Raw genomic sequence first — 114834 nt, forward strand, 5'->3', positions numbered from 1 at the left:
TGGCATTTAAATTGTTCATATATATTTATCACTTGTACGTATAGTCAGCAGTGCCTCCAGAAACACCTACAGTGCCTAACGCCACTGTAGGCATGGCTAATGCTGTAAGTGGCATTGGGCACCTCTGGAAATGTGATTCACATCAAAGATAGGTGCCAGAGTTTTCAAGGCCTACATTTCCTGCACCTATCTTAGCTGGAGAAGTGATTCTCCAAATGGTGTAGTCATGTGATTGACAAGCAATTAACAGCCGCCAACAATGGCACCATTTAGAGAATCTGGCAGTTAGCGACCACACCTAAATATAAAAGTGCTTTTGAAATTTGACTCTGTACTTTTTAAGGCAGGACTGGAACATGACATAGTGCATCAAAGTGGAAAACACAAAGTTGGAAGCTTAAAATGAAAGCAGCATGTCTAAGGTGACCATACATCCCGTTTTGAACGGGACTGACCCCTTTTTAGATCCCCTATCCCATTGTCCCTATGCACAGCTTCGGGACTCTGAAATGTCCCGTTTTCAAGGATAACGTCCTGAAGCTGTCCGTGGGGACAACAGGACAGGCGATCGCTTCCCCTCCCTCTAGCACCGAAGCCGAAGTCTGTCTCCTCCAGACCGGCCCCTGCTGCTGCCTACTGCCGCTTCAATGCCCCCACCTCGTTGTAAAGGCGATGTTGGACCGGCACGTTTAAGTGCCCTGTTCTCACTCCCTCTAATGTCGGCCCTGCAGCTCCGGACTTCCCCCTCCCCCCAGGATCGCTATTATTTAAAATGTTATGGCAGCCGCAGCACTGTATCCATCAGAGAAGACTTCTGCCGTCAGCCTGCCCCAGAACTCTTCTTGCAGCAGCAGCCTGCCTAGGAGGGAACAGGAAGTCGCTGTTGCAGGAAGAGTTTTCCAAGTTTCCAAGTTTATTGGTTTTTAATATCCCGACCATCAAACAATTGTCTGGCCGGTTTACAATAAAATTATAAAAAAAGCGTTAAATGTAGCAGTATGTGCAAAAAGATGTCTTAAGTTAAACATAAATGACAAAGACTTGACGAACTGGAGTGTGAGGGCAGTAAATGTGGAAGGGGAAAAAGTTACATTGTATAGATGAAAAGGAGAGAGTGGGGGGGAGGATTGAACAAAAGGGAGGGGAACATTAAGATAATGGAAGTTTGCTGGCCGAAGGAAGAGAGAGAAGATGCTTTTAGGTTTGATTAAAAGCATCTCGAAATAAGAAAGTCTTTAGATTGATCTTGAATTTGACTAGTTGTTGTTCGTCGCGGAGGTGTTGTGGAAGTGAGTTCCATAAGGTAGGGGCTGTTATGGCGAAGTTTGTTTTGCGAGTATAATAAAAATCTTTAAGAGATGGAATATAGAGAAGTTTTTGGTCAGATGATCTTAATGTACGAGTGGAACTTTGAGGAATAAGAAGTTTATCGAGGAATGTAGGTTGATGTAAGAGTTTGATTTTGAAAGTGAGTTTTGGGGCAGGCTGACGGCAGAAGTCTCCTCTAATGGATATAGCGCCACGTCTGCCAAAACATTTAAAATAAAAGCGATCCGGGAGAGGGGGGAGCAGGTGAGGAGAAGTCCGGAGCTGCAGGGCCAATGTTAGAGGGAGTGAGAGCTGATGGTGCCGCAGGGTCCCACTGGGGGAGTGAGGAAGGAAGAAGAGAAACCGAAGCATCGGCAATTTGGGGGGAGCAGGTGTGGGGAAGTCGGAGCTGCAGGGGAGAGTGTTGTTGTACCCAACTGGAGGGAGAAGGAAGATGAAGGAGGGAATGAAAGGAGATGCCAGGGCTTGGAGGGAAGAAGAGATGCCAGGGCATGGAGGGAAGGAGGAAAGTATGCCAGACCAAGGGAAAAGGAAGGAGGAGATGTCAGAGCATGGAGGGGGAGGGAAAGATGGAAGAAAAGGAAAGGAGAGAGATGCCAGGGAAACAGGGAAGGGATGATGCCAGACTGTGGGGTGGGAAGGAAAGAAAGGAGAAGAGAGAGATGCCAGAGCATAGGGGACGGAGTGGTGACAGAGAGAGAAAAATGGAGAGGTGGCAGAGCTGAAATCAATCATGTACAAAGGAGAGAAGGGGCACAGGATAGATAGTTTATAGAAGGAGCATAGAAAGATGGAAGATGCCATATGGAAGAGAGAGAGAGAGGGCGGACACTGGATGGAAAGGGCAGAGAGGACAGTGAATGGAAGGGGCGAGACAGAGGGTGAACAGTAGATGGAAGGGGTAGAGAGAGGGAGACAGACACTGAATGGAAGTGTGGGGGAGAGGAGGGACAGCTGCTGAATGGAAGTGTGAGGGAGAGGGGGAACAGACACTGGAAGGAAGTGGGGAGGAGAAAGAAAAAAGGGCACATGCTGGATTGAGAGAAGAGGATAGAGTTAGATACTGGAAGGGGTGAGGGAAAGAGGTGGCAAGCTATAGGTAGACACAGTGAAAGAGGTAAATTGAGGACTGAATAGTAAAAAAATAATTTAGACAGAGGCAGAAAATAAATTGAGAAGGAAGACCAGGGAAGAATAGGAGGAAGGGAGCGGAGAGAGAGATGCCAGAGCAGGGGGGAAGGGGAGGAGTCAGATATTAGATCTGAGGGGAAAAAAGGAGGATAGAGATATGCTAAAATCTGCTGGAAGGGAGGAAGGAAAGAAGGAGAGAAAGAGGCAGAGAAAGGGGGGGGTGTTATAAGCAGATTAGAAAGACTACAGAGAGAAAGGCCTGGACGAAAGGTGAAAGACAGGAGGCAGATGCAGGACTATGGGAGGTTCAGACAGAAAGGGAGACCTGGAACAAAGGTACAAAGGAGAACTGACACTGGATCTGGGGAGGGTAATAGAGGGAAAAGAGAGAGAGACCTGGACCCAAAGGAGATGTGGCTGGATTGTGAAAGAAATGTTGGATGCAAAAGAAAGAAAGATTGGATGCACAGTCAGAAGGAAGTGCAACCAAGAGACTCATGAAATCACCAGACAACAAAGGTAGGAAAAATTTTATTTTCAATTTAGTGATCAAAATGTGTCTGTTTTGAAAATTTATATCTGCTGTCTATATTTTGCACTATATTTGTCTATTTTTCTATAGTTACTGAGGTGACATTGCATATTTTAAAGTAATCTGCCTTGACATCTTTGAAAAAACCACGAAACTCGTAAATGATAATTAACATTTTCTCTGTGTATAGTGTGCTTTGTGTTTTTTAATATATTTTATGTTTACCATTATGAATTAATAAGATATTGTGTGTACATGAAAATGAATGGAAGAAATTGGGGGCGGGGCTGGGGGTGTGGCTAAGGCTAGGGCGGGATTGGGGGTAGGACTGAATATTAATAGATGTCCCATTCTGATTAAAAAAATAAATGGTCACATTAAGCATGTTAAAACCAGAAAAACCAAGTACAAAAGAGGTGTACTAGAATATGCTGTTCATTAGTTTATGCACTATCATTGAATGTGGGATTTTTCTGATTGATAGACACATTTAAAATCTATTTAAAAACATATTTATAAAATATTTAAAATATTTAAGGCTATAGTACCTATATTTCTTTGTTACAAGCCAGTGATTGAGATTCTGACCTCATAAACGTACTCAGCAGCACACTGCTTGAATGTAAGCTCTCTGAGGCTTGTCACGAATTAGCTTTGTACTATACTAGTTGGCTTAGTCACATTAAGCATGTCTAATGAATGGATGTTACAGGAGAGATCTATGTATAAAATATGCTTAGGGTTGAGACTTTGATGGTCCCAAATGCTGGCGAGCAAAGTAAGCACTTTTGTTTCCTCCACTGGCTTGTGTGGCTCAAACGAAGGGTACAGCTTCTGACCTGCATGGCTTATTCTGCTGCTCTAGCATGCTGCTGCCTGACCCAAGCAACAAGGCAACTGAAGCCCAGCACTAGGGAGCGTGACGGAAACTTGTTTTTTCTGTTTCAGATGGAACTAAATCTGCAGCCAAAATTAGCCACTTGGTTTTTACCAAAAGCAGAACTATTGGGCACTCCTCCATGACAGAAAGCAAACCCCCTAACCAAAAGTGCTATCCTCCCATCAGTAAAAAGCCCTCTTCAGTATTTCAGAGGTGACATGTTAGAAATAATAGAATTGTATTTAGTGTTTGGTGTAGTTACTGTTTAGGTGATATATCTGTCGAATAAGCCAGTTTTTATTACTTTTCTAAAAACGTCGTAGGTCAGTCTAGCTCCATTGATGTAGTTGTCTAGCCAGTGTTGTTGTTTGTTTGCTTGGAACATAAAAGTTCTATCCAGGAAGGTTTTGTATTAAATGCCGGTAATTGTTGGATATGCAAATAGATTGCAGTTTCTGGTTTGTCTTATGGGACTGTATAATATGAAGTGAGATAGCAAATATGTAGGAGTTAGTCCCCAAACCAGCTTGAAACATATGCAAGAGAACTTGAATATTATTCGTGCCTCGACTGGCAGCCAGTGCAGCAGTCTGTAGTGGGGGCTAACATGGTCGCTTTTTTTCAATCCAAATATCAAGCAGACTGCCGTGTTCTGAACAATTCTAAGTTTCCTCACTGTTTTTTTGGGTATACCCATATAAACGATATTGCAATAGTCCAGAGTAGAAAGCACTAGTGATTGCACTAGTAATCTAAATGATAATGGGTCAAAGTATTTTTTGATGTTCTTTAATTTCCATAATGCCAGGAAGCATTTTTTTGCCACTGCATTTGTATGTTCAACCATTGTCAAATGTGTGTCTAATGTGATTCCCAATATTTTTATTGTTTTAGTAATTGGGTAGTCGTGATCTTTTATATGTAGCATTGTTTTGGTAATTTTGTCTGTTGGGCTTGCAAGGAAGATTTTTGTTTTTTCTGTGTTTAGTTTCAGTTTGAAGTTGATTGCCCAATGTTCAATTTCGGTCATAATATGAGAAATATATTCTGAGGTTTCGTTTGTAATGCTGTTTAATGGGATTAAAATTGAAATATCATCTGCATATATGTACTGTAGTAGTTTAAGTTTAGCTTTTGCAGTAAGTGTTTTAGGGATGATATGTAAATGTTGAATAGTGTGGGAGATAGTGGTGAACCCTGTGGTACTCCCGAGGGGTTTTTCCAGGAGTTTGAGTATGTCCCACCACTAACCACATGGTAAGATCTCTTTGTTCCTTACTCTTCCCATAAGTCCTGTTGCATCTAGGCAGTGTAGCATTATTTCGTGATCAACAAGATCAAAAGCACTGCTGAAGTCTAGTTGTAAAATCAGAGCACTTGTTCCTTTGCTAAATAAGCCGTATAGGTGATTAAGGATAGAAGCTAGGACTGTCTCAGTGCTAAAATGATAAGCAGCATAGAATCTGTTTTGCTGGAATCTAGCTAGGTACTTAGGACCTGGGTTGGCCACTGTTAGAAACAGGATAGTGGGCTTGATGCACCTTCGGTCTGTCCAGTGGCATAGTAAGGGTAGGAGGCACGCTCCTCTCTGTGTTCCCCCTGCCCCTCCTCCTCCACACTTGTGCACTCCCCCCCCTCCATCCCCACCTCTTAATCTTCACCAACGGAAGTGGCTTCTGCAAGCCTGCTCCTCACGCCAGCGGTAGATTTCCCTTTGATATCACTTCCTGGCCCCAGTAACCTAGAAGTGATTCAGAGGGGAACCAGGCTGGCACGAGCAACAGGTAGAAATTGCTCATGCTAATAAAGATATGGATATGGGGTGGGGGAGGGTGTCGCGGTGTGGTAGGGCGGGGCAGAGAGATGCCAGCGCGCCACTGGGTCTGATCCAGTATGGCAATTCTTATGTTCTTAAATGTGGTAGTAGCACATACAAAAGGTGTTGTCACTTATGACAGATATCATGCACTTTTTAAAAATATGTTCACAGAAACAGCTTTGAGGGAGAGGAGAAAGAGCAAGGTATAAAAGGCTGATTTTCCTAGGAGTCCCAGCAACTTTGTACCGGCTGTTTTTATTAAATATTTTAGTTGGGAAAATAAAGATGTGCTTATATAATATGTTCTTCCCAAGATAGCATATGTTCTACTACCTTGATATGCCCTCATGCATAAATATTTGAATTGCTATTCTTAAGGATCCTCAGCGGCACCACTTGGGGCTCAATACCATCTCATTGCCCCAAGCTTTACGTGTCAAATCTTCATCGGGTCCTATCTTAACTTAATTCAATCACTTTTTTGCCTTTTTATACTTTTGTTTAAGTTTTTTTATATATTTATGTAAATATTTAAAAAGCTATACTTAGCTTTTGTCATGTGGTCTCTGGCCCAGGGATTGTCATATCGACATGTTTCGCTATGAACTAACTTTATCAAGGATAATCCCCTAGGGAAACAACAAAAGTTCATATTAAAAAATATAAGTTATTGTAGCTCTCTAAGTGCCCCATATTCATATAAATAAGTCACAAAAACAGCCTTCCATTTCTTACCATACATTCAATCGCCAGCAGCACGACCACTCTACTTATAGAGATGGCGGCGGCGTTCTTTACAGCAGTTAAATAGAGCCGAACCCGAGTACACTGTACACCCGCGATTACGTGGCAACAGCGTCACGGGCCGGCATGCCGGTTTTAAAGAGATAACAACACTTTTTACTGGAACTGTGTATTCTACATTTTAAGAAGAGCCCGCCGCCCAGTTAAGCTAGATCAGGGAACCCCACTCTAATTCAGCATTTAGACCAAAAGGCATCACAGTATTTAGGGAGTATATCCACCTCTGTTCCTTATAGTTTAGCGATTCATCATAGTTACCCACCTCCCTCCCCACCTCCACACTATCAATGACTCGCCAACGGACCTGATCTATAGAATGTTGAATATTTAAAAAGTGTTCCACCAAAGGAGCCTGCATAATTTTATTTTTAAGCCGTGACTTGTGCTCGTTCAATCTTATGTGTATGGGCCGTGAAGTCCGGCCCACATACACAAGATTGCAAGGGCACACAATTATATACACCACCCCAGCGGACTGACAATTAGTGTTCGAAAAAGATTTTATCATTTTTCCAGTTTGGGGATCCGTCCAAGATGATCCCGTAATGGTAGTGGCACACCATTGACAGTGTCCACACTCCTTGTGGTTACCCACTGTATGCTCCTTATAATTGCCTAGTTTTTGTTGAATTAATATCTGTCCTATGGTTTTACTTCTTTTAAAGGCAAACATGGGGGGTTCACTGAATACATGATGAATTTGAAGAATATGCCAAAATTTTTTTATTTGAAATATCAGCTCTTTGGCCGCCATAGAAAATGGGAGAACACATTAATTTATTTGGATCCTCCTTATGTCGTTTTTCAAGGAGGAGAAGGTCCCTATTAGCATATTTAGCCCTGGGTAAGCCTGCTTAATAGCTCTAGAGGGATAACCTCTCTCTCTAAAACGTTCCTCCAACTCTCCTGCTGCAATTCTAAAATCCTGATCTTCCGAAGAAATCCTACGGGCTCTTAAAAATTGGCTGATAGGAAGATTAAATTTGAGATGGTAGGGGTGGTAGCTATTAAAATGTAAGAGGGTATTGCGTGCAACCGGTTTTCTAAATAACTGAGTTTTCAACTGAAAGTCTTCCTTTATTATTAATATATCCAGGAATTCGATCTTTTCCAAACTGAATGAGGGAGTAAACTGAAGGTTAGGATCCCTCGTGTTGATCCATTGAAAAAACTGAAGTAGTTCACTTTCAGAGCCTTCCCATAAGAAAAATACATCATCTAAGAACCTCTTCCATAAGATGATCTTATGGAAATAAGGTGAAGGATAGATTACTGTACTCTCAAAACGTCCCATATAAAGCGTGGCTACAGAGGGAGCCAAAGTGGCGCCCATTGCCACCCCCTGGATCTGCTGGTAATAATTATTACCAGCAGATCCAGGGTTTCTGATTCTGCCAACGGTTATTACCAACGGTTATTGATTTGAGTCCCTTGTGGAGTGTGTTAGTTGTGTTATTGCATAGCTTATATAATATAATATGTGGCAACATAGGCATAGACACAATTCCATTATGAAAACTTAGGAATTTAGTTAGTTGATAACCGGAAAAGAAATCAAATATGTTAGTTAGCCTATCACATATTTAAACGCTAAAGACGACTTGATCAGAATATTACTACAGTAATAAGCTATGGTGTACGCTAGAAAGTCTGCCCAGATAAACACTAGATTTGTCGGGTCTGGCACGCGCGCTTTGTGCCTGGTGACGTCAGACGCTGCGACTAGCGTGTTTAGAGGAGCGAAGCATCAAGCGTGTACTGGTCTGACAGGCGGAACTGGATGGTTGGAGAAAATGAATAGACACTAGATTGGTCGGGTCTGGCACGCGCACAGTTTGTGTTTGGTGATGTCAGACGCTGCGACTAATGTGTTTAGAAGAGCGAGGCATCAAGCGCGTGTACTGGTCTGAGAGCTGGAACAGGGTATTTGGGGAAAATGAGTAAAGCACATCCACCTGAGCTAAAAAAGTAAGGTTCAGGGAACTGGAAAGGAGAGGGAGTTGCTAAAGGTTTGGGGGTTTTTTTCTAATCGCCCTTGATGCCTAGGTTTCCGGGGTAGGAGAGGCTGCGGCCTACAGGTTATCGCCGGGCGCTGGGTGAATAATATTTTCCTTGTCTCTTATCTATCTAATGGTTTTTTTCTTCTTCTCTTTTACAGATTCATGGACAAGAAATTATCCTGTAAGTATATGGAGAAGGGAGCACTAGGAATTGCAAAATTAATGTCCTTTAACTACTTTAGCGCTTTAACACACAATTAGCGCTTTCCAAAACTCCCTCGGTCCATTTTGTTTGTCGGTTTTGAGCTATGCGATTTAATTCATCAAGGCAAAATTAAAACAGACCGAAGAAAATATTTCTTCATCCAACATGACATTAAACTCTGGAATTAATTGATGGAGAATGTGGTGAAATTGGTTAATTTAGCAGGGTTTAAAAAGGTTTGGATAATTTTCTGAAACAAAAATCCATAAGCCATTATTTTTCTGTGAATGATACACCATTTTATAGTAGAGGGAGGGTATTGGAGAGTTGTATGGAAAATTAATATCAGGGTGGGAGGGAAGGGGGGTGGAGGGATTATTATTTTATTTTATGTAAAGACATTGCTGATAAGATTTTCAAGTGATTTGTTAATTGTTGCTATGATTATTGTACACTTGTTGAAAGATGAATAAAGAATTTTTTTTAAAAAAAAGGACTCTGGGAAATCCACTACTTATTCCTAGGATAAGCAGCATAAAATCTGTTTTACTATTTGGGAGATTACTAGGTATTTGGAAACAGGATACTGGGCTTGATGGACATTTGGTCTATTCCAGTATGGCAAGTCTTGTATTCTTATGTACTGAATCGTATTATTGTGCCCAAACTTATGGACTGAGTGTTGGCAAAGGAGTAAACTCCAATAAACAAAATTTGCCTTGATGAACAAAATTAAACGCATAGCTCAAAACTGATAACAAATGGGCTGAGGCCCTGTGCAAGTAAGACTAGTTGTAGCCAGTGTTACTTGTAAGGTAACTCAGCCTACAGTGCTCAAAATGCCAATCATGGTAGCAACCACCAAAAACTCTAAGCAAATGCATTACAAGGAGCTTATTAGTGTTTAAATGAGTATTCCTTGTAATACACAAAAGGGAACATCCATCCACCTTTTTACCTGGAAAAAAATTTACTAACAGGTCTGGAGGTGCTGGTAGCTGTTTGTGCATGTGTTATGTGAGTGTATGTCCTGTGCTTATGTGCAGGACACACACTCGCACAACGCTTCATCCATGCCCTTTATTAAACCAAAAAGAAAAACAAGCCTGTAATCAGCTGAGCCAGCAGGGGAAGACCGGAACCATCCTTTGTCTGAAGTTTGTGCTCTCTCCCTTCCTTCTGTGTCCCAGTGTGCCCTCTTCCTTCCTGTCCCAATGCGACCCTCATCATCCTTCCCTCCCTCTATTCTGTGTGCCAGATTCGTGCCTCTCTCCTAGCCGCACTTCTCTTCACAAAGCTGTGAAGTGTGTTGTGTTATGTTTTTTGGTGAGTTGGTGTTTTTTGATTGTTCAGTGTCGCATCAGGTTGTGGTAAATTTTTGGTAGAGAAGGAAGAACTATATTCAGTTTAATTTTTGAACTTGTTTAAAGATCGACTTTTTAAAAATTTAACTATAGGAAAATCAGATTCATATTTTGTTACTCTTGTGAATTTTTTTCAGTGAAGGTAAATGGTGGCAGACATGTCCAAGGAATCCTGCGGGGATTTGATCCTTTCATGAATCTTGTAATAGATGAATGTATAGAAATGGCACCAGGTGGACAGCAGCACAGCATTGGCATGGTGGTAAGTATGCAGTGTATAGTCAAGAGATTATCCAATTAAAAAATGCAGAGAAGGCATATATTGAGAAGAGAATTAGTCATGCCAAGAGCATAGAATGTGACCCATTTACTTCAGTGTAAGGAGGTTTTGTTCTGCTGTATATAAATTTAGGGTTCATTGATCATTAGTCCCTATTTACTGACTTAAAAAGCATTCAGTTCCAGATCGTCATTGGGAAAATTATTTTGCTGAAAAATTGCACTTAAAATCCTTAATTGATTGGTAGTACTGATCATAGTTAGAACTCAAGATGGAGGCAGAGCTCTACAGTCTCAATGCACAAATGAGACAAAGGTGCAGGAGAAAAGAACTCAAGTTTGTTAGTAACTGGGCAACATTTCGGGGGGTAAGGGTTATTAAGAAAAGATGGGTTCCACATTAACCAGAATGGAAGCAGGCTGATGCCATTTTAAAAGGCCATGAGGCACCAGTGCTGTCAGGAAAACTTGGAGATGCTCTATGAAGACCAAGTGAATTTTTTAAATTGTTTGGTGACTAGAAATGAGACTTATCTTTATCACAGAGATTCTGAGTCCAAAATGGAATCAATGCAGTGCAAGCACAAGTTATCCCCCATCCCAAAAAAGTTAGACAGAAAAATCTGCCTGCAAAGTTATGGCAACTGTCTTCTGGGATATTGAAGGTCTTTTGCTTCGAGTTCATGCCACACAAAACAACTATAACCGAGGAGAGTTGCACCAAAATAATGATTGCTTTACCGGAGTCAATCAAGGAGGAAAACTCGTAGCAGGAGTGCTGCTTCCTTGACAATGTGCCTTGCAATTGTCACGACAATCACAGGCTGCCATCTGAGAATGTGAGTTTCAGCAGCTAAACCATCCCACCCTGCAGTCCTGACCTGGCTTCCTCAGATTATTTCCTGTTCTGTGATTTGAAGAAATCTCTCTGTGGAGAGTGGTTTTCAAGTGATAAAACATCAATGAAGCTGTGATGTCCTGGTATGAAGGTCAGACAGAAGAATTATTTTCAAAGGGGTTAGTCTTGCAGGATGAAGTGTATGGAGCTATCAGGGGACTATATTGAAAAATAAAACAAAATGAAGTGTATGGAGCTATCAGGGGACTATATTGAAAAATAAAACAAAAACTTTTTGAAAACCCTTTCTCTGGAGACAAGCTGCTGTGGTATGTAGTTTGTTGCGAGATGTCAGTCACCAAGGTCACCATTGCCAGACTTCATGACTGCTGAGACAATGAGAGCGCATGCTCTCAACTATTTTTTTTTTTTTTTTGCAAGCCCTTTGTGCTTGGCAGAGTGTTTTTTGTTGTTTTTTTTGTACTTTTTTACTGTTTTTTTTTCTGCGTGAGCCTGTGGTTTTATCCTGCTTTAAAACCACAGGCTCGCACTGCGGGAAAGGGCAGGTGAGTCGGGAGCTGAACAGGGAAGGAGATCAGCTGGAAAGTCGGAGGCTGAGTAGGACAGGAGTATGGGAGCTGAGCAGAGCAGGAGATCAGCTGGAAAGTCGGGGGCTAAGAGCAGGTCATGGTAGAGAGCAGGAGAGCCGAGGGAGGCAGAAAGAGAGAGTTGGGGAGGCAGATAGAGCAGGTCATGGCGGAGGCAGAGAGCGGTTTTATTTCAGGGCTGCAGGGCTGGCAGGACAGTCGGAAAGGAGGTGAGCAACTGGTCCCCAGCAGTTGCTTCTTGTTGATCAGCCAGCCTAGTCAGTGTTCAAGATTTTTGTTTTTGTGAATCGCGTCCCTGCTTACTTTGCATGCTGTTTCCCTCATTTGCATGCACAGATCGGATCGGATGGAAATCGGGTCGCAAAGGGCTCGCAAATCAAGTGGTACACGATCAGTTTGCTTAGTGAATCTAACCCTTAGTTCTATGAATTTGTTTGATTTTTTGTAACAGCAATTTTCACACGTCTGTCAGCTTTACTTCTATTACACGTTTAATCTACATCCATAGCATAATGATAGCATTATCACCTGTTTAGTGCAAAATTAGCAGTTGATTTTAAGGACAAAAACTAGATTTTGGTGGTGCTTATATTCATTAGCTTTGAGTGACCCTAGGAAGGGCCTAAAAATTGTACAAAAATATTTTGTAATCAAGCATATACACATTCATGGGAAAAACTTCAATTAGTAAAGCTTCTTCAACTTTAGTTTTTTTCTGGAGAACCCTACCTTACTAGTCTTTCTCAGTATAGTCTCTTTTTATGTCTTCAGTTTGCATACCTGAAGTTGATTCATCCGAGCATATCAGTAAGCACTGTCCTGTGTAAGATAAACTTTATGGGAATGTTGCAATCAGTGTCCACAGTTGCAAAGGGGAGGGAGGGGAGAGAAAAATACACTCTCCTTTTGGCTATTAAAAAGCTCTTTTTTATATAGAAGGGCATATTAACTTCTCTCTTACTCTGGATTTTTAGGTAATACGAGGAAATAGCATCATCATGTTAGAAGCCTTGGAACGAGTATAGTGTCAACACTGACGTATCAACAAACTTGCAGCTTGAGCAGAAGTATGACCAACACTGTCAAAGAAACCATTGCTGTACATACCCAAGCATCTGTCTCTCTTTTTTCTTTTTATTAAAGCTTTTGATTAATAAATTAATCTTCATTTATAAATGACTTTTCCAGTATGCTAAAGCAGTGGTTCCCAACCCTGTCCTGGAGGACCACCAGCCAGTTTTTCAGGATAGCCCTAATGAAGATGCATGTAGCAGATTTGCATTCCTGTCACCTCCATTGTATTCCAATCTCTCTCATGCATCTTCATTAGGGCTATCCCAAAACCCCAACTGGCTAGTGGTCCTCCAGGACAGGGTTGGGAACCAATGTGCTAAAGGTTACTATGGGAGGAAGAGGAGGTTGTGAGTTATTCAAGTCACAACAGCTTTTCTCAGGGTTTCCAGATATGGCAAACATCTTGAATAGCTAGGTTATTGTTCACTAGTCTCATTTTCAGCTGATCATTGTATGATCTATATCTGTGCCCTTCCTTTACCATCAGCACTGGTATGTCTGAATGTTTGATACCAGTAGAAAATGTCTAGCAGTCTCTTACCTAATCACATATCAATCCAGTTTAAAGCCATTCAAATTCTTCACTAAACTTCAATTCATATAAGCAAGAACATGAATGTCAGAAGAGGGGCTGTTGTGTGGGGCTCACCACTGTATCCTACTTAACTCTGGCATGTAAATTTTAAATATTTTAAGAACAGATATCTGGCAATAGGGTGCCAAACTGCAGATTACCTCCCTTTTTTCCCTTCAAGATACTCAATTCTCATAAAAATACTTGTTTTTTAAAGTCTTGGATGGGGGGGAGTGTCTGAATTTCAAGACAGTTAATGGTATTGGTACCCCTAAGATGCAGAATGTTAATAAGTGGCATAAAGCCAATATTTACCTGTCTCTACTAACCAATGATGTGCAGCTCCAACCCTCAACCCTCCCAAACACTAAAAAACAACAACTTATCTTGCCATGGAAGCTCTCATGCATGCACTCCAGAGATTCTAGAAATGTCTAAAATGGCAGTATTCATAAATAGCAATCTGAGGAACAGTTTCAGGAGCCCATTGCTAGCTTACTGATCAGAACTGGAGACCAAGAATTGCACTAGGAAACTTGTTTAATACCCCCTAGTGCAAAGATTTTTCATTTTATCACCATATCTGGTTCTGTGAAAGTTTCTAAAATAAAATTCTAATTATATTTTTTTGTTCATAGAGAAATAAAGTAGGGGCTGTCTGTGAGGGAAAAGTGCACAAACCAGTACTGTGTTGTGTAGGGCCAACTCTAGGTACCAGCACTTGGATGACAAACTTCCAAGCATGGCATTTTTACTGTGGTGTTGACAAGTGCATATTCAATCAATTTAACTTGTTAGCCTACAAATTAATGTATGTTTAATCAATTTGCCTGATTCAGGTGTATGTTAAAGAAATGGATGCACTAGAAATCATAGAACCAGCCCTTGTTTTATTGGCTGTTAACGTTAGTGGATGTTCCCATTTCCCTCTGGAGAAAGAGTTATTGTTAATTTGTATTCTTTATTTTTCTTGTGGACTGGAATTCAGGGTGTTGCTGTCCATCCCATACAGATATAGCTGAAGCCATCTGCTGCTGCTTCATCTTCAGCTTCTCATAGCTCCGACTTAAGTTTTTCATTTAAATCCTCTTGGTCAATCCTGTCCAATTTGTCATACCAATGATGGTGAAAAAGTAGTGCCACAGACGCAGATCTGAGATTGGGGACTTCCAAAATTTGGATACATTGCTGGGTTTTGGAAATCCATCTAGACACCCAGACCCTCCTCTAAAAAGAGGACATGTCTGTTTTTTCCCAGATGTCTGATAACCCTAAGGAAGTTTTTTGTCAGCTCTCCATCATCCCTTTTGGATCCAAAATGTCCCTCGCTTAACCCTTTCAGGACCAAGGGACATATTTGTCCCATAACTTTAAAATCCTATAAATTTTGATTGGGATAGTCTACAGTTCTAAATTTGATATGTACGGATTCCATATGATACTGCCTTTATGTAAACAAACTGGTTCCGACATTCATTCATTAGCGTCGTTGCCAGATTGACGAGAAGATTCACTTGCCACACTGTCCATAAGCCAGAAGTGTGATTTTTTTTAAAAAAAAATAATGATATTTCACACAAAAACTCAATTTTTTGGCATCTGCAAGCCCTTTTTACCATAAAAATGTCGTCAAAACCACAAAAATTGGCCTACGATCCTTATGGTCCTGAAAGGGTTAAAAATGAGTGAAAACCGCTGCTCTAGGGTCTACTTTGTAGTTATTAGAGACAGCTGTTTAGCTGGTTTCTATAAACATTTTGGACAATTATCTTCTGGCAAATCTTGGTTTTGTGGCATAAGGGGTGAGGCCCCAAGGAAATAGGGTTACCAGATGTCTGAGAAAACCCAGACATGTCCTCTTTTTAGAGGACTGTCTGAGTGTCGAGGGATTTCCAAACCTGGCAGTTTGGGTTTTGGAAGTCCCCAAGCTTGGGACCGCGTGTGGAGGGCCCCTGTGCACGTGCAGATGTTGACGTGATGATGTAAGTGCATGCGCTTAAGTCCTCCAGAAGTGACTCCGAGCTTGAGGAAGGAGATTTGAGGTTCATGTGAGGGCAGGGGGCGGGGTCAGATGTCCTCTTTTTTAAAGAGGAAATCTGGTAACCCTAGGCAAATGTGAAAAATAACTGTTCCCAATAAGAGCATGTTTCACCTAAGGCTTCTGGGGAATTCATTGCCTGCACATAAACACATAACAATTCAGCCTACTCATCTGCTTGATTTGCACAACAATCAGAGCAAGGAAAATGGATAAGCTGAATTGTTATGTAAGGAGGACAGACTGAAACACACTCAGATGTTTCAATCTGCCCTCCTTTTTCTGGAGCCATATGATCACCCTAACTCATTTAAGACATTTTTCAGTCCAAAATCTAATCTAATCTATTTATTAACGACTTGGAGACAGGGACGAACTGTGAGGTTATTAAATTTGCGGACGACACCAAACTACGGCAGGGTTAGAACCAAGGAAGACTGTGAAGACCTGCAAAGGGACTTAACGAGATTGGAAGACTGGGCAAGAAAATGGCAAATGAGTTTTAACACTGAGAAATGCAAAGTCATGCATGTAGGGAAAAAGAACCCGATGTTCAACTATAAAATGGGGGGGATCATTGCTGGGGGTGAGCAACCTTGAAAGAGACCTGGGGTGAACATTGAAAGCATCAGCACAGTGTGCGACAGCCTCAAAGAAAGCGAACAGAATGTTGGGCATCATCAAAAAGGGTATCACGACCAGGACGAAGGAAATCATTTTGCCGCTGTATCAGGCAATGGTGCGCCCACATCTGGAGTACTGTGTCCAGTACTGGTCGACGTACCTCAAAAAGGACATGGCGGTACTTGAGGGAGTCCAGAGAAGAGCGACAAAACTGATAAAAGGTATGGAAAACTCATACGCTGACAGATTGGAGATGCTGGGGCTATTCTCCCTGGAAAAGCAGAGACTTAGAGGAGACATGATAGAAACCTTCAAAATCATGAAGGGCATAGAGAAGGTAGACGGGGACAAATTCTTCAGGCTGTGGGGAGCCACAAGGGGGCACTCGGAGAAATTGAAAAAGGACAGGTTTAGAACAAATGCTAGGAAGTTCTTTTTCACTCAGAGGGTGGTGGACACATGGAACGCGCTCCCAGAGGCTGTGATAGGCCAGAGCACGCTACAGGGGCTCAAGGAGGGTCTAGATAGGTTCCTAAAAGATAAGGGGATTGAGGGGTACAGATAGAAGTAGAGGTAGGATATAGGAATAGTCAGTGACCACTTCATAGGTCATGGACCTGATGGGCCGCCGTGGGAGCGGACCACTGGGCATGATGGACCTCTGGTCAGACCCAGTGGAGGCAACTTCTTATGTTCTTTAATTTTATAGACCATATCTTCCCATTTACATTACAGGGCTTGAGGTGGTTCACAGTAAGGCCTGAAGAATTACAATAATACTAATAAAATATACTAGAAAAAAGGGGCAATTCTTAGTTATCATTCAAGGTCATGTCAACTCTTTCTTTTCCAGTTCCACACTAGGATCCCCCATGCTCCACCAGCTGACCAGCCACTTGAGCCTGCCTGTGCTGTGGCTCCCCACTAGGCAAAAATAAACAGTTGGAGCGCAAGCTTGAATTTTCTCCTTGTCCAGATGGGACATAGCCACAAAATTGGTCAAATGTTGAGGCTCAAAGAATACATATTTAGTTCCCGATCTATAGGAATAGCATTACTTCTTAATATTGGTTGTTTTTTCTTGTTTTTCTCGCTACTAAAACTCTTGGATCCATAGAGGACTTGAGTCAATTTCACCATAATAATTTTTCTTGTAAATTGCTTAACATCTGTTAAGTATGGGTTTATATGAATGTAATATGCTTTGGTTAAATTTGCTTTCTGTACAAGTTATACTTGATATATTGAAATCATTAAAAAATACTTAAATATAAAAACTAAGCAGTTGGCTAGAAAGCCATTACGTCCTGAAGGCTACCTAAACTCAGAATAATCAGCACATGCCTTTATGTGCAAAACTATTTAATATTGAAGTGTGATGTTCAGTTATGCATTTTAAAGATGTTCATGATAGAGTTTAATTAACAGAATCTGGGAAGAAGCAGCCAATAGATACTTTTCTAAAAGTAAACTAAACTAAACCTTAGGTTTGTATACCACATCATCTCCACATTTGTAGAGCTCGGCATGGTTTACAGGAGATGGGATAGAAAGGAACTACAATGAAAGGTAGAGGTTTACAGGAGATGGGAAAGAAAGGAGCTACAATGAAGGGTTAGAGGACCAAGTATGAAGAGTTTTTTGAGGGCTTAGGATGTCATACATGGAAAAAGTGAAGTCAATAGGCCATTATTGAGATGGGTTAGGGAAATCCACCGCGTATTCCTAGGATAAGCAGTGTAGAATCTGGTTTTCTACTTGGAATCTAGCTAGGTACTTAGGACCTGGGTTGGCCACTGTTAGAGGATAGTGGGCTTGATGCACCTTTGGTCTGTCTAGTGGCATAATAAGGGTAAGAGGCGCCCCCCCCCCCCTTCCTTTTGCGCTCCCCTGCCCCACCTTCCACACTTGTGCACTCCTCCACCTCTTAATCTTCACCACGCAAGTGGCTTCTGCAAGCTTGCTCCTCGAGCCAGTGTTAGATTTCCCTTTGACATCACTTCCTTGCTGCATGACCCGGAAGTGATTCAGAGAGGAACTAGGCTGGCACAAGCAACAGCTAAAAGTTGCTTGCGCTAAGATAAGGTTATGGGGTAGGGGGAGATGGTAGGGCGGGGCGGAGAGACACCAGCGCGCCACTGGGTCTGTCTCTGTATGACAATTATGGTGTTAAATGTGGTACTAGCACATACAAAAGGTGTCCTCACTTTTGACAGATATGTAATGTAATGTAATTTATTTCTTATATACCGCTACATCCGTTAGGTTCTAAGCGGTTTACAGAAAATATACATTAAGATTAGAAATAAGAAAGGTACTTGAAAAATTCTCTTACTGTCCTGAAGGCTCACAATCTTGCACTTTTTAAAAATGTTCATAGAAACCAGCTTTGAGGGAGAGGAGGAAGAGCAAGGCTGATTTCTTAGGAGTCCCAGCAGCTTTATACCGGCTATTTTTATTAAATATTTTAGTTGGGAAAATAAAGATGTGCTTATATAATATGATTTTTTTGATATATAATATGTGGCATATACTGAAAAAAGTAATGGAAAAATTCAAGTGACCAAATAACAAAGTGTAAACTAACAGAAAATAGGAACACTTGTAATATATAATGTATGTGTTTATAAACAAGGGAAAAAAGACCTCAAAATACCCCTAGAATGTGATCAATGAGTCACAACTTTTTCAGGGTTGTTGAGATAAGTGCTTTTTTCAGTGTCTCACATTTAAAATATGATAAATATCATGTGAATACTTGATATATAAGATGCTAGTTTTATATATGCTCATTCATAAGAAGAAAGAAATTTTTTTTATATTGTCATATTTTGACTCACAAAAGCATACACAAAAAATTGTATTTAAAATATTTAAAATAATAAAATAAAATAAAAAAAATCAAGAGTTTTTGATCAGTGATGATACCCATCCCGAAAAAGTTGTGACTCATTGATCACATTCTAGGGGTATTTTGAGGTCTTTTTTCCCTTGTTTATAAACACATACACTATATATTACAAGTGTTCCTATTTTCTGTTAGTTTATATAATATGTGGCAACATAGGCACAATTCCATTATGAAAACTTAGGTGTTTAGTTAGTTGATAACCGGAAAAGAAATCGAAATATGTTAGTTAGCCTATCACATATTTAAACGCTAAAGACGACTTGGTCAGAATATTACTACAGTAATAAGCTATGGTGTACGCTAGAAAGTCTGGCCAGATAAACACTAGATTTGTCGGGTCTGGCACGCACGCTTTATGCCTGGTGACGTCAGACGCTGCGACTAGCGTGTTTAGAGTTAGCAAGGCATCAAGCGTGTACTGGTCTGACAGGCGGAACTGGCTGGTTGGAGAAAATGAGTAGACACTAGATTGGTCGGGTCTGGCACGCGCACAGTTTGTGTTTGGTGACGTCAGACGCTGCGACTAATGTGTTTAGAAGAGCGAGGCATCAAGCGCGTGTACTGGTCTGAGAGCTGGAACAGGGTATTTGGGGAAAATGAGTAAAGCACATCCACCTGAGCTGAAAAAGTAAGGTTCAGGGAACTGGAAAGGAGAGGGAGTTGCTAAAGGTTTGGAGTTTTTTTTTTCCGAATCGCCCTTGATGCCTAGGTTTCCGGGGGTAAGAGAGGCAGCGGCCTACATGTTGGTGCTGGGTGAATAATATTTTCCTTGTCTTTTATCTATCTAATGGTTTTTTTGCTTTTTCTCTTTTACAGATTTATGGACAAGAAATTATCCTGTAAGTATATCAACTGTGCCTGGGGAAGGGAGCACTAGGAATTGCAAAATTAATGTCCTTTAACTACTTCAAACAGCGCTTTTCAAAACTCCCTCGGTCCATTTTTTTGACAGTTTTGAGCTATGCGATTTAATTCATCAAGGCAAAATTTAAACAGACCGAACCCAACGTGACATTAAACTCTGGAATTAATGTGGTGAAATTGGTTAACTTAGCAGGGTTTAAAAAGGTTTGGATAATTTTCTAAAACAAAAGTCCATAAGCTATTATGTTGAATCAATCTTTATTTTCAAGAAGAAATCCAACCAACATATTACCGCCCCTAGCCCCCCAGATCCAGAAACAAAAGATGAACCAAAATGCAGTAGGCTTGGACTCTGATAGCCCACTGCTGATGAGTGAAACCCTATCCCCAGGGCCTTCCCACCCCCCCACCCCAAGAAGACAGATCAATAAAGAAAGACAAACCAACAGAGGTACAAAAAAGAGAAAAAAGGAAGAAAAAAAGGGGGGGGGGAATTTGTGTCCTCTCACACACTACGGATGCCCCCGTGCTGACACTACTCAGAACTCCTTGAGAGGTTTACAAGAAATTCAAAATGTCACTCCAAGCCCTCGGTGAGAAGGATTGGAGATAGGGGTCCCAAACCTGAAGAAACTGCTGTTTTTGGTGAAGGCTGTGACATACATCTCTCTGTTCCAGAAGCAGCAGAGCAAGTAAACGATTTCTCCATGTCCAAAAGGAGGACAAATTGTCACTAATCCAAATGGAAAGAATCACTTTTTTCTCCAGGATCCCACCCTCCACATAAATTGACGCTGACCACTGTGAGCCAAACGAAGGACCTCGTATTTATCCAGTAAAAGACCAGCTGCGGAGAGAGGAAGAGTACAGCCCAAAACACCCTCCACGTAAGACAAAACCTGCTTCCAAAAACGTTTAATTTACACACAGGACTAAAAGGCGTGGATGAGCGAGAGATTGAAGGAGGCATTTAGGACACAGAGGTGAAAGATGTAACTGGCTCCTCGTAAAATAGCTATTAGCTACGATGAAGCGCCCAAAATTTACATTTGTGTAAGTCCGCTTTAACGGAGACTCCAGGGATCCTTTTAATCAAAGAGAAGAGATCCAAAGCATCGCACGCTATCCCAAGGTCTTGACACCAAGGCTCGTGTAACGCATCGTGATCTGTCTGCCCAGTAAGATTGTGAAAGTATTTATAGAGGCCAGAAACCATAAACCCATCCTCCAAATAGGGGGTAAGAAGCTCCGCAAACGTGTCTTCAATAGGAAAAGCTAAAGCTTCCAGTGGGAGGGACCGAATATAATGATGAAGTTGCCGAAAAGCAAGGAAGTCCCCTACTGAGAAAACACTGGACAAACCGAGGTCATGCCAGGATAGTATAGAACCATCAGCACATAAAACATGGGTGAGCAAGGTGAGGTCCCGCGATGCCAATTTAAGAATGCTAACATTCCCGGGCAGAACTGTAAACAGTGGAACCTCGCTTTGTGAGTAACGCAGTTTGTGAGTGTTTTGCAAGACGAGCAAAACACTTGGCAAACTTTTGTCTCGCAAACCGAGCACCGTCCCGATAAACAAGCATTTACAGCTGTAGGCGGCGCCGCTTCAAGGGGGTACCTCTTCCGTCCGCCGGCCAGCCTTCTATGCTGGGTGCCTTCTGCATGTTGGAGAGCCCTGAGCCCATGCAGCCGAGTGCCATCCCACCTGCACGTTGCGTATGATCATGCACGTCAGTCATCGACATGCATGATGATACGCAACGTGCAGGTGGGATGGCACTCGGCTGCGTGGAAGGTTGGCCGGCAGATGGAAGAGGTATCCCCCTGAAGTGGCACTGTGTGGGCTCAAGGGTTCTCCAGAAGCTGGCGGACAGAAGAGGCATCCCCCTGAAGCTGCGCTGTGTGGGCTCGGGTTCTCCAGCGGCTGCTGGACGGAGGAGGCGTTTCCTTGAGATGGCGCTGCAGCACCTGACAGGTACACACCTCTGGGCCACCCCTCGCCACTTCCTCGGCACCTTTTGGTTTGTGGAACGAATGTCAGTGAATGGCCTATGGGGAAAGTTGCTTTGATATACAAGTACTTTGGATTACAAGCATACTTCTGGAACAAATTATGCTCGTAAACCAAGGTATCACTGTATTACCTTGAATAGGTAAGTATCTAGTAACTGATGGAGTACCATTCCAGAATTTCAGTACATAGGACCAAATTATTTGTAATGAGTTCAACATCAGGCTATCCTTAAGTTGAGCAGGCAAGTCAGGGGGAGACTTGAGCCATCCTTTGTTCAAAGTTTGTGCTCCCTCCCTTCCACCTTTGTCCCAATGTGCCCCTCTTCCTTTCCGTCCCAATGCGACCCCTCATGCTCGCGGCTTTGAGAAGAGAAGTACATCTGGGAGGAGGGAGCCAGTCAGAGGAGGTAAATGCCCACGGGAGAGAGGGAGGGAGGCATGAATTTGGTGCACAGAACAGAGGGAGGGAAGGACAATAAGTGGGTGCATTGGCACAGGAAGGGAGAGTCAGGACCCTGGTTCATAAGTACGAGTCCAACGTAAGTCAGACCTTCTAAATCCGGGGACTGACTATATATGCAATTATGTATGGTTTTTTTTCTATGTATAACTAGTTTTTTGTCACTGCTGAACAATTTATCCTAAAAAAGTATGCCTTAGGCTGTGTTATGTTTTTTTCATTTTTGGTGTTCATTGTTACAGATCCACTTTTTAAAAAATGTATCTACGGGAAAATCAGATTCATATTTTGTTACCCTTTTGAATCTTTTTCAGTGAAGTTAAATGGTGGCAGACATGTCCAAGGAATCCTGCGGGGGTTTGATCCTTTCATGAATCTAGTAATAGATGAATGTGTAGAAATGGCATCAGGTGGACAGCAACACAGCATTGGAATGGTGGTAAGTATTCAGTGTATAGTCAAGAGATTATCCAGCTAAATAATGCAGAGGAGGAATATTTTGGGAAGAGAATTAGTCATGCCAAGAGCATAGAATGTTACCCATTTACTTCAGTGTAAGGAGGTTCTGTTCTGCTGTATATAAATTTAGGGTTCTAAGATCATTAGTCCCTAATTACTGACTTAAAAAGCAAGCAGTTCCAGATCGTCATTGGGAAAATTATTTTGCTGATTAATTACTTTTTTATAAAGAAAAATTGCACTTAAAAATCCTTAATTGATTGACAGTACTGATCATAGTTATAACACAAGAGGCAGGCAGAGCTCTAGAGTCTCAATGCAGAAATGAGACGAAGGTGCAGGAAAAAGAACTTAGGTTTGTTAGGAACTGGGCAACATTGGGGGGGGGGAGAGGGCTATTAAGAAAAGATGGGTTCCACATTAACCAGAGAGGAACCAGGCTGCTGACACTAATTTTTAAAAAGGAATAGAACAGCTTTTAAACTAGAACCTGAAAGCTGATGGTTTGCACAGGAGTTCAAAGTGAGGCACCTTTGAAGGATATTGTAAAAACAGGGAAATTAGGGAATCTCAATAGAGAGGTTGCAATAAAGGCAAAATAAACCCCTGTTGAAAGGTTGCCCACTTGTACACAGATGCTAGAAGCCTAAAAAAGAAGATGTTAAAATGTATACCACAGTGAAGAACTTATGTTATTGTCCAAGGTGGTGGTATGATTCAGAGGTTTCAGTGTGGCCAGGAGCAAAAATCAAAGCAGATACTAGCAGCTATGGCCTGGAATGTAGGTTAACAGTGAAGCTGCCGTACATCACCTCTGAAAAAATCCAGATCTCGGTGAATACACCAATGTTAGCATCATTCTGTGAGTAGGGAGCAAGACAAAATGGTGGCAAAAGCTTCTGAAAAGCAGCAAGACAACAGATATTCCTCCCCATGAGTCAATGAGGAAGATCCAATCTGAGAAAAAAAATGTGAGCTTGGTTTAAGCCAGGGGTGGAGAATGAGGGCTGCAATCCAGTTGAATTTTCGGGATTTCCCCAATGAATATGCATGATATCTATTTGATGCTACAAACAAAGGCAGAATAGTCAAGGATCACAAGGAGAACTTGAAGGAGATCACTATAGACAATGCCACTACAAAATGACAAAATATTTAGTGAAACGGGGCATTCTCAGTGTGGGGAGTCCGGGACAGGAGGAACAAACCTCCACCACAGAAGCCAACTGAGCAGGAGCGGAAAGCCCCTACCCACACACCATCATTGAAAGCCTCATGTGTGCATAACAAATAATAAAGTGCCAAGTGAACAGTGAACAATGGCACTTCACTTGGCACTTTATTATTTGTTATGCACACGTGAGGCTTTCAATGATGGTGTGCGGGTAGGGGCTTTCCGCTCCTGCTCGGTTGGCTTCTGTGGTGGAGGTTTGTTCCTCCTGTCCCGGTCTCCCCACACTGAGAATGCCCTGTTTCACTAAATATTTTGTAGTGGCATTGTCTATAGTGATCTCCTTCGAGTTCTCCTTGTGATCCTTGACTATTCTGCCTTTGTTTGTAGCATCTTTTAAGTTTCGTTTGGCAGTCTCTTTTGGAGTTCTTTTTTTGTATATTTTGATATCTATTTGAAACAATGGAGGCAGTGCATGCAAATCTTATGCATATCTATTGGGGAAATCCTGAAACATGACTGGGTTGCGGCCCTCATTCCCCACCCCTGATTTAAGGAGTTGACAGAACTTAATGAGAGCCTGATTTTGCTGACCTGTTAATGATATAGACTGAAGGGGTGAGGAGGCAGAAGGGTGACTAGATGATCAGGCAAAGTCAGGAGAGCTGTGAAAGTGGGTTTATTGGTTTGGACAGGGAAAATGGAAAGGTCTGAGATACAAGGGACATTCAATAATTTATCTACTTGACTATGAAAAAAAATAGCAAGCATGTCGCCTTTCCTCCTTGCAATCTGTGCAAAACTGTGCTGCATGACTCAACTTTTATCAACCTCATTAGGCTCATGTCGCCTCTCTCCTTAAATCACTTCACTGGCTCCATATCCGCCATCACATACAGTTCAAGCTCCTATTGCTGACCTACAAGTGTGTTCATCCTGCTGCCCCTCAATATCTCTCCTCTCTCCTTATACACCTCCCAGAGAACGCCATTCCTCAGATAAGCCATTCTTAGCTCTACCCTTCTCTTACACTGCCAATTCCAGACTTGGTTCCTTTCATCTAGCTGTCCCCTATGCCTGGAATAAATTACGCGAGTTTCTTCCCTTGTTTAAAAGCAGACTGAAAACCTACCTTTTTGATATAGCCTTCAATCCTTAACCCTACTCCTCTGCTGTCCACCCAGCCAGCTGATTAACCATTCCTCTTAACTGTATCCATGACATCCTGTTTGTCTTGGCTGTTTAGATTGTAAGCTCTTTCAAGCCGGGACTGTTTTCTTCTTCTTTGTGGCTCTGTAAAATGCTGTGTACATCTGGTAGCACTAGTAGTAGTAGTATGTTGAATCAAGTCTATATATGTTGTGACATTGTCTCAAGGTTACTCAGGCACAGTTGTGGCTCAGTGTGAGTCTTAAGATTCCAAGAGACAGGATGTCAGGAGAGTGCAAATCAAGTAAGAAATTGCTAGATTTGGAGCACCTTTGAGTGATAAAATTTCTCACAAAAAAGGAAAAAAGCCAATGGAGATCCATCAACGCATGACTGCAGTTTTTGTTGAGTCTGCCCCATCATCCTACAAAGTAAAATTGTGGAGCAAGCAGTTTAAGTGGGATAGAGAGTCCATTGAAGATGACTCTCACGCTAGATGGCCTGTGGAAGCAACTTCCACAGAAATATGCAAGAAAGTTGAGGATTTAATTTTGTGAGAAAGACAAATTAAGGTTTCCCAAATAGCTGAAGAAATGGGCATCTTGGCAGGAACAGTTTGAAAAATAATTCATGAAAAGTTGGGTATTTCTAAGTTAGTGCAAGATGGATTCCAAGAATGCTGATGCCATATTAGAAGGCCACGAGGCACCAGTGCTGTCAGGAAAACTTGGAGATGCTCTATGAAGACCAAGTGAATTTTTTAAATTGTTTGGTGACTGGAAATGAGACTTATCTTTATCACAGAGATTCTGAGTCCAAAATGGAATCAATGCAGTGCAAGCACAAGTTATCCCCCAACCCAAAAAAGTTAGACAGAAAAATCTGCCTGCAAAGTTATGGCAACTGTCTTCTGGGATATTGAAGGACTTTTGCTTCGGAGTTCATGCCACACAAAACAACTATAACCGAGGAGAGTTGCACCAAAACAATGATTGCTTTGCAGGAGTCAATCAAGGAGGAAAACTCACAGCAGGAGTGCTGCTTCTTTGACAGTGTGTCATGCACATGTCACGACAATCACAAGCTGCCATCTGACAATGTGGGTTTCAACAGCTAAACCATCCCACCCTGCAATCCTGACCTGGCTCCCTCAGATTATTTCCTGTTCTGAGATTTGAAGACATCTCTCTGTGGATAGCGGTTTTCAAGTGGTAATGACATCATGGAAGCTGTGACATCCTGGTTTGAAGGTCAAACAGAAGAATTATTTTCAAAGGGGTTAGTCATTGCAGGAAAAGTGGATGAAGTGTATGGAGCTATCAGGGGACTACCGTATTTTCACGTAGATAACGCGCACCCGTGTAAAATGCGCACACGGGTATAGCGCGCGAAAAACACAAATCTATGTACAGAAATTTTTGTATACCGCGCATGCTGCCCGACTCTCCTTTCGCCCGCCCCGACTCTCCTCTGGCCACCCCGACTCTCCTTTCTCCCGCCTCGACTCTCCTCTCCCCCTTGAAGTCCTGCCCCACCCTGAAAGCCTGATGCCCCCCCCCCGACGTCCAATTCACCCCCCCCCCGCAGGACCGCTCGCACCCCCACCGCGAAGGACCGCTCGCATGCACCCGCACCCCGAAGGACCGCTCGCACGCACTCCCACCCGCACCCCCACCCTGAAGGACTGCTCGCACCCCCACAAGCTCACGACCCCCCCCCCATCATGTAGAAGCTCCTACCGGTGTCCTGCTGCTTCCTCTTGGCGGTCCCGACTCCCCGACACGATCGGGGCAAGAGGGAGCTCAAGCCCTCTTGCCCCAGCCAACCGCGGCACCCCCGACATGATCGGGGCAAGAGGGAGCTCAAGCCCTCTTGCCCCCCGACTCCCCGACACGATCGGGGCAAGAGGGAGCTCAAGCCCTCTTGACTCCCCGACACGATCGGGGCAAAAGGGAGCCCAAGCCCTCTTGCCCCGCCGACTCCCCAACTCCCCGACAATATCGGGCCAGGAGGGAGCCCAAGTCCTCCTGGCCCTGGCAACCCCCCCGCTAGTTGTTCGGGCCAAGAGGGAGCCCAAACCCTCCTGACAACGCGACCCCCTACCCCCACCCCGCACTACATTACTGGCAGGAGGGATCCCAGGCCCTCCTACCCTCGACGCAAAACCCTCCTCCCAACGACCGCCCCCCCAAGAACCTCCGACCGCCCCCCCAGCCGACCCACGACCCCCCTGGCCAACCCCCACGACACCCCCACCCCCCTTCCCCGTACCTTTGTGTAGTTGGCCGGACAGACGTGAGCCAAACCCGCCTGTCCGGCAGGCAGCCAACGACGGAATGAGACCGGATTGGCCCATCAGTCCCAAGGCTCCGCCTACTGGTGGGGCCTAAGGCGCCTGGGCCAATCAGAATAGGCCCGGGAGCCTTAGGTCCCTCCTGGGGGCGGGGCCTTGGACACATGGTCGGGTTGGGCCCATGTGCCTCAGGCCCCGCCCCCAGGTGGGACCTAAGGCTCCCGGGCCTATTCTGATTGGCCCAGGCACCTTAGGCCCCACCAGTAGGCGGAGCTTTGGGACGGATGGGCCAATCCGGCCTCATTCCGTCGTTGGCTGCCTGCCGGACAAGCGAGTTTGACTCCCGTCTGTCCGACCAACTACACAAAGGTACGGGGAAGGGGGGTGGGGGTGTCGTGGGGGTCGGCCAGGGGGGTCGCGGGTCAGCTGGGGGGGGTGGTCGGAGGTTCTTGGGGGGGCGGTCGTTGGGGGGAGGGGGGTTTGCGTCGAGGGCAGGAGGGCCTGGGATCCCTCCTGCCCGTAATGTAGTGCGGGGTGGGGGTAGGGGGTCGCCGTGGCCAGGAGGGTTTGGGCTCCCTCCTGGCCCGAACAACTAGCGGGGGGGGGGGGGTCGCCAGGGCCATGAGGACTTGGGCTCCCTCCTGGCCCGATATTGTCGGTGAGTTGGGGAGTCGGCGGGGCAAGAGGGCTTGGGCTCCCTTTTGCCCCGATCGTGTCGGGGAGTCGGGGGGGCAAGAGGGCTTGAGCTCCCTCTTGCCCCGATCGTGTCGGGGGTGCCGCGGTTGGCTGGGGCAAGAGGGCTTGAGCTCCCTCTTGCCCCGATCGTGTCAGGTGTCGGGACCGCCAAGAGGAAGCAGCAGGACACCGGTAGGAGCTTCTACATGATGGGGGGGGGGTCGGGAGGCTGTGGGGGTGCGGGTGGGAGTGCGTGCGAGCGGTCCTTCGGGGTGGGGGTGCGTGCGAGCGGTCCTTCGGGGTGTGGGTGCGAGCGGTCCTGCGGGGGGTGAATCGGACGTCGGGGGGGGGGAACTATGTAAAAAAAATTTTGTACAACGCGCTTACGCGTATAACGTGCGAGGGTATGCGCGGTACGTAAAAACCACGTATAACGCGCGCGTTATATGTGAGAAAATACGGTATATTGAAAAATAAAACAAAAACTTTTTGAAAACCCTTTTCTCTGGAGACAAGCAGGGGAAATGCAGATACACTTGCTGGTGAAGTCCCTCGACTGAGCCTGTGTTCTGGTGCTCTCCCCTAGATACAGTAGTTTTTTTTTGTTTGGGTTTGTTCTATTACTACTGGGCATGTGCAGACATCTTTCCTCCCAAGCTCCACCCATGCCAGTCAGTTTTTTCTTAGACCGGGGTCCTAGCAGGTCACAGCTCTCCCCTTCTCCTCTCCTTGCCTCTCACAAAAATAAATGAATGAATGAATAAATTAAACGCAGAAGAACTTTTTCTTTTTTTTTAGTAACTTTTTTTTCTTTAAAAAAAAACCAAAAAACCCAACTCTCTTCACAAAAAGCCAAGATGAGCACCAACTCAGTTTGTCAGTCAGCAATTTCTTTTGCTTTAAACCAGCAGTCTTTAGGACTGCAAAGACACTACTATTTCTCCTCTGTTCCAGCAACGCTTTGCACCAACGGTGCTGCAAGCTTGCCGAGGCTGCTTTCGTCCTTGATTACTCCTCCCCATAAGGGCCCAGGAAAGGTTCCACTGGGGGCAAGAAATTCTTCTTTGCTGCAGCTACCAGGAAAGCACAAAACGGCTCAGGCGGTGAGTACTAAAAAAATGCAGCCAGTGAGGGACGTGTCCAGCATGCCTCCTCTACCGGCTCCAGCAAAAGCAGTTTGCGGCTCTCAGAAACAGCCCACTTCACTACAGAAGGAAGAATTTGCGAGGCCTCCTGCGGGCACAATTTCTGCCTCACAGTCCTCCCATGACAAGACATTGGATTCTCCAGGTACTTTTTTGCCTAGACCTAAAACTTTTTCTGCCACAAAGAGATCTCTAACCCCTTCTGATATTCCTCAGGACTCATGACCCTCTAAACAGCCTGTTTTGCCTCAACTAATACCAGTAGCAATTCCACAACCTCCTATCAATACTATTTTGGATTTTTTTCTCTTTTACAAAACTTTGAGGAACAGTTCTGCACTTGCAGCAACCTTCTCCTTCCCTTTCTTTTTCAGCGCCAGTTCACCAATGTCCTCCTCATGTTGAACAGTGTGCTTCCTCTGATTTGCTTTGTCTGGACTCACTCTCAGACACATCAAATATTGTCTGCTCCCCTCGTACATCACTCTGCCCTTCTCTTCAGCAGCAGACATCTCCTACACATGGATTGGTGTGCTTCTCCTGATACTTCCCTTTTAAACACAGATCTTCTCAAGCACAGCTTTTCACTGCAGACAGAGGAATATTCTTATCTTAAGTTTCTCCAAAAGATTTCTAACCTCCTATGCCTTTTTCAGGCTGTCATGCCAGCAAATAGAAAGGATTTTCAGGCAATCCTCAAATCTTGCCAAGCTCCTTCAAAAGGACTTATTGCATTTCCAGTGCATCAAATCCTTCAAGCCCTGCAGTTGGCTAATTGGCAAAAACCCCAATCATTGTCTACTTCTCCCAGGCTTCTTGAACTGAAATACAGAGTGGAAAAGGCACCTGGACATGATCTACAACAGCTGCCGTATCATTCCATGGTCTCTGAGTTGACCATTCATAAGTCCAAATCCTCAAGATCCAATTGAATTCACCTCCAGGGAAGGATTACCATTTCCTAGATTCAATTGGATATAAAGTTTATCAAGGATCCATGCTCACATCAAAAATCTTAGCCCACAATTACAGATTTTACATTTTCAACACTCCATTTTACAGCTATTGGACACTGCTTCGCCTGCAAAAATTCCAAATCTCTACATGGCATTACAAAAGTCCACTTATCTAATAAAAACTAACTATGATGCCTGCAACAGTTGCCATTGCGGCTTGCTATTCAGCATGGCTCAAAGCTTCAGACTTTAGAATAGATCTTCATGACAGATTAGCAGATGCTCCATGTTTAGGAGAGAGTCTCTTTGGTGAAAAGGTAAAAGCTCAAAGGTTTAGCAGCTCAAATTGTATTCTACAGCCATGCGAGAGCTTTCAGCACATCCTCAAGATCAGGTTCAACCCTTTCGTAGATCTTCTACTAGTTTGACATATCGCAGCAGTATTCACTCCAAGAACATAAGAACTGCCATCTCTGGATCAGACTCTCGGTCCATCAAGTCCGGCGAGCCACACATGCGGAGGCCCAGTCAGGTGTACACCTGGCGTAATTCTAGTCAAAACTTTTTACAAAAAAAGAATTAATATTTTTCAAACAATGCTTTAATTTAAATATTGATTAAAAACATTACAGTCAGTATACCATAAACATAGGATGCCTAGAATTCTCCAGCAATACTACTAAGTTGAAATAAGCAACCATGTAAGAGTTCTAACAGTCCATCACAATGAAAGAGTACTTATCTCTTAAAAGTTCTTATCCGGAATTCTTATTTTCTGGAGTCATCAGATCATCCTGGGCTCAGCTGCATCTTCCAAAGTGCTCAGTGCTCTCTTACAAAATCGTGAATGAAAAAAACCACAAGTGAAAAAAGTTCATTCAAAAAAGCTGAATTTTAAAACAGTCATAATCCAAAATCATCAATCCAACGCATCTTATTCATACATCCAGGAAGTCAATATAATTCAAAAAACCTCGAAACTTCCTCAACACAGTATGCAGTCTCCGGTAGTTCTTTGACATCATATGTGTTTCCCTTCCAGCTTTCTCAAGAGGAAGATATATATAACACTCTGAAAAAACAGCCATATATCAATATACATTCAAAGTTCAAACAGCAATAACAAATATTATAACAAGTTGTTCTTGAAAGAATTAAATATTATGAAGTAATACTCCCGTTATAGTGTGTGTTTATACAGTAATTCTAGTCACCCATATCCCTCTATGCCTCTCGTAAGGAGATGTGCATCTAGTTTGCTTTTGAATCCTAGAACGGTAGATTCCGCAACAACTTCCTCCGGGAGAGCATTCCAGGAGTCCACCACCCGCTGCGTGAAGCAGAACTTCCTGATATTTGTCCTGGACTTGTCCCCTCTCAGCTTCAGTCCATGTCCTCTTGTCCGTGTCACATTGGACATTGAATCATTGCAAAGTAGAAAATTGAATCATTGCAGACTCCCTCAGCTGAAAGCTCGATCCTCATGAGTGGACCTTAAATCCAGAAGTACTACAATGCATTTTTCAACAATGGGGCACTCCCATGATGGATCTATTTGCTTCCGCAAACAATGCTCAGTGTGCCCATTATTGCTCCCTACGAATGGCTTCTCATGTAGTAGCCAGAGATGTTTGTTTTATTAATATTTGATATACCGCTTAAGCATGTTATAGATCTAAGTGGTTACAATAAAACACAGGTACTTAAGACTCCCCTATCTGTCCCGAAGGCTCACAATCTAGCTAAAATACCTAAGTAATGAGTATTAAATAGTAAAGATATAACAAAATTCAATAAAAATATATATATATTGTCACATGGCTGCCCCTGTTCCTAGGGAGGAAGCCTTGCCAGAAAAGGGAATGGGGTTAAAACCCTTGAAAGTATTCTTAAATCTGCTAAGGAGAGACCCAAAGCAGCTCCTAGGAATACTTACAAGCCAAGTCTTCCAGCAATGAAACCTCCTAAAGCCCTGTCTAAAGCAGACAGATTTGGTTTAGCTTTACCTAAGCCAGTTATAGGAAAACAAGTGGAAAGATTGCATCTCCCAGCAGTCATAGAGCCAGGGAAAGGAAAGAGCAAGGCTGGAATACAAGCCACTCCCAATCAGGCTCAAATTGGTTTAGGCCAGGTGAGAAGGGCTCTGAGAGCAGGTTACCCTAACACATCTGCAGAGAGGACTAATCAACTTCCTGCAGTGAAAGAAAAAGGAGTAGTTTTCTCAAAGCAGGAGAGCCAGCTCCAGAATCAGTTTGAGGGCCAGCTTCAAAGTACATACCTGCTCCAGACCCAGCAAGCCAGAGCCAGCCACAGATTGCAAGCCCAGACAATCAGGAAGCCACAGTCTACCTCCAGGCTACCAGCCCATGCAGAGGTTGGTGAGATAGAAGCCACAGAGAACGGTGAGTCTGTGTTTGGGCAAGACACTGAGATGGCTGATGAGGACCTTGCTTATAATATGGAGATAGAAGAAACAGAGTTGGCCATTATAGAAGGAATGGAAATAAGCTAATCTTTTCCTGTTAAAGAGAGCTGGGTTAAGATTTGGACTGTGTGTACTAGATTGAGAAGGCTGAATTTTTGTTGGGACAAGTTTTTTTTTTTTCCTCTTATGAGTTAGTGGGCTTGGAACTGACAATTGTTTTGTGTTTTGAATGCTACAATGATATACCAGGTGATACAAACCTGAAGAAGCCTGTTTGAAAGTTTGTTTTGATTTTTGATCAATAAAGTATACCAGGAAATTGCACCTCTGTCATTGGACCTGTTCTTTTTCATTATTCCAATACCAAGCTACCAATAGAACCTCACGTAACCGCTCAGCTGAGGTTTTGCGTGCACTGGGTAAGGCTACTTGCTGAGCCCAGCTTGGCCACACCCGGTCACATACAACTTAATTGGTGTCAGAGGTGGGATGTGGTGCCCCACACAGGTAGTCTCTGGTATTGCAATTCAAAAAAAAAAATTTTGCGTGGTGCATTTTGGCAGTGATTTTCCATTTTGAATGGGAAAAGTTCTGGACTATATTTGTGCTTGATTGGACTTCTGCAGGATACTTACCTCACTGTGGATTACAAATGTTTTTTGTGGTTGGCTTTTTTTTTTTTTAAATATTATTTGAGTGACACTGCTTGTGGATTATAAAGCTGAATTTTAAAACGCTGTGTTTGGAGTAGAGAATGACACGGTGACAAAATTCATCACCGTTCCCGTCCCTGCGGATAACCGCGGGAAATAATCCCATTTCATTTTTTAGTGTCTATTTCAGCCTCAGTCCTTCTACACCAGCATTCTTCAAAGCAAAGCTTGAGGGTCAGTGGTTGTGGCCATTCATACTCTGATTCTTCCCTCTCTCCTTAAAGGATGACATGAAGATTGTTTACCGCAGTTATCCGCGGGGACGGGAACGGTGATGAATTTTGTCACTGTGTCATTCTCTAGTTTGGAGTTTGTGGAAACCAGAGCCAGTAACCAGAGCTTGGAGGCATGTCTGGGACAGGTGTGCAATAGATCCGGAAGGAGAAGGTGCCACAGCGCAGCACAGGTGCGGGGAAAGAGTTCAGAAGCAGTAGTGGAGTTCCAGATCAGTTGGTGACAGCCACAGAGGGATACAGTTAGTTCCAGTGCAGTGGAGGAGCCCAGCAGAGAATCCAGTGACCGAGTCTAGTGCAAAGTGGTCCAACACTAAAACCCTAACGCTCAGACTCATCAGTGGATCAGGTAAAATGTACCTGGAGCTAACTGGTGAAGGATACAAGAAGGGTTTTAGTTTAGCTGATTAGGTCAGCGGGGCCAAATTTGGTGAATTGAGGAGCCGCACTTTGGGGTGTTTTTTTTTTTTTGTTTTTCTTTCTATTTCAGATGGATCCTGCCCAGCTGAGTGCGTGGAGGGACACATAGAAATGCAGAGCAGCAGATGTTACTCATGAGATGGTGAACGTCCAGTTGGAGCTATGGCAGGCCCAGCAGAAAGTACAGCAAGAACGGTACCAAGAACTTATGCAAACACTGACAGACCAAGTGAGAGCAGTGTCTCAATTGGTGCAGCGATCATGGACTACCGCTAGCCCGGAGGCCAGCAGTTCCAGTGCGGTAGGCACTCCTATTAAGGAGCCAATTAAATTATGCAAGTTGGCACCAGAGGACAATGTAGACTTTTTATTTGCCTTTGAGAGAGTTGCAGTCGCCTCTGGTTGGCCCATTGAACTATGGCCTCTCAAACTGATACCCTGTTTATCAGGTAAGGCATTAGAGGCCTATAGAACATTGAATCCTGAACAAGCTGCTAAGTACAGTGTTATAAAGGACACACTTCTGGACAATTTGGGGTATACCTCAGAATATTATAGGCAGGAGTTTAGGGGAGCAAAAATGAGCAGTAATGAAAGACCTAAAGCCTTAGCTCACGGTCTAAGAAGGCTATGAAAGGTGGCTCACCCCTCATTCACAAAGTGTACAAGCAGTCATAGGAGAGCTTGTAAGAGAGTAATTTGTGGATGCCCTGCCCCGAGAGGTAAGGGAATAGATTAGAAAACAAGGGATTCAAACCCTGGATCAGGCTATTACTTTGGCAGAGGCCTTCTTAGAAGCCCAAGGGGGAGGAATCACTCAGTCCCATCCTCATAAGCAGGGGCTAGAGGAAGCCCGGGGTAATAAGACTTCGGGTAAGATTGTCCGCTGGTTTTCTTGTGGCAAAGTGGGGCGTAAAAGTAGTGCTTTCCAGAAGAAATTAGTCCTTGTGGCAAAAGGTGACCCAGAAACCTTTTCTATTAGACGAGTATACTACTCAGGTTCTACTGGAAGGCATCCCTATAATGGCCCTCTTAGATTCAGGGGCCAATCAGTCAATCATGTCCAAGAAGTTGTGGTCCTATTTATTGTCTAAAAAGGGGGCAGAGATCAATCGCTCCACAGGGGACACGCATACAATGCCTTCGTGGTACTACAGTTTCTTGTAGTGTGAAAAAGATTCTGGTAGGTTATCAAGAGAAGCAGGAAAGGGTTAAAATTGCTATTACGTCTGATCCTCCCTATAATCTCATTTTAGGCTGGGAATGGACCCCCTTTCAGCAATGCTTTGAGCAAATAGTGGGTGCACAGAGCCTGGAGATGGGTGAACCCAAGCAAGGTGAGATTAAAATATCCTCAGAGCCCGAGACCATAGGAGCCTTGTTCCCTTTAGGAGAGGAGGTGGTTGAAGCCCCGTCCACCAAAAAACAGAAGAGGCGGGTGGAGAAAAGGGAGGCTAAAAGGGCATATACATAGGATTTGAGAGAGGGTTTGCCAAACTCTTGGAGGCCCTGGGTGCCTGAGAAGAAGCAAAGGTTTTCGGAGTGGGCACAGGAACAAAGCAAAGATCCCACTCTCAAAGGGGTATGACATTATTGGGAGAAAGGGAAAGGTAGAAACCCACTATTTCAGTTTTGGGGAGGTCTATTATATAAGATTAGCTGATCCCCATGAGGCAGAGAGGGTTTTGTCTATTAGTTGTCCCTAGCAGCTTAAGAAAAGTGTTCCTGGAACGAGTGCATATTAATCCTTTACAAGGGCACCATTCCATAAGGCAAACTATACAAAGGGCCTTGAGGTGGGCATATTGGCCCACCATGGCAAAAGAAATTCAGCAATGACTTAGGGAGTGTGAGCCCTGCCAGACAGCCAGGAGAAAAGGGGGGAAATTATCTTCCCAGAAGGAGGGTTACCTCGAGAGGGACTTTTCCACTATAATGGTTAACACAGTGAGAGTCCAGCAGGTCCGGGTGAGAAAAGGAAAAGAGCCCGTCCTAAGATGCTGGCGCCTTACCCCGAGAGCCAAGCTGCCCTATGGAGCTACAAGGTTGGCTGCGGGGTGTGATTTATGTAGTGCAGAGGAGGTCACTATTCCTGCAGGGGAGCGATGTATTATTCCCACGGACCTTCAGGTGGTTATCCCTGAGGGCTATTATGGCCGTGTTGCCCCTAGCTCAAGGCTGGCAATTAGAAATGGATTGCATATAGGAGTAACTGATTGATTCTGACTATCAGGGGGCCGTACAATACTAGTATTTAATCTAGGTCAAGAAGACTATAAAGTCAGAGAAGGAGATAGAATAGCTCAACTCTTGTGTGAGAAGATATGTGTGCCCATAATAGAGGAGGAAGAGGTGGTAGAACCCACAGAGAGGGGAATTCATGGACTGGGTTCTACGGGCATTGGCAGTGACAAGGAAGGGTGGTCCCAGGATGACCCAGGGGATCCTAAGTTGGGCAGGACAGATAGACCGGTACCCCTACCAAGGAAAAATCTAAACCAGGTTTTAATGGGGGGAGGTATGTCACAGGGCTGCCCAGTTCCTAGGGAGGAAGCCTTGCCAGAAAAGGGAAATGAGGTTAAAACCCTTGAAAGTATTCTAAATCTGCTAAGGAGAGTCCCAATGCAGCTCCTAAGAATACTTACAAGCCAAGCCTTCCAGCAATGAAACTCAAAGCCCTGCCTAAAGCAGGCAAATCTGGTTTAGCTTTACCTAAGCCAGTTATAGGAAAACAAGTGGAAAGCCTACATCTCCCAGCAGGCATAGAGCCAGAGAAAGGAAAGAGCAGGGCTGGAATACAAGCCACTCCCAATCAGGCTCAAATTGGTTTAGGCCAGGTGAGAAGGGCTCTGAGAGCAGGTTACCCTAACACATCTGCAGAGAGGACTAATCAACTTCCTGCAGTGAAAGAAAAAGGAGTAGTTTTCTCAAAGCAGGAGAGCCAGTTCCAGAATCAGTTTGAGGGCCAGCTTCAAAGTACATACCTGCTCCAGACCCAGCAAGCCAGAGCCAGCCACAGATTGCAAGCCCAGACAATCAGGAAGCCACAGTCTACCTCCAGGCTACCAGCCCATGCAGAGGTTGGTGAGATAGAAGCCACAGAGAATGGTGAGTCTGTGTTTGGGCAAGACACTGAGATGGCTGATGAGGACCTTGCTTATAATATGGAGATAGAAGAAACAGAGTTAGCCATTATAGAAGGAATGGAAATAAGCTAATCTTTTCCTGTTAAAGAGAGCTGGGTTAAGATTTGGACTGTGTGTACTAGATTGAGAAGGCTGAATTTTTGTTGGGACAAGTTTTTTTTTTTTTCCTCTTATGAGTTAGTGGGCTTGGAACTGACAATTGTTTTGTGTTTTGAATGCTACAATGATATACCAGGTGATACAAACCTGAAGAAGCCTGTTTGAAAGTTTGTTTTGATTTTTGATCAATAAAGTATACCAGGAAATTGCACCTCTGTCATTGGACCTGTTCTTTTTTATTATTCCAATACCAAGCTACCAATAGAACCTCACGTAACCACTCAGCTGAGGTTTTGTGTGCACTGGGTAAGGCCACTTGCTGAGCCCAGCTTGGCCGCGCCCGGTCACATACATATAAATTATAAATAATGAAAAAATTATAAGAAAAATAAAAAAATTGAAATAATAAAATTAAAATAAAACAAAAATCCAAAAACAGATGCTTTCTCAATCTCATGGACTTCCAATCTGTTGTACGCATTCCCACCGATTTTGGATGGGAAACCAAAAAACCCTCTAGTTTCTCGATTTCTGTGAGTTCTCAACAATCTCTGACCTCTGCTTCACACTCCACCTTTAGCCTGGGACCTCAACATTGTTTTGGATCAGTTGATGAAAGATCCCTTTGAACCCTTAGGATCTGCTTCACTACAATTCTTAACATGGAAAACAGCTTTTTTTAGTGGCCCTTGCTTTGGCCAGGAGAGTTAGTGTATTGCAAGCACTAGTCATCTATGCCCCATATCTTCAATTTTTTCTCAATAAAGTACTTCTTTGTACTCATCCAAAGTTTCTTCCAAAAGTTGTGACTGATTTTCACATTAATCAGTCTATCACATTACCATCCTTTTTTTCTTCTTCCACATGATTCTTCAGCAGAGCAGAGTCTATACCCTTTAGACTGTAGGAGGGCATTACTCTTCTACCTGGACAGTACGGCGGCTCTCCAAACCACTAATCAACTTTTTGATTCCTTCAATTCAGCTACTAAAGGTACTACAGTATCTAAATGGATTATATCCTCGTGGATTGCTCATAGCATCTTTTGCTATCTTAAGGCTCGCTTATTTCCTCCAGGGCAAATTGGAGCACACCAAGTACGAGCTACTGCTTCCTCAATTGCAAGCTTAAGATCAGTCCCAATTCCGGATATCTGCAAAACAGCGACTTGGTCCTCGGTTCATACTTTTGCAAAGCACTATTGTTTGGACTACAGTTCAGCGTAGGGTATGCAGTTTGGATAGTCGGTCCTGTGAAATTTATTTGCTTTTAAGTTTTTATCCCAGGACAAGCAGGCAGCATATTCTTGACTGATGGGTGACGGCACCGACGGAGCCCCAGTACGGACAATTTTAGAGTGATTGCACTCTAAGAACTTGGAAAGTTCTAGCAGGCCCCACCGCGCACGCGCGAGTGCCTTCCCGCCCGACGGAGGTGCGTGGTCCCCAGTTTCTTAGTTTCCGCGGAGCTAAGAAGACGCGTTCTTTTCAACGGCTGTTGAAAAGCTCTTTTTTCGCCTTCCCGCTCGCGTAATTTCGGTATCGGAAGAGTATCTTCCTTCTTTTCTTTTTGTTTTATTTATTAGTAAAAAAAAAAAGTCTTCTTTTTTTCGTTCGGGTTCGCCCCGGCGGGGCCTGTTGCCACCATCGAAGCCTCGGTTTTCGATTTGGCAGAGGCCGTTTTTACGTTCATGCCCCCTCAGCCAGGGTTCAAAAAGTGCCAACGGTGTGCACGGCCCATTTCTTTGACCGACCCACACAACTGGTGTTTACAGTGCTTGGATCCGGATCATAGGGCTTCCACCTGCACCCGTTGTGCCACATTGAAAGAACGTTGAAAAACCGTCAAATTCAACAGAAATTACTTTTCGGTGCCGAGATGGCTGATTCTGCTGCATCGACACCGGCATCAGCTCCTTCGCAATCGGCACCCACTTCTTCGACGCCGCGCAACACCGCGCTGGCGTCACAACAGTCAGGTAAGCCGGCTAAGAAGCCTTCCCCGCTCGAGCGCCCTCCGGTCGCTGTGGCAGCGAGTCCAGTCCTGCTGACCACGAGGTGCCCGCGCAAACGCTCCGCCCCATAGAGGTGAGTGCATCGTCATCGGTCTCCTCATCCTCTGAGCGTCGAGCGGCACCACAGGTACCGCAGAAAAAGAAAGCGGTACCGGTGCCTTCACTAGACGAGCGAATTGCAGCCGTCCTCCAGGTGCAGCTTAAGGAGCAGTTGCAGCAGCTACTCCCTGCTCTCTTGGCACCGAACCTTCCAGTCCCGGTCTGGTCTGAGCCACCGGTACCGACAGTGGAGCAACCCCTATTGTCCGCCTCCACTTTATCGGTACCGGTCCATTCGGCTTCCTCGACTTCCATGCCGGTACTGGCACCGGAACCGAGAGCTCTTCATCAGGCTGTCCAAACTTCGGCACCGTTGCAGCCTCTCACCTCTCCCGGTACCACTTCTTTGAGGTCAGGTAAGTCGGTACGTAAATCCCGACACCTTGAACCTTCGACGCCGGATTCCTGGGATTGAAGTTTTCAAATCAGGGACCTTGATCTGTGGGTTGACTCCGAAGAGCCACTTCTCTCTGAGGGTGAATGTTCATCTGGTAAGGAGGATCCTTCTGTTCAAGATCCATCCTCTAAACCTGACAATGCATCCTTCACGACCTTTCTGAAGGAGATGTGTGAGTCTCTTTCCATTCCCTTGGAGGCTGAGTCCAAAAAATCCAAGGCGTTCCTTGATGCATTGGACTTCGACCAGCCTCCAAGGGAATTTCTGAAGTTGCCTCTCCATGATATTTTAAGGGAGACTTTCTATAAAAATCTAGAAACTCCCTTGACTATTCCAGGGGCTCCTCGCAAATTGGACTCCTTATACAAAGTCATCCCCATACCTGGATTTGATAAACCCCAGCTCCCGCATGAGTCTTTATTAGTAGAATCTACTCTCAAAAAGTCTGCGGGAGCTAGTGTGTATGCCTCAGTCCCTCCTGGCAGAGAAGGGAAGGCCATGGACAAATTTGGTAAGAGATTATACCAAAATGCTATGTTGGCTAACCGATCTGGTAATTATGCCTTTCATTTCTCTTTTTATTTGAAGCACCTCATACAAAATCTGGCTTCTTTTGAGAAATACTTACCTGACCGCAAGAGATCTGCTTTTCGTCATTGTTCTTCCTCCCTTCTCCAGCTTCGGAAGTTCATGGTACGTTCTATATATGACACATTTGAACTTACCTCCAGAGCCACGGCCATGTCTGTGGCCATGCGTCGTCTGGCTTGGCTGAGAGTATCAGAGCTTGATGTCAACCATCAAGATCGCTTGGCTAATGCCCCGTGTCTCGGGGATGAGCTTTTGGTGACTCTATGGACTCCACCACACAAAAGTTATCCGCACATGAGACTCGCTGGGACACTCTTCTCAAAACTAAGAAGAAAACTCCACCTGTCCGGCCCTTTCGGCAGCAATCAGCATATCAATGCCGTTATGTGGCTAGACCCTTACCACAGGTTCCTCAGCAGCCTAGACGTCAGCAACAACGGCAACCTCCTCGGACGCAACAACAGCAACAGGTGAAACCTCCTCCACAGCAGAAGTCCACGCAACCCTTTTGACTTCATTCTCCAGGGCATAGCCAGTGTTCTACCATCCGCCCATCTGCCTCAACCCATAGGAGGACGTCTTACTCTGTACATCAGCCGTTGGGAGATGATCATCACCTCGGACCAGTGGGTCCTCAACATCATCCGCCACGGCTATTCTCTCAACTTTCAGACTCTTCCTGCCCAAAGTCTGCCAAGAGAGTCTGCTTTGAACACTCCTCAGTCCTCCCTTCTTATTCAAGAAGTTCAATCCCTTCTTCTTCTGAACGCCATAGAGGAAGTTCCTCTAGATCAAAAGGGGCAGGGATTCTACTCCCGTTACTTTCTGGTCCCCAAAAAAACAGGAGATCTCAGACCCATTTTAGATCTTCGCGATCTCAACAAATGTTTGGTCAAAGAAAAATTCAGAATGCTTTCTCTGGCCACTTTTTACCCTCTTCTCAATCAAGGCGACTGGCTATGCTCCCTCAATCTCAAAGAGGCATACACTCACATACCGGTCAATCTGGCCTCCAGACAGTACCTCCGCTTCATGATCAATCACTGTCATTACCAGTACAAGGTGTTACCCTTCGGTCTTGCCTCCTCTCCCAGAGTGTTCACCAAATGTCTAATTGTGGTGGCTGCTTTTCTACGCTCTCATCATCTTCAGGTCTTCCCTTACCTGGACGACTGGTTAATCAAAGCCACTTCCTCTCAGGCAGTGCTCCTTGCCACCAACCAGACCATCCTTTTTCTACAACTTCTGGGGTTCGAGATCAATCTACCCAAATCACATCTCATCCCTACTCAGAGACTTCAATTCATAGGAGCGGTCCTGGACACAGTCCTCATGAGAGCGTTCCTGCTGGCCAACCGTCTTCAGACTCTTCAATCTCTATGTCAGCAGGTGCTTCCACAACACTCCTTCTCTGCCAAGCAAATGATGATACTCTTGGGTCACATGGCCTCGACAGTTCATGTCACCCCCTTCACACGTCTTCACCTGGGCACTCTTCAATGGACCCTAGCTACCCAGTGGTCCCAAGCGATGGATCCTTGCTCACGACACATATTTGTGACATCATCTCTTCGTCAATCTCTACAATGGTGGTTGATATCTTCCAATCTCTCCAGAGGTCTTCTGTTCCATCTACCTCCTCATCAACTAGTCATCACCACAGATGCCTCCCCTTATGCCTGGGGGGCTCACTTGAACGAGTTTCAAACTCAGGGCCTTTGGACGGCTCAGGAAAAGAAACATCACATCAATTTCCTGGAACTCCGGACGATGTTTTATGCTCTCAAGGCTTTCCAACATCTTCTCTTTCCTCAAGTTCTACTACTTTGCACAGACAATCAAGTTGCAATGTACTACATCAACAAACAGGGTGGGACAGGCTCTCGCCTCTTGTGTCAGGAAGCCCAAAAGATTTGGTCTTGGGTGATAGATCACCAATTATTCCTGAAAGCTGTCTACATTCAGGGAGAGCAAAATTCCTTAGCAGACAATCTCAGCAGAATTCTCCAACCCCACGAATGGACTCTCGATCCTTTGACTCTCCAGTCTATTTTCGCTCAGTGAGGCACTCCTCAGATAGACCTCTTTGCAGCTACTCACAATCATCAGCTGCCCCACTTCTGCTCCAGACTCTACTCTCCTCACCGTCTGGCAGCGGATGCATTTCTCCTGGATTGGTCCTATCTGTTCCTGTATGCTTTCCCTCCTCTGCCTCTCATGTTACGAACCTTGTTCAAGCTCAAGAGGGAACAAGTCACCATGATTCTCATCGCTCCACGGTGGCCCAGGCAACATTGGTTCTCCCTTCTACTTCAACTCAGTTCCAAGGAGCCCATTCTTCTTCCGCTGTTTCCTTCTCTGCTTACTCAGCTTCAGCAGACCCTTCTGCATCCCAACCTCCAGTCTCTGCACCTGACAGCTTGGTATCTCTCGGGCTGACCTCAGCTTATTCTCTTCTGTCTCAGCCCGTTCGTTCTATTCTAGATGCTTCCAGGAAACCGGCCACTCTTCAATGCTACCAACAGAAGTGGACCCGGTTCTCTTCCTGGTGTTTTCTTCATCATCATGATCCCACTTCGCTTGCAGTGGAGACCTTGTTAGATTATCTTCTTTCTTTGTCTGACTCTGGTCTCAAGTCTACTTCCATCAGAGTCCACCTCAGTGCTATTTCTGCCTTTCATGAGCCAGTTCATGGGAAACTTCTCTCAGCTCATCCTTTAGTTTCCAGATTCATGCGGGGTCTTTTCAATGTGAAACCACCTCTTAAGCCCCCTCCTGTAGTCTGGGATCTCAATGTGGTTCTTTCCGCCTTAATGAAGCCTCCGTTTGAACCTTTGGCTACAGCTCCTTTCAAGTTTCTCACGTGGAAAGTGGTCTTCCTTATTGCTCTTACCTCTGCCAGGAGGGTCAGTGAGTTGTATGCACTAGTTGCTGATCCACCTTTTACAGTCTTTCATCATGACAAGGTGGTTCTGCGTACACATCCAAAGTTTCTCCCTAAGGTTGTTTCTGAATTTCATCTCAACCAATCGATTGTCCTGCCTGTATTCTTTCCGAAACCTCATTCTCTTCCTGGAGAACAGGCTTTACATACTTTGGACTGTAAACGGGCTTTAGCTTACTATTTAGAGCGTACTAAGCCCCACAGATCAACTCCCCAACTCTTTCTGTCCTTTGATCCGAATAAATTGGGACATCCCGTTTCTAAACGTACGTTGTCAAATTGGCTTGCAGCGTGCATTTCATTCTGATATGCTCAGTCCGGACTGACACTGGAAGGTTCTGTCATGGCCCATAGGGTTCGAGCTATGGCAGCATCTGTAGCTTTCCTCCGTTCCACTCCTATTGAGGAAATCTGCAAGGCTGCTACTTGGTCCTCAGTTCATACTTTTACATCTCATTATTGTCTGGATGCTTTCTCTAGGCGGGATGGACACTTCGGCCAGTCTGTTTTGCAACATTTATTTTCCTAATGGCCAACCTTCCCTCCATCCCTCTTTTGGTTAGCTTGGAGGTCACCCATCAGTCAAGAATATGCTGCCTGCTTGTCCTGGGATAAAGCACAGTTACTTACCGTAACAGGTGTTATCCAGGGACAGCAGGCAGATATTCTTGCGTCCCACCCACCTCCCCCGGTTGGCTTCTTAGCTGGCTTATCCTAACTGGGGACCGTGCGCCTCCGTCGGGCGGGAAGGCACTCGCGCGTGCCCGATGCGGCCTGCTAGAACTTTCCAAGTTCTTGGAGTGCAATCACTCTAAAATTGTCCATACCGGGGCTCCGTCGGTGCCGTCACCCATCAGTCAAGAATATCTGCCTGCTGTCCCTGGATAACACCTGTTACGGTAAGTAACTGTGCTTTCCTCCACCATCTCACTTTTAAGCTAGGGATTCGCTAGCAAGTGTGCCTGTATTTCCCCTGCATGTCTCCAGAGAAAACAAAGTTGCTTACCTGTAACAGGAATTCTCCGTAGACAACAGGGGAATGTAGCCATACTTGCCCCGCCTTCCATCCCCTAAGCTAGTGACATAACTGATTAGCTAGGGGTGGAGCTCAGGAGGCAAGGTATCCGCACATGCCCAGTAGTAAAAAAATACCCCATAAACCCCCACTACTGTTTTTAGGGGAGAGCACCGGCATGCAGGCTCAGTCGAGGGACTTCACCAGCAAATGTGGCTGCATTCCCCTGCTGTCTAAGGAGAACCCCTGTTACAGGTAAGCAACTTTGCTTTCTTTACTACTGAGGTAGCTAAATTATTGAATGACCCTCGTATTGAGAATCATTTTAGACATCAAAATCTATCTTTCAGAGGCTTTAGAATTTCAGATTGTAAGGAGGTGGTGACCAGAATTTCACAGTTTGTATTGGGGAAGTAAGAAAATAAGAGCAATTTCTTTAACATCAAGACTGAGTTGATATGAGCTAAATTTTTAATTGTGAGCAAAGGACTAAGTTATTAGCAACATTTCTAGTATGACAATCCATTCCTGAACCATTGGGTAGTCAATCCCTTCTTGCGAGCTCCCTTCTAGGGAGCATCATTTGCATACATTTTTGCTCCTCTTACCTCTGGGCTGTTTAACTCATCAGTTGTCTTCCTATAAGCAAGACATTAGGAGCTTGTCTTTTTCTGCAGTCTGGTTTATTTTCTTTAAATTTCGAGTATCTCTTTTTTTTTCTTTTTTGCTCAGTTCTTTTGTGAGTCTTTCATTTCTGCAGAGGATCCCCTTAGTGGGACAGCTCTGGCTGAAGGAGAGTGTAGAAGACTCTGAGGGCTAGAATCTACTTCCAAGGGGCAGGCCGATCTGCAGTGCACCTACTTGGACAGCTTCACTAAAAGTTTGAGGGCTCAGGGACCGTTCCCTTGGGAGCACTACTCGCCCCAGGTTCGTCGGCAGTGGGCTTGAGCACAGGCTGCATTGTTCCATGGTGGTTTTTCAGGATTGGGGGATGACTGATTTCTCCCCCTATTTGACATGCCCGAGGTCTGTGGTAGAGGTGAGCTCTCTGGCTTGTGGGTCGGGCCTAAGAGGCAGTCAGAAGACATAAGTAGTTTGTATTCCAGGCTTGTTAAGGTAGAGAGTCTCACTGTAAGCTGTTTGTAGCTTCTACACTTGCAGATCCCAGCACACAGCATGGCACAGTAACAGGCTAACAGCCTGGTAAACTAAATCGGGGTGGAGGGGTCTTTAAGAACATAAGAAGTGCCTCTGCTGGGTCAGACCAGAGGTCCATCATGCCCAGCAGTCCGCTCATGCGGGGGCTCACCAGGTCCAGGACCTGTATATTAACCCTCTATCTATACTCTTCTAACCCCTTTTCTTTCAGAAATTTGTCCAAACCCTTTTTGAACTCCACTACCGTACCTTGTCCTATCACGCCCTCAGGAAGCGCATTCCAGGTATCTACCACCTGTTGGGTGAAGAAGAACTTCCTAGCATTGGTTCTCAATCTGTCCCCTCTTAATTTTTCCGAATGGCCTCTCGTTCTTGTAGTTTTTGAAAGTTTGAAGAATCTGTCCCTCTCCACTTTCTCTATGCCCTTCAGGATCTTGTAAGTCTCTATCATGTCTCCTCTAAGTCTCTGCTTCTCCAGGGAAAAGAGCCCCAGTTTCTTCAATCTTTTGGCGTATGAAAGGTTTTCCAAACTTTTTATCAAACGTGTTGCTCTCTTATGAACCCTCTCGAGTATCACCATATCCTTCTTCAGGTACGGCGACCAATATTGGACACAGTACTCCAGATGTGGGCGCATCATCGCCCGATACAACGGCAGGATAACTTTTCGTTCTGGTTGTAATACCCTTCTTGATTATACCTAGCATTCTATTCGCTTTCTTAGCGGCCGCTGCGCACTGTGCCAACGGTTTCATTGTCTTGTCTACCAGTACCCCCAAGTCCCTTTCTTGGGTACTCTCACTCAATAACAGCCCTTCCATTGTGTAGCTGTATCTCAGGTTTCTGTTTCCTACATGCAAGACTTTACATTTCTCTACATTGAACTTCATCTGCCATCTCACAGCCCACTCTCCTAGTTTGTTCAGGTCCCTTTGTAAACCTTCGCAGTCCTCTATAGTCCTAGCCCCACTAAATAGTTTGATGTCGTCTGCAAATTTTATTACTTCGCACTTCGTCCCTGTTTCTAGATCATTTATGAATACATTGAATAGCAGCGGTCCAAGCACCGACCCCTGCGGAACACCCCTTTGGGGTTAATAAGGTTCCACATACTCACTAAAGAAAAGGACACACAAACTCACTCCTACTAACAACTATGTCCCAAATGGAAACACAGGGGACCTTAAAGATACTGCAAGGCCACACACATGGGGCTCACACATACACAACCCGAGGACTCAAAGTCTGAAAAAATAAAGAAAAGTGGAGAAAAAGCCTCAGTTCAACTTCATTTGGCAAAAAACTCCACTTTCTAGAAAATACTCAAAGGTTGAAGATACTTGCACACATGTGGTGGTAATTATAGGTAGAAAAGCCAGCACTGTAGCAGCCCTCAGAGGAACCACCTGTCAGCATAGCTATCGCTAGCAATCAGCATTTTCAGTTGGCATAACTTATGTCAGCAAAGGCCTATGGGATGTCAGCATAGCTATTGCTAGCAATCAGCATTTTCAGTTGGCATAACTTATGTCAGCAAAGGCCTATGGGAAATTATATCAATCTGACTTTGGCATGTGAATGCAGATGGACCCTGAGTGTAGGTAGACTGTTTCATATAACCCAAAAAGACGGTTTTAAGTAGCCCTGATTGAATCATGATTAGCTAAAAGGTGTTAATGTGTTAATGTCTGATTAAGAGGGTGCTTAGGACAATGGGTCCAGGTGCACAGATAACTAAAGTTAATCAGAAACTATTGTCAGAGGCATACTGGAAATTACATTTGACCATAGCCTATTCTTCGGCTGTCTAGCACAAGTTTACTAAGGAGGGGGAGATTTAACTTCTATTGAAGCTCAATAGTTTTCTATATACAGAATAGGATTCCAAGCTATAAAAGCCTCCTCTCTGCAACACACAAAAATCTATCTCTTGGCTCTTGGCACTCTGGTCCTCTCTTCTATCTCTTGAGCTCTCTCTTTCTCTGTCTATCCTTCTCTTTATCTATGGAACACGAAGCTTAGACCATCACCCCATCCCCCTTTTCTCTCTCTCTGCCTTTCCCTGGAACTTCAGGCTTCTATGTTTCTCTTTTCCTCTGAACTCTGTAAGGCAGGGAAACTGCATTGCTCTCATTAATTGTAATGCTTATAAATATTGCTTTTCTGTAAGCCTATTTCTATAATATATTCTTTATGCAATCACCTCTGGCTGTGCCTTTTTGATTCTACTTCCTGGTGAACCTTCAGTGAGGGGACTGAACCTGGGACTTGGCGTTTGTAAGGGCGCCTCTCAAGTGACCCCACCAACCATATATTGTGGGGGCCACTAACAAACCTTACATCACCCTCATACAAAGGCACGCCAAAATAAAAACAAATTGTGTGACCAAGATCTTTACAATAACATAAAGTCACCAACAACTTCAAAAAAATCCAAAAGCAGAAAAAGACAGAAAAACTTAGCTGCCAAAACGGTTTGAGTAGTTCACAGAGCATTTCACTCGGTACTCCACCCTCCAAATACCGCAGCCAGTAAATCCGACAGAGAAATCTCCGGTTCACACTGCTGCTTCTGCCATCCAGATGAGAAGTCGGGACCGTCTGTTCAGACCACACACCAAACACTAATTTCATTTTTTTTGTATAGCTCTTTTGGGCTGTTTTTGGCACTAAAATCGCTGCCTTGGTGGCCTTCTTGAATTTCCCAATTTGAATTTTAAATGCCTCCATCTGGTTCAAAACATCTGATTTTCACTTTAAAACAGGTAAAATGAACTCCTCAGGTCAGGATAGTTCAGATTCATGTTCTATTTGTGGTAAAAGGCAGTCTGAGGAGCATCCGTGTTCACATACTGTGTGGCATATGAGGAGGGGATGTGAGTCACAGGCTAGCCCCCTCTGGTCCATCGGGGTATTTAGTGCCTAGTTGGTCCGAGAAACAGGGAAAAAGTCCAAATTTGAGCCAGGGAACAGCGCAGCCCCATCTGGGTGAGAAAAGCCCAAAGAAAGTACTAAGCAGCCTCTGCAGGGATCACCTGGACATGAGGGGCAGGGATTTCCCCCTGAATTCATTAACATGACATTTGAGGCCTATATGATTAAAAAGGGCATCATGGATCCCTCTAGATTTGCACCTCTTGCTTGTGGCAGGGGAGCTTCCCTATAACAGTGCCATGTGCAGGTCGGGGATGCTGAGTCAGTTGACGAATCGGACGATAATGGCTCCATTTTAATGCCTTTACTCTCCCAGTCAGGGTCCTGCTCTTCTGTAGCAGGAGATACCCCTGCATCCCTGGAAGCTCAAGGCCCAGATTTGAGGGAGGCTCTGGATCTTGGCAAGGACCCAATGGCAGGCCGACTGTTTAAACCTTCCGTGCTTATGAGGATGATCGCAGAATCCCTCAAAGAATTGAAGCTAGAGGCTTCTCAGTTCTCTGCCACACAGTGCTTGCTTATGAGCAGCACCAAGGCACAGACCTCTTGCTGTCCCTCACATCAAGACTTTACAAAAATTCTTATGGATCATTGGGAGGTTCCAGAAGTGCCCCTTCGGGTGTCCAAAGTCATATCTATATGGGATGGGTTGTTGACCATAAAGATGTCGAAGTCAACCCGTCTGCTGCTCAAGGCGCAGTATCTCCTGGTCACGAGCCTTATATTGATGACGCACGTAAGACATTATCTCCCCCCTTAGCAGTGCTTTGGCTGTTTTCCCAGTATAGTATAGGATTTGCTTGATATTCTAGGTCAGGGGTGCCCACACTTTTTGGGCTTGCGAGCTACTTTTAAAATGACCAAGTCAAAATGATCTACCAACAATAACATTTTTTTAAAAACACAAAGCACACTGAAAGGCAGAGAAAATGTTAATTATCATTCATATTCTGGGTTTTTTTCAAAGAGGTCAAGGCAGATGACTGTATGCAATGTCACTTCAGTAACAACCATACAAAAATAAACAAATATACCCCCTCCCTTTTTACTAAACCATGATAGCAGGTTTTAGCGCAGGGAGCTGCGCTGAATGCCCCCGCTGCTCTTGACGCTCATAGGCTCCCTGCGCTAAAAGCCGCTATTGCGGTTTAGTAAAAGGAAATCATAGTGCAAAATATAGACAGCAGATATAAATTCTCAAAATGGTCACATTTTGATCACTAAATTGAAAATAAAATCATTTTTCCTACCTTTGTTGCCTGGTGATTTCATGAGTCTCTGGTTGCACTTTCTTCTTCTGACTTTTTCTCACTTCACTCTGGCTGCACTTCTTCTGACTTCACCCCACTCCTGCATCCAATATTTCTTCCCTTCTTTCAGCCTCCTGTATGCTTTCTCTCTTCCAGACCTCATTCTCTCCCCCAACTTTTTCTTTCTTTCTCCCTGCCTCCCTTTCTTTCTCTCTCTCTTCATGCCCACTTTCTTTCTGTCTCCCTGTTCCTTCTTTCTTTGTCTCCTTGCCCCTCTTCTTTCTGTCTCCCTGTCTGCCCCTTTTGTTTCTTTCTCCCTGCCCTCCCCCAAGCCACTAGGTTTGCCCCCGCCATCGGGGAACAGGCCTCCAAGCCACCGCCGCCCCAAGCTCTCCCTGCAGAAGCCTTGTGCTGACCAGCGTTCCGCTCCCCGTCAATTCTGATGTCGGAGAGGAAGTTCCGGGCCACCCATGCAGCAATTGGCTGGCCCAGAAATTCCTCTCTGATGTCGGGGAGAGGAATGCTGGTCAGCATAAGGCTTCTGCAGGCCCAAATCTCTGGACGCCCAGGGCCGAGGAAGAGAAAAAGCCTGGGCACGAGAGAAATCCAGTATATAAAGCCTTCCATGAGAGCCGTTCCAGTCTCCTTTCAACATGGCACTTACAAGAATGCGTAGGCCCCCCCACCCTCCCCTGGAACCACCTCAACTTCCCATTTTCAGGCTCAAGATATCAGAGCAGCAGCAGCTCCGGCATTTTTGGGCAGAGCACCTCCCGCTCCTGACCGCCTTTCTCCAGTCTGGTGGCTCTGTCGATTCCGCCAGGGGCAGCTAGCGCTCAGTTCTCCAGGGTCATGACTTCCCTAGACCCCCCTCCCGCCTTCTCCCGAAGGAAGTGACATCATCCCCCAGTCTATCAAAGAGTATTTACGGGAGAAAGCGAGAGAGGGAAGACGGGTTCTGGCAGTCGGGCAAGGAAGGGCACAGTGAGAAGGGTGTGCGTGAAGTGATGACCGGTGGGGGACCTCGGGGAGAGGAAAGCTGATCGGCAGGTCGATCGGGACGGCAACACGAGTTTATCATGGAGCCCGGGATGGGCTCCGTGATTGACTCGCGTTGCCTGACCGGTCGATCGCAATCGACATATTGGGCATCCCTGCTCTAGGTTATACCGCTGAATCAGAAATTCTTGGAATTTTGTGACATGGTAGAAATGGAGAGAGAATTTCCATTGAAAAAATCCTGGGGAGACATCACCCAATCTGAAGCAAACCAAAATCATGGCATGATCTGACACATCAAAGGAGCCAATTTCTACTGATTCTATCTGAAGGAAAAGTTAACGTGAAACCAACCAATAATCTATTCTGGATGAGCAGACATGTTCACAGGAAAGATGGGTAAAATCTCTATCAACTGGATGTAGGGTCCTCCAAATGTTGAAGACCTCCAAAGCGGAGCATAGTATTGGGATGCCTCTATTAGGCTGAACCCTATCATTGGGCTGTAGCTGAGATTTATCTATAGAGGGATCATGCACATAATTAAAGTCACCTCCTATGATGAGAGGAACATCAAGGTGTTGACTCAGTTTGGAAATTAGAGAGGTGTAAAATTTATTTTTATAGGTGTTGGGCGAATATACATTACACAGAACCAGCTCCTGACGGTTCAGAACCATCCATGCTATAATATAGTGGCCTCCCAGGTCTACCCATTGTCATTGCACTAGAAAAGAAATCCCCTTTCAGGTCAAAATCAGTACTTCCAACTGATGCCTCACCTACCACCTCTGGAATTTGGCATGCTTCGAAGCCGACAGCTGGTTCTCTTGTAAAAAGACGTTAGCTCTCTGATGATTCAGGGCATGCAGTAATTTTTGTCATTTAACTGGCAAGGTCACTCCATTAACATTCCAGGAGATATACTGAAAGAGCATTAAGTGAGGGGCAGCCCGTAACCATGAGAAATACAATCAAATTCACATAGTTGTGAGAGTCAAGATGCGCTGATTGAGAAAAGGGGAATGGGGCCCTCCCAATCAGAAACCCCTCCCCTCCCAGAGCACGGAAGCCCTGGCTCACTCCAAATAGTCCTCATGAGGGCAGGCGAGCAATATGTGTGTGTGAGAAAAAAGAAACTAAAGCCCAAAAAAGACAATTGACGGCAGCCAATCGCAGAGCAGGACCAGGCAGGAAGCACAAAGGTCGCGTTCCTGCCTTATGCGCCACTCTACAGGGAGAAAATCAGCCATCCAGCAGGAGACCACACTGGACCACCGCCAGTTAAAAAGAGGTACAGGGGGGCTTTGGGCTTCTCAGCACCAGACCACAAGACACACCTACATTGTGACAGGGAGAGTCCTGTCATGCTGGAAGAAACCCTGCAGTGCTCTAAACCTACCCCTAAAAGCAGGCAGGTTAGGGAAACAGCCGTGCAGAATTTATCCCCAGTTAAAGGAAACCCAAAAGTGACCTGATTATACTTGCCTAGTTCTAGTGCAGGGAATACTAAAAGCAAAGAACTACATGGACCAGCATGCACCAGGCAGGTGATAGCAAAACCCACAAAGGGATTAGCTCCTGCAATCAGCTGTGCTGGGGGCAGGGTTAATGAGCAGGGAAGTTATTGAGGCTCATTAGCAAAGCACCAGATAACCACAGGTGTTTTGAGAGACAATCAGCCCCATGCTAGAGAAAAGGGTGAGGTCTCTAGGCCAAGGAGGCAGCCACAGACTTAAAGCATTTCTGAATCCTTGGATAGAGGCAGACCTATGCAAGACCAGATTCAGAAGGCAGAGACCAGCACTTCCCAAAGCAAGCAGGTAGAATACCTTAAAACTAAAGCCTCTAATCATGCTTCTGAAGGTACTAAATATGATGAGGAAATGTTGATGGAAGGATATTGAAATGGGACCTGAGGAATTAGGCATGCTTGAAGGCATGATCACAGAGTAACGTTTGTGGGAAATAGAAAGCTGTTTCTGATAATGTGGTGTTGCTTCATAAAACAAAGTAACGGAGAAATTAAGGATTACTGCGTCTGATTAACTAAGGGTAACCAAACAGTTAAGAAGCTTATGCTTAGGGTGAGAGGGCTAATTACAACCTGAGAACTGCTCCAGAGGCAAGCTGTTTAAACTCATATTTTCTTTTCTTGAACTGTAAAGTGAATAAGCATGATGTGCTAATAAGCTGTTAGCCACCAATGAGAGTTTTTTGTTTGGATGTTTTGGAATTGCACTACAATATAAAACCAGAAAATAAAGTCATCTTAAAATTCATACTAAACACCTGTATTGGACCTCCTATTTTGATGCAGACACCCCTCTACCCTCCATGCCTCAACCAACCGTTCGGCTGAGGCTTGGGTGACCCAGGTCAGGGCTTGGGCTACTCCAGTCCAGGTCTTATCCGGTCACACCATGTAGATAAGAAAAACCAAGGAAAAATTCTGAACCAAAACCTAAAAGTACTAATATATATTTTTTTTAAACCATAAGATTCTGCATGCACTACAACCCCCAGAGAAAAACAAATGTATTTCTTCCTGAGCAGTGCAAAAGATAGCAGATTAAAATGCTCAAAATTGACACAATTCAATAAAATCATTCCCCCTACCTTTGTTGTCTCCCTCCATGCTGTGCCTCCCTCAGGCATGGAGCCGCGTGCAGCAGCTCCTCGGGCGTCCTGCACCGGAAGCCTTCTCTCTGACGTCGCAACTACAGAGGGAATGCTTCTGGACGAGGCATGGGACGTGCGAGGAGCTGCTGCAAGTAGCTCCGTGCACACTACAGCTGTGAGGAGGAATGAGCCAGCCACAAGATAACACTGGGGGTATCGGACTGCAGGCCGCATAAAACGACCAGGCAGGCCGGATTTGGCCCACAGGTCTTTTGAGTTTGACACCTATGATCTAGAGTATTTCTTCATTCTGCATGGATCGCGATCAGGTTTTAGACAATTTATATAGTACAGAGACAGTTTTGGCATCACTGATGGATAATTTATGCAATCTTTTTTCAGTAAGGGTATTAGTGCCCTAATTTTACAATTAGATTTGAGTAGTGCTTTTGATCTTGTTGACCATGGCAAATTACAAAAATGTTAGGATGCTATAGGTATGTATGGCTGGGTTTTTGAAGGTTTCCTAAAGTCTCAAATGTATCAAGTAAGGTTCAAGAATGAGCTCTCTAACAGTTGGAGCAACTCTTGTGGAGTACCTCGAGGATCTCCACTTTCCCCTTTTCTTTTCAATATCTATTTAGCTTCCTTGGGAAACAGACTATCCAACTTTAAGATCAAACTCTTTAGCTATGCAGATGACATAACTGTATTAATCCTAATATCTACGTTCTCTCAAATCAATCAAACTGTTGTTGAGATTCTGTTGGCAATTGAATCTTGGATGGCAGAATTTAAATTGAAACATAGAAACATGATGGCAAATAAAGGCCAAATGACCCCATCTAGTCTGCCCATCTGCAGTAACCATTATCTCTTTCTGAGAGATCCCATGTGCCAATCCCAGGCCCTCTTGAATTCAGACAGTCTCTGTTTCCACCACTTTTTCCAGGAGACTATTCCACACATCTGCCACCCTTTCTGTAACAAAGTATTTCCTCAGATTACTCCGGAGCCTATCACCTCTTAACTTCATCCTATGCCCTCTCATTGCAGAGTTTCCTTTCAAATGAAAGAGACTCGACTCGTGCACATTTATATTATGTAGGTTTTTAAATGTCTCTATATCTCCCCTCTCCCGCCTTTCCTCCGAATTTGAAGGAAGATGCTACATCCTTTGTTTTAAATGCTAAAACGTACATTGTTCAACCAACTTGGAGTAATCCTTGATCGAAATCTTACTATGAAAAATCAGGTAGACTCAATAGTGTTGTGGAAACTAAGAATCATCAGAGCATACTTTAATATAAAATCATTTTGATTGTTAGTACAATCATTGGTTATTGATTACTGCGATATTGTTCACTTTGCTGGAGTCCAAAAAAATCTCCAAAGACTACGTATAATACAGAATGCAGTGGTTAGATTGATTTATGATTTAAAGAAGTACAGTCATCTTACCTTTTGCTATCATCAATTGCATTGGCTGCCGGTTGAGGCGTAGATTAAGTTTAAGTTTGGATGTATTTGCTTCAAAGCATTAACAGGTCTCATCCCAGAATATATTATGGAATCTTTTATCATCACTAATGCCAAACATTCTAGGAAATCTCATGCGCTATTCTCTTTTCCATTTGCAAAGGGTTATAAATTTTAAAAAAATTCCAGGCGCGTCTGTTGTCTTTTCAAGCAGCTTGATGGGCTAAGGACCTGAATCATGTATTTACATCTTCCAACTCCTAACAGTTTCGACATGCTTTAAAAACACATCTTTTTATAGAATCTTTTGGAAGCTAGATCTATGTTGCTGTATTCTTTATCTTTTGTGAATCGCATAGAATTTAGCGGTATAGAAGTGAGTTTTGTGTTTATGTCTAACAGATTAACAGTAATCTAGGAAACCACATGCCAAAGTTCCTGACTCATACTTGGAACTTAACAATGCTTTCTATCTTATCCTGACCATAGGAAAAATAATAGTCCTTACTCATTGGGTGTACTTTGAATAAATCTGTTCTGTATTGCTTGGTAGACTGGTATAGTTCTTACGAATGGGTAATATGCCTTACTGCTACCAGCAGGTGGAGACTGAGATCAAACTTGTATATCAATATAGGATTCCCTCTTGCTACTCCAGTTTTCTTCAGTCTCAGGCTTTTCAGCTCCCCTCTTAGCACTGTTGGAACTTTGTTTGTGGACTCCTGGTTCCCCTTTTTGTGCTGGATAGAGCTTGGGCGGGTTCTGTTGGGGATCGACGACCTCGGGGGTGTTAAACCTGGCGGGTCTCTTGCTGGGCCCCTCCCCCACCTTCCTCCACCTCCCCATATTTTTTTAGAGGGCCTCAGCAGGCGGCCTGGCCCCCTAGTTGGTCAGCCTTCCAGCTTTGAGAGCCATGGAGTCTGTTCTAAGTAAAAGAAATAACAAAAAAAATCCTGAGGTGTGCTGGTCTAAAGGGCTCATGGTGGCAGGTCTCTCTCTAACCTTTCTTGGGCTCCAAACAGATGTTTCATAGCTGCTTTACAGATAAGGTCATGTAGATAAATTGCCTCTTCTCTATTGTGTTTTTGCATTCATAGTTAAAGGCTGTCTAACAATGAAGCTGGAATGCACACAGCCCTCCTCAAACTAGTCTTAGCTGAAACTGAGATACCACCCTGTATTGGTTCTTAGTACAGCACATAGTTGTAGTCCAGGGTCATGTATGAGCACTGAGTGTAAGCAGCAGTACCCGAGGAGCTACCATATTTTTCACTCCATAAGATGCACTTTTTTCCCACCCAAAAGTGGGTGGAAATTTCAGTGCGTCTTATGTAGCGAAGGTACAAAGAATTTACCTCCCCCCGTACAGTTTAAAAACACCCCTCCTGCCACCACATCTTTTTAAAACACCCTGCCCGCTGCACCTTTGTAAAACACCCCACCCGCCGTGGTACCTTGTTACAAATAACCTGGTAGTCCAGCGTGATCCCTCCCTCGCTAGCTGTCTCCTCTTATTTCCCAGCCAGTGGCGCGGAGGTCAGAAGAGTGCGGAGGATTGCGATCAGGATTGCAGCCATTCAGAAAGCAGCGCGGACCGAAGCAGGAGCAGAGAAAGCTTTGCTCCTTACCTCCGCACTCTTCTGACCTCCGCGCCACTGGCTGGGAAATAAGAGGAGACAGCTAGTGAGAGAGGAAGGGATTTAAAAAGGTACCAGGGGTGGGGGGATGTTTAAAATTCCAAAACAGCTGTCTAGGGAGGGATTTTAAAAGGTACCGGGGTGAAGTTTAAAATACTGAGATAGCCGCCTAAGGAGGGAGAGATTTTAATAGATACCGGGGGGGGGGGGGGAGAGAGGGATGTTTAAAATTCCAAGACAGCCATCGAGGAAGGGATTTTTAAAGGTATGGGGGGGTATGATAAAAAAAAGTGCTGGGGGGTACATAGGGGGATGATTTAAGGTACTGGGGGTGTTGGGGATGATTTAGGGTATGTGGGAGTTATGGGGCCTGCCACTAGGCCTGCCCGCCCTGTGCTGGCCTACCACTAGACCACCAGAGGGGGGCAGGGTGCAGAGCCTGACAAGGAGTATGGGGTTGGGTACAGAGCCTGGCAGGGAGAATTTGGTTCAGAATGGTTTTTTTTTCTTTTTTTCCTCTAAATCTAGGGTGAGTCTTATGGTCAGGTGCATCTTATGAAGCAAAAAATATGGTACACGTTGGTAAAATAACACCCATTAGAGAAAGGTGTCTCATAACTGCTCTCTGTCTTTCCTGAGAGAGGGTCTGCCTGCCAGTCTAGCTAGAGTCCCTGATATAGAGGACATATCACACACACCAGTTTTCTGATTGGATGAGGTGGGTACATAGACAGTAGATGAGGTAAGGTCTTATCCAATAAGAACCCAGAGCTGGCTGGATGGTGATTATCAGCCTGGTCCACCAGGAACAGTTTAAATCTAATAAAACCTGTCTGTGCAGAGTTGGAATAGTGCTTGTTTCTGTAGTAGCAATAAAAATTGGATTACCCTGATAGTAGGGTTGTACAGAAAAAACTAAAGTTGGAACAACTGTGGGAATTGAAGATTTTTCCCATGAATTTGATTGTGCTTAATCAGAAAATAATAAAAACATTTAAACCCATCCTAGGGTCCCTCAAAGTCACTGATTACATAAAGCTCCGTTTTTCTTAAAATATGCTATTTATTTTTGCTTAATGGAGCAAAAATGTCTTGGTATTATAGCTATAACTTTTATGTTTTCACACTCAGCAATGATACATTAATAAAAAGACATTTTATGCCAAAAATCTTCAATATCTACACTTTATTGGGGAAAATAACAGAAATTTAACATACTTCACTAATATCTACACATGTACACTTTGGTGTAGTCATCTAGCAATGGTGTTCCAAACACTCAAGCATTCAATGTTTTCTTGAGATAGGATAAAACCTGCAATACTGTTCTTGTATAATCCCTTTGGAGGCTGAACTCGTGGGATCTTGCGTCCTCTTTAGCCTCGGCTGCAGGACTAATAAAATTTGTTCCCTCCCCTCTAGGCTATCTGCCTGGTAGCTTCCTGTCATGCTCAGTTTGTTCCTGCAGCCTCGCTGCATGGGTGAAATCAGTTTCTTCTGTTCGTGATTTGTTTTTAATTCCTAGTCTTTATTTGATTTGTTTTGCTGGTTTGCCCAAGTGCTGCGGATCCACTCTGTGGAAGTAATCCTTTGGGAGATCACAGACATTTTAAATTTTGTCTGCTTCTGTAAGCTTAAACTGCAGTAAGCCCTCTAGACAGCCTGTAGATTGGATCGGGAGCCATCTCTCCCCTGGTTCGTCTGCAAAGGGGTAGAGCGCAGGCTGCTGCAGTTCTGTGGTGGTACGCTGGGATCAGAACCGGACTGCATGTCTTCCCTAATTTCCCTGAGGGATCCTGGTGGTCATGATCTGTGATGACAGAAAAGGTGAGGTGGTCAGAAGACCTGAAAAATCCAGTTTAATCAGATCCTGTGGAAAAATGCAAAGTAATGCATTTGGGCATAAAGAACAAGGAGCACGAGTATAGAATGTCAGGTGTAACATTGGGTAAGAGCGAACAAGAAAAGGACCTGGGTGTACTGATTGTTAGGACCCTGAAACCATCAGCATAATGTGCAGCGGCGGCAAAGAAAGCAAACAAGATATTGGGCATGATAAAGAGTAGATCAGAGGAGGTTATAATGCCGCTCTATAAAGCAGTGGTCAGACCACACTTTGAATATTGTGTCCAACACTGGTCTCCCTACCTAAAGAAGGATATAAAACTGCTGGAGAGGGTGCAGAGGCAAGCAACAAACCTAGTAAAAGGTATGGAGAACTTGAGCTACAAAGAACGACTTAGAAAACTGGGACTGTTCTCCCTTGAAAAGAGGAGACTGTGAAGGGATCTGATTGAGACTTTCAAAATACTAAAAGGAATCTACAAAATAGAGCAGGAAAAAAGTTATTTACGATGTCAAATGTGACTAGGACAAGAGGTCATGGACGGAAGCTGAGGGGGGACAAGCCCAGGACAAATGCCAGGAAGTTCTGCTTCACACAGCAAGTGGTGGACACCTGGAACACTCTCCCGGTGGAGGTTGCTGCGGATCCCACCGTTCTAGAATTTAAGGGCAAGTTAGATGCACATCTCCTCGCAAGATGCATAGAAGGATACGGGTGACTAAGGATTCGCCAGGTAACACCTGGCTGGGCCTCCGCGTGGGCGGATCCCTGGACTTGATGGACCTATGGTCTGATCCAGAGATGGCAGTTCTTATGATCTCCTTGCTTGTACTGTGTATTGCAGGCTGCCATAGACTTTCATTGCAGCACAGGTCTCTGTGAGTCGCAGAGTTTGCCGATTTTGGTGGATGCTGAAATTGGGATTTTAGATAATTTCCTTGCATGCCCTGGTCCCCCACCTGTAAAATCTGTTTTTTGCATTTCCCTGCGTTTTTCCTGGATGTTTTAATGCAGCCATCTTGGATTTTCTTCAAAGTTTTTAAAAATATATTTTTTGAACTTAGAAGCTTCATTTTTGCTCCAAACTTCACAGATGGTCACCTCAGGACAGGATGGCATGGATTCATGCCGTAAATGCGGCAGATGGCTGATGGATTTGCAGCTACTTATTGCGTGCGATGCAGCCCGCAAGGGGCATAAACTGTGCATGGGTCCCATACTATCTTCTTCTATCCCTGTTCTTCCCTGTAGAGTCCCACTCTGGATTAAGTACCAGATTGAAGTCCCCTCCAACTACCCTGTGCCCAACCTTTACTGATAGAATTTTGGATAGCCAAGTGTCAAAAAATTTACCCTATTTAGAATTGGGCGCATATAAATTAACCAGCATCACCTGAGCCCCATTGATTACCCCCATCCAAATTATCCACCTCCCCCACCTCATCCCTCCATTCCCATTCAGTCACCACCTCTTAGAAAACAGAATTCCCACCCCCGCTTTTTTCTTCTCCAACCTATTAGAAGCCCAAGTCCTTAAGGGATAGTCCCGGAACTGTATAAGGTTTTCCCTTGCTTTCACAAAATGAGTTTCTTGAACAAAACAGATATCAAAACATAAGCCCTTTACTTCCTTCAATAACAGGCATATTGAGCCCCTTAACATTCAGGCTCCCACTTTTAATTTACTATCCCCCCATCCTTAACAAGAGAAGACATACCCAACATCAGCATCCCTCCCCCTCTCAGCCAGCTCTCCACCCCACTGCCCCCCTCCCCACCAACCCCTCAAGCCCTCACACCCAACTCCCACCATGGCTTCATGTGACTCAACCTCCATTCAATGACACCTACTATATGCCCCCCTCCCCCCACAACCATGCCACCAACACTCATAAGCCCCCCACATTCCACACCCGAAACTCACAGCTATCCAGCCCCATTCACACTCCCAATGTCATCAAGGGATCCAAACAAAGGTCCAGAGTCCCACTAAAAAGCTAACAAGTACAGTTCTCAGCAGTCTACTCAGGTGCCATGCGGAGCTACTGCGATCATCTCAGGCTCTGCACCCTCCAGTCGTTCACTGTTCTGCCCTCTGTGCCTCTGTGGTGCCTCCTTCCAATACCGCTCCAACTTCTGAGCCGACAGTCTGCCCAGTGTGAGATCTCCCTGCATCACCAGGCCTTCCTTCTGAAACAATGCCCGCAGCTCCGCCACCTTCGTCATTCTCTTGTGCGCCCTGTTAATGGTGACAAGCAGGCCAAAGGGGAATAGCCAGCGGTAGTGCATATTTTTTTCTTTTTCAGCACATCCAAGAGCAGACGAAACTTACTCCGCTTCTGCAAGGTGATAGCTGAGTGATTTTGGAATATCTCTACTTTATGATTTTTGCCAGGTGATAACACCCAGGTCTCTCGTTTTCTTCACCAGGCGATCTTTATCATGAAAATTATGAATGCAGGCTATAATGTCTCTGGGGAAATCCCCCTTCTTTGGGCCCAATGTATGGTGAGCCCTATCCACTTTCAGGATGCCTGGATCAGCTACAGAGTCCCCCACCTCAGCAAAGATAAACTTGCACCACGACCGTGGCATCTCTATACTCCTCTGTATCCAGTATACCCCGGATACGCACGTTGTTCTGCTTGGACCTGTTCTCTAAGTCCTCCAGTCTCACACAACAGTCCAGGAGATCTTTTTGTACATCACCCATATTGGTAGTGAGCACTGCTTCCTCTTGCTCCCCAATCCGCCATTCTGTGTCTTCCACCCTACCCAGCAGGTCCGCAAAATCTTTCCGGAACTCTTTGACTGCATCTCTGATTTTGCCCTTCACTGCCGCCACTTCGTTTTTTATTTCAGAGGCCCACTGTTGCGAATTGGCTTTGGTAACGGCCGACGCCAAGTCTGTGCGCCGCAACCTCAGGGAAGCTTCCGTTCAGACTCGTCCTTGGAAGTGCTGTCTCCCGACTTGTGCGCAGACACGCTGGAGGTCCCGTGTACATCACGGAGGCCTCCTTTCCACCATGCTCTAGCTTTCTCCCCTCATCCGTCTTTCAGAAGGCATTTTTTAATCATGGTCGTCGTCGCACACTCCCGGCTCTCAAACATGCTTGGTACAGAGGCTGAAATCAGTGGGAGAAGAGAGGCAATACGCTGCTGAGAGTCAGAGCTAGTTCCCTAACCCTCCATCTTAGTCGGTGACATCACTGGAGGCCTTCGCATAGTTTTTCATTGACGAGTGGAGATCGCCATCTTCCCCACAATCAAAAAAATTTCAACGAGCCCAATCAAAAGTCAAACAAATGATGATTTTTGCTTTTGATCATGAAGGCATCATCATCACAAAGTTTCATGCGGAAGAAATGTCACAGCAGTGTATTATCATGATTTTTTTTGCAAAAAATGTGCAGAAAAATGCACAAAACCTGAACTCAGTTGCTCTTGCCTGGGCCACTCATTCTTCACAACAATGCTCGCCCGTACATAGGGAATGTCATTGAAAAACTACATGAAAACGGCTGGGAGGTGTTATTTCATGCTCCCTACAGACCAGACATGTGACCACCAGATTTTTACCTTTTTCCACGATATTGAATGAGGGGAATCTGAGGGATCCCTGTAAACATGGATTCACTAGGGGCAGGTCATGCCAATCCAATCTTATCAGCTTCTTTGACTGGGTGACAGGAATGCTAGACTCGGGAGAGTCTCTGGACATAGTGTACTTGGATTTCAGTAAAGCTTTTGACAGTGTCCCACACCGTAGACTATTAACAAGATGAAATCGATGGGGTTAGGTGAGAAACTAACGGCATGGCTGAGTGGAAGACTTCAGAGGGTGGTGGTCAATGGCACCCTCTCTAAAACATCGGAGGTGACTAGCGGAGTGCCGCAGGGCTCAGTCCTGGGACTATCCCTTTTTAACATATTCATAAGGGACTTGACCCGAGGGCTTCAGGGAAAAGTAGCGCTGTTTGCCGACAATGCCAAACTGTGTAATATAGTAGGTAAAAGCGATCTCACGGATGGTATGGCGCAGGATCTGATCAAGTTGGAAAACTGGTCCTCAACATGGCAGCTGGGCTTCAACGCAAAGAAGTGTAAGGTGATGCATCTCGGCAGCAGAAATCCATGCAGAACATACACCTTGAATGGAGAAACACTAGCTACGACCTCAGAAGAACGGGACTTGGGAGTAATCATCAGTGCGGACATGAAGGCTGCCAAACAAGTAGAGAAGGCCTCATCCAAGGCAAGGAGGATGATGGGATGTATCAATAGAAGTTTCGTCAGCCGTAAACCTGAAGTCATAAAGCCACTGTACAGAACTGTGTGCAATTCTGGAGGCCACATTACCGTAAAGATGTACTTCGAGCTGAGTCAGTCCAGCGAATGGCCACTAGGATGGTCTCCGGACTCAAGGGTCTCTCATACGAGGAAAGACTGGGCAAGTTGCAGCTCTACTCTCTAGAGGAGCGCAGGGAGAGGGGTGACATGATTGAGACATTTAAGTACGTCACAGGTCACGTCGAGGTGGAAAACGACATATTCTTTCCTAAGGGACCTTCAGTCACAAGGGGGCACCCGCTCAAGCTCAGAGGAGGGAGATTTGGTGGTGACACCAGGAAGTATTTCTTTACAGAAAGGGTGGTGAATCACTGGAACAAACTACCGGTGCAGGTGATCAAGGCCACTAGCGTGCTCGACTTTAAGAATAAATGGGACAGCCATGTGGGATCTCTTCGTGGGTCGAGCAGCACTCTGACTTAATGGGGTGGGACAGTAGAGTGGGCATACTTGATGGGCTGTAGCCCTTTTCTGCCGTCATCTTTCTATGTTTCTATGTTTCTAACCTATGCGTGGACATCGTTTTCATCTCTGGAAGAGCTTTCTTCCGCCAGTACCCGAGCCATTCGGCAACTGAATTAAAACGGTGTCTTGGATAGAATAATGAAGCTTCCCAGATGTTGGGACTCGGTCATTGCAAAGCAGGGAGACTAAATTGAAGGATTGTAAAGAAATATTTGAAAAAAAATAAAACATGTAAATTTTTTTTAAAAAAATAGTGTGCATTATTTATGAAATGATCTTCGTATATCACAGGTAGCAGATCAGCTGCTGATGTCATACTTGCACAGACAAGCCCAATCAGCCATGTGACAGTCAAACATTTAGTTCTATGAATTTGTTTGATTTCTGTATGACATTGTAACCCAGCAATTTTCACCCATGTCTGTCACCTTTACTTCTATTACATGTTTAATCTATGTCCATAGCATAAAGATAGCATTATTACCTGTTTAGTGCAAAATTAGCAACTGATTTTAAGGACAAAAATCAGATTTTGGTGGTGCTTATATTCATTAGCTTTGAGCGAACCCAGGTTGGGCCTACAAATTGTACAAAAATATTTTGTGATCAAGCACACACACATTCATGGGAAAAATTTAAATCAGTAAAGCTTCTCCAACTTTAGTTTTTTTCTGGAGAACCCTACCTTGCTAGTCTTTCTCAGTATAGTCTGTCTTTTTATGTCATCAGTTTGCATACCTGAAGTTGATTCATCCAAGCATATCAGTAAGCACTGTCCTGTGTAAGATCAACTTTATGGGAATGTTGCAATCAGTTGCAAAGGAGAGAAAAATACACTTTCCTTTTGGCTATTAAAAAGTACTTTTTATATAGAGGGGCATACTAACTTTTCTCCTACTCTGGCTTTTTAGGTAATACGAGGAAATAGCATCATCATACTAGAAGCCTTGGAACGAGTATAGTTGACACATCAACAAACTTGCAGATTGAGCAGAAGGATCAAGGTTCAAGTTTTATTTAAAATTTGATTAATTGCTTAATCATACTTCAAAGTTAAAAGCTGTACATATCCAAGGTTTTTTTTCTTTTTATTAAAGCTTTTGATTAATAAAGTTATGTTTTTTATAAATTAGTTTTCCAGTATGCTAAAGGATACTATGGGAGGAAGAGGAGGTTGTGAGTTATTCAAGCCAAATAGCAGTATTTATAGTAGCAATCTGAGGAACAGTTTGCAGGAGCCCACTGCTAGCTTACTGATCAGAACTGGAGCCCAAGAATTGCACTATGAAACTTGCTTAATGTGTTCAGATGCAGCTCTTTACACAAACTGGATGCACCTGGCCTACAACTGGGTTGAGGATGAGGATTAGTACAATTTGTTTAAAAACCCTAGTACAAAGATTTTTCAGTTTATCACCATATCTGAATCTGCTAAAGTTTCTAAAATAAAAAACTAATTATATTTTTTTGTTCACATTTTCTCTTCATAGAGAAATAAAGTAGGGGCTGTCTGTGAGGGAAAAGTGCAAAAACCAGTACTGTGTTGTGCAGGGCCAACTCTAGCTACGAGCACTTGGATGACAAACTTCCAAGCATGGCATTTTTTTACTGTTGTGTTGACAAGTGCATATTCAATCAATTTAACTTGTTAGTCTACAAATTAATGCACCATTAAGCAATTTGCCTGATTTAGGTGTATGTTAAAGAAATGGATGGATGCACTAGAAATCATAGATCCAGCCCTTGTTTTATTGGCTGTTAACGTTAGTGGATGTTCCCATTTCCCTCTGGAGAAAGAGTTAATGTTAATTTGTATTCTTTATTTTTCTTGTGGACTGGAATTCAGGCTGCTGCTGTCCATCCCATCCAGATATAGCTGAAAATGTCCGCTGCTTCTCCATCTTCAGCTTTCTCATAGCTCTGACTTGAGTTTTTCATTTAAATCCTCTTGGTCAATTCTGTCCAATTTGTCATACCAATGATGATGAGAAAGGAGTGCCACATTCTTGGCTGCAATGGCACTCATTTCCATGGCACTGGCTGCCCTTTCTATGGCATTAATGTAATATATCCGGTCATGGAGTATTATAGGTGGGCACTTCTCAGGGGGATTGTACTGAGGGTAGGCCAGCCATTTCCTTTCTATCACAGCATGATACGAAGTAAATAGCATTTCTAACTGCTCCTCTGTTAATGATTCAGGCGAGAACACTTTCCAGATACAGGCAGTGGATGCTGGTTTCAAAGTGTGATCATTTATGCTCTTCACTGGAGACACTGCACCAATGCTATTCAGGAACAGTTTAGAGTTTCCTGTTGTCAGAATCTCTGATAAGCTAAAATCAGAATGTTCCTGACAGCCAAAGAAAGATGCATTTATATGACCATAGATGAAAGTGGCCACAGTCTGCTGAAAATGCTTTTGGAATGCCACAATTGGAGGATTGAAACCAAGGAAACTGATGTTGGACATACCATGATCCAAGGGGGTAGCAATAATGATAATGTCATATAGGTTTGAAAGGGTGCCTGCTGCAGTCTGGTAGCTCACTTCATATAGTTTGAGTATACCTCCTACAAGAACACAAAGAGGGAGAGAAAATTTCATCAAAGTATGCAGTCTGATCCATTTTAACAAGCTTAGCATTCAGTGGCCCTTAGCTGAGGATGGTCAATGATAGCCTAAGCAGGCTACTGAAAGGAAAGAGAGTTTAAAATACAGGAAATAACATACAGTTGTGAATGAAGACTCAGCTATGGCCCAGACAAAAATTTGCTAGGCCCCAAAATAGTCTACACCTGAAGCAGAACAGGCATCAGCTTAGTGCTTGAAATTTCATAGCTTATAAGCCTTTGACTATTCCTAAGAGCCATACAGTAAGCTCTAACTCACTGTATCGCAAACTGTGCTGCATCACACTAGTGTGTCGCCCGAGATTCCAGATGTGCCATGAGATGCCAGGGAGGAGAGGCACTGGTGCCGGTTGACTGCCTACAAGATGTGCCTCTCACGGCGACTGTAGGCAATCAAGCCAGCACCTCTCTATGCATCTCCCAGCACCCTCCAATGGCGGTTCAGGGCCCTGTCTGGAGGGCCTTTGCACATGAATGCACGTGACCTCATTGCATTGATGTCCATGCACTTCCGGATGCCCTTGAGTTGTGGCCACCACGTTTAGTGTGCCACAGTTTTGCAAAGTTTGCGAGACACTTCTCTAACTGATAAAGGTAGCATTATGCTTTTGAAGGGCCCTGGGTGCCTCTGATGTAGCCTGTCATTCATATCATCCTACCTACTCCCTGCATAATCATCTTCATCTCTTCCTCTTCTACCCAATCCTCAAATCAGCAGGCATATGTGAGCAGCAACTTTTACCTGTTGCTGCTTCCTGCCAGTTCTGCAGTCAGAACTGTACAGGACAGGAGGATCTCAAAGATTATGGGGCCTCTCACAGTTTTGACTACACAGGAAAACAAGCAAAAGATGTGGGCACAAGTGAGTACTGCTCCCCAAATCCTACTGACCGAAGGACAGAGTAGGAAAAGCTTCCACAGGCAATGGCAGCTCTGGCCAGCCCTCATTCTATCTGCTGATGCTTCTATTTGCCAGCAGCTTGGCACACCTAAAAATTTGCTATAGCAAGCCAGTTAGGAACTACATAATTGGCATATCTGACAAGGCCCCTCCCCTTGAGATGTTTGCAACCTAAGATGATGATTGATTTGCCTCTGCTTTAATACAGCCATGAACTGACCTGTCCGCTGGGGCCTTGACTTCTCCTTTATAGATGTAACTGTACCCAATATCAGTTGGGCTTTGGAAGAGTAAAGAAGTCCAAAACAGACAAGCTTGTTGCCACCTTCCACTGCCCAGAGACCGGGGTCAGTACCAGCCAGAGATACAGCACCTACCAAGGAAAGAAAAGCCATGGGAAGCTGTTAAACTCTATACTGGGAAGCACAAGCTAAATATAAAAAAACCAGAGCCCCAGTCTGGTTCCTGAACCTACCACTTCTCAACTATATAAACAAGTCTTTTAACCTTTCGGTAAGCAAACTGCAAAATGTTTTAGAGCAGACTATTGTAAATTATCTTGTATAGTGCACTAAATAAGAAGAGAAGCAACTGGAACCCATGACTTAACACTTGTTAGTTGCCTGATTCATTTGCTTAATTCTACATAAAGCCCAAACAGATCTATAAATAAAAGTTAAATCATAAAATCAGTGGTAGCCATTCCCAGTACTCAAGAATGAGTTGGGTTGTTAGGCTATCTCAATGACTATGCATTGGGTTGTTAGGCTATCTCAATGACTATGCAATAAGATTCTAGAATTAGAGACCAAAATAATGAATGCCGACCTTGACATGGTGGCAATATCCGAAACTTGGTTCACAGACTCTCATGGGTGGGATATGGCTATACCAGGATACAACTTATTTCATCAGGACAGAGAGGGAAAGTCAGGGGGAGGGGTGGCACTATACATTAAAGAAGACATCAAAACTACCAGAATCACAGATGTCAAGTACACCAGGGAATCCCTCTGGGTGAACCTGGCCAGAGGCAGGGAAAAATGCCTGTATCTTGGTGTAGTATATAGACCTCCAAGACAACTGGAAGACAAAGACTCCGAATTAATTGAAGACATAGAGAATATCACTCTACAGGGAGACGCTGTTCTGCTAAGGGACTTCAACATGCCTGACGCAGATTGGAACTCATACTCAGCAACAACCAGCGGCAGCAGGAGACTTAACATCCCTAAAGGGAGCACGACTCAAACAAATGGTATTGGAACCCACTAAGGCCCAGGCGATCCTGGACCTGGTACTCACCAACGGGGATAGTGTCTCGAAGGTCTCGGTAGGAGATACGCTAGCCTCCAGCAACAACAACATGGTGTGGTTCTACCTCAGGAAAGGTTTCCCTAGATCAAACACGAAAACAAAAGTACTCAACTTCCGAGGCACTGACTTCGAACGCATGGGAGATTTCGTCCACCGGACACTGCAGAACCAAGCTACGACCGATGATGTGGAAGCTATGTGGTCATCCCTGAAATCTACCATACATGAAGCGACAAGCCTCTACATTAAATCAGTACACAAACGGCGGAGAAACAACAAACCCCAATGGTACTCCGCAGAAATCTCGCACCTCGTCAAGGAGAAGAAAAAAGCATTTATTTCCTACAAACGAACGGAGACTAGGGAAGCTAAACTAGAACATAGGGCAAGGTCTGCAGCAGTCAAAACGGCAGTCAGGGAGGCCAAACTTCGAGTGGAAGAGACTATGGCAAAGAACATGAAGAAAGGGGACAAATCCTTCTTCAGGTATATTAGTGATAGGAAAAAGAACACAGACGGGATAGTACGCCTTAGAAAACCAGATGGGAACTGCGCAGAATCAGATTCCGATAAAGCAGAAATATTGAATGAATACTTCTGCTCGGTCTTCACCTGCGAGGCACTGGGGCACGGTTCGCAGTTGCAGGCAAGGCCCAGCGTGGAAGACCTGTTTCAGAATTTCAAGTTCACACCTGGCGACGTCTACTACGAACTGGCTAGACTCAAGGTGACCAAAGCCATGGGACTTGACAATCTACACCCCAGGGTGCTCAATGAGCTGCGTGATGTCCTGGTAGAACCGCACAATCTCTCCCTAAGTTCGGGGAGAGTCCCCATAGACTGGAAAACAGATAAGGTTGTTACACTGCACAAAAAGGGTTGCAGGGCAGAGGCTGCAAACTACAGACCGGTGAGTCTCACATCAATAGTATGCAAACTCATGGAAACACTAATCAAACGTAAATTAGACACAATCTTGGATGAGGAGAATCTACGGGATCCCAGTCAACACGGATTCACCAAGAGTAGGTCCTGCCAATCCAATCTCATCAGCTTCTTTGACTGGGTAACAAAACAGCTAGACTTGTGAGAATCCGTGGACGTCGTATACCTAGACTTCAGCAAAGCTTTCGATAGTGTCTCACATCGCAGGCTGTTGAGCAAGATGAAATCAATGGGGCTGGGAGAAACATTAACTACATGGGTCAATGACTGGCTGAGTGGCAGACTTCAGTGGGTGGTAGTTAACGGTACCCTCTCTAAAACATCGGAGGTGACCAGTGGAGTACCGCAGGGCTCAGTCTTGGGCCCGCTCCTTTTCAACATATTCATAGGGGACCTAACTCAGGGGCTTCAAGGAAAGATAACGTTATTCGCTGACGACGCCAAACTATGCAATATAGTGAGAGATGGCAATTCACCTGATAGTATGACACAGAACCTACATTTGTTGGAGCTTTGGTCCTCGACCTGGCAGCTGGGCTTCAACGCTAAGAAATGCAAGATCATGCACCTCGGCAGCAGAAATCCGTGCAGAACTTACACCTTGAATGGTGAGACCTTAGCTAGAACTTCAACAGAACGAGACTTGGGAGTGATCATCAGCGCAGATATGAAAACTGCTTATCATGTGGAGAAGGCTTCATCTAAGGCAAGACAATTGTTAGGTTGCATCCGCAGGAGTTTCGTCAGCCGGAAGCCTGAAGTCATAATGCCATTATACAGAACCATGGTGAGACCTCATTTGGAATACTGTGTGCAATTCTGGAGGCCACACTACCAAAAAGATGTGCTGAGAGTAGAGTCGGTGCAACGGATGGCCACCAGGATGGTCTCGGGGCTCAAGGATCTATCGTACGAGGAAAGGCTGACAAATTTGCGGCTGTACTCACTTAAGGAACTTAGGGAGAGAGGAGGCATGATCGAGACGTTTAAGTATATTACCAGCCGTATCGAGATGGAAGAAGAGATTCTCTTTCTTAAAGAACCCTCAGCCACAAGAGGGCATCTGCTCAAACTCAGGGGCGGGAAATTTCATGGCGACACCAGGAAATATTTCTTCACCGAGAGAGTGGTTGATCCTTGGAACGAGATCCCGGTGCAGGTGATCGAGGCAAACAGCGTGCAAGAATTTAAGAGCAAATGGGATGCCCATGTGGGATCCCTTAAAGGGATTGTCTAACCCAATAGCAGAAACTAGAGAGCTTAGAGGTAGTACTGAAGATTAGTTTGGCCCTGTGAAGGGATATAGAAATGAGGTCCCTGATCCTCCTTAACCTACCTAACTGGGGAACCTGAAATCAAGGTAATAGCCTGTCAAAAATCCAAGCCTACAGTGAAAGAGGCCCAGACTGGAAAGGAGGTAATTCCCCATCAAGCACTCATCCTGTGTTTAATGGAAAAGTAAGATGGGCACACTTTGCACTAGTCTGCATGGAATGAAGGTTTGTGTGAGTCTCTGAATCTGTTGTGATACATTTTAGAAAGAAAGATTAGGTTTTTACCTCAGTAATCTTTCTTGTAGATGTGCCTAGTTGTTTTTGAATGCTAGGGTCTTGTATCTGAAGCAGTAAGTTGCTTGCAGAAAACTGTCAATCATGTTTACAACTCTACCTCCTCCTGCTACCTCAGTTTGTCCAAAAGCAATCAAGTAGCACTGTAATAAAAGATATAACAGGATGGAAGAAAACAGGGAAAAATCCCCAGCACTGCAATTTTGAACTGCTCTGTAACAAACATAGGAAATAACATTATAGCATCCAAACTTGTGCAACCAATACCAATTATATAGAGAGCTCAGAGCTACTCTCAACTTGCTGACAAGACAAGCAGAGACTTAACTCCGACTGTATGATCATGATAATTTACCTATACAACATCTGTCTTTTTTGTTTTATGTTCCTCTGAGAGACAAGATCAATCTGAATTTGAAGAATTTTCTAAGGCAAAGCCCATACACAGGGCAGGACTTCAGAACCATTAGACACATCTAGAAGAAAGAAGATTACCAAAGTAAGAACCTAATCTTTCTAATGCAATGTGTTTAGTGGTCCTGAATGCTAGGGATGTACCAAAGCAGTCCCTAGAGTTTAGGGTGGGTCTGCTGTGCCTGCCTTTAGGACAGAGATCCCAAAAGTGGCATCTTTCCCAGCTGGTACATCCACCCTATAGAACCTGGTAAAGGTATGAAGGGTATATCATGTAGCCGCTCTACAAATCTTGGGCAAGGCAGCCCTAGTCTCTGCCCACAAGGCAGCAATTCTTCTAGTGATGTGTGCTTTCAAAGCGATTGGTGGTTGTTTACCACAGCCCACGCATGCAGAGGATATAACCATTTTAATCCATCTGGAAATCAAGGTTTTAGACACCGGCCTCCCTTTCTTGGCATGACTTGTGAGAACAAAAAGTGATCCGAAAGGCAAAACTTTGAGGTATCGAAGAAACATTCACTTGACATCCAGCAAATGCAGTGCTTTATTCTTTTTCTTAGACCCCCGTAGGGCAAACCGACTTCCTGACTGACATGGAAGGCTGAGACTACCTTTGGCAAGAAAGACGGAACTGTGCATAAGGAAATTCCTGCTTCTGTGAACCTAAGGAATGGCTCCCTGCAGGAAAGAGCTTGTAACTTGGAAACCCATCTTGCCGATGTAATTGCCACCAGGAACACTGTTTTGACTGTAAGATCCAAGAAAGAAACCTCCCTTAAGGGTTCATATGGAGTAGTACTGAGCCCTTGAAACATGATGTTAAGATTCCAGGAAGGGAAAGAGGAACGCACTGGAGGGTGCAACTGTAGGGCTCCTTTAATGAACTGGGCAAAACCTGGGTGAGAGGCCAAGGAGACTCACTCCCCTCAAGTTTGGAAACAGGAAAGACCCGCTATCTGCATTTTCAGAGAACCTAGTGAGAGCCCCTCCTGAAGTCCCTCCTGCAAAAAGTCCAGGACTATTGAAATTTGAGCTTGCCAGGGCTCTACATCCTTCACTGTACACCAGTGCTGAAAGGATTACCAGGCCTTAGCATAGGCTGCCACTGTGGATGGCTTCTTCGCTCTGATCAATGTGGTAACAACCATATCAGAATAATCCTTGCTTGTGAAGTCTGCCCTCAAGAGCCTAAAATGTTTGGATTCTCAATAGGGACTAATCCCTGAGTGAGAAGATCCACTTGGACTGGAAGTCTGAAGCTATTTCTGCATACAATGATCTGTGCAGCCATTCAGGCGCCACTAGGACTACCAAGCCGGGATGGATCGCAGTCCTGTGACTGACTCAACTGAGCATGGGCCACGGGGAAACACTTAGTGTTCACCACTGAGGCTGTCAGATCCATTTGTGGAAGCCCCCACCGCCAAACTGGGTCGAGTCTGCCAACTGAGAAAGTTGGCCTGCACATTTTCCATTCCTGCCACATATGCAGCCAAGAGAGCCTGAAAGTGAGCTTCTGCCCACTGGAAGAGAAATTGAGCTTCTAGATGCAACGGATGCTTCTGGTGCCTCCTTGCCTGTTGACATATGCCACCACTGTCGCATTGTCTGAGAAGACTCAGACTGCCTTGCTCTCCAGAGACTTCTTCAGCACCTGAAGCGCTAGATGAATGGTTCTGAGTTCTATGAGATTTATGGCACACTTCTGCTATGCTTGAGTCCAACACCCATCAGCCACCACTTTAGGCTGCACTTTGCGGTAAGTAGCCAGGGAAGTGGCTGTTGTAGCAAGTCCGACTGAGGGGACCAGCGAGAAAGAAGAGTCTTGGAGAGGTCTCATATGCGCTCTGGCCCAAAGAACCATCTCTTTGGTCGCCACCATTGACCCTTGGACCTGCAGATAATGTCACGCCATGGGAGCCGGTCTCTGTAGTAGCTCTGAAATCTACTTCTGGAGCTTCAGTCTGCGTGGCTGCTGGATTGTTGCTAGAGATACAGTATCTGGAGCCATGCAGACTGCAGCGCATCCGATAGTTGCAGATGGGTGTGTGGTAATGGATCCAGTTGTCTGATTGATTGTACTTTTTTCCCCCAGGACAGCCTCGGTTGCTATATTGGCAACTTGCTAACATCCTACCTTATATACTTAAATTCTGTGTGCAATACATGCATTCGTTCACTGGCTATATGTCCCTGACATCAGAGGTAGATGGTGGTCATAATAGTGTGACTCGACCATGTAACACTGATAAAGATCACATAGAGAATCAACAATATAATTCACCCCAAAAAGGATCTTTAAGGGATCTTCACCATCTATCGGGTCAGAGGCCGCATTAATCCCTATGGCCAAAGCTTCAAATTGACACTTGAGGAGCCAGTCCATTTTGTGGTCCTGGGGATCCTTTAATATCACAACCTCCCTTCACTAGGTAGCGAGGTTCATTTAGTGACCTGCGCCATCAGCGAATCCAATTTTGACTGCACAAACAGCTACTGGGAATCTGGCACCATAGTTCCCTCTGGCGACTCCAGTTCTCAATGACAAGTTTAGTGATGTCTGGATGGGAGGGAAAAAATGCAGTCAGAGCCACAGAACTGCTCAGAGTTTTGAGAAGAAGCCGACGAAACTTCCAGTTTTAACTTTTGCAGCGAGGTTGAAATAATGCTCAAAAGCACAGAGGCCCTAACCAATCAACGCACTGTGGGGTCTTCCCCATGATCCAGTGTCGCCACAATCTCTTGACTGCTATCCTGCATGGAAGCAAACTGACAGGGAGACTTCATCCTTGGATAAAAGTGGCATGAAATCGGACTTGCTATCCTCCCAGTCCGTGACAGGCTGAACCTCCTTTTCCAAGTCTGCGTCCTCGTCTGGTTGGGGTGCCTGTCAAGGGGAGAAACCCTTTGCCACCTCCACTGGTACGTTACTAACAGCCGCTGCTGAGGATCCTCAGCAGTTCAAATAAGCAGTCCACATAAGTCACAAAATCCAGTATGAAGTCTTGTACTGGAGGTCTCTCCGACCTTGGCAGGGCCCGCCAGTCATGCTAGGCTTTGCGGCCCCCACGTGACTGCACTTGGCCAATACAGATTCAGAGGGTCTGCCCAGGAGGGAGTTTCTTCCCCTTGGGACATGCCTCTTGCGGATCCCCATCTCTGGAGAACTCAGAGGAGGCTGAGCCTGAGGCTCCCGCCCCTTCTCTGTGCACTCCGTCACATGCAGGATATGGAAGTTTTTTTTCAAGTTTCAAGTTTTTATTAAAATTTAATTGATTTGTTTATCTAAATTCTAAGCGAGATACAAACTAATATATTATTAACATAAATACAAAAAAGTATAAACATATTTAAAAATAAAAAATGCCAATAACCAAATAATTAAGAGCTTAAGTAAAACATCAAATGGCGTACTAATTGGTTGACAATTTAACAGACAAACAGGAAGGAGGCTGGGTTAGAACTACAAGTTAAACAGGAAAGAAAAACAGATAGGGAATAAACAAAAGGGAAGGGAAGACTGCTACTTGTTTTTTTTTGAGAAAATCGAAAAATAAAAGGAGTGAAAAAAATCAAGTGTTGTATACTTCTTTAAATAGGTGGCTCTTGAGTAGGTCTTTGAAATGAACAAGGTTATTCTCCTCCCTAACAGGAGCTGGAAGGGTATTCCAAAGTTACGGGGCCACCACTGAAAAAATTTCATTCCTTCTTGTTCCTATTATTCAAAGAGAGGGGACCAAAAGTAATTTACGATCAGATGATCTGAGACTTTGGGATGGCTCGTATGGAACAAGATAATTGTCGATGAATTGTGGTGATTTAGAATGTAATTTTTTTTTTTTTTTTTAAATCTTTATTTATTGGATTATTCATTACAATACCTTAGTAACAAACATTCATGAATGAACACAAAAAATGCAAATGTAAATTCCCTACAAGGAACAACAAAATATTTAAGGAAACTAATCAACCATATCCTAGTCCACATTATTGCTGATCGCCAGTATTTTAAAATAAATCATCAAATCAATTATTTCTATCTACTATCTAGGAACAGGCAATTGGCTTTTATATATATTATACATCATCCTCCAAAAGTAAACTCAATATTAGAAATTAAACTTTTAGCAAAGGTTTCTCTTTAATAAAATCTTCCACCTGGGCTGGATCAAAAAACACATATTTATCACTTCCATATGAAATCAAGCATTTACATGGAAATTTCAAAAAGAAAGTAGCTCCGACTGCCAAAACCTTAAGCTTTAGCTGAAGGAACTGTTTCCTCTTGAACTGAGTTTGTCTAGAGACATCTGGAAAAATTATCACCTGTTGACCACAAACATCTCTTGTTTTTTCAGGAAATATAATTTCAAAATATCTTGTTTTTCAAGCTCTGTCTTAAAGGTCACGAGAAGAGTTGCTCGTTTATCAATTATGTCTTTAGATGAATCCAAAAACTGATACATTCAAACTATCAGGTAACACTATTCTATCCATTCCACCTTCATCTACCTTTTCCTTGGAGTCTCTTGAGATGTAATATAGGTTATCAACCTCAAAGGTCTCCACTTTAGTATAATGTAATATCTCCCTCAAATACATTCTCAAGAGTTCCATCGGAGAAAGGTAATGTGTGATTGGAAAATTTAACAGGCAAAGATTTTTAACTCTGATAGCATTTTCCATTTTTTCTAATTTAGCATGTATCATCATACTATCCTTTATATTAGAAACAGCACTAGCTTGTAAATTACCTACTACCTGATCTAGCTTTTCAACCTTCACAGCTGTTTCTCCAATTTTATTATCTTGTTCTTTAATTTTCACAGTTACATCAGATGAAAATTGACATAAGTTCAAAACGGTTTTTTGTAAAGATGACTCTATTCTATTAATACTTAGCCAAACATCATTTAGAGTGATCACCTTATCCCTGGGGAGAGCGTCCGAGCTTTGCCCAGTAATCATCTGTACTGGGGTTAGTTCTTTAGTTTGCCCCAGGGATTGTCCTGAAACCTCCAGACCAGATAGTAAAGATGATTGAGGGGAAGAAGAAATTATTCCTTCCTTAAAAGGGGAAGGAGATTCTTCTAACCGTGAGGAATATGATGGTTGAGGAGGTGGTGTTGGTTCCCCAGAAGATAAGGAAACAGCTTGAATGTTAAAAGTTACCTGTTCCTCAACATGTGGCAAGATAGGAACCACAAGATGGCGATTCTTCGGGCCTGTTGTTCCAGCAGATGGTGTTGCTTTAGCTTTCCTCTTACCCATGTTGAAGATTCGATAACCCTGCTCCCTGCTCCTCTTAGGCTCCGAAGGGGCTCAAAAGGGGCAAGCCCCTTTGGCCACGCCCCTTAAGCTCGTGACCCGGGGCTCACGACCGCAGGCCACGTACCGCGGCTGTGCCGGTGTTTTAAGGCTCCTCTCCAAGGACCCTCTCAGCTGGCTGGGTCGGGCAGCAGCGGGACTGCCTGCCCCGATGTAGAAAAGTGCAACAAGCACTAACGACAGGCTCCCTCTCTGCTGTGCTGGTGTTTTTAAGGCTCCTCTCCAAGGACCCTCTCAGATGGCTGGGTCGGGCAGCAGCGGGACTGCCTGCCCCAATGTAGAAAAGTGCAACAAGCACTAACGACCAGAATGTAATGTTTTAAATGTTATTAATGAAATCTTATAAGAGATTCTTTGATTAATTGGTAATCAGTGAGCATTTTGGAGTAATGGGGTTAAGTGATCATATTTCCTAGTCTTTGTTATTAATTTAATTGCACCGTTTTGAATTATTTGAAGGCACCTTAATTCTTTCTGAGTTGTTCCTATGAATAAGTTATTGCAATAGTTCAATTTTGCAATGATTAATGAATGAAATTTGCATTGATTAATAAATGAAATTTGCAATGATTAATGAATGAAATTTGCATTGATTAATAAATGAAATTTGCAATGATTAATGAATGAATTTTGCAATGATTAATGAATGAATTTCAAGGATTTCGGTTCTAGAAATTTAGAGATTGACCGGATCATCCTGAGCTTAAAAAAACAAGATTTGATTACAGAACTTATGTGATTATGGAATGTCAATTTTTTATCAAAGATAACATCTAAAATTCTTATTGAGATAACACAGTCAGGGGAGAATTAGCTAGAAGAATTGGATCATTTAGTGAGATCCCTTCTCACCAGGGGAAAAACATTATTTGTGTCTTAGATGACTGAGGGGTTTTGAGGCAGATGCAGGCATTAGAAAGAAAACATAGCTTAAAATCCAAGATGGCCATCACCAGAAAAATCGTACCAAAAATGGCCCTTGGAGACCTTCCTATCACAGGGAAAGGGGTTTTGGAGGTAGGGGACCTAGGCTCTGGGATCAAAAACCCTCAAATTCAACTTTCATGGGGTGTCCTAATTTTTTCAAAAAGTAAATTATATATATCAAAAATAAATTCTCAGACAGAAAAATATTCTAGTCCAAGAGAACTTAGTAAAATAAAATAAATATATATGTGCTCAGTGATGTGAACAATTCTGACAGTCACTGGAAGGCTGGTAGAAGTTCAACTCATAACATCATTGCACATGCCCTCCCTACCTCCATCATAAAGATGTATCTTAATCAGAGTATGTAATAAAAGCCTAAGATGTTAAACATTAAGTTACTTATCTCAATCTTTGAAGGCTCTTGCAGTTCTGGAGATGGGGGATGCTGAAGCATAGAATGCAAAGATGTTCTCAACCAGCTGGCATAAAAATGTGTGTGTGTCAAATTCCCCAGAAAAAATCCATAGTGAAATTCAAAAAGAATGATGCAAAATCAAAAAGCCACGAAAATCAAAATCGAATCAATATAGTTCATGCGTATGCAGCAAATTCATGGACTAAATTGATTCCAGTACTGCAAGAGCAGTACATCTTTATGATACATCTTTATGATGGAGGTAGGGAGGGCATGTGCAATGATGTTATGAGTTGAACTTCTAACAACCTTCCAGTGGCTTTCAGAATTGTTCACATCACTGAGCACATATGTATTTATTTTATTTTACTAAGTTCTTCTGGACTAGAATATTTTTCTGTGTCCTAATTTTTTCACATGATTGTAGATCAGTGGTCTCAAAGTCAAATCCTTTGCGGGGCCTCATTTTGGATTTGTAAGTACTTGGAGGGCCTCAGAAAAAATAGTTAACGTCTTATTAAAGAAATGACAATTTTGCTTGAGGTAAAACTCTTTCTAGTTTATAAATATTTCCTTTTGGCTAAGTCTTAATAATAATATTGTCATTTATAGCTAAAGAGACATATGATCAAGAAACTATTTTATTTTACTTTTGTGATTTTGATAAACATACTGAGGGCCTCAAAATAGGACCTGGCGGGCCGCATGTGGCCCCGGGCCGCAAGTTTGAGACCACTGCTGTAGGTGGACACTTTCCACTTCCAATATAGGCAGAAGAAATCCACCTTGAAATAGTTGCTTTTGATGCTAGCCGACTTTTACAGGCTGCTCTAACCAGCACAAACAGATGATCTGACAATCAGAATTTGTTCATAACTTCTAGGTACTGCAGTAAGAGTGGGCACACATCCAACAATTTTAATACCCTATCATGTTTGCTCGAACCAGAGAGTATTGTATAGGCAGGCAAGTGTACTTCCTGGTTAATGTAGAAGTTGGAAATCACTTTCAGCAAGAAAGATGGGACTATGCACAAGGTTACGCCTGAATATGTAATCCAAAGAAAAGGATCTCTGCAGGACAAAGCCTGAAATTCCAACACTCTCCCGACGGAGGTAATCCCTATCAAAAACACCATCTTGATGGTAAGGTCTAGAAAGGAAGCTTGGTCCAGTGGCTCATAGGGTGGACTCGCTAGCATCTGAAGAACCAGATTAAGATTCCATGTTGGAAAAGGCGGTCGCACTGGAGGGTGAAGCTGTAACACACCCTTCAAAAATCTGGCTACATCAGGATGTGCAACAAGGGTGCTCTTATTGATCCTGGGTCCAAAGCTGGAGAGCCTGGCTATCTGAACTCTCAGGGAGCCAACTACTAGGCCCTTTTCTAGACCTTCCTGGAAAATGGCGAGTATCGCCGAGATTGAAGCAAAGAATCGGGTCTTCGCTCCTTGGAGCACACAAAGTTTGGAAACATTTCCAGGCCTTCACATTGTCACACCCGAGCCCCAGATGCTCACAGTAGGGTTTTTGGGATGTGGCAATTTGTGACCTGGCGTGTCCCCTATAAGGGGAACCCTTCAGGACTATGAGTTCACCTATGCCTAGGACTGCAAACACAGGTAAGTAATCTCTACCTTTTTTCCCAAAGAAGGAACACACTGTCAGAATGTCCAATAAATTTGGTTTATTTAGGCCACTGGCCAAACTGTGACCAAAAATTTCAATGGTTATCTTGTAACAGAATACACCAGATAATGGTTGCAGTCTATAATTTCCCAAAAAAGAAAAATAACTAAAAACATGCCCTTTTATTAGGTTGGTTGATTTAACAGTGATTGTCCTAGGGTTGTCAATGAACAAGGCAGGTTCAGTTCTGTTCACTAGTGCTGCCCGATTCACGATTCGAATCGATTCACCTTGAATCGATTTAAAAAAATCGGCCTCCCAATTCAGTAACTGACCCTCCCCTCTTGCCCCCTAAAGCAGGAGCGGCAGCATTGCCTCTTGCCGGCTGGTCGGTGCCGCTTGCTGACCGGCTGCTGCCGCATCTGCTTTAGAGGGCGAGGGGGGAGGGTCAGTCAGGAAGTGCTGGTGTCTGGCTTCCCCCCTGCCCTCGTCTCCCGCATCCATTTACCTAATATCAGCAGCCTACAGAGAAGATCGCCGGTGCTAGCGATCTTTGCAAGCTGCCATAGGCCTTTGAAACTGTTTCCTCTACTGCGATCCTGTCTCTGATATCAGAAAGGGAGAGATGGTAGACCCTGGGTGGTGGGGAAGGAGGGAGAGATGCTGGATGAAAGGGTAGTTGAGAAAAGGTGGATCTGTGGATGGAGACGAAAAAAAAGGAAAGATGCCAGACCTCCGGGGGAGGGAAGGGAAGGGAAACGGAAGGGAAGGACAGAGATAGAAGATGGATGGTTAGTAAGAAGAAAGAAAGAGACCCCCTGACAAGCAAGTTATCAGAAGACAACCAGAGCCTGGGACGAGCAAGATTTGAATAATGACCAGACAACAAAAGGTAGAAAAAATAATTTTATTTTCTGTTTTGTGATTACAATAGATCAGATTTGAAATGTGTATTCTGCCAGAGCTGGTGTTAGACTGCAAACATGAGCTAGGATTTAACAGAGAGAGGAAGTGTCTTTTTTGTTTGTTTATTTTGTTTACACCACAGTGCCAGTGTGGTTAGGAGAAGGCAAAGGGGGTGAAGAGGCTATAAAATAAACCCACCATGATGTTTGAAAAAAAAAAAAAAAAACACCCAATTGGGCAGGAAAATCAAATTGAAAAATCGATTCAATAGGTTGAATCGAATCAAAATTATTTTTCCTGAATTGGGCAGCACTACTGTTCACTCAAGCTGCCCCGTTAAACTCAGTCCAGTCTTTCAAAATACTGAAGAAACAGTTCACAGGACAATTCACAATGAGAAAAAGAAATGCTGGCACAAATGAAACATGTAGCACAAAAATCAAACGGAAATTCTCTTCCAGGTTTATTAAGCACCTCTGTGCAGTGCTGAGCCCTTTGACTGGGCTGCAGCAAGGCAGAGAAGAAATATTAATCTCTGTCACCTTATGCTTTTGTGGAATGCAAACCACAAACATAGAAAACTGTTCATGCTGGAACTATATGGCAAATTCTCTTATGGAACAGGAAAACTTCCTTAACAATCCTGTACTTAGTTATCCTTATACTTAAGCATAACTGTGAATGTAGGCTTGTAACCCATTCTGAACTAGAGAGCTGCACAGGAACGGGGACGACGGGAATCCCGCGGGACCCGTGGGGATCCCCCTTTGGGTCACGGGGATCCTGTGGGGACGCCCCCTAGGGTCGCGGGGATCCCGTGGGGACGCCTCCGAGGGTCGCGGGGTTGGATGGCACTCGAGCCGCGAGGCTAGTCTCCTCCTTACCTACCCTGCCGCAGCACACAGCCGAACAGAAGTCTTCCCGATGTCAGCGCTGACGTCGGAGGGAGGACATAAGCAAAGCCCTCCCTCCCTCCGACGTCAGCGCTGACATCGGGAAGACTTCCGGTCGGCTGTGTGCTGTGGCAGGGCAGGTAAGGAGAAGGAGACTAGCCTCGCAGCTTGAGTAGCGTACCAAGGGGGGGGCGGTCCGCTCCGGGTGCAGCCTTAGGGTGGGGGGGTGCTCAGCCGGCCAGGTCCCCTTACCTTTGTAGCGCTTCCCCCGACCGACAACAGGCCCGGTCCGACAGACCTCTCTGCCCTGTAGCCACGAATCTAAATTACCTTCTTAAAGCAGCTGTAAGAAGGTAATTTAGATTCGCGGCTACAGGACAGGGAGGTTTGTCGGACCGGGCCTGTTTTGTTTTCAGTCGGGCGGGGAAGCGCCACGAAGGTAAGCGAGCATGTATGTGTGAGTAGGGGTGGGGGATGGGAACAGAAGAAGCATGGAAGGCAGTGCAACAGCTCTGAAAAAGAGACATCACTGGAGGTGGATTTCTGCTGGCAGGGCTTGGCGACCACTGACAGCCAAACCAGCAGACAGTGCATCAATTTTGGAAAGTTCCAAATCCAAATTGGGTGTGACAGGCTCCCAAGACCCCTCCATGGTTATATCCCTAATGTATAGGTTTAACAAGTTAAGGGGCAGGGAGGGATAAAATGAGTAAAGGTTTATGTTCTTGCCACTGTTCTATATATTTCCTTATAGAATTACCCCCTAAATCTCAGCCCATGTGGGGTTTCCCTTTAAAAATGTGATCAACCCAATATGCTTACTGCTGGTTGAATCACAGCTACTGCATAGTCGTTCCTCAAATACACATTTGTCTATTCACTAGACTTCCCAAATAATGATTTGTCATGGCATGAACAGCCATGTTTCACCCTTAGGGGGTTTCTTCAGGGCTACAATCCCTTTATGCAGATTTCCACGACCACCTAAAATGCTGTTGTCAAGATCTTTATGCAGATTTCCACAACCCGCGACCACCTAAAATGCTGAAAAACCCCCTAAGGGTGAAACATGTCGGCACACTTGTCCCTTACTTTCACCACCTAAGCTAAGTATAAAGCATTCAAATAGGAATGCTATAGAAATGTATATCTGATGGTTATTTGGTTAAAAACCTTAGAAGTCTTAAAAACCTTTAAACACAAAAATAAATATTTAAGAGTGACCCGGTGACGATTTGATGTGTAAAGCCAGCGCTTATGAAAACTTTTGAACCGCTGATGACATCTCTGAGGGTCTGAAGAATTCAATGAGTAGAAGGTATTTAGTGGGTGGTCAGAAGGGGACCATCTTCCAATAGTGGGTTGATATACACCTTCTATAGAACATAATTTTACACATTGGAAAATAAGATAAAAATTTATAAACATTAGAGGCTCTGGTAGAAACCCATTTACAAAGTATGTATTCTTCCCAATTAATATTTCCAAATTAATAAAGTCTCTTTGCTTATTTGTAAATGGGTTTCTACCAGAGCCTTTAATTCAGTAGCATAATTAAATGAAATAACTATTTCTGAAGTTTATAGGGATGAGTGGGGACGGAGGGGATTCCTTGCGGGGACGGGTGGGGACGGAGGGGATTCCTCACGGGGACGGGTGGGATTTCTGTCCCCACGCAACTCTCTAGTGAGGATAGGTTAGTTGTGGGGTGGGGAGAGTACAGTATTGTGATAATTCTTCATTATTTGGGGAGATGTTTTTGTTTTATGTGTGTGTTTTACTGTATTCTGCCTCAGGTGGAATATAAATGTTACCCTTTAAACCATTCACCAAGCATGTCAGAGAGGCTTGATGAGAACATCTTATAGTTTAATCTCTTTACTTTTTTATTCAAAGTTCTTGTTTTCCTGTCCTCCTCCTCCTCCATTTCTCTTTCAGATCCCATGGCCTCTTGCCTATTACTAAACCCCTCAATGGGCATCTTTGATTCTATGCTTTGTTTAGTAAATCACAGCCTGCTTTCAGGAGAGGTTCCTTGAGGTTGGAAACACGTATTAGTGGGTCGGTTACTGGAAAAAAAAACCTTACTTAGGGGCCCTTTTATTAAGCAAGGAAAAACAAATGTGTTTTATAATTGAAGGATCTAATCTTATTCCAAGAAAGACAAAAAATAAATAAGACCATTTTACCTACCTACAAAGCCATTAACTTTTGCACTTTGGCCATAATTAACCCTCATAGCAGGGATGACTATTTCATTGATGAACTTCTGAGAGAAGCCGGCTTTCTGCATTGTTTCATTAATGCTGCAATTAAGTTTGTGCATGAAGTCATTCCCTCCCAGGGCATGAAGCAGAGACTCTACAGTGCTGAAGGAGTACTCAAATGATTGATAGCGGTAGATCCTTAAATTATTAAAAGAGAAGAAAAGAAGGGATACTATGTCACTGGTTCTCAGAAGCATGACAAAAATGAACTGGGTTACAAACTAGCTCAAGTCACCTGGACAGTTGTGGCTTTCATTCCTCTCAGCTGTTTAAACTACTCTTCTCAAATTGGAGCTATAAGTTCATAAATGCACTGGAAATAAATTTAGGACTGGTCTGGCCTGTCTGGATGATATGTAGTCAGTTGATAAATCTAAAAATACTGAAACTGTAGTACAACCATTCTTGTATTGCCCATATAATTTAAGTGGGAACTACCAACACTAATAAAAAGTTTATGAACCTCATGCATAATAATGAGAATTATAAGTTCTTACCATCAAACACTTATTTGAAAGTAGTTTTATGCAAGAAACATAAGTTATAAACACTGTTCTATCTATGCTGAGCAACTGTCCTCCACCTACAGTCCTGCCCAGTGAGAAGTGCTGGTTCACCATCACATTTTCAATAATGAGCGCTAGTTAGGCAGGCTTTACAGGACTCCAAGGGACCTGCCTATCTCTAGAGACTGAAAATACAATATTGAAGCACCACACCCCACTGACAGCAATGCAGTTGGAGGAGTCCCACTTAACTTTGATGGAACAATGGGTATAAATTACACAATTCCATGTTTGAAACAAAATATATGAAGTAAGAATAATGGGGGTAATTTTATAACTGTGAGCCTCCAATTAGGCACCTGGTTGCATGACAGGAAAGTAGAGGCCTACTTTCTTTTATAGAATATTAGTGTAACAAAGTATTAGCATGCCTAACATTTAAATCAGGGCTACTCAAATGGCATACTGCAGCAGCTGACATTGTCCCTGAGCTTCTGCTGTCAACTGTTAGCCCCCTGCATTTGCTGTTTCAGGATGCATGAGAACTGAGCATGCAGCAGTGGCTCAAGGACAGTGCTGATGACCAACCAAAATGTAATCTTGGCAGGGAGGAGGTCTTCAGTTGGTGGGGCTTGAGGATCCTTGCCAGCCACACTAATGGAAAATAAATTTTGGGTGGGCCTAAGCCAGGGGTAGGCAATTCCAGTCCTCAAGAGCCGGAGCCAGGTCAGGTTTTCAGGATATCCACAATAAATATGCATAAGATAGATTTGCATCTCAAGGAGGCAGTGCATGCAAATCCATCTCATACATATTCATTGTGGATATCCTGAAAACCTGACCTGGCTCTGGCTCTCGAGGACCGGAATTGCCTACCCCTGGCCTAAGCCTTTGCTAATGTCTTACACTGGTTGCCTGTGCAAGCTCAGGTGAAGTTTAAACTATATTAGCGGGAACTCAACATACCATGATCAAAAGAAATTTCAGGAAACCTAAAAAAAATGGTTGATGTTAAACTGTCTGCACAGAGTTAGACCATTTCCAAACATCTGGGACTCTACTGATCTGTTGTCAGGACAGATAACCTACAAACGAGAAGACTAAAGTGACTCTACCCTAGAGTGGTCATCATACCAGAATCACCCAAGGCAATGCTTTGCTGCATCAGGACGTGGATGACTTGCCATCATTGACAGAACCGTAATTTTGCTTTGTATCAGAAAATTCTAGATCATCAGGTAATCTGACCATCAGCTGATACTGAGCCAAAAGTGGGTCATGCAGCAAAATAATGGTCCAAACATCCACATATATTAATTATACAATGATGGAAGAAGAGATTAAGGAGTCAATTTTCAAAGGGTTTAGGCTCTTAAACTGGCCTTTATGAAAATTTACTTGGGCTGACTTTCTAAATTTATTCTCAAAATTTCACTAAACTAAATTTCGAAATCTTAAAGTGGGTATCAACAGGGATGGATTTAGGAAAGGAGAAAACTTTTTTTAGCATTAGGCAACTAACTCTCTCTTCTACAAAGCCGCACAACAGCCCCGAAGCCCTTTAAAACTCTATGGGCTTCAGGGCCGTTACAGTGCAGAAGCCACTAGCACGGCTTTGTAGAAGAGGGAGGTAAATTACACTGGCTTTTACACAGCTGCAGTTGAAGTTTCTACACAATACAATACAGTGTCATATACCACAATTTTCTACATGGAATCTATGCAGTTTACAATAAGATTTAGATCAAGTTCTTAAATTACATTGTTAGAAGGAGCGTTGGTAGAAAGAAGGACTGAAGAGTAGGTGAGAAGAGGTATGTCTTTAATTACTTCCAGAATTCAAGGTAGTTGTCTTAGGTATATTGGCAGTTTGTTCCAAATGAGAGGTCCCTGGTATTCAGATGTAGTTTTGAATATTTTCTTTTGCTGTACTTGTTGAAGAGATGGGAAGGATAGTTTGTAGCACTGCATAGTGCGTGAATTGAAGAAGGAATGTTGGACTTTAATATCAGAAGTTAGTCCCTTAGAGTTCTCTCCATAGATCTCTCTATGAACCATGCAGGCTATCTTATACTGGATTCTTTTTTTCATCGGTAGCCAGTATAGTTGCTCTAATAGTGGACTTGCTCTCTCATATCGGTTCCGTTTGAGAATTAGTCTAGTGGCTATGTTTTATCCCAGGACAAGCAGGCAGCATATTCTTAACGTATGGGTGACGTCACCGACGGAGCCCCGGTACGGACCTTTTTAACTAGAAAGTTCTAGTTGGCCGCACCGCGCATGCGCGAGTGCCTTCCCGCCCGACGGAGGAGTGCGTGGTCTCCAGTTTCTTCGTTTCCGCGGAGCGAAGAAGACGCATGTGGTATTCAACGGCTGTTGAACACTCCTTTTTTGCCTTCCCGCTCGCGTTATTCTGATTTTTTCTGCTTTTTTCCTTCGGGTTTTTCTTTTCTGTCTAATTTACAAAAAAAAAAAAAAAAAAAACTTTATTTTTTCCTTTATTTTTCAACAGGCCCCGGCGGGGCCTGTTGCCATCATACAAGCCTCCGGCTTTGATTTCGCTGAGGCCGTATTCCCCTTCATGCCCCCTCAGCCGGGTTTTAAGAAGTGCCAGCGGTGTGCACGCCCGATTTCCCTTTCGGACCCACACAACTGGTGCCTACAGTGCTTGGGTCCGGAACATCGGGCTGACACCTGCACCCGCTGCGCGACTCTTCAAAAACGCACACTTAAAAATAGACAAATTCAGCAGAATCTCCTCTTCGGCACCGGTTCTGCTATGGATCCGACCCCGACGTCGACGGCACCGCCGAAATCGGCACCGTCAACATCGACACCACCTGATCCTTCTGCGGGGTCGATGGCGCCAGGTAAGCCAGCTAAGAAGCCTTCCACTTCCCTCGAGCGCCCTCCAGCCACGGCGGTGACACCGGTCCTTCCGACGTCCCGCAAGTCCCGTAAGCGCTCCGCTCCGATAACGGTGAGTGCCTCTTCATCGGCCTCCTCATCACCGGAGCGTAGAGCGGCACCTATGGTACCGAAGAAAAGTAAAACGGTACCGGTGCCCCCATTGGAGGACCGTATCTCGGCCATCCTCCAAACTAAATTACAGGAGCAACTCGAGCACCAGCTTCAGGAACTGCTCCCAACCCTGCTGGCACCGCTCCTTCCGGTACCGGTCCGGCCCGAGCCTCGCACCACTACGCCAGTGGCCACCCCCTCGGTACCGATGAATACTTCGATGCCGGTCTTATCGGCACAGCCTACATTACAGACCTGCACGGCGGAGGACCCATCCCGAACCCAAGATCGACATCGATCGTCTCGGGACCGGGATCGACACCACTCCTCCCGGGACAGAGATCGGCACCGGTCTTCATCCCCCGGCACCGTATCCATGAGATCTGGCAAGTCCCTTTCTAAAACCCGCCATGCTGAGCCGGCCATCAGGGACCCTGACTTATGGGAGCAATCCCCCCTCGGTACCGAGGAGGATGCCTCTTCCACTGATGAGGAACCCTCCATGGCTGAATCCACCTCCAAGCCCGAGCAGTCCTCATTTACAAAATTCCTTCGGGAGATGTCTGGGGCTCTTTCCATCCCACTCGAGTCCGACTCCAAGAAGTCCCAGGCCTTTCTAGAAGCCTTGGACTTCGACCAACCCCCCAAGGAATTTCTCAAACTCCCCGTCCATGATATTCTGCGGGAGACGTTTTATAAAAACTTGGAGAACCCCCTTACTGTTCCAGGTGCCCCTAAGAAACTGGACAGTTTATACAGGGTCATCCCTATCCCGGGATTTGATAAACCCCAGTTGCCACATGAGAGCCTCCTAGTAGAATCCACTCTCAAGAAATCTCATGGTTCCAGTGTCTATGCCTCCACCCCTCCTGGCAGAGAGGGTAAAACAATGGATAAATTTGGAAAGCGCCTATACCAGAATGCCATGCTGGCTAGCAGAGCCAACAATTATTCATTTCATTTTTCTTTTTATATGAAATATCTGGTACAACAACTTTCTGCTCTGCAAAAGTACATCCCTGAACGCAAGGTCCCTTTGTTTCAGCAACAAATTTCCACCCTCCTTCAGCTCAGGAAGTTCATGGTACGCTCAATCTATGACTCCTTCGAGCTCTCCTCCCGTGCCTCTGCTCTGGCAATTGCTATGCGACGCCTTGCCTGGCTGAGAGTATCTGACCTGGATGTCAACCACCAAGACCGCCTTGCCAACGCGCCCTGTCTTGGTGATGAACTTTTTGGGGAGTCTCTAGATACCACCACACAAAAACTTTCGGCTCATGAGACCAGATGGGACACCCTCATTAAGCCTAAAAAGAAGACTCCGCCGACACGACCATACAGACCTCAGTCTTCTTACCAACGTCGCTTTTCTGCTAGGCCGCTGAATCCTCCTCAACAGCAATCTCGTCGGCCTCGCCAACAACAACAACAACACTCTCAGGCTCGCTCGCAATCTCACCAGACAGCTAAGCCTCTCCCTTAAACTAAGCCTCCTCAGCCCTTTTGACTCCTTTCTCCAGGGCATAGCCAGTCTCCAACCCTCGCTGCCTCTGCCTCAACCTATCGGGGGCCGCCTCACCATCTTTCTACGACGCTGGGAGGCCATCACATCAGACCTGTGGGTTCTAAACATCATCCGTCACGGATACTCACTAAGGTTTCAGACTCTTCCTCCAGACCACCCTCCCGTAGAGTCTGCTTCTCACTCCTCCCAAACTCCTCTCCTCCTCAGGGAGGTCCAATCCCTCCTCCTTCTCAATGCCATCGAAGAAGTTCCACCAGACCAAAGAGGTCAGGGATTTTACTCCCGCTACTTCTTGGTACCCAAGAAAACAGGAGATCTTCGTCCTATCCTCGACCTCAGGAACCTCAACAAGTGTTTGGTCAAGGAAAAGTTCAGGATGCTCTCACTTGCCACACTTTATCCTCTTCTGTCTCAACACGACTGGCTATGTTCCCTGGACCTCAAGGAGGCCTACACTCACATCCCAATCCATCAGGCTTCACGTCGCTACCTCCGATTCCAGATACTCAATCACCACTATCAGTACAAAGTGCTTCCCTTTGGTCTCGCATCTTCGCCCAGGGTGTTCACCAAGTGCCTGATTGTGGTAGCGGCCTGTCTCAGGTCCCACAACCTACAAGTGTTCCCCTACTTGGACGATTGGTTGGTGAAAGCAACGACCGCTCCACTTGTGCTGCAATCCACTCACCACACCATCTCTTTCCTCCATCTCTTGGGGTTCGAGATCAATTATCCCAAGTCGCATCTGCTTCCCACGCAGCGCCTTCAGTTCATCGGAGCACTTCTCGATACCAACTCCATGAGAGCGTTCCTTCCTGCCGACCGGCACCGGACACTGTTTCACCTCTGTCGACAGGTGCTCCTCCAACCATCCATCCCTGCTCGCCAGATGATGATTCTTCTGGGTCACATGGCCTCGACAGTCCATGTGGTTCCTCTGGCGCGACTCCATTTGAGGATACCAGGGATCCTCTTTCTCATCCCATCTCTGTGACATCGTCTCTTCAGCACTCTCTTCAATGGTGGTTGAACTCCTCAAATCTTTCCAGGGGCCTCCTTCTTCATCCGCCCCCTCATTCCATGATCATCACCACAGATGCCTCCCCCTATGCATGGGGAGCTCACATAGGGGATCTACGCACCCAGGGACTCTGGACCCCTCAGGAGCGTCAACATCACATCAATTTCCTGGAACTCAGAGCCATGTTTTATGCTCTCAAGGCCTTCCAGCACCTTCTCTATCCTCAGGTTCTTCTCCTGTGCACGGACAACCAAGTCGCCATGTACTACATCAACAAGCAAGGCGGCACCGGATCTCGTCTCCTTTGTCAGGAGGCCCTCCGAATTTGGACCTGGGCCACAGCCCACAATCTTTTTCTCAAAGCGGTCTATATCCAGGGCGAACAGAACTCCCTGGCCGACCAGCTCAGCCGCATCCTTCAACCTCACGAGTGGACCCTGGATCCTCCCACTCTCCACTCCATCTTTGCTCGATGGGGCACTCCACAGGTGGACCTCTTTGCAGCTCCTCACAACCATCAGCTGCCCCAGTTCTGCTCCAGACTCTTCTCTCCACATCGTCTGGCCCCGGATGCATTCCTACTCGACTGGACGGATCGGTTCCTCTATGCCTTCCCTCCACTTCCTCTGATGTTGCGGACCCTGTTCAAGCTCCGCAAGGACAGGGCCACCATGATTCTCATCGCCCCTCGGTGGCCCAGACAACATTGGTTCTCCCTCCTGCTTCAACTCAGCTCCAGGGAGCCCATTCCTCTTCCTGTATTTCCTTCTCTGCTTACGCAGCAACATCAGTCTCTGCTACATCCCAATCTGTCTTCCCTCCACCTGACAGCTTGGTTTCTCTCGGGCTGACCTCTCCAGAAAACCTGTCTCAGCCAGTCCGTCGCATTTTGGATGCCTCCAGGAAACCCTCCACACTCCAATGTTACCATCAGAAGTGGACCCGGTTCTCCGCTTGGTGTCTCCTTCATCATCACAATCCCACCTCTCTGGCGGTGGAAACTGTACTGGACTATTTGCTCTCTCTCTCCGACGCTGGCCTCAAGTCGACCTCAATCAGAGTCCACCTCAGTGCCATCACTGCGTTTCATGAGCCTATCCTTGGAAAACCCCTCACGGCTCATCCTCTGGTTTCCCGGTTCATGAGAGGCCTCTTCAATATCAAACCACCTCTTCAGCCTCCCCCAGTCGTCTGGGACCTCAATGTGGTTTTGTGAGCCCTCATGAAACCTCCTTTTGAGCCTCTGGCTACTACCTCGCTCAAACTTCTCACATGGAAGGTGCTTTTCCTCATTGCCATCACCTCTGCCAGGAGGGTTAGTGAGCTACATGCACTGGTCGCCGATCCACCGTTCACTGTTTTTCACCATGACAAGGTGGTTCTGCGTACCCATCCTAAATTCCTTCCTAAGGTGGTTTCAGCCTTTCACCTCAACCAGTCCATCGTGCTGCCTGTTTTCTTCCCTAAACCCCATTCTCATCCTGGGGAACAGGCTCTTCACACGCTGGATTGTAAGCGTGCCCTGGCGTACTACCTTGACCGTACCAGGGCTCACCGCTCCTCTCCTCAACTTTTTCTGACCTTCGATCCTAATCGTCTGGGTCACCCTGTATCTAAACGAACGCTGTCCAATTGGCTTGCTGCCTGTATTGCGTTCTGTTATGCTCGGGCCGGCCTGTCACTGGAAGGACCTGTCACGGCCCACAGGGTCAGAGCTATGGCTGCTTCTGTGGCTTTCCTCCGTTCCACTCCTATTGAGGAAATCTGCAAGGCGGCCACTTGGTCTTCAGTTCACACATTCACTACTCACTACTGTCTGGATGCCTTCTCCAGACGGGATGGACACTTTGGTCAATCTGTGTTACAAAATTTATTTTCCTAATGGCCAACCATCCCTCCTCCCTCTCTGTTAGCTTAGAGGTCACCCATACGTTAAGAATATGCTGCCTGCTTGTCCTGGGATAAAGCACAGTTACTTACCGTAACAGGTGTTATCCAGGGACAGCAGGCAGATATTCTTACGACCCACCCACCTCCCCGGGTTGGCTTCTTAGCTGGCTTATCCTAACTGGAGACCACGCACTCCTCCGTCGGGCGGGAAGGCACTCGCGCATGCGCGGTGCGGCCAACTAGAACTTTCTAGTTAAAAAGGTCCGTACCGGGGCTCCGTCGGTGACGTCACCCATACGTTAAGAATATCTGCCTGCTGTCCCTGGATAACACCTGTTACGGTAAGTAACTGTGCTTTGTGGTAGTTAAAGACACCAAAAAGAGAGCCCAAGGAGGCATCAACAACGAGACAATCAAGGCACATCAAAGAAGTCGTGAGGATGAGATGTCAATAATTCAGCCATGGCTTTGCTTTGGACACCAGATATTTTCCTGCTCGCTTCTTAATTTGACCTGTAATGAATGCTCTATTTATGTGATAGAACTACCAGCCATTGAGACTCTTGACAAAGGCATAGATGCCGAAAAAATGTCAGTGTTGAGTCTTCAAGTCCTCACAGTGTTACTATCAATAAAGTGAACTTTGAGTTTTATTGATGGCTGAATTATTAACATCTCATCCTCACTACTCCTTTGTTGTGCCTTGTGATAGTTGAAGCCTCTTGCATTCTTTTTCTGTAATGCCACAAAATGGTGAATTGCAATAGAGTGGTGCTATGTGTGTTGAAGGTTAAGTCTGAGTCTAGTGTGATTCCCAGGACTTTGGAGGTATTTTCTATCTTTAGACTCTTACCTGTGGACAGTTCCAGTTCCTTCCATTAGTTCTACCACAGGCCGGCGAGGTAAATGTTTGCCTTTGTAAAAGGAGCCCTTAAGTCTCCTAAATCTAGGCAAATGATTGGCAGGTCTAAATGTAGGAACATAAGCAGCTAAATATAGGTGAATTTTCAGCTAAAACTTAGGGTCTTGGTGTAGATCAGGGGTGTCAAAGTTCATCCTCGAGGGCCGATTCCCCCAATGAATATGCATGAAATCTATTTGCATGCACTGCTTTAATTGTATGCTAATAGATCTCATGCATATTTAGGGGGGAAATCCTGAAAATCTGACTGGATTGCGGCCCTCGAGGAGGGACTTTGAGTCCCCTGGTTTAGATGAAAACAGGGGATAAATTTAAGCATTTAACCTAGTTCCTAAATTTAGAAACTTGGCATCATCTAAATATTGGATCCTGTCCCAATCTAAACTCTAATGAAATATTGGAACAAGATCTGAAATGAGCTTTCATACAAGGAAGTCCTCAAATGTCAAAAAGATCACCTCTGTATGGAAGAATGCCCTTGAGGAGTTTTGGCCCAATGTGAAATACCGATCCAGTTACAGGAAATGTTTAGCTGAAGATACTTTTGCTTAAGGGAGGTGCTACCAGTTACTGCATGAAGAAGTCACATACTTTTTTACAGTAAGGTACTTATGGTTAAAGCTTTTTACAATCAAAATATATCCTTTTTATCTGAGTTATTTATAAGGATTCTCTTTCTCTCGTATTGGGGGTTTAGATTACAATTATATTTGGAGTACAAACTGCTAAAACAGACAATTCTAAGGAGTTCACAATCTTTCCTAGCACTGCTTTAGAACTAACCCCCCTTCCCCTCACATATAATCCTCTCATCTATACTCATGGCTTTTAATTCCAAGGTTTCAATCTGACATAAGTGAGTGGCACCTTTTAACAGTCCTGCCCTAAGTAATTTGCTTAAGATCACACAATGTAAAGTGACATCTGAAGCAGAAAATCTTTGCTAGTCCTGGACTTTTGTACTAGTGCAAATGCTCCCCAATTCCAAAAGAAGAGCCAGGGTCTGCTTTTGATTTTAAAAAGAAATAATAATAATAATTTATTTTCTTGTATACCGCCCAACCAGTAGTTCTGGGCGGTTCACAACAGGAGAATACTGAGACATTTCAGCACATGGTACAGTTTCATAGAACACACTATCTACGTATAATCTAAAATTATGTAATAAAAGTAATACAATTGTTAAAAACATTCAAGTACAATGTTAAAAATTATTAAAAAATTAAAACATACTATGACAATAAGAATAGAAACAAAAGACCTAATTTAAATATATCAAAAAAGATTAGTTGAACTCCCATTGTAGATTTGAGGATGAAAATAATTTAAAAATATACTACACATCAAAGGTAAAATGTCTAGCATATTTTTGGATTGTTAGATTTTATTGTGCCGAATGACAAGTTCTACCATGCATGGTCACCTGCCTAATAAAGAAAAAGCACTGGAATGCAGCATGTCAAGATTATTAAAAGCAGTCATGTCATGCTGCCTCCTTATCACTTAATCAACAGACATGAATGCCAAACCTGGGGGAAGTGACGTCGATGAGCCGGCTCCCTGCCCGCTGGAATGAAGGGTGGATTATTCTCTGAAGAAGGCGGTAATTGCAAGAATTATTGACTTTTATAGAGTATTGTTGAATAACTGAATAATCAGAGTCTAAATGAGTAATAAAAAAACTCCCAATTTGAAGGACTTTGCTTATTCACGCAGCAGCCAAGCCAAATGAGTGGTGGAGGATATGGCGTTGGCCCTTAAAGAACTGGGCGGAGAGAGTTCTGCAGAGCCAGAACGCCCTAAGGGGAACGATGACGTACCGAGTATGGAAGAACTACGAGGATGGTTCCACGAACTGAAAGCTGATATAGCAGCATCAAGAGAGGATTTGGCTTCAATGAGATCTGAACTTAAGGCGGATATAATTGGACTGTGTCAGCGTGTGGAGGAAGCGGAACAACAAGTTGAGGAAGTTGTGGTACAATTGAATTCAATGGAGGAAAAAAACGTGCAACAGGAAAAGCAAGTGACTGAACTAATGGACCGTGTAGAACAGCTGGAAAACAGGGGTAGGAGACAAAATCTACGTATAAGAGGCTTGCCAGATATACCTGAGTATCCTAACTGTATAGAAATAGTACTGAAAATATCAGTGCATGTTCTGGCTCAAGTTCAGATTGAAAAACATATAGATCAAATCCATATTGATCGCACATCGTTCCTTAGGGGAAACACGGCCTAACCAATTTAAGGATATTTTAGTATGTTTTCATAACTATGTACTAAAGGAGGAAATTTTAACTGCAGCATGAAAACATGAGAAGATAATATGGGATACACATGAAGTATTCATATTTGCGGATATTTCCCCTTTTATGCTATGACAACGAAGGGAATTGGCACCTTTTACATTGAAAGTTATAGAAGAACAGATCCGTTATAGATGGACATTTCCATTTGGATTACAATTTAATGCAAAGGGAGCAACATATCATATTTCAACTAAAGCTGCAGCCCTTCAAACTTTTCAATTTTTAGGAGGACACCCTGCAGCAGGCTTGACCGAGTCAGAGGTCGAGGGTGTAGCAGGGGTTTCCATACTTAAAATCTTCTCCACTTGAACTCAATGACGTTTGAGGGCTCGAGGTTAAAGGGTAGCACAGCAAACGCACAACTCCGGGCAATGGTCAGTCCCCAGGCACTGAAGACACCAGCGGTGTGGGTCAGTGAGGGAGATCGCATGCTGACACTGGCTACACTTCTTGAAGCCTCTGACCAGCCGGGACATAGAAGGAAAGATAGCCGCAGGCTGAAGGCGTGCGGCAGGCCCCGCCAGTCAGTCGACGAAAATAAAACTTTTTTTTTTTAAAGAATGAAAAGAAAAAATACAGCGACACGGTAAAAAGAAAATAAAACACGAGCCGCAATGAGAGAAGGCACAAAGCGAACTAAGTTCAGCGCAGAGCATCAAAGACGGACTTCTTGGCACCGCAGAAAACTGAGAACTGAGGAGACGCGCCCTGTGCTGGACAGGAAGGCACTCGTGCAAGCGTGGTGTGGCAGATTCGAAACTTCTGAAGTTTTATACAAGCAAGTCTGCTTGCGAGGCTGTCCGCATCTGGGCTCCTTGGATGGCGTCACCCACATGTGAGAATAGGCTTCCTGCTTGTCCTTGGATAAATGGGTAGAATTTAAAATTGTGATATATGGTATTTTCTACACATTTTAAAAGAGAAATGAAAAGAAAAATGAATACTCCAGCGGGGGAGAGTTCCTTCTTCTTGATTGATGTCTTTCAGACATCAAAGAGGAGGTAAGGGAGAGGAAGAGGGGTTTAGGGGGAGAGAAAGAGGAATATATGGGGGGTTTGGGGGGCTGGGTTTTTTTGGGGTTTTGATGATAGGGGTCAATGTGAGAGTGTTAAGGGTGTGTATGAATGGGATATCCTTTGATTTGCAGATGAAAGGCAAAGAAGGTGGGGTAAAAGATTAATCTGAGGATGTTTGAGTTGAATGTGGTAACTGCTAGAGGCCTGAATTCTCCCTTTAAAAGAAAATGTGTAGTCAAGGAGGCACTACAATTAAAAGCAACAATAATGTTTGATTCAGGAAACATATCTGAAGGAAAAACATCAGTATTTATTGAGTACTAGACAATTTCCTGTATATAAAGTGGCATCACACCCACTTAAGAAAATCTCAGAGGTGGCTATTATGATTTCAGGGAGAATTCAGGTCTCAATTATAGAACAATATGGGCAGGATTCATTAAACCTTCAAACCGTGTGCAATCCGTTTCCGTTTGCATGCCGGCCGACCAGTTCAGTAAAGGCCTGCATGCAAATGGGGATGATCATTAACACGGCCCCCTACCCATGGCCAGAGTGATCCCCGCTAATGCACACACCTTAACAGTAGTGACAGGAGAAGCAGCCTCCTGTCACTGCTGTCAGAGCTCAGCCCAGCCCAGATCTCTCTTCCCTGCTCCCGGACTCTCCTGCTCTTTGCCGCCATTCCCTGCAGTGCAAGCTCGTGGTTTTAAAGCAGGCCTGCACTGCGGGGAACAGCGGCAGAGAGCAGGAGAGTCTGGGAGCAGGGAAGAGAGATCAGGCACTGCAGCCTGCTCTCTACTGCCCCGAATCTGCCTGCCCCGACTCTCGCCCAGAATCTCTCCTGCCACCCCGCTCTCGCCCTGAATCTCTCCTGCGCTTCCCACACTGGGAGCCCATGGTTTTAACCCGCTGATTAAAGCAGGTTAAAACCATGGGCTCCCTGCCCAACAAAACAGTAAAAAAAAAAAGAAAAAATTATTTTTAAAAAGTCACAATGCCCCCCCCACGCGCCGATGCCCCACAAAAGGCAGGAGGGTTGCCAACTCCCTCCTGCCATGTTACCCCCCTAGTCTGGTCTGGCCGGGCCTGGCCCGGCACACCTCCCTCCCTGTTTCAAAATCAAAAGTCAGGCCACCGGGCCGGGCCGACCCACCCATAAACAAACTGCAGGAGGGATGCCAACTCCCTCCTGCCACCCCCCCAACACCCCTACCCATTCCAAACCCCTTTTCCACCCCCTTCCCTGTACCTTTAATGGAGCAGGAGGTATGCTCAACCCCTCCTGCTCCAATGACTCCAGCAACGACTCTGAGGCCTTAGGCCCCGCCCCGTTGTATCATGTGATGCACGGGGAGGAGCTTAAGGCTCTGATTAGCTCATGCTCCCACTCTGCAAGGGGCCTGAGCCAATCAGGGACTTCCTAAGGGCTGAGCCTTAGGAAGTCCCTGATTGGCTATTGCTTTGACCACATAATGCACCAGGGCGGGGCATAAGGCCTTAGAGTCGTCACTGGAGTCATTGGAGCAGGAGGGGTTGAGCATCCCTCCTGCTCCGTTAAAGGTACGGGAAGGAGTGGGTGGCAAGGGGGCTTGGAATGGGTAGGGAGTGTCCGGGGGGAGTGTGGCAGGAGGGAGTTGGCATCCCTCCTGCAGTTTGTTTGTGAGTGGGTGGGCCCGGCCGTATGACTTTTGATTTTGAAACAGGGAGGGAGGTGGGCCCGGCCCGGCCAGACAAGATCAGGGGGGTAACATGGCAGGAGGGAGTTGGCAACCCTCCTGCCTTTTGTGGGGCATCGGCTGGGGGGGAGGGCATCTATGCGGGGGGGCATCTTGACTTTTTCTTTAAACTTTTTTTTTTTTTTTTTTTTTACTTTTTTGACAGGGCTGCCTGTCTTTTTTTATTCATTTTTTTTTTATATGGCAGATATTTTATGTGTGTAACACACGCAAAATATCTGTGCCATGGAAAAAAAATGAATAAAAAAAGACAGACAGGCCTATCAGAAAGCCTGCAGAACTGACGGTAACTCAGTTACCGACAGGTCTGCAGCAGTCGGGTTTGCCAATAGTAAAACCCGACTCAAAATAGCCAAGCAATTGTTAGTGAATCAATCGCTTGGCTATTTTGCATGGGACGATCGGGATCAGATCGCTACAGGCGTTACTGAATAGTGCAGGAGGGAAATCTGGTCGTAAAGGGCTCGCAAACCGATCGATACATGATTGGTTTGCTTAGTGAATCTAGCCATATGTGGATATGGAAGGTAGATTTTTGATACTTCATGTATATGGAAATTTGTATAATATAGTATCAGTATATACACCAAATGAGAATCGGTGAATCTTCTACCAGTTACTACAAGATAAAATGATGAGCATGCCAACTGGATTGTGGATAGTGGTGGTGGGGGGGATTTCAATGTTACTTTATTCCCACCCTTAGATAATACTGGGAGGATTAATTATTGTAGGAAAGATCGAAAAGAACTACAAGGGATGAGGCAACATTTAGGACTGTTTGATACATAGAGGCAGGGTCACCCGGGGAAATCTCAATTTACTTACTATTCTCATGTACACAATTTGAACTCGCAAATTGATTATTTTTTTTCGATAAGCAACTTTTTTCAGCAATGTGGAAAGTAAAAATTCAAGCACAGTTGTGGTCTGATCATACACCAGTGGTAGTTTCGTTGAAATTAAAGGAAGGTGATAGACCCCTCCAATTTTGGAAACTTAATGAATAATGAGGAAGTGCTAGCAGAATTAAATCAATTTATCCTCTATAATAAAACCCTAAGCGCACATGCGCACATAGGAGGCCGTATTCCCTAACACTGTGGTGTCTGCTTCCGTGGCCGTATTCGATTTGCGGTGTGTGGGGCGGCTCACGACAGCTTGCGACACGTGGACAGATTTGAGCGGCGGTGGCAGTTTGACTCCTGCGCTGCAGCTATGCCTCTTCTCACCCCTGGACCAGCAAACGCAGCAGCCACGGGGCATTTGCTAGGCCGGCCCACTTCGATAATGCGAGGTTGGCCGGCCTAGCAAAATTCCCGAGGCTGCCCAGGCTACCGGATGCTGGACAGGGGGAGCAGGGAAGAGGTGCTGCTGGACAGGGGGGGAAGTAAAAGGAGGGGAGAAGGCCTACTGCTGGACAGGGGGAGCAGGGAAGAGGTGCTGCTGGACAGGGGGGAGGTAAAAGGAAGGGAGAAGGGCTACTGCTGGACAGGGGGAGCAGGGAAAATGTGCTGCTGAACAGGGGGGAGATAAAAGGAAGGGAGAAGGGTTACTGCTGGACAGGGGGAGCAGGGAAGAGGTGCTGCTGGACAGGGGGGAGGTAAAAGGAAGGGAAAAGGACTACTGCTGGACAGGGGGAGCAGGGAAGAGGTGGTGGTGGACAGCCGAGGAAAGAGAGAGACAGAAAGAAAGAAAGACAGCGGCCAAGGAGAGAGAGAGACAGAAAAAGAAAGACAGACAGACAGAAAGTGGCCAAGGAGAGAGAAAGAAAGACAGACAGACACATCTATTCTAGCACCCGTTAATGTAGCAGGCTTAAAGACTAGTTCCTGAATATTTTACTATGAATAATACATCTGAGGTGGCTTTGAAAACTGTGTGGGATGGATTTAAAGCCTTTATTAGAGGCCATCTATTAAAATGGGCTGCTAGACTGAAAAAAAACAAAAAACTCAGAATGATACTCAGTTGCGAACACAACTTAAGGAATTAGGAGAGCAGTTTATTAAAACACCAACGGAATCATTGAAATCTAAGTTAGATATAATACAAACAAAATTAAAACAGTTATGGACGGATAAAGTACAATATGAATTGCAGTTAGCTAAATGCCCCTTTTTTGAAGAGGGGAATAAGGCAGATAGATTAGTAGCACATCAATTAAAAGCAAAAAGAACTCAAACACTTATTACACATTTTAAAAACATAAATGGTCAGGTAATATCCAAGACAGGAGCGCTGAGGGATTGTTTTACATCGTTTTACCAAAATTTATATACATCTGAAGTAAAACACGATCCCCAACTAGTATTGCAATATCTAGAAAAGGCTGCCATAATACAATTAGAAGTAGACCAAAGTGACCAGATGGAGGAGGAGATATCACTGGAAAAAATACAAGAGGTTATTAAATCTCTACCCTCGGGAAAGGCACCAGGCCTGGACGCTTTACAGCAAGATTTTACAAACAGTTTATAGGGATACTATCCCCAATACTGCAAGAAGTATTTAATGATATTTTTAAAAAGGGTGAAATACCACAATATATGTTAGAGGCAGGTATTACAGTCTTACCAAAACCTGGGAAAGACTTAACTCAATGCAATTCATATAGGCCCATTTCTTTATTAAATATCAATGCTAAAATATTAGCAAAGATATTGGCAATTAGAATTAATAAGGTATTAGATAAGCTTGTAAGTGAAGATCAGGCAGGATTTGTACCAGGTCGAACTATCGAAGATAATGTTAAATGTACAGTTGAGATTAGGTAGTAGGCTAAACATAATAAGATTCCCTTAGTATTGTTGACTGTCAACGCTGAGAAAGCGTTCGACAGAGTGGAGTGGGGTTTTCTGTTACAAACACTTGAATCCTATAGTTTTGGTCCTAATATGAGCCAATGGATATCTGCTCTCTATTCTAATCCAACAGCTAAAATAAAAATAAATGGGGGATATTCAGTGGCATTTCCCCTATATAGGGGTACACGTCAAGGGTGTTCCCTATCCCAAAAAATATTTGTATTAGTAATGGAACTTCTGTCTACAACAATTAGGCATCATTCAGGTATCAGAGGGCTTATATTGTAGGGGAAGAATATAAAATAACATTGTTTGCAGATGATATCTTGTTGACAATTGAAGACCCGGTTGGATCGTTTCCATGCATATTGCAGATATTAATAGAATATGATTTATTATCAGGATTTAAAATGAATGCTTCAAAATCAGAGTGTTTGAATGTAAATTTGGATAAAACAGTGGTATCTCAATTGCAGAGCTCTCTTCCCTTTGTGTAGGCAGCTTCTCATATACAATACTTAGGGATAAAAATCCCATCTGATCTTTCACGATTATATCAGCTACACTATGGGAAAATATTTCAGGATTTATCAAATGATTTGGATAGATGGCATAGGATGGGTCATTCATGGCTTGGTAGAGTAGCAATATGTAAGATAATGTTATTACCTAGGTTCTTATATTACTGTCAGACATTGTTTCTTAAAATCCCCAGGTTGGCTATTAAGCCTTTACAAAAAAAAATGTATGATTACCTAGGATCTCACAGGCTTTGTTATCAAGTCTTAGATCTAAAGGAGGGTTGGGGGGTACCAGATTTATATAAATATTACATGGCAGCCCAATTGAAATCTGTTGGAGAGTGGTACAATTCACAACCTAAAGTTTGGGTACAAATTTGCAGAAGTTACTTTTCTCAAAATGAATAGGCCAATCTGTTATGGACACCAATAAAAAAAAAAAAACCTCTCCAATTGAGAGAGATATTTCCTGGTTTTCTATATTTTTGTAAGTTGATATCCCGAGTAAGATCTATTTTATTGGGGAAGAAGAGATTGTCACTTGTTGCACCTTTGATATCATTATATGCATTTGCTCCAGCATGGGAACATACAATTTTTAGTGGATGGATCAATAAAGGCATAACCACACTGGGGATCCATATGAGGCTGGAGTGTTGAAGTCCTATTCATAGCTGTGCTCGCAATGCTCTCTTTCCACTACTGATTTCCATATTTATTTACAAGTTCAGCATTTATTGTTTTCATCCCCTATTAAATATTGGTTACAATGGCCACTAATACAGTGGGAAGAAATGCTGATAGAGAATATGAATCAGAAAAAAATAATAACTAGGTATTATGTAATGTTGAAGGGAGTCTTAGGGGAGTACATAACTATCGAGTTAAATGGGAAAGGGATTTAGGGATTACTATCTCCTTAAAAGAATGGGAAATAATTCAGAGAACAACACAGCAAATATCAATTTCAGCTAATTTGACTGAGCAAAGTCTTAGAGTATTGTATCAATGGTATTTATATCCAACCAGATTAGCTTGTTATTGTCCTAGGACTGGAGTTTGTTGGAGAGGATGTGGTTTGAGTGGTACTTATATCCACATGTGGTGGAACGGTCCCTTAATACAAGATTTTTTGAATAAGTGTGCTCTTTTACTCTCTGATATGTTGAAGACTGTAATACCATGTGATGTTAAATTATTTTTGTTGCAATATAAATCCTTGGGAATGGATAAGAATGTATTTAAGGTTGTATGTGTATGTACAGGGGTTATTAAACAGGAGATAGCAAGAGTAAGGTCATCTACTAATATTCCATCTATGCCTAGATTATTCAGGGTATATGGCAGGCTTATTATCTTAGTCAACTAACAGTTATTTATAGGCATCAAGTGATTGGTTTTTAGAAGAGGTGGGAATATCTGGAGGCATGGTATGTTCAATATAATTTTGGATGAATATTGAAATTTGAATAGAAATTAATAACAGCAAATAGTCTTAGGTTACTTGTGTTGAAAGAGGATTAAGTTAATTATTTGTCTGAAAAAAGTGGATGCATTATAATTTGGATATCCCTAGATTGGAAGTATTAATGTATATGTGTAATGTTTGTTTTTATAAAAAATTGTTTTTTTCAATAAAGATTTATAATATATATTTTTAAAAAATAACCAGACATGAATGTCGTCATCATGTTTTTTTGAAGATCTTAAAGTTCATAGAAGAATCACTAGTTACCTCATGAACTTGTCCATTAAGTCCTCCACCCACATGTACATTCGCAGGAAGTTGAATCCATATCTCCAGATGAGTTTAATAATATTGAATATGAACCACTCACTTTCCTCAAAGACAAACTCCTCCCCATTATAGATCCCTGTAAGACTGGCCTGTCTTGAACGAACTGAGAGACCTGCAAAAAAGACAAAATCCATAATAGCCTTATTCAGGCAACTCTGTTTTTTAAATGCTGAAGATGTGTACATCTAGGCCTTCAGTTTCTACAGTGTCAAAAAGGAATATGCATAAAACTCAACATGCATTTAACTATCATCACTAAACCAGTTTGAACAGGTTTAGTGATGAAGTATTGCATCTATTGATGCACAAAATGGCAAATTGCAATCTTTTCTGTGGTTTGTAGCAGCCTCCAATAATTGTATGTAAATACATTACATAAGCTCATCGATATTAAAATTAGCACTCTGATCGATGCCTACTTGATACACAAAATGAAGCCCCATTTTTTTTGTGCTCTGAAATCTCCGACATGTCTGGAGGTGCCAGTAGTGTTAAAAAAAAAAGCACTGAATAGCAGCAGCTTTTTTTTAATGGGCATAGATGTTGTGTGTGTCACACACAATATTTGTCTTCATTAAAAATTTTAAAAATGTATGCCATGATTCCCCCCATGATGTCCCACACCCCCGAACTGCTTCAGGGCTTCCCCTGTCAGCTCTGCGCATATGTCAGTCACTTTCTCCAACAATTGATCGGATGGGATTATGGTAGAACTCCAGGAAGCTCATTTGCATGCAAAATTGTTTGAACATCAATCGTTGTTTTCAAATCAGACAATTAATTTGACCCACAGGATTTAAACAATGATTTTTGTACATCTGGCCCAAAGTGTCAGGAAATCCTAGTGACAGTGTACCATCACAAAACCAAGGAGAGAATCCTGCTGGGAATATGGAGGCATTGCTAAACTAAGCTTGTGTTTTCTAATGCAAAAATCTAGCTCCTAAATAGTCAATATTATGGAAAAACTGACATAGCACAAAAAATGTGCACTTAATAAGCCGGAGTGAATCAGACATGTGCACACAAGTCTTGACACTGGCACAAACCCCCATATCTTCCTCTCCTGAACACATCCATCTCCCCAGGGCCCAAGTGTGCATTCCCAGATCCCCTACTCCAAAAGCATCACTGGTGGCCAAAAGATCTCTTGAATTCCATATCCTCCTCAACCCTACAAATGACCCTTGTGGGCCAAGTACCCCAGACCCTCCTCCCTGCATACCTTTAAAAGTTGGAAGGCAGAAGTTTCAGTTACAGTTTTTATCAGTTACCTAACTCACTCTCTGAGGAAAACCAAACAATATGCAAGAATAATCCACAAAATCATAGTTAGTGAGTGAATCAGCCTGTTAGAAATTAAGCCTACATAAATACCTTCTTGAAGATGATAAGAGAGGCATTCCAGATTATTGATGCAACACTCAGACAAAATTATTGTTAGGTATCACAGATTAACAGTTGTGTTACTACATTATAATTCAAGAGCCTACTTGGAAACTCAACTAAAATGTAAAATATGGGCTCACTGTTATTAGGTGAAAGAATATATGTCTAAAAAGATTTGGGGTTTATTAGTAATGTAATATAATATTTGTATGAATTATACTTGTAATGCTTTTGCAAAGATTGTGTTAACATATGCTACCACAGAGGTACATATCAACATATGAATAATGGGAAGACTGGTTAAAGATTACTACAAAACAACCACAAGTAAATAAGGCATCATTATGTAAACGTAAAACAAAAAAGAAAAAGGATTTGAAGTCTCCAAAACAAAACTAAGCCTCAAACCATGAAGAATACTGCAATTAACATTTTAATAGTGTCTTGGGAAAGCTAGCGTGCTCCGTACCCAGATCCTTGACAAAGTTCTTCATGTGAAGGTTCAGAGGATGAATGACGGATCCCCCAGCCTCATATTCCAGTCCCTCCAGATTTACTGTAGCTAAACGGCCTCCCACCTCTCCTCTTTCAAAGATGTCAATCAGTACATCTCTCCCAAACTTCTGGCGTAGGAAGAAGGCTGCAGAGGTGCCACCTATCCCGGCTCCAATAATTGCTTAAGAAAGGAGTGGCAAACAAAAGCACAGTTAATTCTGGATCACAATGAAACTAGATACATTTCCTGAAGGTTTTTTGGAATAAATGTGGGCATGCCTTTGAAATATATTTTAAGTTTAATGCCTCTGGAAACATACTGACGGCTGTTTATATCCTGATGTGGTTCAACTAAAGTTTATTTTCCTACAAGAGGCTATGAACTTTTTATGCATGTAGCACTGAAAGGCTACATCTCACACTAAGCCCCCCCCCCACCCCACCCCCCAAAAAAAAATAAAAGCACAGTGGGAGAAAACTCTTGGTGAGTTCACCTCTTCATGTGCAGTACTATTGTCCAATCAGATGGAATGAAAATTTGCTGCTAAACTGTCTGGAAAGCCTGGTCAGGAGCTGATAGGAAGGTTATGGAATGTTGGCATTGGCTTCTTCTTAGCCCTTTTTAACCAGACCAAGAAAACAGGCTCACATCCAGTAAATAGTGTCATCATCTTGGACTATAATCCTAATAAATCTTCCATACCAAGGTAAACCACAAACTATTCAAGTGTAAACAAAGCACTAAGATAATTAGATGTTCATTGGCTTCAGTTTCTGCTTTTTTAATTTTATTAATATTTTACTTTCCTTTGACCCAATATAATTTCCCACCCACACAAAGCTGTATTACTGACAATTCAGTAATGTTTTGACTGTCCCTGTCCATGATTCATACAATACAAGCTGTGCAAAACACAGAGGCCAAGCTTTAAGGAAGCACAATGAAACAATGGCCCAGTCACTTTTCCTAGTTTTAAGATCTCGGCTGTAAAACTAACAAAAAATTTACAATAATTCCTGCCCTCCAGAACACATTCAGATTTGGGGTATAAATTAGAATTCTGATGTTTTCACCCATCTCTAGAAAATATTTCATTCTTGGCAGATTTCACAAAAAGCACAATTTATCTTGCAACTGCTAATATTAAAATTGCTGATGGTCTGTTTTGTGGGTGTGTCCTTATTTTTCCTTACTAATGCATTGGTTTCTCCAGTTTGAAGCATATGGAATGTACCATAATAGAGTGAGTACATCCCAAAAGAGTGACCACAAATAATGCAGTTCAACAAGCGGACTCTGAAGTTTCAAGGAACTGGTGGCAAACTGCTGGAGGGCCTGTTAGAAAGCTTCACAGAGTTAGAGTGAGAAGGCCAGACGTGGTGACTTTCAGCTCCTGAAACTGGCATCCATCTGACCCTTTGTCCAGTATCTAGTTTCCCAGGGCACATGAAGAATGGAAGTGCTGTGTGCTTGTTGATGCCAGTTCCAGGAGCTGAGACACCACCCATGAGAGGGCAGCATTTTCATTCTTCATGCTGATAACCATCAAAACTGAACGCATCTAAAAAAAAGAAGGAAAAAGCCTCAGAACTCAATTTGGGGGTACATTTGAAACCTGAATGTTAAGGGTAATTGCCTCATTGAAAAAAAAAAAAAAACTTCCAACATTATGAACGGTATCACTTTTTTTTATATATATATATATATATATATATATATATATATATATATATATATATATATATATATATATATATATATATATATAATCTTATAAAATACTTGTCTGTGTTGAAGTGATAATCGCTTCAGAATATGTTATACATAAATATTAGCCTCCTACTTTTTTTTACCAGGCTCTCAATACTCTTCAATGTGGATCCTGGTTTTTTACCTTGTTCCATTTATATGCACCCAATGGCATGTGCCCTGTGTATTACCATAGAGCAGTTTACAACCAGAGGCTGCTAGTCCATGTTTTCTTTTTATGTATCATATTCATTTTATAACGAATTTGTTGACACTCAGAACAGTTAGAAATGGATGTGTATTAGAATTTCGCCTTATAGCATAATACCCATCCCTTCTCCCCCATCACCCCTAGGCAACTCTGGCCTTGCAAACAGTACTCACCTACTTACTTTATTTCTTATACAGCATGCTATCTATATCCTAGGCGGTTTACAATTCCGCATACGTAATAAAGCAATAAACAAATTACATCACAAAAAAAAATACAACAATACCAATACCATATATTCTTCAATCTCTTTAAAATTCACTCTCAAAACTAGAGCGTCAAGTCCACTTCTTACTTAGGTAACCGACCAGTCTCCAAGAGAACAAAAACTGCTTGCACAGCGAGGAAATAAAATATAGACCAAATGTGGACTTCTTAAAACTATCACCGCATGTCCCTATCTTCACCCCCTCCCCTCCTCCCAATATACTGCGCAGTCTGGTAAGGTAGGAGAGGGAAAGCAGGGCACCTGTTAAAACTGCAGCTGGCACTGCAGCACTTCTCAATCCCTGACGAACGACCGGATGACATCTGCAGCCCTAGTTTATGCAGTTTGCGGATGGATTACATATCTAGGACTTGCAACCCTGCAAAGAGATTCGGGCTCCCTTCTTCTTAACAACTTGCGCGCAGCCCCTGCCTCCAATTCTCACCGATTTTACTCGGAGGGTAACGCAGTTTCTCTCCATCTTCCTTGCTGCCGGCTTTGCTCGTCGAGCCCCACCGGGCTCCAATCCAAAGGCTGCACAGCAAGAGGCTGCAGGCAGCGGGCGCGAGCGGCCAGCGCATGACCAAAACGGGATTTAAACCCTGCGCGAGAACTAGACAGAGTCAGCGGTGAAGAGGTAATTAAGCTTGCACGGTCCTTCACGGTGGGATAAGGGAAGCGTCGGGGACAAGGGGCGTGGTTTAGACTTTGGACGTCACCCGCACTGTTGTGGCAGAGAAAGATGGTACTGTAACAGAAACCTCAGCGTAGTGTCAGATGAAATCCACTGGAAAGCAATGAGGATCTCACATAAAATGAGCCCAGCATCCAATCTGCTCAATCCCTCTTCCTGCTCAGTACTGCGGACAACTCCTAGACTCCGTTCAGAGCAAAATTAATCCTTTGGTGGGCCACAAGTAAAGAAAATCATTGGATACCCCTCCCCCATCGAAATATACATGCAGTACACCTGAACTTTGGGTAGGACCACCAAATGTGGCAAAAGATCCCCACCCCCATATTGTCTCCAGCAAAAATCAGAGCCTGAACCACACATACTTTTTAGATGCACAGGTGTGTAGTACCATTGGTAAAACATAGCCATTTCTACCACATTACTAGTAATGATGGCAACCTAAAGTAGATTTTAAAAAATGTTTCCCACTCTAAGATTCATAGTGAACCCTAAAGCCCTCTTCCACTTAGCAATATGCTTGATTGGGGGGGGGGGGGAGAGATAGATTTGTGATTGCACATTCAGGGTGGTGGGCAATGGAGAACTGGGTGACTTGCCCAGGGTCACAGGGCTGGGGTTCTGAGGCTGTGGCTCTACCACCAGGCCACACCCACTACCCCCATTCATGTTTTTTTCAATGAGAGTTTCTTCAAGTTGGAGTTCACCCAGGGCCGGATTAATGAATAGGCCCAAAAGGCACATGCCTAGGGCCCAAAGTTGTCAGGGGGGCCCGCTGAAGAAACAAACAGGCTCTGACTTTTTTTCCTTTTGGCAGCACCGACCCCCCCTGCCCCCAGGAAAGATCGGCAGCGCTGACCCCCCCCCCCCCCCGGAAAGATTGGCAGCACCGGGCCCCCCAGGAAAGACCGGCAGTGCTGCACCCCCTCCCCAGCAGCAGCAGCAAGTTCCGGCAACCGTTCCTGCAAGCAGTACTCAGCCAATATCTTTCCGTCTGACGCAGCTTCCTGTTTCTGCCTGGGCAGTTCACGTCAGAGAGCACCCTTGGCCAAGCCGCAGCAGCACCGCTTGCAAGTTGCAATGGAAGGGTTGCCACTGCCACATTGCCGGATCCGTCTTCATTTAACAAACACCCCCCCCCCCCCCAATCAGAAAGAAGGTGAGACTGCAAGTTTTATGCTCACCTGTTGCATTGAAAGCTATTCCTGTTACTGCCCAGGGAGAAGGACATCAGCCAGTGGCTACCCAAAATTGGGTGTCGGGGGAGAGGGTGGAAAAGAGATGGGGAGGATGCTAGGTGGGGTAAAGAGAGAGAGAGAGAAATGGGGAGAAGGGGGAAATGCACATGGAAGGAAGGGCAAAAGTCTGCATATAGAAGGGGAGGAACAGAGGAGAGGGAGCAAGGAAGAGGGAAGATGTACTGCACATGAAGGAAAGGGAAGAAGAAAAGGTAAACAGATTTGAGAAGGAGGCAGAAAAATTTAAGAAAGCTGAATGTGAAAGATCCATTCCCACCTTTTGTCTGTCTGTTTGGCACTGAAGAAGAAAGGAGGTGAGAAAAGAAATAGCAGATGGAAAGGAGGCCTGGGGGCAGAGGGAGGGAAAGGAAGGAAGGAAAGGAGATACCAGACCATGGAGGGAGAGGTAGAGATAAAAGATAAGGAGAGGAGAGAGATGCTAGGGCTTGGGGAGGGAAGGAAAATGGAGAGGGGAGTGAAGCTGAGATGAATCATGCACAAAGGAGAGAAGGGGCACAGGATAGACAGTTTATTGAAGGGAAATAGAAAGAAGGAAGATGCCATATGGAAGGAGAGGGCGGACACTGCATGGAGAGGGCGGACAATGGATGGAAGTAAGAGAATTATGAGACGATGAGGAAAGCAGAAACCAGACAACAAAGGTAGAAAAAAAAATTATATTTGTTTTATTTATTTATTTTTGCTTTAGGATAAAGTATTTTTGTAGCTGTGTTGATAATCGTTTATTAATAGAGCGCTTAGAGATGTAAATGAGATGAAAATGAGTTTGGAGGGTAGAATGTCAACTGTACATGCTAGGATCAGAGCATCAATGATATCTGTGGCTGGCGTAGAACTATGGAATGCCTTGCCTGGTATCCTGCGGTTTTGTGTAGGCAGGATTAATTTTAAGAAAATGCTGAAAACTCAATTATTTGCCAATGCCTTCTTATGCTAAGGTATATTTCAATTGATAATTGCCTTTTAGAATTTATTTTTGACACCAATGTATGATTTAAAGTTTGATTATATTTCTGAATTGATTGAATTTGTGCTCTATCCCTGTTTATAACAGGGATGATTAATGATGTTGTTTAGACATGTCTATGTTATATGTGATAATCGTAGGGAAACAATATTTTATGCTTATGATATGGAAACCAAAAAGAAAAATAAAGAGGAACCGGATCAAAAAACCACAAACACAACATTTATATCCTCCAGTTCAAATGTTGAAGCTAAAGCTCAAGGCTTAACTATTTTATACTTAAAGCATACAGTTGGAAAAAAATATGGGCCTAAAGCATACAGTTGAAGCACACATGCAGGTGAATTTGCCTCAGATGCTACCGGGCAGTCATTGCTCCAGAGCTAGGAAGGAGAACCCAAATTCCTCATTGGTTATCCTTCAGTATTTTATCTTAGGCAACCCCACTGTGCCAGCTATAACGGTAAGGTGATTAAATATTAATCTAACAAAGTGCAAGGCACACATCTGATGCTTCATGGCAGACAGGCTTGATAATGTGGTACAGGTACTAGTGAAAACTTCCTCTTCAAACAGCCAATGAAGGCCTACATTTCATGATTGCAAAATCATTTCTTCAGGGCTCTAAGGAAACACAAAAACAGAATCATAAGAACACGAAATATCAAAAACAATAGCATCATCAGAATTAAAGCTTCCCAAACCTGCAGTTTACTAATACTGAGAGTCTCACATAGTGAAAAAAATGGTGCTGCAGCGTCATTAAAAAGACTCAGTTGGTCACATGAAAACTGTCATGTGACCAGCATACCAGGAACAGATTTAAAGGAACCGTGGCAGTGCATCAAAAAGTTGAAAGCTAAAAATAACCAGGTATAAGTTAGTAAAAATTAATCCAATCAATTGAAGCATTTAAACCATGAGGTTGTATTGATTTTAGTTTAAAAATCCAAAGTTGTTCCCGCCTCAGAAGCCCAAGCTTTCTGTTCCCTCCACGTTGATTCACTGTTATATGATCCAACACAAAACATTTCAGATCTTTGAATTCATGATTGTATACAATATTGCACCATTGGGGCATTTAGTGCACACCTCATAATGGCGCTCCTGTGTTCATTCACTCTTAAGAGAAATAGCCTTCATGTTTGTCCAATGTATAGTTTATCACAAGCACAGATGAAACAATATACCACATAATCTGTGGTCATGTGGTTTTGTGCTTTAAAGTGTACTTTCTTTTATCGACAGGGTTCACAAATTCAGTAAGGGAAAGAGAAATGTCGCATGTTCTACAGCAGTGGTCTCAAACACGCGGCCCGGGGGCCACATGCGGCCCGCCAGGTACTATTTTGAGGCCCTCGGCATGTTTATCATAATCACAAAAGTAAAATAAAAAACAGTTTCTTGATCATATGTCTCTTTAGCTATAAATGACAATATTATTATTAAGACTTAGCCAAAAGGAAAGATTTATAAACTATAAAGAGTTTTACCTCATGCCAATCGTCATTTCTTTAATAAGACATTAACTATTTTTTCTGAGGCCCTCCAAATACCTACAAATCCAAAATGTGGCCCTGCAAAGGGTTTGAGTTTGAGACCACTGTTCTACAGTGACCACAGTCTAAATGTTCCCCCTCATTTTCTTTTACTTTTGGGGAACTATGAATCGCAGCACATAAAACTTCTTTCAAATTGCAATGTCACTTATAAGTTATTTGAATCAAGTGTCCTGAAAAGCTGGAAGTAAGGTTACCATATGCCAGTACTTTTTCAAAATTCTGGACACTTTGCCTGTACTCTCCCCATAATGTAAAGTGCATGTAATAGTGGAATCTTGTTCTTTGATGTTATTGGTTCAATTTGCTGATAAAAGTAGATCTCTGTTGGCATATAGAGCCCTGTAGGCTCTACGGCAGTGGTCTCAAACTCGCGGCCCGGGAGCCACATGTGACCACATAGAGTAGGCTTTCACCCTGGGGCTTTCACTTTGCTGTAGAATTGGCCCTTAGTGCATGTTGACACCTTAACATTGTTAACAAGTGTTATTTGCCACAGGGCCCATGATTTGAATAGTCCTGCAACAAATAACACTCATTAGCACATACCGTTAATAAATAACCCCCTTAAGTTGAGTTTGAACAGGGTCTGGAAATGTACAATGTCAGAAGGTTAGAGAACAGAAGATACTTTTGTTTAAAATCTAATATGCAATTTGGCATAAATATACCTCTCGTTCAGTTTTAACCTCAATGGGCTAGACAACAGAACAAAACAGAAACAGTGTTCAAGAAAGCTACAGATCAGCATGTTTAGTTTTCCAGTAGATGTTTTAATGTTTTCGTGCAGCCTTTTCTTAGGTAGGCCCTTCTTGTGTGACTCCTGGAAATTAGTGCTCTAATGGTATGGTAGATTTGCTCTAAAGTTCCTGAGTGACATTTGTAAGCAATTACATTACGTTAAAATATGCCTGATACTGGATTTTGGATTTGAATTTAGATTACACCTTTCTCAGTAGTAGCTCAAGACAAGTTACATTCAGGTTCAGTAGATATCCTGTTACTGGAGAGCTTGGCAGTCTAAGTGTGTACCTGGGCAATGGAGTATTAAGAAACTTATGCAAGACATCAAGGAGCAGCAACTGGATTTGAATTCTGACTTCCCTGGTTGGCAGCCTATTACAGATGATAACCTATTCCAAATATGTTACATAGTAACATTGTAAATGACGGCAGATAAATTGTCCTTTTTCCTAGATATTTCTGGGCCAGAAATCAAGAGCTTAGGCATCTACTGGTCTCTGTCAAAGCTCACTCTAAACCATCTAAACCACTCTAGCCGTCGAAACCCTCCCCAGCCCATCATCAACCAAATGGCCATGTACGGGACACAAACCATGCAAGTCTGCCCAGTACTGGCCTTATTTCTTCAATAGATACCATTATTTTCTGACTAGTGTTTAAGCCCGTTACATTAACAGGTGCTAGAATAGATTAGTCTGATTCAGTATGGCTATTCTTCTTCTGTCTTACCCCCATATTCAGGCTCCCATTTCCCTTTTACCTTCCCTATTTCCACCAACTTAAAAATCTGTCCCCTTTCTCTGTCCTTCACCTCCATAGGACTCCCTCTCCATTCCCCCTTTCCCCAACAAACTTTGCTTCTGCATCTTCACTTATTCTTCCAGCTCCTATCTTCAGCCCCTTTCTCTCACATGCCCCCTTTTTAGCCCCCAGCTTCAGTCCCAGTCCTTTTCTCTCACACATATCCCCTTTTGTAGCTCCCTTCTCCCACCTCACCCTTTTTTCATCCCCAGCTCCCTTTTCTCACACATTCCCTTTTTATAACCCCCAACCCTAACCCCCTTCTCATACCTGCACAGTGCACAGCTGCCGCTAAGAGAGCGAATAGAATGCTAGGTATAATCAAGAAAGGTATTACAACCAGAACGAAAGAAGTTATCCTGCCGCTGTATCGGGCAATGGTGCGCCCGCATCTTGAGTACTGCGTCCAGTATTGGTCACCGTACCTTAAGAAGGATATGGCATTGCTCGAGAGAGTTCAGAGGAGAGCAACACGACTGATTAAGGGGATGGAAAGCCTTTCATGTGCTGAGAGATTGGAAAAACTGGGACTCTTTTCCCTAGAAAAGAGAAGATTAAGAGGGGATATGATAGAGACTTACAAGATCATGAAGGGCATAGAGAGAGTAGAGAGGGACAGATTCTTCAAACTTTCAGAGAATAAAAAAATAAGAGGGCATTCGGAAAAGTTGAAAGGAGGCAAATTCAAAACTAATGCTAGGAAATTCTTCTTTACACAACGTGTGGTGGACACCTGGAATACAATTCCAGAGGAAGTTATAGGGCAGAGTACAGTACTGGGGTTTAAGAAAGGTTTGGACAAATTCCTGCTGGAAAAGGGGATAGAGGGGTATAGATAGAAATTTACTGCACAGGTCCTGAACCTGTTGGGCCGCCGCGTGAGCGGACTGCTGGGCGCGATGGACCTCGGGTCTGACCCAGCGGAGGCATTTCTTATGTTCTTATGTTCTTATGTTCCAGCCCTCAGTTCTAGACCCAGTCTCCTTATCACACCTGTCTTCCTTTTCAGCCCCCAAATCCAGACCCAGACCCTTTCTCTCACAACTCACCTTTTGCAGTTCCAAGCTCTAGCCCTCTTCTCAGAACTGTCTTCTTTTAACAGCCATGGTCTTTGTATATGGCCGTTTGGTGGAGGATGGGCTGGGGAGGGCTTCAATGGCTGAGAGGGTGTAGATCAGGGGTGTCCAACCTTTTAGCTTCCCTGGGCCGCATTGGCCAAAAAAAATGTTTCTGGGGCTGTGCAAACGCTGCAGTGACAGAGGAGGGAGCCGGCAAGACAGTAAACACCCGGGGGCAGCAGAGGAAAACACTGCATTGCCCTCGACCGGGGCCGCACAAAATACTTCACAGGGCCGCAGGTTGGACACCCCTGGTGTAGATGGTCTGGAGTGAGCTCTGAAGGAAACTTCAGTAGTTGGAACCTAAGAACAGTACTGGGCAGAGCTTTGGATTCTTACCCAGAAATAGATAAGAAGAAGGAAAAAAACAACAAATTTTTAGATTGAATCAGGTGGGGCAGACTAGATGGATCATTTGGGTCTTTATCTGCCGCCATCTACTATGTTACTATGTTAGCCTCCTACATCAGGTCTCTTTTCTCAAGAACCCCCCTTTAAAGCCTCCTTCCCTCACATGTCCCCTTTTTTCAGCCCCAGATCCAAACCCCTTTTTAGCTCTTCCCCCAGTCCCATTCTCCCATCTTTTCTCTTTCAGCCTACAACCCCAGCCCTCTTTTCTCACATGACCCTTTTGCAGCCTCCTTCTCACACATATCCCCTTTTCTGCCCCCAGCCCCCATGTCTTACACATCCCCATTGTCAGCTCCCAGCTCCTTTCTCTAACATGTTTCCTTTTTACAATACTGACCCCAGCTCCAGCCCCCTTCTTCCATCTACCCCTTTCAAGCAAGAGTGTGAAGATTTCCTTCCAAACCACAGGAGCTTGGAAGGCTAAGAGCTTTTCAAATTCATCTTTTTTCTGCCTTTGTCAGAAGGGAAGACAAAAGGGGAATTATCCCAGGACAAGCAGGCAGCATATTCTTAACGTATGGGTGACATCACCGACGGAGCCCCGGTACGAACCTTTTTAACTAGAAAGTTCTAGTTGGCCGCACCGCGCATGCGCAAGTGCCCGCCCGACGGAGGAGTGCGTGGTCCCCAGTTTCTTTGTTTCCGCGGAGCGAAGAAGTCGCATGTTTTTCAACGGCCGTTGAAATCAGTTAGTTTGCCTTCCCGCTCGCGTATTTTTTCCGAATTTCTTCTTTTTTTCCCTTTGGATTACTTTATTTTTCCTTTAAAAAAAAAAAAGACTCGTCGAGTTTTCTTTATTTTTTCAAGCCGGCCCCAGCGGGGCCTGTTGTCACCATACAGGCCTCCGGCTTTGATTTTGCGGAGGCCGTGTTTCCCTTCATGCCCCCTCAACCGGGTTTTAAGAAGT

At 44.1% G+C, this 114834-nt stretch overlaps 3 protein-coding genes across 6 annotated transcripts; 2 read left to right on the forward strand and 1 right to left on the reverse strand.

Annotated features, from left to right (window-relative positions):
* The first annotated feature begins 8241 nt into the window (after window positions 1-8241).
* Window positions 8242-13294, forward strand: LOC117361957 (small nuclear ribonucleoprotein G-like). Of its 2 annotated transcripts, none has more exons than XM_033947602.1 (4): window positions 8242-8463; window positions 8654-8676; window positions 10202-10326; window positions 12764-13294. In XM_033947602.1, exons 1-4 carry the CDS (start codon window positions 8432-8434, stop codon window positions 12812-12814), a joined length of 231 nt encoding a protein of 76 aa, XP_033803493.1. In that variant the 5' UTR covers window positions 8242-8431; the 3' UTR covers window positions 12815-13294. The 2 variants fall into 2 exon arrangements, with proteins under 2 accessions (XP_033803493.1, XP_033803494.1); XM_033947603.1 differs by lacking the exon at window positions 8242-8463 and adding an exon at window positions 8476-8504.
* Window positions 13295-19426: 6132 nt separating this feature from the next.
* Window positions 19427-64148, forward strand: LOC117362235 (small nuclear ribonucleoprotein G). Of its 2 annotated transcripts, none has more exons than XM_033948294.1 (4): window positions 19427-19729; window positions 19827-19849; window positions 22665-22789; window positions 63946-64148. In XM_033948294.1, the coding sequence occupies exons 2-4, from the start codon at window positions 19831-19833 to the stop codon at window positions 63994-63996; spliced, it is 195 nt and encodes a 64-aa protein (XP_033804185.1). In that variant the 5' UTR covers window positions 19427-19729; window positions 19827-19830; the 3' UTR covers window positions 63997-64148. The 2 variants fall into 2 exon arrangements, with proteins under 2 accessions (XP_033804185.1, XP_033804184.1); XM_033948293.1 differs by having other exon boundaries at window positions 19434-19638.
* Window positions 64034-107035, reverse strand: PCYOX1 (prenylcysteine oxidase 1). Of its 2 annotated transcripts, XM_033948291.1 has the most exons (6): window positions 106820-107035; window positions 104120-104326; window positions 102199-102373; window positions 83110-83321; window positions 66790-66942; window positions 64034-65608 (listed from the first exon to the last, which is right to left on the reverse strand). In XM_033948291.1, exons 1-6 carry the CDS (start codon window positions 106953-106955, stop codon window positions 64947-64949), a joined length of 1545 nt encoding a protein of 514 aa, XP_033804182.1. In that variant the 5' UTR covers window positions 106956-107035; the 3' UTR covers window positions 64034-64946. The 2 variants fall into 2 exon arrangements, with proteins under 2 accessions (XP_033804182.1, XP_033804183.1); XM_033948292.1 differs by lacking the exon at window positions 104120-104326.
* Window positions 107036-114834: the final 7799 nt, after the last annotated feature.

Source organism: Geotrypetes seraphini, chromosome 6 (assembly GCF_902459505.1).
Source record: "Geotrypetes seraphini chromosome 6, aGeoSer1.1, whole genome shotgun sequence".
Classification (NCBI taxonomy): domain Eukaryota; kingdom Metazoa; phylum Chordata; class Amphibia; order Gymnophiona; family Dermophiidae; genus Geotrypetes; species Geotrypetes seraphini.

Excerpts from the sequence above, each read along its gene's own strand:
- LOC117361957 (XM_033947602.1), top strand. The coding sequence starts at position 8,432 with ATGAGTAAAGCACATCCACCTGAGCTAAAAAA. Across the intron at positions 8,464-8,653 it reads CATCCACCTGAGCTAAAAAA|ATTCATGGACAAGAAATTAT; the intron begins GTAAGGTTCAGG and ends TCTCTTTTACAG. Across the intron at positions 8,677-10,201 it reads CATGGACAAGAAATTATCCT|TGAAGGTAAATGGTGGCAGA; the intron begins GTAAGTATATGG and ends AATTTTTTTCAG.
- LOC117362235 (XM_033948293.1), top strand. The coding sequence starts at position 19,607 with ATGAGTAAAGCACATCCACCTGAGCTGAAAAA. Across the intron at positions 19,850-22,664 it reads TATGGACAAGAAATTATCCT|TGAAGTTAAATGGTGGCAGA; the intron begins GTAAGTATATCA and ends AATCTTTTTCAG. Across the intron at positions 22,790-63,945 it reads AACACAGCATTGGAATGGTG|GTAATACGAGGAAATAGCAT; the intron begins GTAAGTATTCAG and ends CTGGCTTTTTAG.
- PCYOX1 (XM_033948291.1), bottom strand. The coding sequence starts at position 106,955 with ATGCGCTGGCCGCTCGCGCCCGCTGCCTGCAGCCTCTTGCTGTGCAGC. Across the intron at positions 104,327-106,819 it reads TTACCCTCCGAGTAAAATCG|CAATTATTGGAGCCGGGATA; the intron begins GTGAGAATTGGA and ends TCCTTTCTTAAG. Across the intron at positions 83,322-102,198 it reads TTAATGGACAAGTTCATGAG|GATCTACCGCTATCAATCAT; the intron begins GTAACTAGTGAT and ends TAATAATTTAAG.